The 144,179-nt window shown below is 39.7% G+C and overlaps 1 protein-coding gene across 4 annotated transcripts; it reads left to right on the top strand.

Annotated features, from left to right (window-relative positions):
• Positions 1 to 18,368: 18,368 nt before the first annotated feature.
• PRRX1 (paired related homeobox 1) lies at positions 18,369 to 90,356 on the top strand. Of its 4 annotated transcripts, none has more exons than XM_012765169.3 (5): positions 18,371 to 19,695; positions 74,891 to 75,066; positions 79,832 to 80,013; positions 84,234 to 84,305; positions 90,109 to 90,245. In XM_012765169.3, exons 1-4 carry the CDS (start codon positions 19,455 to 19,457, stop codon positions 84,286 to 84,288), a joined length of 654 nt encoding a protein of 217 aa, XP_012620623.1. In that variant the 5' UTR covers positions 18,371 to 19,454; the 3' UTR covers positions 84,289 to 84,305; positions 90,109 to 90,245. The 4 variants fall into 4 exon arrangements, with proteins under 4 accessions (XP_012620622.1, XP_012620623.1, XP_075856493.1 ...); XM_076000378.1 differs by lacking the exon at positions 18,371 to 19,695 and adding an exon at positions 21,553 to 21,922; XM_012765168.2 differs by lacking the exon at positions 84,234 to 84,305 and having other exon boundaries at positions 18,369 to 19,695; positions 90,109 to 90,356.
• Positions 90,357 to 144,179: the final 53,823 nt, after the last annotated feature.

The raw sequence follows: 144,179 nt of genomic DNA on the forward strand, positions 1-144,179 counted from the left end.
TGTAATCATAGCTTATTGCAGCCTCAAACTCCTGGGCTCAATTGCTCCTCCTGCCTCACCTTCCCAAGTAGCTGGGACTACAGGCATGCACTACCACACCTAGCTAATTTTTCTACATTTTTGGAGAGACGGGGCCTCACTTTGTTGCTCAAGCTGTTCTTGAACTTCCAAGCTAAATGATCCTCCTACTTCAGCCTCCCAAAGTGCCGGGAAAACAGGTGTGAACCACTGCACCCAGCCTACTCACACTTTAAAAAAAAAAGTAATTTCTAACTTTACTGGCTTATTGTCAGATAAGGCCTGTTTTATTTCTGATTGCTGTGGCTTTCTTTTTGCCACAAACTATGGTAATAAATGCCACCTAAATGTGATAACCACAACCATTTTAACTCTCCTTTTGTCAATCAATCACAGACCCAATAGAATATTCTTTGACAGTCTAAGACTTATCTTCTTCTATTAAGAGGATGCTACACACTCATTAACAAGTTAGTTCACTCTCACCTGAAATATGGAGGCAACCAAACTAAAAAAAAAAAAAAAATATATATATATATATATATATATATATATATATATATATATATATATATAATGTCAGGCTGCATAGTGTCTGCCTACACGGTGTCTCTAAGTTTCAGCAATATTGCCACTCTCTTCCATTCTCAAAGTGTTATCACGAGCATCAAAAAGAATTGAGACTTATCACCTGGCTTCATTAATGCAACAGTGTTGCACCATCCAACTTTATTAGTCAAACTTTTTAAAGCAGCAAGCAGATTAATAGAACTGAGTTGCTGCTCATATTAGAAAACAGAGAATAGTGTCGACTGGACATGGGGTGAGTTGTGCAGGGTATCAGTGATTGAATGATCACTAGGGTCTACCTGGAATACTAGTCTTTAACTCTCCTTCTCTAGGGCTTTTTTCTTTGTGCTCTCCAATATATTCCAAAGTATCCAATGTTAGTAATAATATTTGGTTTCTATTGACTTTAGGGATAATAAAGCAACTTTGTCCTATAGCATCCAAAGACAGACATTTCATTAACTAATAAACTGCATTATAGTTTTCCTTCAGTCTGAATGGCTTATTGAAATAGACTCTGCACTTTAGACATTGTTCTTGCAAAACTTGTGCTTTCTCAGTGTAACTCCTAAGATATCAAAACAGGAAGAAACTTGATTGCTTCTCTTGCTCCAGTTTCCCAAAGGGGAGCCAATTATAGCAATTTAATTAACCTCCTCTCCAGTTCTTTATACATTTATAGTTCCTTCTTGGTGTTTCCATAGTAAAATATGCATTTAAAATGGCAATAATGTATTTTAAATCATTATATAATAATGATATATTATATTTTAAAAGTATATAATATATGCTTAAAAGCATATAATATAAAACTATAAATATATAATATATTTAAATGTCATAAGATACAATAGATGTATCATAAAATATCCTTCTGTTCAAGCAGAAGTTAAAAATTATATCATAATATATAATAAATATCAAAATGTATACCTTTCTTTTATATTTCCATACATGTGACTCTCTAGTATTCCAGAAATATTCATTTGCCTGAAGATGGTAAATAGGAATGAAAAAGAAAAAGAAAGTAGTTGATATTCAACTTATGACTACCAAAAATGGGACTTTTGAATCATTTTTATGACAATATTCTTAGCAGCCAAGCATTGTAGAGAGAGTACATAAATTTCTATTTCTTTAACTCCCTTTAAAATATCAAGAACTAGAAGAGGCTGACCTCAATATCAAGTTCTTGTGGGTACAGAAAATTCATAGACCTAAGTCCTTTCCATACAGGAAGAAGGGAAATACTTTTGTTCTCCCTCTTGGCCTAACAGATGATGAGACAGAAAAGACGAAAGAGGTGGGAGGAGGTAAATGGTCAGACTCCATCCCTCATGCTCCCCACAGGGACCTCTCGCATCTTTCACTAGCTCCAAGAGCTTTCTCCTTTGCTTCCTATTTGGAACTCTGGAAGGAGGCTCCCACAGTATAATCCTGTATCAGAATAAAATGGTAGAAAGACTTGGCTTATTTATAAGGCTTAGGATAGACCTTGAGAGACTCCCTCATCTCTTCTAGTGTGTGGAAAGGATCCAGGAGTTTGCACGCTTCAGGGTGCAGAAGGGGGTGGGAGTAAGACTTTGCACTGAGCCACTGGACCTGCATGAGATTTCTGTGGCAAGAGGTGAGGGGACCACAGCCAGGATCCTAGTGCTGGGAAGCTGAGCTTAGTTGGCTGAGACTGAGAGAAGTGTGCAATGCTGAAGACAGTCCACCTGGGAACCAGGGAAGACTAATGTGGCTTTATGAACTAAATGAAAAACAAACAAACAAACAAAAAAAAAACAAAAAAACACCTTCATAGATAATTCATGCAAAAGGGAGCCTAGGAATTGGTCCCAGCCAAATACCTTGTCCCATAGGACCTAGAAGTCAGCACAGACTTTTAGTCATAGATCACCCTCTTCCCAGCCTCTGAGACTTGAGACCCCCCATATACAGTAAATCCTCACTTAATGATGCCAATAGGTTCTTGAAATATGTGACTTTAAGTGAAATGACATATAACAAAACCAATTTTACCATAGGCTAATTGACATAAATTAGAATTAAGTTCCCCTGGCATATTTCTGGTCACAAAAACATCACCAAACTTCTAAAAAAAGACCAAAGCACTTCTAATTTTAAACATTGAAATAAACGTGAGTTATACATATATTTAAGAAAAATTAATACAAACAAGTAAGATAATTATTTACTCATGTTTGGTGAATTAAGTGAGTGCCATTTATCATAATGATGGTGGGTTAAATCAAGGAATAATATTTGCAAACCAAAAATTTTAAGTGGCTCCTCCTACCACCATACAGTTCAAAAACAATGACAAATGTGACAGGCTTGCTGAGCACTTTTGTACCTCATCATTTATGGTCATGCATTTGTATGATTATTATAGAGTTTGTGAATTTTTACTTGACAATAATTTGTGTTCATTCATTCACGTATTTTCCATTCATTCACGCTTATTCCAGTTCAGGGTTGTGGGTGGCCTTGCACTCACATATACACTCAATCTCACTCAGACTGGGATAGTTTAGACACGACAGTTCACCTAACATGCACAACTTTGGGATGTGGGAGCAAACCGGAGTACCCAGAGAAAACCCACATGGACTTGGGGAGAATCTGCAAACTCCACACGACCAGTGGCTCTGGTCAGGAATCAGTTTTTTTCTTCACCAACATTATAATGAAATGACGTTAAATGAAGCAACATTATTCTAAGACCTGCTGTACTATGATGACATGCTAGAGGAAAGCTAGAAGAAGGGAAATCAAGTTAAAGACTCAAAATTACCAGCCCAAAAGAGACTGAGTAATCTTTGAGAGACTATTCAATTCCCAACAGTCTGAGATACCAAGCTTTCCCTCTGGCCCTACTAGATAAAGGGCTAGGAGAAAAAGATCAGTTATAGAAATCAAAGAGATTACATTTTTTTTTTTAAGATTTAAGAAATAGAGTGTTCAATCATCAGCCCTCCCATATAAATGATTTTACAAATGTCAGTTTGTTTTACTCTCCTCTTAGACAGTAACCCTACTGTGGGCAGATCTGATTTTTTTTTTTTTTAATCCTCAGGGTTAGTAAGCATGCAACACATGTTGAGTGAGTGAATGAATATATACCTAATGCTGAATGGCGTGAGGGATTGTTTTAAAAATACACATTCTGCTGATTAGGCTTCGAGATAAACAGACATGAAAAATCCAATGAAGACAGAAGCAAAATTCTGGATGAAGACTCGAATAGTTAGAACCAGCAAATATAGACAAATCAAGACTTATGAAGGTCATTGTGTTGAATTCTATTTGACCTGCAATCTCAAATGCCATCAAAAGCAGTATGGGCAACAAGGAATGTTGGAATTCTCATTTCATGTGCTGCTTGACTCAGTGTTTATACTTTTTATTTGATCTTCAATAAAGCTCCCTTTGTTCTCATGTATGAGTAATGGGTTCAAGGATTTTATTAGTCCTCTCACTATAGCAGGGTGTAGTAGCTAAAATTCTTCAACTTGTGTAAGTACAGATTTCATTTTTCAGTTGAAGGTGTTATCTGCAGAAAGGACGTATTTTGCCAACACAATCAAAAGGCAAAGTCATGATAACAAGTCTTCCCTTTTGTCTAAGAACAGGATGAAAAGAAGCATCCCAACATAACATGGCAAAGTTTTCATTACAAACAAAGAACCAATGCCTTTCAAAAATGGGGTGATTATAAAGATAAAGAGAAAAAATAATCTTAGTACAAGCATTGTCTGATTTATGGGCTATTTTTGTAATTCCTTCTTTTCCATTGTTTTACTCAGATAAACAGCAAGTCTGAATGCTGACTGTATAACCTCTCTCTTTCCCCCAGCCCCAGGAGAAGAAAACAAAGTGATCCTAAAACTCTCAATATTAACCTCATTTTGGGATATGGACCCTTTGATAAGATAAGCAAAGCTATCAATATTCTCTTCTTCATGATATTTCTATCTTTTCAATTGCCACTGTAGTGCAAAGTGACTCAAGAGGGTCAAGTGAGAATAAAGTCAAGGGGAACAGGGATTCTTGGGACCAAATGTATTCTAAATCTTGTATTTATATAATAGTTTCATACCATTGAATTGGTATTTCTTTAAATCATTAATGCATACCAGCATGAAACACCATCAAATGAGGTGGTTAATAGCACACACCTGACCATCAAAGAGACTCAAGTTCTACCCCTGGCTGGGTGACCCCCTGGGAAAAATTACTTAAGTTTAGTTTTGTTATCTGTAAAAGGGAATAGTAAAACCTACCTTGTGGAGTTATTGTGTAGACTAAATGATATAATGGGTATAAAACACTTAGCACGGTGTTTAACACAGTAAATATTCATCAAATTGTAGCAATTATTACTATTATTACAATTCCTTGGTTATAACAAGTTAAGCCAGTGTAAAATACTGGCTAGCTGGGAGAAAACTACCTTGGTCTTCCATGTTTCACATGTCTGCGTGCAATGCTATATACTTAGTATATCACTGGACATGCAAAAGCGTAGTTAAAATCCTGCTAAATATTAGAAGGTAATTTGTGAAGATATCTGATGCATGTTAGACCAGCTACTAACATGCTGTTTTAAGCATGTTATTCACATGCTTCTACTTATCCTTATAGAAATCCTCTGTGGTGAATAAATGGTAGACAAATGGCAAAAACGGGGCCTCCAATTTTTTGCCTGAGCTATAGTTTTTGTGAGACATGTAATACAGGATGTTTTCAGCTTGGGAAGTGATATGAACGAACCAAATTTGTTTTCTTAAATAAAGGAAATGTATCAACCATACTCTTTGTGGCTGGCATTTTTTGAGAACTGTACTCTTTTTTTTTTTTTTTTTTTTTTTTTTGAGACAGAGTCTCACTTTGTTGCCCAGGCTAGAGTGAGTGCCGTGGCGTCAGCCTGGCTCACAGCAACCTCAATCTCCGGGGCTCAGTGATCCTTCTGCCTCAGCCTCCCGAGTTGCTGGGACTACAGGCATGCGCCACCATGCCCGGCTAATTTTTTGTATATATATTTTTAGTTGGTCAATTAATTTCTTTCTATTTTTGGTAGAGACGGGGTCTCGCTCAGGCTGGTTTCGAACTCCTGACCTTGAGCAATCCGCCCCGGCCTCCCAAAGTGCTAGGATTACAGGCGTGAGCCACCGCGCCCGGCAACTGTACTCTTGTGTCTGGAATTTTTCAGTCAATATTTTCCTTGAGATTTATCCATGTTATTGCATGTAGCAGCAGATGGTATTCAATTATGTAAATATTCCAAATTTTTTTTTATTCATAATACTGATGTTGAATATTTGAGTTATTCATGGTTTGGGTCTGTTACAAGTAGTATAGTATTATTATAATTTATGTGTGTGTGATTGTACCAATTTTCCAGCAGTGTATGAGTGTTCCAGTGCACGAGAGCAGTGTTCTAATTGTTCTAAATTCCTAAAAGCATCGTATATTTAATTTAACCATTTCTGTGAATGTATGGCGGTATCTTAATGTAGCTTTAGACTAGAGATAGCACTATGTCATTTTCACATAAAAAAGAGTTTTATTTCTTCTTTTCTAATATTTAATTTTTTTTTCTTTCTTGTATTACCGAGGGCCTCCAAACAAGGTTGAACAGAGGGCATTAGTAGGCATGCTTGTCTCATTCTGAATCTTGAGGGGAAGCTTTGAATATATTACCATTAGCAAGTATTATGTTTCAGCAATTTTTTCATAAAAGCTATTTGTCAAACTGAGGAAATTGCTTTTTATTCCTAGTTTTTAAATGTTTTTTTTAAAACTATGAATGTGGAATTTTACCAAATGCTTTTTCTTCATCATTTGAGATAAGCATACAACTTTTTTCCATTACAGTGGTGAATCACATTGATTGATTTTTGAATATTAAACCAATCTTGCATTCTTGGAATAAATTCAACTTGATTGTGAAGTATTATGCTTTTTTGTATATCACTTCATTTGATTTGCTAATACTTTGTATAACTGTTTTATGTGTTTAATTATAAAGATTGACCTGTAACTTTCCTTTATCTGTCATTTTCTTTTGTTGTAATGTCTCATTTTGGTTTTGTTGTCAGAATTATGCTAGCCTCAAAAACCAAGTTGAGAAGTTCCTTTTTTCTTTATTTTTCAGACGGATTTAATAATATTGCTATTATTTCTTCTTTAAATTACTTGAAGAATTGACCCTTGATGACAGCTGAGCTTGGAGATCTCTTAGCAAGGAGGATTACATATTCAATTTCTTTAAAAGATATAAATTTGCTCATATTTTCCAGTTATTCTTGTGTTAATTTTGATAAGTTGCATTTTTTTCTAGGGCTCTGTCCATTTCTTCCAAACTTACAAATTTATTGGCATAAAAAGGTTTATGATTACTCTGCTAAGATTTATTTCATATACAGAGATTTGTATTGATGCCCCCTTTTTAAAAAATCTCAATATTGGTAATTTGTTATTTTTCTCTTTTATTCTTTCTCAGACTTGCAAAAAAAAGTATTGATTTTCTTGGTCTATTCATAGTATCTGCTTTTATCTTTGTGGATTTTCTCCATTGTACCGTCATTTTCTATTTTATTAATTTCAACTCGTATCTTTATTGTTTCCTTCTTCTTTCTTAATGTTTAATCTACAGTTTTTTGTTTTTTGAAATAAATACTTGGGTCACAAGTTTTTAGTTCTTTTTTTCCCTAATATATCTTAATACTATAAAATTCTCATTAAGAATACTCTTAGCTGCTTTCTATATGTTGGCTATATAGGATTTTCATTGCCATTTAGCCTAAAATGTTTCTAATTGCCATTTTAATTTATTGCTTTAATCAATGGTTTATGGAATAGACTATCTTAATTGCAAAGCATTCCAGAATTCTGGTTATCTCTTTATTGATTTACAGCTTAATTCTACTTAAAATTCTAGCTTGATCATTTAATTGACTAGTTTTAATGCTTTGACTGATTTTGAAACCTGTTTAATGGTTCTGAATATTTTCTGTTTTAGTTTGTTTTCTGTTGCTATAACTGAATATCTGAGACTGGGTAATTTATGAAGAAAATAAATTTATTTCTTACAGTTCTGGAGGTTGGGAAGTCCAAGGTCTAGGGGCCAAATTGAGTGAGAGCCTTCTTATTGGAGGGGACTCACAGAGGCCCAAGGTGGCTCAGATCATCACATGGCACGGGGGCCAGTGAGAGGTGCCTAACTGCCTTTTATGTAACAGCCCCCCTTATGACAACTAACCCACTCTCTTGAGAACCTATTAATCCATTAATATCTGAAAGGATTAATCCATTCATGAGGGCAGATCTCTCATGGCCCAATCACCTTTTAAAGTCCCCACCTTTTAATACTATTGTTACATTGAAGATTAAGTTTCAACATGAGTTTCAGAGGGGACAAACATTTAAACCATAGCACATATAGTTATTAACATTTTGGTCAATGTTACATATGTGCTTAGAAAAACTACATAATCTATCATTATTGACTCCAGCGTTCTATATATGTCAATTAGGCCAAATACTTTTCCGATCTCCTCTCTTTATAATAATATTTTTTTTTCTGTCTGTTATGGAGAAAGACATACTAAATCTCCTCAATGACTGTAGTTTTGTATATTTTTGCTCTTGGTTCTTCTAATTTCTAAAATTTATTTTTGGAAGCCACTTTTACAGATGATATGTTAATAGGTTTAAATCATTATGTTTTGGCCGGGCGCGGTGGCTCACGCCTGTAATCCTAGCTCTCTGGGAGGCCGAGGCGGGCGGATTGCTCAAGGTCAGGAGTTCAAAACCAGCCTGAGCAAGAGCGAGACCCCGTCTCTACTATAAATAGAAAGAAATTAATTGGCCAACTGATATATATATAAAAAATTAGCCGGGCATGGTGGCGCATGCCTGTAGTCCCAGCTACTCGGGAGGCTGAGGCAGAAGGATCGCTCGAGCCCAGGAGTTTGAGGTTGCTGTGAGCTAGGCTGACGCCATGGCACTCACTCTAGCCTGGACAACAAAACGAGACTCTGTCTCAAAAAAAAAAAAAAAAAAAAAATGAAAAAATGAAAAAAAAAAAAATCATTATGTTTTTCTGTAACATTCATTTCATTTGTTCTTATGAAATACCCTTCTTCATCTCTAAAAATGCTTCTTTTAAGATTATCTTGTCTGATATTAATATCTTTTTGCTAATATTTGCTCGAAAAGCCCTTTTCATTTGTTTGCTTTCAACTTTTCTTTTTCTTTATATTTAAGGAGTGTCCCTTATAGCAACCGAGAGCAGCATGATGTTTCTTGTCTGGCAACTGGTATGCTTAGACCATAAGACATTATTATTATTATTTTTATAGTGAATATTCATTCAGAGTTACCTAGATATTTGTCATTTATTTTGCTTTTTATCCCTTCCTAAATTTCTGTGTTTCTATGTAGAATCATTTAGAAACTATATTTAGTGTGAGTTTGCTGACAGCAGATTATGTTATTTCGCTTTGTCTGGAACTATGTTCATATTGTTTTAACAAATGTATTTTCACTAGTTATAGAATTTCAGGAGGGCACTTATTTCTCCTTAGCATTTTAAAGATGTCATCCTATTATCTCTGGCTTTCATTGTTTCTATTAAGAAGTTAGTCTAAAGCCTTATTTTTGCTATTTTGAAGGCGATATATCTTATTCCTTTGGCTCTTTTAAAAGTATTTCTTGTTTTTGTTTGTTTGCATCTTACCAGTCTTACTATGATATGTCTAGGTATCATTTTCTCTTCTTTGTATTCATTATGATTCTTGTTTATAGTGACTTGATGTCTTTCATCATCTTTGTACACATTTCAATCTAACCCAATTTCTTTAAATTTGCCCCTCTCTTCTCTTTCTTCCTCTTCTAAAATTCAAATTACATGGGTGTTAGAGTTTATCTATATGTCTATATCTTATCATAAATGTCTTAATGTCTCTTCTGCCTTTTTCTATATTTCCCATTGTTTTTTCTCTCCATGCTTCAGTTTGGATATTTTCTTCTGACCTATTTATTTTCCAGCTCACTAATTCTTTCTTGAGCTGTGTCAAATATCCAGTTAAACCCATCTATTTAGTTCTTAAGTTCAGTTTTTGTGCTTTCTAGTTCTAGAAATTTCATTTGATTCTTATAGGTACCCCTTTTCTGGTGAAATTCTTATCATTTATTACTTTGATTATCTTAATTATAACTATTTTTAAGTCCATGTCTTCTACTTCCAAAATCTGGGCCACCTATTGCTGCTGTATATTGTTTCTTTTAGTCATTTCTTTTAATGTGCCTGATTTTGTGTGTGTGTGCTTTTTTGTTTTTATTGTTGTCATTTTAATCAAATGCCTGACATTTTGTGTGAAAATTATAGTGACTGCGGATACTGTATTCCTCCAGTGAGGATTCAACCTATCTCTTAAAGGCAAGAGAGAGGCAGATCAGCTCAATCCAATGTGAGACTGAACTTGATCTTTACACGGCTCAGTTTGTGTATAATTTGTTTGCATTTTTAGGGTGCAGCTTTCTAGGACTTCTAACAGAGAGTCTGAAGTGTTTCTTATGTATTCTCCTCTCTGGTAGGTTATGAATTTTAATTTTTGCCTTCTTGGCACTGCCAAGTTTCCAGAACCTCAGATTTGCCTTTTATTTACACTGTGCTCTGCTTCTTAGCCTTTGCCTTATGCATTTAATTGGCAAATACCTTGAGGGGAAGACTGATGTGAATGTTGGTCTCATTTGCCTCATCTTCCCTTCTCTATGAAATCTTAGCAATCCCAAACTCCAATTTCTCTTCCTCCAAGGCCACATAATTGCATAGATCTGTTGGACTGGCTTTTTCTTAACAAGCACTTTCTCCTTTTTCAATCTCTTGTTCTAAGCCAAAGCATTGCAGATAATCCACGGATCAAAGGAGGAATTTAAAAGGTTTGGTTTACCTCAGAGTGTCTTTCTCTGGAATATGGTTGCTCAGGTCTTGGCTGCTTTGGCAGTTCTCTGATATTTTAAATGAAGAGGATATAAATATTTCAGGTTTTCTTGTTATTTTTCAAGAAAGCATTGCTTGTCTGCTATAAGCTACTATATCATAGCCAAAGTGTTCATTATTTACTATTTGCAAGGCACTATGTTAAATCTTACTTGTTATTTTATGTTTTTTTCAGAAGTACTGTAAGCTTCTGAGCCTCAGAGGAACTAAGTAACTTGCTCAAAGTTGCTTTTAAGAGACCAAAGCAAAGAATAAACCTTTAAGGCTTCTAAAGCCTCTAGTCTTTCTCTCATATTAGGCTCAAAGTGGGATAGAATAGATAATCTGATAATGGGTAAAGATTAGTGGTGAATTCCTACTTTATGTCATTTGGTCCAAAATATAGATGTTGATATGTGAGATCTAGTGTAATAGTTTTTAATGGAGACTGAGATACTCAACAGTAATGAATATTAGAGTGATCACAAAATCTCACCCTTCAAAATTTGAAGGAAATAATTCAGACTTCTGGCTTAAGGGAGCAGAAGGCACTCAAAAGAACAAGTCAGGGAAGAGGAAAGGATAAAAGGGTGAATGTAAAAGGAAATTTTGGAATTGTTTTGTTTTGTTTCAGTCTGTGTGTTGGGAAGAGGCAGTTCTGGTACTTTATATGCCGAGCTAGGGACCAGGTTCACAAAAGGCAAAAGTATATATTGTATAAAAGAAGTGAATAGTGACTTCGCAAAGTGTAGAAGTAATAGGTTTGTGATCTGCAAAATGTTGAAATAGCACATTATTTCAAACTTTTTAAAAATCAGGTTCCTCAATGCCACTCTGTAAATCCTTCCTTCTTGTCGGTGGTGATGAAAGGTGGGACAAGAATGTCAGGAAAAGATGACAACTGGAGATAATGACAACTGCAACCAGGTCTTATATACAGTCTTTCCTTTTACATTAAGTTCTTCACATACACATTATCTCACAGCTTCGCTTTGAGATAGGCAAGAAAAAAGGTCTCTGAAATTTTGATACCACTGTTTACTGTAAAGCAAAACTTGAAATAAGGTATTTAATAGATATGGGTGTGTTTAACAGAATAAAAACAGAAAAAAAAAGGAGGGTAAAATATATACCTAACCTTGGATGTTTATCTATGAGCTAGCAGCACAGGAAAGGCAGAAAAGTGGGAGGAAAAAAAAGAAAGCAGCCTGTTTAGAACATCAGAGATTTATAGACGAATTCAGGGGAGGAGAGCAGGTGGAGAAGTAGGCTGTGCCTGGCTCCAGATCCATGGGAGCAGCAAGCCAAGGAAGGTTATCCAAAGTGGCACACCCACTGGGTGTGCTATAAATAAGCACCAAAGTCAGCTGAAGGACCTTATGGGTTTCAAATCAGCCAAACTGAGTCCCAGTCATTTTGTACCTATCCTGTAAGATGCCACCTCACATCTGCCTGGCCTAGAAACAGAGCTCCAAGTACCAAAGTTTGGGAAGCTTTCAGAAACACCAACCCAGCCTGGAAATTCAGCTTAGATGTCTTATGCAGGGTCAAGAATTCAGTGAGCCTGCAGGTTTTTGAATTCTCAGACTGAGACACACAAAAATATCCACCAGGCATGAGCTCTTCCTGCAAAGGATTGAGAAAGAAGCAATGGTTTTCCTGGCAACTCTATGTGCTGCTGCTTGCCTAGAGCCATCCCCAGTTTTAAGCACCTTAGTTACACACATATGTCTATCATTAAAGGATTTTTCTAAAATAGGAAGATAGCAAAAATTGCACCTCCCATGATTCTGTGCAACTCAGAAGAACTTGTACAGTGCAGAAGAATCTGAGCATAATGGAAAGAGCTAGAGAGGAAGAGAACTAACATTTACTAAACATTGACTACAGTAAGGCACTCTTTGTTTTATTTTTTTCTTAATCTTTCCAATAGCCATTCATGGTACATCTGAATCTACCTGGTGAGTGAGGCATGGGTTTCTCAGGACAGAGAGGGTATGGCACCTGTACACTCATATTTGCTCTGAAGGCATTTGGCAGGGCACCTTGACTACTAATTGTTGTTATGCTTGTATAATATGACCACACTATAACATTGTACCTACATACTCACATGTAACGTTGCCTACTCACTTGTTCCAGTATTACTTAATCTTCTGTTCCCATTTCACAAACATTTATTGTCTATTTTGCAACAGGATAGGTGTTAGCTAAATAAAATAGGCAGACCTTAGTGATTAACTGAATAAGCTGGAGGTGGTGATAGAGATGGAGGAATTTGGGATAACTTCTAGGTTTCCTCCTGCAGAAAGAGGAGAAGTATGGGAAGAAGAGAATAAGTTCAGTTCGGGACATGTTAGTTTAAGTGTTTTCAAAAAATGTGCATATGAAACAAAGAGATAGCTCTCTCTTTTCATTTGTTTGTTTCAGGGCTTACTATGCAGTAAGAACTGTGGTAAGTGGATTGCATGCATTCCAATTTAATTCTTACAAATATATGTGGTGAATGCCATGATCAGCCTTATTTGAAAAATAGGGTAACTGAGGCTAAAAGAGGTAACTTACCCAGCTTGCCTAAGGTGATAGTGAGTAGGTTGATGAGCTTAAGTTTTACATTTTAGACTCATTGACCAAAAAGTGGTAGTTACATGATGTGGTTTGTGTTATGGGGTGGATCCCTCATGAATGGCTTGGTGCCTGCTCTCACAATGCTGGATTAGTTCTGGTGGGAATGAATTAGTTCCCGATAAAATAGGGTGTTATAAAAACTAGATGTCCCTTAGGTTTCTCTCTCTTTGCATGAGTCTGTTTCCCCTTTGAACTTCTCTGCCATGTTGTGATGCTGCATGAAAACCCTAGCAAGAAGCCAACACCATGCCTTTGAACTTCTCAGCTTGAAAAACCATGAGCTAAATAAACCTCTTTTCTTTGTAAATTACCCAGTATTAGGTATTCTTTTATAGCAACACAAAACAGACTAAGACATGAAACAGACTAAGATATAACATATAAGATGCTTTAAGAACCACCTATTTATTGTGAAGGATAGTAAGAATTAAGGACAGAACTCTGCAGCATATCAATATTTAAGGAGTGAGTGGAGGAAAAGGAATACTCTATGAAGACCAAAAGAAGTTGTCAGAGAAACAGAGGGCCAGGAGAAAAAAAATTCACAAAGAGGATGCTCAGCACTGTCAATCACAGCACAAGTATTTAGCAAAATAAGGCCTGAGGAATACTTATTGCATTTGCAAATGCAAAAGTCACTGGTGTCTTTAGCTAAAGACCTCAGTGGTGTAAGTAAAGTCAGTGTCCAGTGGTCTGAGGAGCAGATGGGCCTATGAGAAACTATACTAGGTCCCCACTGAATATATTGGGCCCCCCAGCCTATAAAGAATATATTCTGTATCAGTTTACTACTTGAAATGTGTTTTTAACCCTACTTCCTTTGATTATTGCAATATTTCAAATTAAGTCAGTGGAGATATTGAATAGAGGTGGAGGTGGGTGAAAAACATGCATTGAAGAAATGCTCCTGAAATGCCACTTAGGATTTCAAGAACCAGAATTAGAAGGGCAAAAGTTTGGCATAAAGTCTCCTTCCAAACCCATTAAGTAAGGGAACCCTGCAGAATCTCTCTTGCATTTCACTCTTTCTCCCTGTACCATTGTTAATGAATATGTACTAGATTGTCAACCATGAGCAGGAAAGAATTTCTACCCTCGCAGCATGTTATGTGCATGAGGGTGGCATTGTCTTATTCATGTGTCATGGAACCTGTGACCTGTCATGTGTAATTACCATGTCAGCTTATTAGCATGTCAGGGAGTGCAACCCCTGGCTTCCACCTTAGAGAGGATATTGCTTGGAGTGGGGGACATTCTGCTAGCCAGATGGGGCAAAGTTCTGCCAGCTTCCAGTGCCAGGGAAACCCTGGACAGTAATCAATAGCAAACCTAACTATTAATAGGACCACCCACGGGCACATGGCTGGGAACCAAATCTCATTCATACCTTGGTCTGATCTCTTGGCATGTTTCCTTGCTAGTCCCAGCTTTGCTCTCACTTGCTTGGAGAAGAATCCAAAAATAGGAGTTATTTTAAGGGGGTTGGGGAAGAAAGAATGGTTGCAAAGCCACTCTCAGATGCTGGAAGGGTGATGAGGAAGAGGGTTCTGTTTAACTAACCATCATCCATGGCTTCCAACTTTAATAAATACTGATTGATGGATGAAAGTCAAAGCTAAAGCCATGGAAAGACGTACATATGTTCAGAGATTTTAAGTTGGAAATGCTCTTTTCCCACCCCCTTCCCCAAAATCACACGGGGAAAGCAAAGTAGTGATTAAGGAACTACAGGGGCAACATCAGGCTGTTCTCCGCTAGGGCCTTCTAAGGTCCCAGACCCAGCCTGCAGCCTGCCTGGGAGATGAGTGCCTTCTCAGCCACAGCTTCTTCAAGTCTCTTCTCCGGACATCTTCCTGCCAGATGGCCTCTCTTGAATTCTCCAGGTGTTTGGCCCTCCTGGTTCCTGCAACCTGAGCCAGAGAACTTTAGTCCACCAGTTTACCCCTTGCTCCACCTCTCCAGTGAACAGGCTCTGGAACCTGGACGTGGAGGACAAGCTAGGCTCAGCGACCCTTTGGGCGTGGGAAGGAGCCCCCGCGGGCCTCTGGGTGCCCTGGGTAGAGAGCATCCGCGCTGGCGCCCAGGGTTCTAGGGGCACCTTCTCCAGCCCGAGCACGCTTTTTGCCTTTTGTCGTTTAGGGGATACACATGCTCTCTGCTCTGTCTTAAATGTCCCTGTAGGGTTATCCTGGTGTTTTAAAATTACAATCCAGACTCTCAACGAATTACAAACGTTGTGTGTAAGCATAATCAGAGCGTGGATCCAATCCATTTATAATTGTTAATAGGAAAAAATGGGGGAAAGAAAAACACCCACAAGACCTAAACAAGCAAAAAAAAAAAAAAAAAAATCTGTAGGGTGTTCACCTGGATGATTTGCTTCCTAGGGGACTGTCCGACCACGTCCCCATGGTGATGTCTTGGTCCCTGCAGCTGAGGCCTACAGGAGTTCCCGGCAAAGAGCTGCCTCTCCCGAGTGGCGAAGTTCCTCAAGCCTTCCTGAACTCGGGCGACATCCGCGGGATTCCGATCAACGCGATGACGGCGGGAGAGGGCCCCGCCGCCCGCATTGCCCCCACCAGGGACGGCGACGCCGGCTCCTCCCTTTCCCTGAGCACCCTGGGACTCTGCCCCTGAGTTCCAGCTCCAGGGACTTGGAGGACACGTGCTGACCCACAGTCTTCACCCCCGCCCCTCGTCCCTAGAGCCTGGCCGGCCTCAGGCCTCCAGGGCGGCGGCGGCGAGCGGCGCTGCACGAGCTGGTACGGTCGGCCGGTGTTCCAGCTCAGTCCGGGGGATACTCGGATTGCACACGGAAATTTATATTATATATGTATGACATATATTTTTATATGTGTATGTAGTCACTAAATGTTTAGCGAGCGTGCCGGGGTTTTCGCTGACACCGTTAACATCCTAGTTGGTATTGGTAGGACCGGTTGGTATAGACACGAATCACAAGTGGGTGATTTTTAAGAAGCGCCTGATCCCTCTGGAGAGCACGGCCGAATTTGAGCGGAGAAGTGCGACACGCTTCCAGATGCCCATCTGTGCACGCTCCCCCCTGGCGCCACTCCTCGGCCACCAACCACGCGGACGGGTCACCTGGACTGGGCAGCTTCCTCCGAAGGCAGCTGTCCCCCCCCCAGCCCCCCGCTGACCGAGGTCGCTGGATCTTCAGGGGAAATGGCTCGTCCCCGGGATGCCAGGAGCCCCCAAATCCCTGCTCGGACCTTTGTCACAAAGAGTAACTCGGTCTGTGTCGGGGACAAAAACCAACGTGAAAACGCAACTGAGTAAAGGAGAATGCGGAATGAGAAAGGAGGGAGTGGCGAGGAGCTGCTTAGGTTTGGGGGGGAGGCTGAGCAGCTGAAGGGACAAACGGCCGCGACGAGGCGGGGAAGGGAGAAGCGGCTAAGCGCGTCGAGCAGGACGCGGGTGGAACCTCCCTGCGCGACTGAGTCGCGTCCGCTCCAGCAGACGGCGCGAGCACGCGCGGCGCTCGGCTGGGGCTCCGGGAGGCGGCGGAGCGGGCGGTGTGGACGGCAGGCGCCCCCCGCGCACGCTGCCCGCCCGCCCCACGCCCCGCGCGGGCAGGCGTCTGCGCCCGGAGCCCGCACCGCCCGCGGGACCGGCCACCGCGCAGCGCTCCGGGCGGCGCTGGCGGGGCTCTGGGCTCCCGTCGGAGGTTCAGGCGGCCCGGGGGGAGGGGGAGGGGGACGAAGGGGTGGAAGGAGGGGGAGGGGGGAGTGGGTGGACTAATGATGAAAAAGTCTCCTCCATCCCGGCTCCTTAATTAAATGCATGGAAAGAACCGAGGCGAGCACATCTGGTTTCAATCTGCAGCCCTTTGATGGCATCAAATGTTCTTTTCCCAGATCAGGGCTGGAAGTTCTGGGCTAACTATGGCCGTTTGGAGCCCAGAAACCATTTACACACACCGACCCTTCTTTCTCTCCAGTCGAGCCTCTGGGCTGTAAGAGAGAGAGAAAGAGAGAGAGAAAAAAAGTCTAACAATCAAGGGAATGAGGGAGTCCGTGTGCGCGCGCGCGCGCGTTTAAAGAACATAAAACGCCACAAATAAGCACTTAATATTTTACTTACTCGTCATATAGTAACTCATTTCTAATGAGACTATTAAAGCTGTTACCGGATTCCAACAGGTCATGAAAAAACCCTCTCAGCACCTCTCTGTCCTCTGTCTAGTTAGGGCTCAGCAAACGGACGACAGAACTTTGTCGTAGACTCAGATGGGGTCCTGGCTCCCTCTGTCCTTCCCCCTCGGCGCCCGGGCTGCATCCAGACGGCGGCTCCGCGCGCAAGCGTCCCCGTCGCTCCTCCAGGACTGCGGGTGTCTGCTCAGAATCCGGCGGCCGGACCCTCTGGGTTTAGCGGCGTCGCCCGGGCAAACGACCGTGGCTGCACCAAAGAGCTTACTAATTGGCACGGTGGGAGTGGGGGACGATTATGATATACTCGGAGTCCTTTCCTCCAGCTTAATAAATATGTAAATTTTCTATTGCCTCAGCCTGGAGTTTCCTAGCGGCGGGGGAAAGCCTCGAATGGATTCGGTGCTTTCTAGATGCCCACCCTGTCCTTAATCCGCGGGAGAAGCCTCCCGTTATTGTCCCTCTTGTTATATATTTCATTACATTATTTAGTAGGCTGCCTCCACGGAGCCAGACGGAGCCTTGTTGCGCTTGCCCTCTCGTTCGTTCTCTCTCCGACGCTCCCTCCACTCTCCCCAAAACTGCTAGAACGGCAGGGAACGGTAAAGGGGTGCGGGTGTAAGCAGAAGGAGGAGAAAATTTGCTTGTGATAGCTGTGGATTTTTTCCAACAAGTTTCCCCGCAGCTGTTATCAAAACATGCAAATGCGATTTTCCAACAGGATCTTAAACAAATCTGGAGGAGTTAATGCCGAAGCAAAATAATCAGCCCGTTTGAAGTGACTGTGGGTTTCAGTTTGTCTTTTCTCCCCTTGATACTATTGCACGGGAATGATAATTAGACCTTTACTTTAAAAATCCAAAGGGGCTCCCTTGCTCTCTTCCCTCCCTCTTCCCTCCCTCCTCCCTCTCTCCCTCCCTTGCTCCCTCCCTCTCCCTTTCTCTCTAGCTCTGATGTTGGCAAAGGGGGTTTTCTTAATCAGACTGTTTTTTTGGTCCGAGGGAAAGGAGGAAGAAGGAGATTGTGATGGAGAAAGGGGGTCTGTAAAACGTCAGGCGCGGCACAAAGGCTTTGCCACGTAATTACAGGCTCCTATTAAGTCGAGATCTGCCCTCCCAGGGGTCTCCAATTTTCTTGTATTCCCTACAAAGCCTCCTCTGCATGCCAGTTTGTGCCTTTTGAAGTGCCAGCGAGCTTCTTGATCCAACTGAGAAGGAAAAAGGAGCTCAGCAAGAAGAGGGGGAGCGAGAGAAGGGAAAGGGGGGAACCCGCCACCACCCTCCTTTGGACTCTTGAAGCCCTATTTTTTTAATTTTTAATTTTTTTTTTTTTTACTCCTTACGAAAAAGTAAAGTGAGAATCCTGCTCTCTAATACATCTGCAAGACATCACCCTCTCCTCCTGAAACTTTAGTCACTCCTGAGAATCCGCAGGAGTGCAGAGAGGGGGAACACGTTTTCTTGAAGATGTTTTAAAGCTGGAACAAGCCTTCTTCTGTTGGTGCTTGAACTCTTGCCTGGGAATAACTTTTTTAACCTTTAAAAAAAACCCACTTTGATTCTTCTCTCCCACCCCTTCTTCTCTCTTCTTCTGTTTGCCTAACTCCCCCGCCCTGCTGGCCTCCCCTTTCCTCTCTCTCTCTCTTATTATTATTTTTAGTGTGTGCGTGTGGACGCTTTTGGAGAGTTGGAAGGGATTTTTTTTTTCTCCTGACTTGAACACAGGGTGACTTTTTAATTTTATTTTTTGGTGAGGATTATCTCTTTGGACCACGCCGGACTTGGCCTCAGGAAAGCAACCAAGGCTGTGGAAGGCGGCTGGTGCAGAACGCTCTGCTCTGCAGAAGGGGGTCCCCCGCCCTCCTTTCCAGTTTTTTTTTTTTTTTGGCCTTCCTCTCCTTCCCTCCCTCTTCCTCCCTCCCTTTCTCTCCCTCTCTCTCCCTCTCTCCCTCTCTCTCTCTCTCTCCACTCCCCCCTCTTTCTTCCCCACTCGGCTTCTCTCCCCCCTCGCGCCCACAGCGTTTGGTGTTGATTCGAGCGGGAAGAGGGGGGTGGGTGGGATCGGAGGGGGAGACCATGACCTCCAGCTACGGGCACGTTCTGGAGCGGCAACCGGCGCTGGGCGGCCGCTTGGACAGCCCGGGCAACCTCGACACCCTGCAGGCGAAAAAGAACTTCTCCGTCAGTCACCTGCTAGACCTGGAGGAAGCCGGGGACATGGTGGCGGCACAGGCGGACGAGAGCGTGGGCGAGGCGGGCCGGAGCCTGCTGGAGTCTCCGGGACTCACTAGCGGCAGTGACACCCCACAGCAGGACAGTGAGTGAGGGGTGCATGCCCGCGGGTGTGTGCCCAGGACAGAGGGTTGGGACCGGCGCAGGGCGGCGGGAACTCGACCTGGGCCTGGGGAAGAAGGGGGGGGAGAGGTGGTGGCAGTCGCCGAAGGAAGGGCTGGTCGCAGACAGGGGGAAAGAGTAAGAAAAGGAGGGCCCGGACGGGGGCAAAGCCGAGGCGGGCGCCGGAGAGAGGCTCGGAGGCCTGCGCTTGCGAGCAGAAACTGCCCGCCGCAGTCTCCAGCTTGCGGCGACCGGGCTCCGACTCCGCTTCGGCCCCGGGCGGGAGCGAATGCCTGGCCTTCGCGCAGGCGGGGCGACCAGGCCCGGCTGGGAAAAGGGCGCAAACTCGGAAGCTCGCCCTGTTTGGGAAAGCAGCGGGTTCACGATGCTGAGCCGGGCGCGGAGGGCTTTTCCCGGGGGGCGCGCGCCGGGAGCGGGACCCGCGCTGCCGCTGCACACTCCGTGCGGGCACCGGAGGTCCGGCGCGCCCGCCCGGAGGCCGTGAGGGTCCGCCCAGCCCCAGCTGCCGGAGCTGCTCTCTGCCCCCTGCTGTCGCCTCCACCTCAGGCGGGCCGGAGACCCCAGCAAAATGAAAAGCTCGGGCGACTTGGGCAAATTCAGACCAAGAGAAAGGAATGTCTTCTAGGGCTGAAACCCGAGATCCTGCCCCCGCAGGCTCCCGCACATAGTTGCTTCCGGGCTGCGCAGGCTTCGATACCCAGGCCGATGTCACATTTGAGGAGCTCTCACTATTGGCCCCTAAACCTCCAGAAAAGTCCACGCTGTCTCCCTTCCTCCTCCTCAATTGCAGATTTCGCGCCCCACAAAAATTCACCTGAGTTATTAACCGTGCCATCAAACCTAACTGCAAGTGTATCCCTGTGTTCCCCCGTCTGTAACAGACCTGTCACCTGGCTCATCCCAGGTGACGTGGGGCCGGATACACGCAGATATTCCCTGTCCTCCTAGAGGCTGGCAGAGTCTGAACTTAGCTAGAAGTTCTAAAATGAGGCTGATCGCTTTATATGCCATTATTTGCTGATTACCATTTTTTCTTCAAATTTGGAACCTATGGAACCAGGAGGGGCACCAACGGTCTGTGATTTTCACAAAACATAGTCCATGCGAGACTCAAAAATTAGACGTACAAAGCAAACTGCATTCAGAAACAACTGGAAACAAGGCCTGGGCACAGTTGATGGGAGCCTGGCGGGCCCAGCTAGAGCAACCCGAAAGGAAAGCCTCTGTGGAGTTCTGGGCGCCCGCCCCGCACTCTGCTCCCTTAATTCAGGCCTGGGCGCCCCTCAAAGTCTTTAGCCCAAATCGGCATAAGACCCATCCACCCTATGCACTCCTCACTCCTCGCAGAGGGCGGCAGGGGCTGGGTGAGGAGGTCTGGCCTAGCCTTTCACTAGAGAAAGGCGGCGGCCAACTCTGAGGAATGACGAGTCGCTGTCCCCAAGTCCGGGGTCAGAGCAAGGCGCAGAGGCAGAGACGTTGTGCTTGGGTTTGGGTGCTTGGGACGCTGCGCAGTAGTTAAATTGTTAGCGTAGGCACTTTTAGCTCTAGCAAAACGCACTGCGAAATACTATGATTATTTTAAAACTACTACTAGAAAAATGTAAAACATACAAAAAGTAGAGAGAATAGTATTCGGGACCACAGTTTCATCAGCTCTGCACCGTCAGCCGTTTCTGTTTCGCCATGGCTAATTATTAATCGAAACATTTATCACTGGAGAACTAGAGGCTGGACCCGCAACAGAAAACAGGGCCACAAAGTGACTTCTGCGTAGACGGGGTGGGGCAGGAGAGAGACCTGGCAGTGTCGCTTCGCCCCCTGAGGAGGCGGAGGGATGAGAAAAGCAGGCCAAGGCTGGCGGCCCAGGCCAGCCGGGACCCAAGCCGGCGGCCGCGGTCGGCGCCGGCAACTTCGGGGCTGGAGGGATGCAGATGGTACCTGCATGATGCAGATGGTACCTGTTTGGCTCCGAGTGGACGCCAGAAGGGAGCTTGGGATTCGTCCTGGACTTGGTGCGCCCCTGAGCAGGTCTGGAGGCCGCTCGGGCCTCCTCGGGAATGGCCCCTGTGAGACCTGGGCCTGGCGCCGCGGGGGCTGTGTCACGCACGCGGCGTCCGCTGGGATGCGTGAGGGCAAGCTCAGCGGCGGTTCCCGGGAGAGGGGCAGGAGACCAGGAACTTGCCCGTGTGGTACGCAAGCCCATCTTGGAGATATAAGGAGTAGAAAGGCCTCATGGGGGGACAGAACCTCCAAAAGGAAACTGAGGCTGGGAAGCCAGCCAGAGTGAAGATGCACCGGGGAAAGACGGTCAACAGACAGCCCGGGAGGTCGCAGAATGCAGAAGGAGATGATGGGACAAAGTGACCAGCACCTGGAGTTGGGAATGTAGCTCAGAAACACACACACACACACACACACACACACACACACACACACACACACACACACACACACCAGGCCTTGCCTCCCAGAGAGATGAGAGGTAGCTGGGGGCTTATTCTTCTAACAATTCCAGAATGAGAATGGGAGTTTCTAACAGCTGCCTGAAAGCAAGTCCAGGAAGACCCTCATCTTTAGTTCCTGGGCCCTCCCCAAGAGCTGCCCAGGAAGCTGTTGTGAGCTCCGTGTAAGTCAGGCCCTGTGGGCCAGCGCGGAGCCTCCAGCCCGCGGTGGACAGCGAGGATCAGACCGGCAACCAGGGAAGAGGGGAGTCTCCGGCAGATGAGGGACAGAACCGGCTCTGGGCCCGCAAGGGACTGAGGGGTGGCACCAGGAGTCCAGCGCTTCTTGCGCCGGGTTGGAAATCTGCTCGAGTGGGAAACGATTGTCTACTTTGGAAAGACGAGAAATGTTGAAAAGTGCCTTTGACTCTTTTAGCTATATAGAAATAGTCCTTATCCTTCTCCTTTCTAAATTTTCTTTTCAGCCACAATCAGCAAAACAAATTCCACTTGCGCCTTCACTATTAGATTCTTGATTTTGCAAAATTTCGAATTACAACCTGGGCCGAGTGCAGCGAAGAGGAGCTAGGTGTTTTCCAAAGTGAAGGTTTCTGCTGAGCCCGCCCCTCCACCCCATCAGCAATTGTCTCCCCTCTTAGTTGATATGCACCCCACTGTCCTCTCTATTGAAAGGTTTCTTTCCCCTTTTACTGATTCTTCCAGCCTAACACATTTCTCAAACTTCTGGGTTCAAGCACCTTAAGTGTTTAAAGAAACGTTCCATTAATACTGTCAGGGATCCAGCGGCTGCTGGTGGAGTGTGGAGTGTGAATGGGAGTGGTGATGGAACGGTGCGAGCCTGGGAGGGGAAAGAGGAACAGGTCATAAAAGTACGCAGATCTATTCCTAGGACAGAGCATCCCGCTGTCATTTCTTAATCTGAACTTCTGCAAACTCTTAAAAAAAAAAAAAAGCGCGCCTGCCTTCCATGTTCCCAAACTCTAAATTAGTGAAACCAGATTGTCCTAATAAGACCTTTTGTTGGAAACACATGTAGTCATAAAAAGGTAGACGGAAAGTCAATTAGACACGCGCGCGCACACGCACACACTCGCGAGCGGCGCTAAGCGTGCACCGGGCGCAGCTGGGCCGGCCGCGGCGGGATGCAAATGCAGAACAGCGGCGCGGGAAATCGATTTGTCACAAAGCGAGAGGTGTAAACGCGGCGCGAAGGCACTGCCCGCCCAATCCACCAGCGCGCTCTCCCGGGCCCAGCTCCACCAACCTCTCTCTTCCCCGGAAAAAAAAAAAACACCCAGGAGGACGCGAACATTTTCTAGGGCGCTCCGCAGTTGGAATGCCCATCACAATAATATCCATTCCCCGAGAGTCTCAGCGTTTGCAAACAGCTGTGGCGCCAGAAATTTTCTTATGCGGCACCACCCTGGGACCCTGGAGCCGTTGCTGGCACTCTGAATTTGGGCCTCAATTATCTCGATTCAGGAAGGAAGCCAATAAAATATATCGTTTTAAGGGTAGCCTGGAAATTTTTCTCTGTAGACGGGGAGGTGAAATCCAGGATCAAGGGAGGTCACCGAGTCCCCTAAGCAGAATGTCAAGGCCACAGAAGAGGTGGTGAAACCTGTTGTTTATTTTCACAGGCAGGGGCAGGGCCCGGGATGGCCTCCTCCTCTTAAAATTTTGGAGAAACTGACAGTCTAGTGAGTCCCATCCACTTTGGGGTGAAGGCTGGTTTGCAGTTCGAAGCTGTGGGGAGATAGGCCAGTGAAATCTGAGCCCCAGGCTGCCAACTCACTGGGGCTCCAGATCCCCAATTCTGGAAGACGGAGAATCACTTCCCCCACCGTTCGTGCTGCGGACGAAGCCGTTTCCCAGACTCGCAGCTCTCCTCCCACGCGCTGGATGGACGTCGCGCAGCCTGGAGTTTTAGCTGCGCGACTTCACGCGGCGCGCGCAGCTCAGAGCGCCAGGGCGTCGGGCGGGCAGCCTTGCATCGCACGGGTCCCTAGAGTTCCTCCTTCTTCCCAGGGGCGTCATTTTAGATTTTACGACACGGGTGGATAAATCATCCCCAAACCGACAAGATGTCACCTTCTTCACGCCCCCTGCGAAAAGAACCCGTTCAGAAGCAGCGATGCTTCACTGTCCCCCCAGCCCAGATCCGCTATGATTCCAGCTCTGAGTGCGCTCCCCGCCCAGCGGCCGCCTCCAGGACGCCTTCCCTCCAAATGACAGCTGTGGATTTTTAACTACCGGGATCCTTAGGCGAATTTGATTTTTTAGTCTAATAAGTGTGGTTCTTTTATAATTCCTCTCCTATACTACGTCCACCCGCCGCTCTCCCTGCGGCAGCCTGGCCCACCACCCAAGCAGGCAGACCCCCGGCTCCTTGGAGAACCCTCAGTGTGGGCCGAAGTAGAGGCGCGCGGGTACGCAGTTGTCGCATGTCTGTGCGTGCGCGGACACCTCTGCGTGCTTCCAGCCCCTGGCAGGGTCCCCTTCCAACCGCTCTGGGAACATGGATTTATTTTTTACCCTTTAGAAGAGATGGAGTCAGCAGAAGCCATAGGAAGAACGACTTTTGAAATCGGGAGCGTGTGTCTGTAGAGGAGATAAGGCTTGCATTTTGCTTTTTTTTTTTTTTTTTTTTTGCAGATAGTGGAAGAGTTTGGGGGTGTAAGAGTGCCCCCTTAAAGAAAATGTAAAATGTGGGGGCTCAGCATCCTCTATCCAAGCCTTTGCAAGTTTAATCAACCGGATTCTCGGAGTATTCTTTTGAGCAAGAGATAGAAATTTATAAGAAGTATTTGTTTAAGAGGACAACTCCCTGTGGCCACTTGGTGTCCAAACAGTTGCAGAACCACAGGTAGTTCTGATTGGGCGCTCTTTGTTGGGTTCTGTGTTTTACTTTGACACAGCCTGGCCTGAGCATCTCTCCCAACGTTTTGGTCTCCATTAATCACCCCCACTTCAAAAATATAAAGGGGATGCATATATCAACAGCATTATTATATATCCACAAAAATTTGTAAAATCAAATAGTTTGGTGAGCAGGCTAACAACACCCCAAAACCAACAATCTCAAACAGTAATAATAATATCAAGAAACTACTATAATCCTCCCTTTTTCTCCAAATTCTGCTTTTTATTAAATCAATAAATTCGAAGATACACTGGGAGAAAACTGAGAAGAAACAGCCATCGATGTTTTTGGGGTCAGCAGGTTAGTTTTTACCCAGGGAAGTCCTTGAGGTAATATTAGTAGATTCTTGACATTGTCATTTATCTAATTCAGTGCGGCAGCTTCAAGGAAGTACTCATAGAGACAAGTATGGGCTATTGATTTTAGGTTTGAGACTTTTAAAAGGTACTATATTTCACTTGCCCTGAGACCACTTTTCTTGGTGGAAAAAAATATCTGGGAAGACAATTGGGGGGGCAATAACCACTTTAGCGTAGGGGAGGGGAATAAAGGCACAAATAGTGGTTGGTTGGGGAAATTTTATGAAAGAAAGAAAACATGGCAGAAGGAATCAATCACTTGCACAAATGACTTGGAAGAATTTGAGGACAATCAGAATCCTAAGGATCCTGCTGTCTCCGCAGATCTCAAATTTAGGAATAAGGGTCTGAGCTATGATCAGAATACATTCATCTGGTGCTGGATGTCCCAGCTCTTTTGCTACACCGCGTAATGAGGAAGCTAATTCCCAAGAACTTTGGGGCTTATTTTTACCATTGAGTCTCTCAGCCTCAGCTCCGAATAAGGAATAAATTTGAAATTCCTGTACTAATTTGAATCCTCAAGATCCAAGTTATGAGAAGCGGCAGGGAGGCAGAAACAGGTACTATTTCTATTTTGTTTGCTGTCATGCAGTTATTTTCAAGTGGCACGAAATTTTCTTAACCAGCAAGGAGAGAATATGCCCAAATTCAGCTGCAGCAGAATGGAGCTCCCACAGGGGTTTTTGGATCTCACCTTTTTGGGGGAGTGAGCGGGTAGACTAGGTAGAGAAAGAATTAATTCAATGAGGAATTTTAACTTTTAAAACAGAACCCACAGCATATTTGATTTTAATGGTCTGGTCTCTGCCTGGGCAAAGATGCAAACACCAGCGCCCTGCCTTCCTGCCTTTGCCCTTTCCTTCGCGTTGCCGGGAGGCCTGGCGCAGCAGGGTTGGAATGCCGGCCAGCCTAGCCAGAAGCGCTCCTCTTTGCCTTCTCCCGCCGAAAGGGGGCGCATTCCTCCCTGGCCTGGGCTGGGGACCTACCCTGCCTTCAAAAATCTTGGGCCTTCAGCAAGAGAGATAGAGGGGCCTGAACACAAGTAGCAAAATCTGGCAAATAACAGCGTGAAGACACTTCAGGGACCATGTGAACGTAAGCTACACCTATGCATTTTAATGGAAACATGTCGGTGCCATGTGGGCGCACTGTCTTCCTCCTCCTCCGCTGAGAGAATGAGAGTGGTCAGGATTCTAGGGTGAGCAGAAAGCGGCAGGAGGGGAGTGGGACCAGAAGATCCTGGAATTAGTGGGTGATATGACTGGTGCCCCGGTTCCATGGGGAAGGAGAAGGCTTATCTCGTGGAGGTGTGTGGACTTTTCTGCATATGAGCTCAAGGTGTTTAAAGAGACAGAGGCAGGTTTGAGAGATGGGGACCTGGCTGATTAATATTAGGATTAATAGCAAGATCCTGCAAAACTGCCACAGAAGCCCTCATAGTATCCAGAGGTTTAAGATAGAGGAGAAAAGCTGGCACCATAAAGTTAGGCCCTGGGATCAGCGTAATCTTCTTTCTCCCAAAAGAAGAACAACAACTGCCCCAGGTCTTGTGTGTGCCTGCAACGTGCCTTCCCAAAGCCATTTCCAATCCCCAAATATGACTTCTGGCCTCCACTGATCCTCTCTTTTTGGACAAGAGTTTAAAAAGACTCAGGGGACACATGAGGATAAATTCTTAACCCTTCTGTAAATTTGGGGATTTTCTACTTCGATTCTTACCACACCCTGACATTGAGGTCAACAAGACAAGGCAATAGTGGGAGCAACAAACTGGCAGAATGCATATTTTGTCTTCTTACCATAGATTATGGTGAGTGCCTACCTTCCAAGATAATCTGAGCTTGGCTGTTCACTAGAAACATAAGCACGACATCAGAACTGTAAGGGAAATTGCTTTCCCACAAATGTGTGTCTGAGAATAAGAACATTCGCCCCATTCACTTAATTTCTCATCATCAGTCATGTCATTCTATTTGCAAGGACCTCACGGTGCTAGAAGGTGGCATGGTTACAAATAAGCATAAAAACAGATGGGTGCTCTGCTAGTATTCTAAATATATATAGGGAGGCCAAATCTTTTCAAAGAGGATTCAGATATACAGCTTAAAGGGTAAGGGGCCCAACTCAATCAAAATTTGAGCCAGGATGTGCTAAGTTCAATCAGCTTGACTATGGGCAAAGTGTTAAGACCTAGCCGGCATTCCAAGTGTGTATAGAGAACCACATTTTCTCAAGTTTCCATTGTATTTTCCACACAAATTTAGTGCTAGTCTGCAAAGGGCTTGGTGGATTTGGCTTGGGCCTGGAGGGTGGTGAGGGAGTCGGTGTCTCAGCCTCCTGCCCTTGTCTGCTATCCTTTTTCTCTTTTTGCACTCCCTTTACCCCAAGAGTCTGTTGAATATCTGCGTGCTGCTGAGAAAACTGGGATCTAGAGGCTACAGAGGCCTCCTAAATACTGTTTTCTAGGCTCCCCAGAAAAGGAGAGGGCTGTTGAGCTCAGTTAATATGTAATGTTCCAGGTAGCTTCATGTACTTTTTTCTTCTCCACTAATTCATTTTATAATGGCCCAGTTAGAGACTTCTTGGGGATTGAGGTTTGGGAGATGGGTTACCATTCTGTTTCCTTTTCAGGTAACTCATAAATATGCTAAGTTGAAAGTCCCATTGGAAATAGTCATTGAATCTAAACCTTTATACCTGGGCATTTTCCTGTATTACCATTAATCCAGACTGGGAGGTAACATTAAATAATTATGTACCCTGTGGACTTTCCTTTCCAGTTCCTTACCACTGCTACTTCCCTAAATACTGGTCTGGATTCCAGCAATTATTGCTACTGGGACAGCTGCCAAACTGTTGCCTGTGTTCATTTAATATGTATTAATTGATGGAATGAGCTCCCCATCTTTAGTTGAACACTTTTCTAATCTAGCCAGTGTACTAGGCACTTTACCCTCCTTCTCCTGCTTTTTACTCTTTGCCTAGGAGGTATTTTCATGTGTGTATGAAACTCAGACATTTTGGACTATCCTTGACTCTCCTTCCTTTACACCTCTGTTCCATCCAGCTCCAAATCCCAGCAAGTTTACCTTCTAAAATCACTTGGATACATCTACTTTTTAAATCTCTATCCTAGCTCATCTGCACTGCTGTACTGCCTTTCTAACCTGTTGGGTCTCCTGCATCCATGCTTGTTCTTGATGGGTAGGTGATGAAAAGTGAAAATAATAGATCCCTAACAAATGTTTGTTTAATGACTGAATGATAAATGCTAGTGTATTTTTCTACAAACACATTTAAAAAAATAATGGCTTTCCCTTTCTTTAGAACTCACAATCACTTTTCATTCTTTTCTACATGAAGACTGGATTGTTTATCTTGTGTTTTTTTTTTTTAATCACTCTTGATAGTCTATATTCCCATCCCTGCTACTGCAACCTGCCTGATCACATGAGTAAGCACAGATTGGGACTATTTCCCTATTGTTCCCTAGTATATTCCCTATTGTTCCCTAGTATATTCCCTATTGTTCCCTAGTATATTCCCTATTGTTCCCTAGTATATTCAGCTAGTATGTATCCCCGTGTGCTCTAGTCTCACTCCACACGCTCTGGTCTCATTTCTGCTTCTCAGACTTCTGATCTGAAATGTCTTTGCTCTGTGCCTCTTTTTGCAAATCTACCTTACTGTCTTCCAAGGTTCTGCTCCCATCACACCTTCTTGAGAGACCTTCTGTGATTGCTTCATTCCAGACCACACAAAACTCTCTTTTCAGTGCTTACTCTAGAAATAATCAGTGCCTTTACAAATAGTGCTCAATTATTTTCTAAATATTTATGGTTGTTAATTTAGAAAATTTTTTTAAGATTAGAGACTTTTGGGGGAAGCGTATACCACAGTGTATGGCACAGCTGCAGTAACCAACTAAATTAAATAGGGTTGGGTTTTTTTTTTTTTTGGTATAATGTGGTCCTACTGTTTTTACAATCTCTAGCTGCAAGCATTTTTTTAAATTACAAGAGTACAAAAGTGCAATACATGCTCATTTTAGAAAATGTCTTATTTCACATTAAGAAATTCAAATGGGAATATCAAGTCACCAATATTTTACCACTGTGAGGTAGATATGGTTAATATTTTGGTGTTAATGTATTTTCTTTTAAACTTTTTACACAATTTTGAATCATCTTGTATTAACATTCTTGATTATTAATTTCACTTTAATCAGTGGAGGAATTTTCAATCCCGTTTTCAAAGACCGTGTTTTCCCCAAATGAAGAAAATACATAAGCATTTAACCCACTTGCTCCCATCAGAAAAATTAAACCAAGCAAACATGTAACCAACAAACAAAAGTTCCTCAAGGATTATAAGAGCTGTGGCATCAGTCGATTTTTAGCTTTCTTAAGTTCTAGCGGGTACATTTTCAGCAGTAAAGTCCTTCAGAGTAAAGTTTCTTTTTCTTTCTTTCTGCTGCTTCTAGCTGGGAACCTTCCCTAGACATGAGCACATGTCTCCTTTTGAAATTGGAAAAGACTGCATAATACTTAAAGGACATTCTTAGATCACAATCAGAGAACTGTTGCCCCACAAATTAGTTTTTACATGGTTTGGTAAGGAAGAGCTCACAAAATTAGTGGAAGAAAAATATTGTAGAGGACTGAAAATTTTCTATTACTGTTAATCCCTGGATCTTGAATTTCCTTTTATTAAATCTCTTAAGGTTCATACGTGCCTTTGTAAAAAAAAAAAATGAGGAAAATGCATTTATTTCTTTATACCTTATAGGGCTAGAGGTAAAATAGTGACATATTCCAGAACACAGTAGTGTGTTTTGACAGAGTAAGAAGCACTTATAAAAAATCAAAGATGGTGCATTTATCCATGAATGTCTACAGCACCCCAGTTTTTATTTAAAGTGATAACTACAGGGAAAACATAAATTATTATTATAAAGTCCATTTAAAAATCATTCCCAGGCAAGTTGACATTAAAACATTTGCCTGACGAATACTAATATTTTATTTAGGGAAAGTATTCACAAGTGATGTAAAATCATGTAGAACAAAAATTTAAGATTATGAATTAGATATATCTTCATAATCTTTCTCCTCATGAGAAAGGAGGGAGAGAGAGAGAGTAAACACCATTTTTGAAAACTAAAAACCACACTTGCCTAATAAAAGTTTCTGCAGTTCCCCACATTGCCTATTTCTAAGGGAGGAAAGAACGAGAACACCCAGAGAGCTCTTTGCTTATAACCAGATGTGCTGTTCAGCAGCTCTAATCCTCAAGATCGGGGGAAGACCACAGGATGAATCCTCCACACATTTAAGAAATAAAATGTAATTTAGTTCATTAATCACAGAACTGAAATCTGCAGTTTTGCTAGACATATTTCAAAGACTGATCCCTTCTGACAAGAGAAATAGAAAATAATATTACTGCACATTTGACTGTTACAGTCTGTTCTTAGCTTCCCTCAGGGAAGAAATTTTTCTGGGTGTGATCATTTTGACTCAGAATATATGGACTGCTATTAAAATTTATATCTTCTCTCTCTCTTTTTTCTTTACCTCAACATTCTCCTTTCTCAGGGTGGTGAAAATATCTGTTTTCTGTACTGTTTTAGACTTTTTGGTTTCGAGATTCATGGCTACCTTGAAAGCCAGGAAAGCCTTAAAGTACAATTATTTCGACTAAATTAATATATTCAAAATACTGGTTTATTTAACACTTTTCTTTGATTACTTGTATGACTTGATGACTTATTTTGTCATAACGAATTAACAACATTAATAATATCAAAGATAAAGTGAGATAAAGCATAAAACTGCTTGACAAATTTAAGAACATATGCAAATGCTATTACATTCTATAAAGCCAATTTTAAGAAGTAGGTAGGGCTAGCATAAGTAATTATTTTCATTTTACAGATAAGGAAGCTATGGCTTGGAGAACTTTAGTGGGCTACGATGAGGTGACTTGAATCTTGCTTGTCTGATCCCATTTTAATTTTTTTCATTACATTCCACCAACTTTGCTGTCAGCCAAATTCTTTTAGATACATTGTTGTCTTATGAAACAATACTGAGTCGGCAATGAGGCGTTTAGCATGCCACTTCATAACACATCGCTGTGAGGCCCAGATCTTCTTAAATTCCTCTGGCTCGTAGTCGTCATTATAAAATGAGCGTGTTACTGCTCTGCCTATCTTCTTCATGGAAATGGGGCGGGCTGAAAAGAGATTGTGTTTGTGAAAATATCTGTGAACTAAAGGGCTAACTGTATGTGTATTATCATACCATAAGGGAGCAAATGGAGAATTTTCCAAATTGTCAAGTAATGATCAAAAAAAAAAAAAAAAAAAAAGAATGCATCTCATTAGATTTACAGCAAGTCCTCAAAAAGTGAGAAATCTTAAATTTAGATTTAGGGATATTAGGAGTTTTCATGTGTTTTACTTTGGATTCCGAAAATTCCGTGTTAAATTATGGTTCCACCGTTTACTTGTCTACTGATTTCAGACAAATCTCTGGGTCTCAATTTCCTCATCTGCCGAACTGGCACATTAATATCTATCACACGAGTTTGTTCGTTTGGGATAATGAGATGATGTGAAGTGCGCGGTACCCTTCCCATTGAAGACTCGCAAATAAACGCTTGCCCTTTTCCTACTCTCCACTTCCACATCTCCGGCAAGCATCACTTATTCCAGGCCTGGATATATGTTCAGTGTGGTTTCCCAGCCAACGTCAGAGGCTATTGAATTCCACTGAAATTAGGAATATTCCCATGCTCCAAAAGTCACACTCTTATAGCAAGTCACTTATTGAGTGACTAAGTAGACAACTGCTGTTTTATCTACTTAGAAACTGACACGGAGTAACTTTTAGTGATGCTCATAAGGCCACACACTGTGAGGGCCTGGCAGAGCTAGAAGTTTGGCTCAGAAGTTCCTGATCATTGTCCTCCCCTTCAGGCTACCCTTCTTCTCTTCAGCATGAAACAGTAACACAGATCTTTTAGCGTTTTTTAGACGCCACCAGCCTTTCATATTCCCACTTGCTTCATCCATCACTGCAGACTTCACAGGGACTGAAGGAGACAAATCTCTTTCTTCTATTTAGCTTCTGAATTTTATGGCGACTATAGGACATATGCTTGGGACACAAGGTATTAAGACTTCTTATCCCAGACCTGACACAGCCAGTACATTTCCAGGAGACTAACCAAGTTAAATTCTCTCAGTAGTATAGTGCCTCTAACATAGCACTACCTTGCTACTCCGCTGAGATTTCTGTATTTTTTGTACACAAATAATACTCACCATGTTAACTGTAATCATACATAAAGTTGCCATTCTTGTGCCAACTTAGATTTCCTAACCAGTTGAGTAAGACAAACATTCTGTCTTCAGTTTAATATGTGACCTGTTTTCATACATATCACTTTGAAATCTGATAAGCCTGGAACACATACAGACTACATTTCTATATTATGAAGCATCCAGGACTCTCTGTTTTCTTGCCAAGCAATTAACAATTAAATCTCCCTGGCATTCTTGGGTAATAGATCAGCGTGGCTAACAGTTGTGGTACATGTGGGAAAAGCCAGTCACCATGGGTGAGGCACTCTGACAGCAATTTATTGCAAGGCTAGTGTGCTCGTGGCCTAAGGAAGCAGCTCACCATGTGCCTTATGCAAAGAGAAAGAGAATCCGGTCATCCCCTAAATCTGCTAAGGGGGTGTTAGGCAAAGATTAGGAGCACAGCTCTGTTGGGACTAGGTGTGCTGACATACAGAAAAGTATTTGTGTGTGTTTGCTAAAAATGCTGTCTCTGCTTTACCGTATGTAGCATTTCTCATTTGGGGTGTAGATAACTCTGGGTCACTGTTTTCTTTGGAGAGCATGGAGTCCTTTCTCATCTAGGAAGACTTTCCTTTGGCCCTTGTTTTCTTCATTTCTTTCTTCTCTTACTCTCTCTCCCATAAGGCAGTCTCGTGATTTAGAGAAAAGGAATAAAGAGAAATAACCAGGCATCCGGTTCTTTCTCTAACTTTCTTACACTCTAGCCCTGTGTATCTTCAGTGTGATAACCTGGTTCACTTATAGCAGAATGAACCAAAGTGTCTTAAAATGCAGATTCCAGGGCCCCGCCCATACCTGATGAATCAGAATCTCCAAAGCACATGCATTTTAAATATCCCAGATGATTTTTATAGACCGCAAAGTCTGAAAACGCTGATCTAGACCACTTTCCCCAATAGTAATTGGTATTAAATAATGTTTTCCTTGTGACAGCAATTGCATCTTGTGTGTTCCATTGTTACTTTACTCTCCCTAAGTGTTGTTGGTCTTATCTCTTTAACCGGGTATATACAGTTTTGAAGACAAGGGCAGAGAGGCAGGCATTTTTAAACCTCAGAGCACTTACCATGGTGCTTTTCGTATTATAGGTGCTTAACAAACAGATACTGAATAAATGAATGTATGAACAAACAAGTGAGAAATAAAGAGCACACACACAGCACTTATTAGACACCTGGCATTGTTCTAAACACTTCGCATAAAACCATGAAAAACAGTTTGAGGCAACTATTGGGGGATGTAAAAATGTTAAGTAAGAATCATTTTACTTTTTTTAAATTTTAGTTTGTATTATATATTGACAAATTGTAGTTGTAAATATTAAGATTAATTTTAGGTGATTGTTATCTCAGTGCTTATTCTAGAAGAAAAAGCATGTGTCAAAGAAGTGGCAATCTATCACACAGATAGCAATATTTGCAATTTAATTTTAGTCTCCTATAAGTATGCTTTCAGATAAAAGCTTGACACATTAAGGAAATTAAACTATAGTATTTTGGGTCTTTTGTTTTCCAAAGTTCATCCTTCCTTTCAGGTGTACAATTTTTCTAATATTTTATAATCTTGTTTACTTATCTTTTTATGGTTTGATAAAGCCAAGTTCTACTTTAACCTTTTTAAAGATGCTGACTTGTGAGAAGATTGTATTTGAAATTACAGCATAACTTTTCTACATGTACCCTGTTTCAAGACAATGACATTTATTCCATTAGTGGAGTACTGGGCCTGGCACATACTAAAGTTATATCTCAAATGTCCCCTTTTAAGGTATGTTCCAGGGCTCTTGTTATAAATGGATTTTCTATTAAAAATCAGGCTTTGTTTTTCTAATGGAGTATATGTGATCATAGATTGCTGTCCAAAGAGTGTATTGGCTGTCTGTCTTTAATGATAGACCGTTGAACTAATTAAAAGGAACAACATTAGAAAAGCAGGAGGAGTACGGTTGTAGAAGGCTGGAAGGAAGGGAACAGGAAAGGAGGGCTCCAGCAGAGATGTGAAGGGGCAAAACAGAGGTGAAAGGCTTTCCTGGAGCCATGCCTGTAGCAGAGACCACTACAGGGTTACAGGCCTCTAAGCCCACCTGGGATCCTTTGGTGACATGAACTTTGCTCTAGTGGTTTATGACATCACTGGAGCCCCTTGGTGGAATTACAACTTCATAATTCACAGTTAGCTCTTGTTTATTTTATATTTAATCATTTGTGGAGCATACTGGCAGCATACCCAGGGGAACTGTGTGGTTATGCTCCTGCAAATCTTGTTGTTGCCTAATTAAGTACGTCAGAAGTAATTCACCTAGTGTCATAACATCCCCTATGTCAGGCCTCGCAGATGCTGGTCTTGGTTGTGCTTGTCCTGAAAGTTATCCCGGCTGACTCACCTTCTCAATGAGCTTTCCTTTTGGGGGAACAGTTACCAAAGACAGCTGGGCTTCCTGTTTCAAATAAAATACAGTTTTCCGAGTAGCAAGCTTAATGCTTCCATGAAAAGATAATCCACCGTGTGAGGTTGACTTATAATAAGCAAGGAGACTTTGGATTTGTCTCCATGTTTCTTTGTGTTTGGCCCATGTGCTGCAGAAATGATTGCACTTAACCAGTGCCTTTGGGTCTCTCAATGGGAGACAGGAGCTAAAGGAAAGAAATGCAGACTCACTGAGTGCCATCATGGACCAGGTACTGCAGTGAGTGATTTATATTCATTATGTTTAAATTTTCACAATAATGCTTAGTAGTAGATATTGCCACCCTCAGTTTACAAGTAGGGCTTTGTGACTCAAAGTGGGCATTAACAAGTTGCCCCAAAACCTTCAGTTATTGACAAAAACTGTAACTGTTCTTGACCTCTGTGGCCCACCGTGTTCCATTATGCTTTCACTTATCCTCCAGTGGCTAGAAAATTGGAAGGAGGTGGCTGGGTGGAATGGCTTTTTGGTGGCATTTAGTCAGTGGGACACAGAGCTCCTGTAACTGTGGCACCAGCCTGTATTAGGGTTACAAATGAAAACATGCAAATAATCCTTCAAAAAATGATATCTTTGCAAATTAAACCCCTTGATGGCACTAGATCTATGTCAGTTAAGCAGCAAAATTGAGGTTAATTACAGGGCTCAGTGAGCTCAAATGAAGGAGTGGGTCGGAAGATAGTACTTGAGAAGGAACTGGAATGAGCCAGAGAGCTTTCCTGAAGGTGAGGAGTTGATTTTGACCCTGGTCCTTGCCAAGAGTGTGACCTTAAACATGCCACCCAGCCCTTCTGAGCTCTAATCCTATGGAATGGTGAATAATTGAAATATCTTCTTGAAAAGTCAATTGAAGATTAAATCATATATCATTTTGATTTAATTTTATATATTTATATAAATCCACATATATATAGATGTACCTTACCTCACAGGTGGAACCAAGCTCCTCATTTGCATCAGGCCTAATGCTGAATTGTAAAATACTGGGAAAAAAAATTGACAGGTCCAAAATTTCTGGTTATGTTCTCTGCTGCTATGGAAGTGAGGTTTCTTAAACGTTAATAGAATTTTATTTAAAAGACTCAGACAGTCATTTCTAATTTGGCTGTTTGGAACTAGAAATCCATGGGTCCAAATGCAATGTTCTAAGTGGTGATTGGGTTCCAAGGGAGCCTCCAAAACCTGGTAAATGTATGACACAGTTGAACTGCAGTGTTGAAGGAAGCAGCCAGAGTGCTGCATCTTGGAAGAAGTGGCTTGGTGGCTTAGTAATGAGGAGGAAAGGGAAGCCCTTCTCTCTTTACTTGTGTAGGCCCAGTGCTAGGCAAAATTTAGAACTCGATGAATATAATCTTGGGTTAGCCTTTTCCAAACCTTCTTTCCCATGGCCACTCCTGTCTGAATTAGGTGTTCCTCCTGTGTGCTCTCTGGTCACCCTTGATGGCATTGTCACATTGCATGGTGCCTTTAAGAATGCCAGTGAGGGTTTGGTGCCTCAGTCAAACTCAGCCCTCTTCTCTGGAGTTCCCTGTGAGGAAGATTAACACATAGAACAGTGGGAGGTAATTGTACTGAATTATTATCATCTGGGCAAACACTCAATAAACCCTGGGCACCCTATGCCCTTATCTCCTGGGATTTGTTGAGGCCTAGGTTTAAGTCTGTTATGTTTTCAGAACAGACTCCAATTATTCTACTATCTCTTTTTCTTTCTCTCACTTGTTTTTTCATATGTTGGACCAGTATGTCTTGAGTACCTACTGTGTGTGAGTCACTATTTTAGGTGCCAGGGATATAGCAGTGAACAAAACAGACACATTGTTTTTCTCTCATAAACCTTACATTCTCCTGGAAAAAGGAGGCAACGGACAGGTCAATGAACAAGCACCTAGATAAATAATTCAACCATGATTAATGATAAGTTCTATAAAGTAAATGAAACGAGCTTACTTGAGCAGGGATATGAATGAAAAGAAGGAGAGCTAACCTTGTAGAGAGCGGGATGAACAGTCTTCCAGGTAGAAGGAAGGAACAGCAGGTGCAAAGGCCCTGTGGCAGGAACAAGCTTGGTGTCCAAAAAGCAGAAAGAAAGTCCATGTGACCAAAAGATACAAAGTGATAGGAGTTTGAGAGAGAAGATGAAGTCAGAGAGGAATGTTGAGGCTTGTGAGAGGGAACTTGCAGGTCACAATGAGGAATTGGGCTTGTATTCCAAGTGTGAGGGCAATGAGAAACCATGTCTTTAAAATGGCAACCTGACTGCTGGGTGGAGAAGGGATGTTAGAGGAGGAAGGGGAAGCAGTTAGGAGGTTATTGCAACAGCCCAGATGAGAGATGAAGGTGTCTTGAACCAGCCATATGGATGAGGATCTGAGCAGTGGTGCCGGGCACCAACAGTGTGCTTCCTATAGGGCATCAGGAGGCTATAGGGGCCAGCTGAGTTTAGTAGGTAAAAGAGGAACAGAGGGGATATCGTCAACAAGGAAGTGCAGCCTGGCCTGGAGGACTGACCCAGGATGCTTGCTTCTCTTGGCCTCATCTTTTCCCTGTTTCTTTACCCAGGTTTCCTCTCAAACTTTCAGGCCTTTTCCATGGTGGGTCTTCTGGAAGCAGCTGGCAGAAGAGAGGGAGTGGTTGCACGCAACAGGGTGTGAAGCGGGAGCAATTTCTTCTTGAGTTCGTTATTTGAAAAGCTAAAGCCTGTAATTCAGGTACTGCCTGTAATTTTCCCAGAAAGGAAGAGTTCTGTTTGAAATTCTGCAGAAGCAGCCTCTTTGTAATTTGGTAAAACATCAGAAGGCAGCATTGCTAAAGACTGCAATTCGGATATGCAAAGACTTGTGTACCTGAAACTTCCTCAGGAGTTATTTGTGTTTCCTAGGTCTGAGCCCCCCTTTTGAGTGTGCATGCGTTAATGGGGCCAGAGGTCAGAATCAGCTGGGTGTTTTCTCCAAACAATGAAATAGCAGTCGTGGTTTAGATGAGCCGACAAGACTAAATTCTACCTACCACCAGTTATTCAGCTAACAAATATTTATTGTGTTCAGCACCATGCCGAGCACTTTGGAGGATGTTGAAGAAGTGGGTGGCATGGCCTCTTCCCCAAAGAACCCATCATCCAAGTGGTGAGATGGGTCCAATACTGTGCCTCACAGAGCTCACATTCAGCATAATTTTAATATGTCCACTCCTGCGATCATTCATTGATCCTTCAAACCCACTTCTCCTTTCCCTCTTACTCAGTGGTACCTCAAGCTCCCGGGGGGGCCCAGCTTAAGATTTCAACAGCAACTCCAGCTCCTTCCTGTCTTTTATTCTCTCTCAGGTTTGCTCTCGCTTTTCCAGGACAGACAAAATCACAGGCTTGATCGGATCTTATCTTGTAGTTCTTTACAGATGGAACTTTCTTAATGGCCCCGAAGTGATTCCGAACTGGGGTTAGGGGTGGATTTTACACCTGTTAGAAACCACCAGTTGGAAAACTGTCAGAATAAACTGTTTGTACAGATACTTCTTGCGTTTAAAGATTTTGAATCTCAGATACTGTAAGCATCCTGCACATTGTAGCACCATGATAGCAAGTTAAGAAATGCCTCACTGTCTCAACTTCCTCAGTATCCTGAACCTTCCGGCACTTTTCATTATTTTTAAAAATAATTTGGCAAAATGTAAGTCATCGTTGGCATAATCCTATAATTATGCAATTGGTTGAGCAGGCCATGCAGAGAAGTTCAATATTAGAAAAGAAAAAACTGGACTTTATGCAAACTAAAGCTTGGGACATGGAGACAGTCACTTGGCTTCCAAATGACAATTTAGACTTTTATCACTTTATTAATTTATTAGCATGGGGAATTTAATCAGTATTTTCCTGAGGCTGAAATACTGGCTTTACACTCAGGCTTATTTGAGGTTATTTGAGGCTTATCTCTTCTTCTGAGTTTTCATGAATGTTTTCACTGATGATCTGAAAAAAGGAGCCGAGAAAACTGGGTCAGGATAAGCCAGTTTACACCAGTTGTGACTGGGCTCACCAGCCTGCTCTTCTGCTAATGCAGAAGGACGATGGGGACCCTGTGAGGTGGGTAAGGCCAGTCAGAGTCGCCTGAGGCTTGGGAAGTCCAGTCAGAGGGCGATTCAAGTCTGGACTAGCAGCTGACTAGGGAACAACTCAGCAGTCCTCAGAAGGCTGACACAAAGCCGGGGGATTTGTTAGGCCATCTGCAAGACACATTTAGAGGGAAGATGATTTGAGAATTAAAGTGCTTGAACTTGGAAGTTTAAAAACTATTCATTTTGATAGATGGGGACTTAGAAGAATTTGGAAGTTGAAGTCTAGATTTCAATCCTGCCTATGTATGCCACTTTTGGATTCTATTACCAATTTGTAACATAGAAATGGTAATGTCCATTTGATTTTTTTTTTTTTTAATCATGGGCTCTTGAGAAGGCATGGTGTGGAGGAAAGGATATATATGGTTTAAGGTCGGATGAACACTACTATAAAGCTCTAGCATAGTGAAAGGATGACAAACTGCTAGAGATTTTTCCTATCCAGCAGGGATAATATTAGGAAAGGCTTCAGAGAGGAGGCAGCATTTGAGTGGGACTTGAGCATAGTAGAATTTTTTTTTTAAACGAGTCAGAATATTGTGAGTTAAGAGCAATATGAACACTAAACAAGGGAATTCAACTGGATGTGTACCTGTTAAATCTCACAAGAACCCTTGCAGGCTGGAGTGTGAGGCCTGTGAGTTTCCCTGGCAGTATTTGACATTGCTTCACTGCCTTGTGGTTAAAAATAGAGACCCTCTGGTTCCAAGTCTGTCAATCCAGCACCTTTCACCAGCATTAAACTCACTTAAAAATGATTTGAAACATTACATGAAAAAGTCCTGGTAGATTTTTAGTTAAGGGCACAAATAAACAAGTTGCTGTTTGTGTTCCAGATATTTTTTAAAAATATGGCCTGGTGAGTGGAGAATGGCAGCTCTAGAAAAAACGCTGGCTTAGAGGACCAAAAAGCTAAGCGGGTGAGAGTGTTTCATAAGCCAGCTTTCCTTCAGAAGGAGCACAAGAGAGGGGGGAAGCAGAGGAGAAGGAAGAGAAGTGGGGAAGGGAATTTTTTGTTCCAATAATCCCATGGTTTTCAGCAAGGTCAAAAGTCTGAGAGTTCTGCAGAGCTTTGGGGAGTGGGTCTAAGGAAAATGTGGCCTTGCAAGGCCAACAATTCTGACACTGATTCAGACTCTGGCCTTAGGGGGGTAACTGTTTGATGGGAACAGAGGGAGCGGTGGCATGAATAGATGACATTTACCATTGGTAGGAGACAGGCGGCCGGCCGCAGCAGCTTGTGCAGTCGATTCCATGAGAGACATTTCCAGAACAAACAGAGTCACCTCTTAATTGCCTACATATGGATTTCCCACTTGGTAGATTCTTTTAAAATCTACAGTTGGCACCTCTCTCTAACTTTCACACTCCAGAGTTCCTTCATTTCGTTATCAGAGCGTCTACACTTTGAGAATTCAAAATCATTTGGAAACCAAATGCAAGCAAAACTTGTTGGATATGTATCCTCCTCTGGGTAAATGAAAATGAAGAAACTATGTAATGTTTTCCAAGCATAAATACCAAAGGCTTTTAAACTATCTTTTGTTTTGGGGAATGGAGCTAATATTCGTTGAGGGCTTTATGCATGGCTTTGCCTTGCCTCTCTTGCTTAGAATAAACCAAGAATTGACTGGACATTTCCCTACTCCCACCCTAAATGCAAGTTATTTAAGTTTTCTTACTAATTTCTTTCAGAGGACCACAAGGTTAAATAGAAAGCATGATTTCTATGATAATAAGAGCTTTTTTAAAAAAGGTCACCTTGACCATTTAAGAGTTCTCACTCTCTCCCTCTTTGTTTTTTTTTTTTTTTTTTTTTTACAAGTTAGAATATTGAATATTGTGAGTGAAGAATAACATAAACACTAAACAGGCAAACTTCAAAACTCCATATGCGAAAGCTGGTTTTTTAAACGAGAAAATTCGGCATTGCACATTTACAGTCCTGTTGAAAGCCTATTTGAGGTACTTGTTGAATGAAACAAAGCAAGAACTCTCTTGGTCTATAAACCTCCTTCGCTAGCCTCTTAAATGCAATCTCTTTGGATGCTAAGGGATGCCCTATCACTTTTGTGATTTTTTTTCCTTTTCTCTCCTGCCTTACCCTGACTAGAGGGGCTTTGCTCTGAGAGAGCAGCAGAACACACTGGCTAAGGACAGGGGCTCCGCGTGGATTCCTTTTCCTGTCGCTTACTTGTTCTGTTGGAATCACTTTCTGAGCCTCACTTTCTTCTTGTCTAAAATGAGGGTTATAATACCTCCCTTACAGGGTTTTTGTGAGCACTAAGTGAGATAATGTATTGAACGTGGCTTCCCCTTGCCAAATAGAAGTTATATTACAATAAGCACTCAGCCCTTATCTGACAATTGAACAGACACTGTGGAGTCCTTTGTCACTCAGCCATAAAAACCGTGCGGATATTTCCTTGAAATATTTGTAAACATCTGGAAACAATTTAGTCTGAGGACACTTTAGGTAACTAAAGGACTCATTCTCAAAATGAATATACAGTCTCAGGAGACTCTGGGGTCAAAGAGCCAAGTGACCAAATACTTCTACTCAATCCAAAAAGCTCTGTGGCAAGAGAAAGGGAGAAAAAGAAAGAGAAAGAGTGGGAAAGAGAAATAGCTAAGCATAAAGAATATTTTGATTGAGAAGCAATGCGTAGTTTACTCTAATTTAGAAGACAAAGCATCTACACTAATCATCCATTTGTTTGCTATGTGACCTCCAAATTCATCATCATGCTTCTCAAAAAATTGCTGTTATTGTTCTTTTTTGATTACTCTAGAGATCTTGAGAAATAAAATAAATCCTAGAACTCCCTATCGACTTTGGATCGAGAAAGCAGTGTAAAATAAGAACTTAAGGAAACACTAACACTCAAAGTACAATGTGGGTTAAAAAAAATGTAATGTCACATAGTGTTAATATATTTCTGGAATTAGGCTGTACTGGGGCAGAAAATTAAGGCATCCGATTTTTAAACTTTTTGTTAAAAATGGTTTGTATTTAGCCAATCTATTTGAAAAAACAATTGAATTTTAAAAATTTGTTCTTAAAGATAGCATTGTGTTAGATATATTTCAATGGCTTCCAACTTTTAATTTTTAGTTACATACTTGCTAATTTCATCATTGAAACTTATTTGATGATTTTGTGCTGACTCAAGTTCAAGTAAAGTCCATATTATTCTTTAGCTATGCATCTTTTGGTTCTTAGTTCTCTGGCAATAAAATGTCATCAATACACACTAGTAACTGGTAGCACATTTAAAACCAGATGAAAGATAATCGCAGCTAAACGGAGATATTTGAGACATTTCATCAGGAATTATCATTGATGTGAAGTTGTACTTAATCCATCAGCATATACCTTTTCCTAACACATTGGTTCCCAATCTCAGATTCCCCAACTTCTTGGGGACAGTAATAGAAGACTTTGTTAAAAAGTTATTTTAAAACATCTAATGAAAATGTATGTTGTCTCTCTACAGTCAGAAAAACTTCAAGATGTTTTAACTGGATTAATATTAATTTAATGTGACTCTGTGGAGCCTTGTGCAATTAATTCTTAGAACACAGTAGGGACTAATTAAGGAGCTGAGTGAATCAATGAATGAATGATATTTCTGGTTGTCACAGGGTAAATGGTATCATAGACTGACACTTCTTAGGTTACTTATTGCAAATGATAAAATTAGTTTATTTAGTAGAAAAAGTTTTAAAAAGCAGAATCCATAGGGGGAAGCCGTTCATGGGGCTGAAGAGATTGAGAGTATTCATATTTTTTGTAAAAATGTGAGTGGAAAAGTATATGGTCACAGCTGACACTTATCAGCTTAAAAAATCATTTTCCTTTCTTAGATATTTTTCTTAGTTTTGGGCACCAGGTGGCGATATGGGGTGAGGTGTGGTGTGCATGGGGCACAGAGGTTGGATTATGTCATAAATGCAGCTATCTAGAGAGGAAAGTGATCAGATTTAACACTCAGTGTGTGTGTGTGTGTGTGTGTGTGTGTGTGTATGCGTTTGAGTGGCAGACAAATTTAAAAAAGAAAACTTTGTGAAGATTTGGTTACATTTTGGCTGAGAAAGACTAGGTTGGCATTCTTCATTTGTATGAAGTACTTTTCTCACCAGATTCCATGCAATATATTATTGGGAAAACTTAGGAGCTGCTAGGTCTCCAGCTCTTGCTAGCCATTTTGATTAGCATTTCATTCTATATAAGGGTCCTTGTTTCTCTCTTCCTTCCCATTCATCCAACATTTACTGAGCACCTACAATGTCCCATGCACTGTCATAAGCACTAGAAATACTGTGTCAGATAAGGTCTAGTCCCTAGCTCTAGGAGTTCATAGTTTAGCAGAGGTAGACTGTGAACCCTAAATATGCCACGTGTTGTGGGTTCTAGATGGAGTCAGGATCAAGGCAGGATATAAAAGGGTCACAAAGGATGGAGTTGTCAGTCCAATGGGCAAAGAAAAACTTACCTATTGACTTTGAGCCAAACAGTGGAAGATGAGTAGAAGTTCATCATTTAGAATAAATTGGAGAAGGGAAATTACTATAACAGTCAATCTTCCCCCATGAACAGTTTCAGTGTATGCGGCCTATATGAGAAAAGTTGGTTGGGTCTTAGCATTTATAGTCATGCTCATAAGCATAATGAGAGGTTAACATTAGTAGCTTAGTTTTTGAATTTGGAAATGTGAGCAAATACACATTTGGTGAAATTGAACTTCCCCACTTCCTCACATATATATGAGAATTTGTGTGATATATAATATGATATATATAATATATAATGTTATTATGCAATATATAATATTAAAATACATTATAATTTGTGTAATTATAATAAAATTGGACTTTAAGCATTTAAATGTTTTTGTCAGGTCAGAGTAGATTAAATATATGGACATAGATTATGGGCCAGAGATGCCCTGGAAGTGTGACAACAGGAATCATTTGAATAAAATGAATTTTAGAGGCTATGCAGAGGGGTGGAAATTTAAGAAACTGTGATAGACTAGAAATAACCTGAAGTTAGCTTGATGCAGGCACTGCCACGGGCATCAGAACAAGGGAATGCATGGATTGGTGGGTGTAGTCTCATTGAAGAGAGAAGGCACTAATGGTTTTGTCTAGGCAGACAAAAAGGGCCTGGAGAGAATAATGTGGTAAAAAGGTGCTTTACAAAATTTGGGGACGGACAATAGCAGTAATCTGGGTTTCAGGAGGATGCAGAGAGAGTTGGATAAGCCTTTCAAGTGAGGGTTATATTTTAGTCACCACTGGTTTTCCAGTGCCAATTACAGACCTGGAAAATTGTTGCTCAAAAGGTATTTGTTGAATGAATAAATGAAATAAAGCAGATAAGTTGGGTGCCAGCAAGCAAAGATTGTATTAAAAAGTATTTATTAGCCAACTTAGGAGTGAAATATAAAGTAATATCTCTTAGAGACTGTTGATGGATTTAATTGGGTCAAACTTATATCAATAATGAGAACCAGCTTGCTCTTATAGAGTTGCCACTCAAATGGATTCTGACATCACCGAGAAGAAATTTATTTCCTTCCCTCTCTCCCCCACCTTCCTTTCTTATTTCTTTCTTTCCTCCCTCCCTCCCTTCTTTTTATTCTTTTTCATATTTCTTGTTTTTATTTCAGGTTTATTATTATGTTAATTCTTTTCTTCAATTCCATTCTTTCCTCCCTCTCTCCTTTCCTTTTTCCCTCTCTTTTCATTTTCCCTCCTCCCCTCCCTAATTTCTCCCCTACTCTTGTGTGTTGTGCTGATAATTTTGAAAATAAATAAAATAAAGGAGCATAGTCCCAAGGATTAACGTAAAATAAGAAAATATTAACCCTGTACCCTGGTGGTGAACAGAGTTCCAGCTGCAGTTTCGGGGAACTACCCAACCTTCTGCTGCAGTCAGGGGGGTGCAGTTTCTCTAAGCCTACCTTATTACAACACTTATTCAAGAAATATTTTATGTACAATTATTGTGTACTTGGCACTGTTTTAAGCACTTTGAGGAATACAAAGCTCCTTGTTGTCCTTTAAGAAACGTAAGGGTTTATACGTGAGTCTAGAATCTAGACTCTAGATTTACACACAAATAAATATTAGTATAACATCAGTGGAAAGTGATGCCATGAGAAGGAAGAAATTACATAGTACATAAGTTGTTTTCATCTTGGCAGTCCAAACTTGTAGTAGGATCTATTCAGGTTTACATTTCTAGGAAATAATATACATTTATATTAACGATTGTCCAGGATCAGGAATTCTTTCTTAATAACTGACATAAATCCTTATAGGTTAAGAATCCAATTTCTTATTTTCCATAGTTTCAACACTTTTGATTATGTTCTTAATTTGAAGGGCTTCACTCAAGAGAAGTGCCTAAAAAAATCTAATAAATGGGATTGGTAAGCCTGTTGGGATATCTTCCCTTGATTCACTATTAAATTATATATTTTAAAATGTAGCTAACGTTCTAAAATGTAGTTAAAGGATCACCTTACCTTATTATTAAGTTGTTGAGTGTATTTGATAAAAATTTAAAGCTTTTTTATTTCAGGCCACTAGAGTTCAGTTAGTATTTAAGAATCAGGTCTGTCCCAGTTGTAAAATCTTTTTTTTTTTTTAAGATAAGAAGTGATAATCTACAATAAGTATCAAGAATTGAAATAAGTCTAGTAGAAAACCTTCATGGAAATAAGTCAAAAAAAGTGAAAAAAAAAGCCCAAAACCCTTAACACACACACTCTCTCAGTCACACACACACACACACACACACACACACACACACACACACACCCCTCTTACATTTTTCTTGTAACTGAGACTTTTGGAATTTTTATATCATCAAAAAGGCTTACCTTTTGCAGCAAGCTCTTGACCCCTGGTTACCTTGGGAAATTTTAGGACCTGGCCTAATCCTATATATATTCCAGACAAATTTCGACAGCCTTTTGCTTTTCATCATTAAGGGATCCTGGAACTTTTCCTAAATAGTCAGGCATGTTAACAACAGCATCTTGATTCAGTTCCAACCCAACCTTCAATTTATTCTACTTAGGCTAGTCATAGCATTTTTCCCTAGTCCTTCTGTGACCTAAGCCATTCCCGGAGACTGCCATGTGTGCTGTTAATATTTGTAGAGTTCTCAGGAGACAGAAGCTATAGAAAAGCCAAATACCATGGTTTTGTTATTACTGGTAATCACAGGGCTCTACCTCAAAGAAATGAAGGCAAGAAGTGATGAATTAGCATTGATAAATGACTTGCAAAATAGAATATGCTGTAGAAAGGTTCTAAATATACTATAAAGAGTGGAGACAGCATGCAAATGTGATTAGGGAGGTGGGGTCAGAGGGCAAATGCTGGGATATGGGTGTACTTAGGGTCAGTGTGACCGAATTCTACTATGATGTAATTTCCTGCGCATACCAATCTCTGGGGCAGGCTTTCGGGAAGCAGGATATTTGATATGGCAGTACTGCTTTTCTTACAAAGGGTACCAGGAAAGAACAACAGTTGACTTTCTTTCTGGGCTGTGATCCTCCACTCTCCCTATCCCCTACCCCTGACTAAACTCAACAATCACTGTTGTAAAATAATTTCAAAATATGCATTGTTAGATAAAACTTGCTAAGCCAGGCTCTTAAAAGAAAAACTTTTAGGAATAAAAAGTTTGATACTATGAATTATATGATGGAAGATGGGTAATAGGGTTGATGTAGCAATTTATGACTTGAAATTTCTTTAGAAATTGGATCAAAAATATAAGAAGCTCAGACCTTGAATCAGATTAAATTTATAAGATGAGATAGCATATCAAATGGAATTTATTCTCTGAGAAATTTGATCTAATGGGGGAAGGTGGAATGTAGTGGCAAGGCAATGAATCTGCCTGTCCTAAAACTTGGATGGCAATAATTCCATCTCATTTGTACATATTTGATTCTTAATTTTCATGTTTTCTGGCTGTGAGAAATGGGAATACTATTATTCACCACACAAAGATTCCATGAAGCAAATAGAGTTTTAGCTTTCTAACACACTTTGCAGGTTTCTTGGAGGAAAGTTGCTGCCACGAAGGACTTTATTACCACATACTTTGGTTTCCAGGTGCAAGTGTGTCCAAACCCCAGGTGCAAATATATCCAAATTTCAGCACCATAAGCTTTCAGTTTCTCACTTGTGTTTTTTTTATAGTACCTGCCAACACATGAAACACAGTAGAAAGGCTGGATCCATTTTTAAAATGAATTTAGGAAAAAATAGTAACTTACAAGATCTTTGAATTCAGAGCTGAAATTCAGAGCTTATAAGTGATCAAACCAAATCTATTTGGGGAGGTGAATTTCCTTCTCTGGTGTTCTTGGTAGACAAAACCCAGCCTTGTTTAAAGAATTTTACAGATAGGGAGTATGTTGTTTCCTTTGTAGGGTGGCTATTATTTTTATAAAACATGTGAAAATTCTGCATATGTGTATGTGTATGTGCATATATATCTATGTACACATTTAAGAGAAGCATATTCCTTATATAATTGCATTTTCTGGTTCAAAAGCTAGCCACAGGGCTTAAGAAGTATGAGCATACTTATGGGGAAAATAGACAGAATTGGAATAGTCCTAAAAAATCTGGGAAATGTGCTCACAGTATTTACTGCTGTTTTAAGAAAGGATATTTATGCTTTTAGGACCATGTGCATTTATGCTTTTAGTACCAAGCACAACTTTTTATTGATTCAGGACTTCTACTATTTTACAATGAAAGCAGATTGTAAATAAAACTGTACCAATTTTTTTTTCTTCTCTTGTGGTAACCAAATGCTTTCAGCCACTAGAGTCTAATGAGTAACAGCTGGGCTTGAAGTTTTCCTATAGATAAAAATTAAAAGGATGATAACATCTAAGGATTTTTTTGTTGTTAGAATAACAGTAGACTTAGGAATTAAGAGGAGGCTAACGGCATCAGTTCTTGTCATTTGTGATTCAGCCTCTTCACCTAATAAGTTAGGAAACTGGCAGAGTCTAGCAGTCCAATGCATTGGGAGAGATGCTGAGGCTATCTGACCTTATTTGGAGTTGCAAGAACTTGCAATGGGAGAGTCTCTCTCCCCAGTAGGAATGGTTTCACTTGATATCCTTGGAGGCCTGATTTGCAAGATTTCTCATATTAGTATGACTAAATACGATAAGTGTACCCCATGGACTATTAGAGCTAAAAGGAGCTAGAGAGGATGTTCTTCCAAAACTCTACTGTCAAAATGAGGAAACTGAAGTGATTTGCATAAGATCAACCAGCTAGTTGCATAACTATGACTGGAGCCCAAGTCCCTGCTTAATTCTCATCATGTTCTACCAATGGCTTTCCCATAGCTGCATTATGGTTATAGCCACTCAAGATGCTATATGAATATGCCGTGCAATAATGTTCAATCAGTTGGCTTTTTTCCTCTTTTTACCAAAACCTTTATGGGCCATATTTGATGTTAGTGTCATCTGTCTGTTCACATATGCTTGGTGGAAGGAGTAAGTGTCCTGGGATGGACAGGCCATTCTTTTATGCTGGGGATATGTGACATCATCAACCACACTTAGATAGAAGAGAACTTTTCTGCTTCAGAGTCAGAACCAAAATCTTCTATACTCCCAGCTTTGATTTCTTGAACGTACAAACTTCCAGTCAATTATACTTCTTATTAGTACAAACTCACTTATCCAGTCAATGAGAAATGTGTAAGGGGTCTGAGTGTGTGTACACTCTCTCTCACACACATTTCTTTGTGTGATAAGTATGAACTTGCATCTTTTCCCCCCAAATATCCTGATTCCTATTTTCTCTTTGCACATCTTTTCCTGGGTGTACTTTTTTCTCCCCTATATTCTCTGGGACTTTTGCTGTAACCTTAGTGGAAATCACAGCATATGCTTAGGAGAAACTTAGGATGATTTTTCTGGGATCTTCTGGATGCACAGTGTGGAGAAATAATATATAAGCATGATTTTCTTTGGATTTCAACACGAAGGCTTTGCCTGGCACTTTGGTTTCCTCTGTCTATAGTGGTGGACATGACCAAAGACCAGTACAGAAAGAGAGAGAGAGGATCAACATGTGCCTCACACCTGCGCTGGTCACTCATTCAACGTGCAATGTAGGCAGGAGAAAAGGAGAGTGACACATGAAAAGTCCCAGGGCCATATGGCAGTAAGCCAAGCCAGGCATGCTGGTCTATGGCATTTGAAAACCCAGTGGGTGTTGTCCTCTCTCTGCAGGAACAGTGGTAAATGCATTGTCAGCCATGGCCAGCAGTGACATGTCTCTTAGAGAAAAAGAGGCAACCCTGAATCTTAATATCATATTTTATGTCTACATTGCCTATTCCCCAATGTGCAGTTGTCAGAGAGGAATGTACCACAATATTCCAATAGTTATGAAAAGATAACATAAGGTGCAGCCAGCGGTCCAGAAGGGATGTGGTTAAGATTTGTCAAGCTATTTGAAGTCATTTTTAAGTAAAAATACCTCGCTCAATGACTCTCACGAATCCAATTTTCCAGTTAAAAAAGAGCAAAGAGCACATTTTGCCATTTGTGCTAGAGATTAATAACCCTTTATTTACATGCAAATTACTTTATAAGCTAGGAAAACCTATAAAATTTTAAAGGTTCCACACTGGGGGCTTATACTAAGAGTCTTTGTCAAATAAAATGAATTCTCGCAGATCTGCTTTGAGCTACTTTCTTTGCCTCTAAGCACAGCCTCTTTTAGAGGAAGGAAACAGTAAAGTTCTCACAGAGAGAGAAAACGTTTACCACTCAGTAAAAATCCCTGGGCCTTGCTGTATGAAAGCTTTAATTTAGCTCGGCACACTCCTCCATGAGTTAATTTAGAGCACCAATAAAAGGAGATTATTTTTGGACTAAGAATCTGCCTGGCACATTCTTTGAACTTAATAGAGCTAAATAAAGCTATCCAAACTCCTGTGATTTTTGGAGGAGGTCATCTACAAGCGATAGCCCTGTGATAGTTTTTATGAACACAGCAGACCAAATGTGAAGGAAAATTCTCTAATCTGGAGAGATTAGGGGTTTTGTACATGAATAGACCCACTTCTTAAACACACATTAACTGGGAAAGATATGGAATGTGAACATGCAAGAGCACGTTCTCCAGGCAGGAGGCAGCCAGGAGAAACGGAGGCCTAGAAGTGAGATACTAATTTCCACTGGGCAAAACGCTAAATCTCTTTGAACTTCAGTTACTTTATTGTAAAGTGAGAACGATGATCACCCTTGAAGGGTTATAATATTGCATGTGTAAAGGTTTATAGATTCATAATCATCTCCAAGTGCAATATTTTTGTTTTTATTGTTTTCCTTGCCTGTATTGACCTTTTCTATTTTCTTCTGGTAATAAATGTGTAAGATAAAGTCACAGAAAATTAGAGAAGAAAAAAATGTCCATTACTGCATCCCTCAGAGGTGAGCACTTCTAACATTTTGATTAATTTTCTTCCAGTCATTTTGCTGAATATTGTTTTATGTAATTAAGAATACACCAGCCTGGCGCGGTGGCTCACGCCTGTAATCCTAGCACTCTGGGAGGCCAAGGCGGGCGGATTGCTCAAGGTCAGGAGTTCAAAACCAGCCTGAGCGAGACCCCGTCTCTACCATAAAAATAGAAAGAAATTAATTGGCCAACTAATATATATAATATAAAAAAAATCAGCCGGGCATGGTGGCTCGTGCCTGTAGTCCCAGCTACTCGGGAGGCTGAGGCAGGAGGATTGCTTGAGCCCAGGAGTTTGAGGTTGCTGTGAGTTAGGCTGATGCCACGGCACTCACTCTAGCCTAGGCAAGAAAGCGAGACTCTGTCTCAAAAAAAAAAAAAGAATACACCATATATGTAACTGGGTTCCTTAAAAAAAACCTTTATCAATCACTGTGTCCTTTCATACCATTAAAAAGGCTTTATACCTAAAAAAACAAAGGCTTTATATAACATAACTTTTAATATCATGTATTTCTTCTCCATCACTATCATCTTTATCAACATCATCTCCAAGATCATCGTCATCATTTATTGAACATTATGTGCCAAACCATATGTAAGTGGTTTACATATGTTACGTTATTTTACTTCATTCTCATGAATTATTAATGTTGTAAACTGAGACAAATATAACCAATAGAAACAAAAATATTGAAGAGAATAATATTAATCTATAAACTTTATGCCTCTGAAAGAAACTTCAGGACCATTTAAACTAACTTAATTGGCAACAAAGTGAGAGAAACATTGTTAATTACCTTATACTTCTTTGGAAAATCAAAGATAAATAAGGATATATACCTATGTATGTTTCTTGAGAGAAATTTCTTACCTTTATATAACCACTTGAGGGAATTTTTTTATTTATTTAAAGACTGGAAAACAAAGCATGTCTTTGTTTTTCTGTTCCTAAGAAATGAAATCATTTAAAGATGGGCTAATGCCTCAGTGCAATGCAAAAAGGCTTCTTCCAAGAATACATAGGCACCATTCAGGGTTTCAGAGGTTATTTGAGAATCACAGGAGAGACCTTTTGCTTATTAAAATCCACTATTTTTTTCTGACTATGTTGCCTGTTGAAGCAGCTCAGAGGAATAACTCCATATTATTTCTTTAGCTTTCAGAAACCAATCTTGTCATTTTCATTTTCATCCATGGAACACATTCAGAGCACAGTCGGAGCAAAGTCACTGCTGACTTGCTTTGGGCAATGATTCATAAGAAACGACTGTTGCGCAAGTATCCCGTCTTTCTGCTGACAGCCCGCTGGTGCCCCAGCCTGCGCGAGATGGGGTGAAGAGAGACAGAGTGCTAGAGATGGGAGGGCCAGCCCGCAAAGGGGCAGGGGGTGGGTGAGGAAGGGTTGAGGGAGTCTCTGGAGAAGAGGCCCTGGCTATTAACTTTCTAATCCTCCCTTCAGCGAGGCCCTTTGGCCGCCAAGACTGTTGTTATCCTGTGTACGGTGTTGATGGTCTGTAATCCTTTGTCAGGGTAATTGACGGTGAAGTCTGCACTTTTGCAGCTAATGATAAATAGAGCTTTTAAAGGTTGTAATTTCTTGTTTAACTGATGCCAGTTGCAAATACTTTGTGCTGAGGAATAATTCCACTCTGCCAAATAAAATACAGTGGAAGTCTGTGGTGTGTTTTTCAGCTTATTGTTAGTCACAGCTTGCCTGACAGAGCACTTTCTATGCAGGAGATAAATGCTCAGGCCGTCCGGCTGCCAATTTCAGTACAGAAAGGACTTTTCTTGGGGAACAGACTTTTCTGTTTCTCCAGCAAACATTAATAAGGTTTTTATTTTTATCTTTTTTTTTTTTTTTACTTTTTATTTTGATTCTTTTACAAAATCCTTTCAGAGGCATAGTATTTGGTTCCTTGAAGTGAGAACTGGGTTTTTAAACGTGGTGTCTCACTTCTTTATTTGTTCCATTCAGGAGCTCTGGTTTGTGCACAGTTCTTCCAGATAAATGGCAAGAAGGTGACTTTCTAATCAGGTCACAGAAAACTGTATTCTGGGCAGCAGAATTGGGGAAGAAGTTCCCCAAGAGCAGGCATCCTCAAACTATGGCCCATGAGGCCACATGCGGGTGTTTTTGCCCATTTGATTTTTACTTCAAAATAAGTTATGTGCAGTGTGTGTAGGAATTTGTTCAGAGTTTTTTTAAAAACTATAGTCTGGCCCTCCAACGGTCTGAGGGACAGTGAACTGGCCCCCTGTTTAAAAAGTTTGAGGACCCCTACCCAAGAGTCTCCCCACCTCAAGACTGAAGGGAAAGAGTAAATGGGGCTGGGGGACGGCTAAAAGAAGAGGAATGGGCTTCCTGTAGGCTAGAAAGGAGACTGTTTTGCTTGGATGTAGACTGTGGTCACTGCCCTTAAAAATGAAACAAAGCCACACTAAAATATGCTGAGAAACACCAGTGTGTTTCAATGTACATGTGGATAGATTTCTAGGGTTTTCATACATATGGATATACTCATTTTATAAAGGTGGGTAGTATTGTTTTAAATTTCAGAATATTATGGGGGTACAATGTTTTCATTATGTGGATCGTTTTTGTACTGCTTGAGTCAAAGTTATGTGTGCCCATCACCCAGATAGTGTACCTTGTAGCCATTAGTATGATTTCACATTTCCCATCCTCCTCCTTCCTAGCTGCATGATTTCCGCTGAGTTTTACTTCCATCTGTGCACCTGAATGCTGACTGGTTAGTTCAAATTTAATAGTGAGTACATGTGTTAGTTTTTTCATTCCTGCAATACTTCACTTAGGAGGATGGTCTCCAGTTTCACCCAGATTGTTGCAGAGGTATTAATTCATTTTATTTATGGCTGAGTAGTACTCCATGGTGTGCATGGAGTACATTAACATTTTATTAATCCACTCATGAATTGGTGGGCACTTGGGTTGATTCCACATCTTTGTGATTGTGAATTGTGCTGTGATAAACATTCTAGGACAGGTATCCTTTTGATAAAATGATTTTATTTCCTCTGGGTAAATGCCCATTAGTGGGATTGCCGCATCGAATAGTATGTCTACTTTTAGTTCTTTGAGGAATCTCCATAGAAGTTGCACTAATTTGCAGTCCCACCAAAAGTGTATGGGTTCCTTTCTTTCTGCATACAAGCCAGCATCTATTGTTTTGGGACTTTTTGATAAAAGCCATTCTCACTGTGGTTAGATGATAATTCATTATGGTTTTGATTTGTATTTCTTTGATGATTAGTGATGTTGAGCATTTTTTCATATGTTTATTGGCCATTAGTCTGTCTCCTTTTGAAAAGCTTCTGTTCATGCCTTTTGCTTATTTTTAATGGGGTTATTTGATTTTTTTTTATTTGCTTGAGTTCTTTGTAGATTCTGCTTGTTAGCCCTTTATTGGATGTATAGCATGTGAATATTTTCTCCCATTCTGCAGGTTGTCTATTTGACCAATATTCTTTATGAATATAGATGCAAAAATCCTTAATAAAATTTTAGCAAACCAAATTCACTAGCACATAAAAAAATAATCCACCACAACCAAGTGGGCTCCATCCCAGGGATGCAAGGATGGTTCAGCATATGTAAATCTATAAATGTGATTCATCATATAAACAGAAGCAAAAATGAAGATTATATGATCATCTCAGTAGATGCAGAAAAAGCATTAGACAAAATTCAGCACCATTTTATGATAAAAACTCTTAATAAAATAGATATAGAAGGAACATAACTCAAAATTATAAAAGCCATATATGACAACCCACAACCAACATCATACTGAATGGGGAAAAATTGAAAGCATTCCATCTGAGAACTGGAACAAGACAAGGATGCCCACTGTCACCAGTTCTATTCAACATAGTGCTAAAAGTCCTAGCCAGAGCAGTCAGGCAAGAGAAGGAAATTAAGGGTGTCCAAATGGGGAAAGAGATCAAACTATTGCTCTTTGCTGATGATATGATCTTATATCTAGAAAATCTCAAAGATTTTACCAAGAGATTCCAGAAATTAATAAATAAATTCAGCTAAGTTCAGGCTATAAAATCAATGTACACAAATCAGTAGCATTTCTATAAACCAACAACAGTCAAGCTGGGAATCAAATCAAAGACTCAATGCCTTTCACAATAGCTACAAAGAAAAATAAATACCTAGGAATATATTTAACCAAGGAATTAAAAGATCTCTACAAAGATAACTACAAATAACTGAAGAAGGAAATTGCAGATGATGTAAACAAATGGAAAAACATGTCATGCTCACAGATTGGCAGAATCAAAATTGTTAAAATATCCATACTACCCAAAGTGATTTACAGATTCAGTGCAATCTCCATCAAAATACCAATGTAATTTTTAACAGATCTAGAAAAAATAATTCTATGCTTCATTTGGAACCAGAAAAGAGCCTGAATAGCCAAAGCAACCTCAAGCAAAAGGAACAAATATGGAGGCATCACTTTACCATAATTTAAGCTATACTACAAGACTATAGTAACCAAAATAGCCTGGTAATAACACAAAAATAGAGACCCAGACAAATAGAACAGAACAGAGAACTCAAATATAAAACCATTCACATCTTGCCATCTGATCTTTGACAAAGTAGACAGCAATATTCACTGGGGAAAAGTTTCCCTATTCAATAAGGGGTGCTGGGAAAATTGGATAGCCCCATGCAGAAGACTGAAACAGGGTCCTTATCTCTTACCTTTCACAAAAATTAATTCAAGATGGATAACAGACTTAAATCTAAGACATGAAACCATAAGAATTCTAGAAAAAAATGTAAGAGAATCTCTTCTCAATATTTTCCTAGGCAAAGAATTTATGAAGAAGATCCGAAGGGCAATCACAGCAAAAACAAAAATAAATTGACTTGATTAAATTAAAAAGCTTCTGTACAGCCAAGGAAATAATCAACAGAGCAAATGTCCTCATATTTAAATATACAAGTGAAGTTAGCAACTTAAAAATATCCTTTTGTCAATTTCTTAAGCAAATGAATTTCCATATCTGATTTTATGATTTTGGAAATTATTTTTTATGAGTCAAGTTGCTTCTAGTGAGGATTTCTAGGAACCCAGGAGGTTTAGCTGGTCTCAGGTACAATATTGGATGGTGAAGGTACTTGTAGCTAGCTAGAATTGTGTTACTGCAGGTTCTCATATAGGGGGTGGAGGAACCTTTAGGATATATATATTTAGACAGTTTGGAAAGTCCTTCATAGTTCTTTAGCACATTAAGAAAAATCATATGCCCTATGTCCTGAATTTGTTCATTGCTCCTGTAGTAAGTTGGATATACAGATACTTCACAGATTAAAAGAAAGATGATCAGGAGAGTTAAAAAATCTATACAGGGAAGAAAGTGGGAGATGATAGAGATATTATGGTGGAAGTTTAGGAATCAAAGAGGACTTGAACATCATGACCATTCAAAGTAGCAAGACAAGCCATATTGTTAGTACTGCCGTTCCGAATCTGTAAAGCATTGATGTCTGTCTCATGCCCAGCCAAAAACAAGCTCCATGAAGTTAGCAGGACATTGTCCAAAAACCAAAACTGCTCCTGTCACCCACTCCCCTGCTGAAAACCCATCACTGACTTCCCTGCACAAGAGGACAAAGCCCCAAAGCCTTGGCGTGTTGTCAAAGGTCCGCCACTGCAGCCTCATCTTTCTTCTGTTCTCAAACCTCCCAAATGCTTAGCTGAGGCAACACAGGAAAATCACGATCGTATCACTTACCAGCACTGCATTCTTGAGAAGTCTGCTTTTATGAACCTCTAAAATTAGGACACTGACACAGTTCTCCACAGAGCTGTTGTGAGGAACAAATGAGGTGAAAATCCACTATCAGCAATGAGTAATACTGCCTTTTATCACCCCTCTCTGTTCATTACAAATAGTTTTTTTCCACCAGTCAAAACGTGTAATTTACTTCAAAATCTAGTACAATTAGTTCCTCTTTTTTGGTGACTCTTCTCTTATCTATTATCTCATCTATTAAGGTACAGTTACTTGATCCTTGCTTTGTACCACAACTTTGCAGTATATAGTCTCCATTATTTTACTTACCTCATTTTTCTGAAGTAATGCTGTTTATATGTCTGTTTTCCTTGTGGGAGTGGAGACCATTGACCTTTCCTACTCACAGCCAGTAGTTGTTCAATAAACATATGTTCCATTAAATTGAAAGAAAACAAAAGATAGGAAATCTAAATAGTGATTTGTCATTGCAACTTAATTTGAATTCCGTGGCTTAAAGGCTCATTTAAGCCTTGGACATGAACTCAGTTTAATTTGTGGGCATCTGATCATTCCAACTCTACTCAGGCCAATTACTTTGTTTGTTTTGTTGAAGAATTACAAATTCAGAGGTTATAAAATTTCCTTCCCAAAAACTATTAAGAAGTGGAAGAAATTTTTCTTTTAGGTAAGAAGAGATTTTATTCAAAAGTATTACTGCAACAGGAAGAATGTTCCAACCACAAGTTTTGCAAATATCCAAGAGTCATACAGAAATTAAATTTTCTTTGTTATTATTATTATTATTTTTAGTTGACATATAATAATTGTGTGTATTTATGGAGTACAGTGTATACAATGTGAAATGATCAAATCAGGGTAATTAGCATATCTATCACCTCAAACAACATTTCTTTGTGTTGGGAACATTCAAAATCCTCTTTTCTAGTTATCTGAAAATATACTATAAATTACTATTAACTATAGTTATCCTACAGTTCTATAGAGCACTAGAACTTATTCCTTCTATCTAGCTGTAATTTTGTAGCCATTAACCAGCTCTCCCTACCTCCTACCCTCCCAATAGCCACAGTACCACTCTCCATTTGGAAGAACTTTTAAGAAGTGGAATTGTCAGACTCTTCCCCATGGAGCTGGCAGTACAGTACTATGGGTGTGTGGGAGGGGAAAGCAGATCCACATTTCTGTTAACAAATGTCATTTTTATCACAAAAGGACTAAAAAGAGAAATACTTAACTTTTTAAGTGTGGGGCTAACAGTTCCTTAGATTGAGGCCTTTGCCCATGTTCATGCAAGAAGATATCACATTTTGATTACTTTTCTTGTGTGTGTGTTTTTTTTTTCCATTGTTGTATCTTATGAGCATCCTCTGAAGTATAAACACTTTTTAAAATTTTATTTTTATGGCACTTAAGGCAAAGACAGTATAATATGGCTCTCCCATAAATGGCAATAGCAGAGTATTTCAAACAACTTGGGGATTCCAGAAAGCTGAGGTTGTGGCAGTTCAGTGATTTATGACGTTGAGTGTAATGCATGGGGTAGGAGATCTATGCAATTATCTTGTTCCCATTGGCCTTGCACATAATCAGATTTATGCTCCCACGATTCTGAGAAGGATTTATAACCAGTTGATTAGAAGAAGAATAGAAATATCTTGCAGGCTGGGACTTCAATTCACAAAGCCAAATCAAATGCTCAGAAGCATTTCTCTGTAGAAAACACCTCTTACAAAAATCATATCATTGCAACCCAGTCATGTCAAGAAGTTGGTGTATTTACTTATTTCAACTTCTGGGTTAAAATTATAGCCAACATACTTTCATAAATCCTATCCATGTTTTAAAAATTCTTTTAGTATACTTAATAGTTTTTAGGAAGGAAATTTTATAACCTCTGTATTTGTTCAAGATCAGTGGTTCTATGAATGTCAAGTGGAGTAAAGCATTTCAGAACTGGAACTCTGTAGCCAAGCAACCAGATGTCAGCTGTGTGCCCTTGGCCAGGATGCTGAGCTCTCTAAGCCTTGGTTTCTTCATCTGCAATATAGAGATAATAGTAATATTATTTAATATTATTCCTAGGGTAGTGAAATATGAAATTGCCCACGTAAAGCACTTAACAATGGTTCTTTGCAAATAGCAAGTACTCAATAGTTGCTCTTAAGAAATATTTATTAAGTACTTACTTGGGAAATCATATTGTCTCAACATCACATTAGACCCTGGATATAAGGGTCTAATATAAGAAAGGATATAAGAAAAGTACAATATATTGTCTCTACTGTCACAGAGCTTATAATAATAATGTTTTATATGAGTAGTGTTTTTAGAAAAATCATCTTATTTGAACCTTATAATGACTGTTTAAGACATTTAGAACTTTTTGGGTTTTTTTTTTCATTTCTTGAGTACAAAACTGGAGATCAGGGAGAATGAGTGAGTTTGCTGAAAACAGTGAGTGACAGGTCTAGCTCTCAGGGCTCTGTCTTCTAGATAGTGTCATTTCCAATCCACATGAGCCCTGCCCTCTGAGTAACTGGTCGAGCCCAAAACATGTAGAAAATAAAGAAGACAATATGAAAATATATATCTATATGCTAAATTGTGGGAATTAAGCACTATCTCAGAGTTAGGAAAAAAGAATAATTAATGTGGCATAGAATAGCTGGGGAAAGCAAAATAAAAATAAAAATTTTAATTAAGGTAAAAATAATCAACTTGTACACCGACCATTTTTAAATTCTGAAATAGAACTAAACACTGGTATCTCCTGTATATTAAATTAGATAAATGTGACTTTGCTTAGTTTTGCTAAAATGTATTAACTAATGCATTTTTTGTTAACATTGTATTATGTACTTTTGTCATACCATAAAGACATTTGGAATACAAATTTTTTATATGATCTTTGGGAGAAAGACCTATATAAATGCAGCTTGTTAACTCTCAGAAGTTATGAACACAATTACATTGTCTTTCTTTCACAGAATTCTGTTATTTACAATTGCCCTAAGAATAAAGTGGAAATATAGATTTCTAGTTATTTTTCTGAAGTTCAAAAATTTCTAGTCTGTGGTTAACTTTTTGGCTTGAGACCACAAAAAACATGCTCCAAATATTCATCATATCCATAGGTTAAGTAGAATACACAAGATGTAATTGATTTATTGGCCATTGGTCATTGCAGTCATTGTATGGGACTGTATGCAAACTTGCCTCCTCAGCTGTACTATGTTCTTAAAGGAACCTTGAGAAGCAAGATATACTTTGGAAAGCCAGTGACATACATCTTCCTGTCTCCTGGCCTTAGCCCCCACAAATGATGATCTTGGAGAAACTCAACTTCATGATAGTCTTTGTTGGAACAAAAAAAAATGGTAAATAGATTTTTCCCAACAGATGTGTACCCTGTGTATAATAGACTATGCACCGAACTTTTCCTAATTTTAAATATTAGACTTTCACACTCAGTCTGGAGAATAAATTGTGTTTCTGGATCCTCTGCTTTTGGAAGAGGCATCAGCTTGGAATCTAACTAACAGGCCTAGCTTCTGTTGTTACTGGATGCTCTGCGCCATTATTTTTCCAGCCCTGACAAGAAACTGCTTTTCTAGAGGGACTAATAAAACTTACCTAGTGGCTTTGGTCTGGACTTCGAAACATACACTACAAATGGTTCCAAACGCACACATCTTACTTGGGTCCTAGTGGGACAGTCTCAATGTATACTCTCACAGTTTATGGAAAGACATCCTTACTGATGTGTCTTTAATGCACCTCATTCCTTTTTTCTTGTCACTTTCCTTCCCTCCCCATTCCCCAGGTTTGCATTATACAGCAATTGAAGACCCCATTTATATAGTATTTGGTTGTGCCAACCAGCACAACTTGGCAATTGGCTTCACTTGGAACCTTACATACTCCGCTTTGGTTTATTTAAATTTTAAACATCTGAAGTATCTATTTAAAATACATATATTTTTTATTTACAGCTAAGTCCAGCTGGCAGTAATAGCATATGAGTCGTTGTCTGGGAGCTCCTAGCAGAAATGAATAATCAAAGTGAGTCACCAGATATAGTTAGTACTGGACCAGGTAACGATGACAGGTCCCTGCAGTTCAGTGGGCTGTGCAGAGCACCACGCAGACAAACCTTTTACAGCACAGCAGGTGGGGCCTTTCCACCGTGGACAGTTGTGTTTGTTCCTAGTCTCGTGTTTATGGCACTGTTGTTCAGTTCAGCTCAGGGTTCTCTGAGCTAAGACATGCCTCCTCTCACATAGGCACGCACACACATGCGCGCACACACACACGTGTTTTATAAGAAATTATACCCTCCGCCCTTAAATGTTAGATTATTTTAGAACTCTAGAACTTTATAAAATAGATTTTCATCTTTGTTCTCTTGTTGAATGTTTAAATATCTACTAAACCTGAATATGTTCTTTAAAAATTATATAAAAGAGGCTGGGTGCAGTGGCTCACACCTTTAATTCCAGTACTTTGGGGCGCTGAGGCAGGGGGATCACTCGAGCCCAGGAGTTCAAGGCTACAGTGAGCTATGAGCGTGGCACTGCACTCCACACTGGGCAACAGAGTCTCTAAAAAAAAAAAGAAAAAGAAAGAAAGAAAGAAAGAAAGAAAGAAAGAAAGAAAGAAAGAAAGAAAGAAAGAAAGAAAGAAAGAAAGAAAGAAAGAAAGACTAAAAATTATCTAAAAGAAAATAAGCATTCATGCATTGTTGATATACCCCTGGTATCTGCAAAGATCATCACTAATGTTATTTAAAGCATTAAATACATTGCAGATGTGACCACCGAAATGTGTATCCAGAGAATTACACAGTATCTAGTTAATCCATTGTTAAATTCGTAGATTCTAAAATTGGAGATAATTAGTAAATCAATATATTATTCATTACTATATGCCTATTTGAGGGCACATATTTATCTATTGGTCAAGTATTTGAAGAGAAATTTGTAATTTAAAATCAGAAAGTTATTAAAAATAATCTAATGCCTTGCTGCTTTTTGACAGCAATAGAAATTGAAACTGGATTGACAAAGTTACATTCTTAAGATCACATGCCCTTCTAGGGCCAGACACAGAGTGAGAACTCTGGTTGACTTTTGATCCACTGGAGTTCCTCTGTGCCCCATTATATAAAGTTGTCTTCGCATAAATTTCTATGAAAGACTTTTACCAATATTGGATTGCTGAAAATGTAGAAAAGGGCATAAAATTATTATTGTGTAAATCTGGTCTATGGCTATGACTACTTAGAGATAAGCTTTGATATTAAAAAATGGGCTCTCTCATGCCAAGATGATACTATACTGGTATCATTTGGTGACTGCCTAGGCTGAGTGGCCAGGAATGCTCAGTGCCAGTTGGCCGTGGGAGGACTGGGACTGGTCCTAAAGCTGGAAGTCTCCAGGAAAGGAAATTGTAACAATCCTTCCAGCCACGGAGCTTTCCCCTCGGACCAACAGATCTGTAGTAAAGGAAGAAGTTTAAAGATGTTATCGAGGGAGGTGTGTGACCACTACTACTGGAAAATCCTAGTATAGAAATAACCAAAGGGAACAACGTGAAGGAGCCCAGCAGGCGTCTGCAGAATACAGCTAAACAGCAAGAAAGGGAAATATTTCCTTTTAAATAGCTCTCTCTTTGGCTGGATAAGGAATTTAAAATGCAGCTTAGGATGTCCTCACATTTGGCCAAATCAGTTGCCATGCACACACTTCCTTTAATTGATTTGTGGCAAACGCCAGGTTTGGAAATCTGATTCTCCAAAATCCTTTCTCCTGCCTACTCAATCAGTATATGTTTTCTGTAAGAGTTGGCTTGAGTTCATTAAATCTTCAAGTTTATTCCTAAGGTACTTTATTTTAAAGGTGCTGACTTCTGATTAAGTTAACAGCATCATTAAACCCTGTGCCGTATTAATCAGAATTGCAGAGGGGTAGAGAAGAAATAAGAAAGCCGGCAAATGGAAGTTGTGTCAGTGGTTGGGGAATGGTCTAGTAGTGAAATCAAATACTGGCTACCCAGTTTGTTTTTGCTCTCAGTTCAGTGTATTGCTATCAAAGTCCTTTCTTAACAGCAATTTATTTATAAGTTGGGAAAATCTTAAAATTGGAGAAATTTGAGAAAAGAGCCAAGGATATGGGAGGAAGAATGTTTGTCATTGTTGTTGAAGGCACACTGGAAACAGATGCCAAGGAAGAGGATGACCCACGTGGTGACTAAGGAGTCATCATCCTTATCCTTGGATATCCTTCTTTTTCTAATTATCATTTTATTTTTAATCTATAAACCTTTTTATTAGGTCTTCCCTCCATCCTGGCTTCTTCCTGTTATGAGTTGAGCAGTATGAACTCTTCTTGCTAGCTTTCAGATGACGGACATTGGGAAGTGGTGACCATGGCATGAGTCACGGTGACACATAGATGACTCACAGGTTTCCACTCCAGGCAGACAGAATCACCTATTAACAAGGACTTCATTAGAGGGCTGTTCAACAACGGGGGACATGATTCAATGGAATAAGATTATTCCACATGGATTTTTGGGTGTTTTATCCAAATTTAACTTTTTATTTTTCTCATATGACCTTAGTGCATCAGCTTCCTTACTTGTTAAAACAGTTACATATCCCTGGAGAGGAAATCGCCATATAATTAAGGTTTAGGTGTGGTTGACAGGCAGTAATGTTCTTGTGTGTTGGAGAGTGAATTAGCCAGGCTTTTGCTCAAGTTCCTTTGCCAGTGAAAAGGAACAGAAAACACCATGACTAGAAATTACTAACTAGAAGAAAATACAACTTAAAGCTAAACAAATGTTTCTTAGAACATAGAAATAACTATACCAGGTCATCTCTTTGAGACTTCTTTTGTCTTTGCTAGGAACAACATGGTCAATAATTCCTTATGTGTCATCATGATCAAAGTCATTTATTGAATGCTACCAAGAAGTATAGGACTCTGTTCTACATTCTTTGTTCACCTTCCTTAAAGGTTTACATTCTAATTGAGGATAATTACTGGTGCCAAGTCATGCACAAAGAAAGTGCATGGAAGACTTGCGTAACAACTGATCCTTGAATTTACATCTCTTACAGAGACTCAGTAAGCCTTTATCACAGAAAAATTTGTGTGTCAAGACCTTATTACAGAAACTGATCTCTGAAAGAGCTGTCAGGTTTGGTGGCTAACTGTGAATTGACCAGAGTGTACAGAAAAGACATTTTCATCAAGCACAGTTTAACCTGTTCGTTCAGTTATGATAAGAAAAGTGCCTAAAATGTGCCAGCCACTAATGCCAGATACTAGAGTAGCACAGTTAAGTCAGATAAAATTCTTGCCCTCATAAAGTTTTATGCTAGTGCGAAACAGTCAGCTTACATATAATAATACAGAATGTTGTAAGTGTTATAGCGCAGATGGTTTAAGATGCTGGATGGAGAGTAATGAGAAGGCTACTTCTGGTTGTTGATCAGAGAAGGTCCCTGCAAAGAGCTGGCAGGGATGGTGTGACTTGGAAAAGGAGAAGAAGCCATCAATATAAAAAGTCAGTGGATAGGGGTGAGGCCTAGGATGTGTATTAGGCAAAGAAAGACAAGGTCAAATAAGAATATAAATGAAAGACAAAGAAATGTTTTTGTCACCATCCACAGTGCAACTAGAGTGATGTGAATGGAGTGACAAGTGATAGGTTATCATCTGACAAAGGAATGCTGAACTTCAAGTCCCACAGGAAGAAGCCCATGCTGTGCTTTCTGACCTAGCACATACTTTGGTATCTCTGTCCTCCTTCCTAATCCATTGCCAGCTCTGATGGTCACCGAGTCTGCTGGAATACCTCTTCTCTACTGTTGCCTTATTTTTCAAGTGCTTGTGACTTCTTTCTCCAAATCTGTTATAAAGTCTCCTGAAGAGCAGACTACATATTAACATGTCTCTGTACTCAGAGCATCTCCTTGCTTGGCACATAGTAGGTACTCAATAGATTTTAATTCAAGTGAATCAATAAGGTGATAGCTTGAGTGTGACCATTGTCCGTGGTGCCATTTTTGGAATTAGCCCACAGTGGGTGATATAGACAGTGTCTGCAGCAAGGCTAGTGCCACCCAGCCCATGGTCAGGAGGTCAAGGATGGTAGAGGAAAGAGAAGAAGTATGCAGCTATTCTTATTTCCTTTTAGCAAATTTAGAGGATAGAATAACTGTCTCTTAGAAACCTGTTAGTTCCTTCTTTCTCTAGACTGTGGTTACAGGGGAACAAATTTCTTCTAAAGATTCACATTGGTTTCAATCTGGGGCATTCTATCTGAAGAGTACTTTGGGCATGAAGAAATACATCAATTTCTTAAGCTTTCCCCAGGCCTGGTAATCACTGTACAGCTCTCATCTGATGTATACAATGCAGCCTAAGTTTTTCTTAAAAAAACAAAAACAAAAAACTTCCTCCTCCCCAACCCACCACCAAAAGGACATAATTCAATTATCACCTTAAACAAATAATTATTGAATAATTTTCTGGCTAGGTATCAGAAATGTAAAAACAATCTTATAACCCCACAATGCTGGATTTGAAAGAGGTCTTAGTAATGTAGTCCAACCCAAATAATCATGCCCGTTAGGCCACTGTAGGCTAACATCATAGACCCAGTCAGTAATTCCCCTGAATTAGAATTCCCACCTCTTCACTCCCAACCCAAAGCCATTTCTACAATTTCTCCATAATATTTAATATATAACATGTTTTAAAGCAAACTATAAGGAAATGTATATAACTGGCTCTGACAATTTATATCATTTAAAAATACATTTATCATTTTGTATGTTAAAGGTCTTATCATGGACTGAATGCTTGTGTCCCCACCAAATTCATATATAAAAACTCATAATCCCCAATGTGATGCTATTCAAAGGTGAGGCCTTTGGAGGTAATTAGATTTTGATGAGGTCTGAGGGTGGGGCTCTCATGATGGAATTAGTGGCCTTCTAAGAAGAGACCAGAAAGCACGCGTGCACTCCCTGTCTCTCTGCCACGTGAGGGTACAGTAAGAAGGCAGCTGTGTGCAGGCCAGGCAGTGGGCCCTCACCAGGAACCAAACAGGCCAGCACCCAGGTCCTGAGACTTCCAGGTCCTGAGACTTCCAGCTCCAAAGCTGTGAGAAATGCATTTCTGTTGTTTAAGCCACCCAGCCTGTGGTATTTTGTTATGGCAGCCTGAGCTGACTAAGACAACAACCCACTTTACAGGTAAGAAAATTGAAATCCTGAGATGTTACAGAGTTGTATTTTCCTCAAAAAAATGTCAATCTTTAAGTCACTATTTGCACTTTGGCTTTTATTGTCCTTTTAAAAAAATTTAATTTCTGTTCTATAAAGATAATTTTGTTTTGCCTAAACAGTATTTAAAAATATCAAGCTTTTTATGTTGAGCATTTTAGAATGTTTCCATCTTTAGATTAACACATCAACTGCCATGTGAGTTGTATTTAACTCATGCTAGTTTTGAGCCCAGGGCCTCGTGAAGTATGTGTAACTCACACCTCTCTTTACCTTGGGAGCCACGTGGTACAAAAGCAACTCACGCTGCCCTGCTGTAGCATACAGGTTATGTGATGGGTGGCCCCCTGGGTAAAACCCTGAAGTTGGTTCCTGAAAATCTTACCTGTTGATGTTCTTATTGTTACAATTAATATTGGCAATTTAATTGCATATAAGCCAATCACAGAAAACAATAAAAAATAACACATTTTTCATTGAATTAGAAAGGATCTCTTTTTTTTTTTTGAAGTTTTTATTCTGTTTTCATAGTAAAGCACCATGGCCCCAAAGAAAAAAATTTTTTTTCAGTGTGGCAATCAATGTGGTAATTTGGTATCCAAGACCAGAGTAACAACTGAAAGAGACTTTAATTTCCTCTTCAGACCTCCTCATTTAGTCTACGTAGTGTTGCAGAATTACCTTTGGTTCTAACTCTTGTCCTGATGAAAAGCTAATTCTCTATTCCTTGTGGCTTTCTCTGCTATAGGCACCTTGTCTTTCTAACTCAAGGTAAAAAATTATAAGAAAATACATTCAGATGCTGCCCTTAAAAATCAAAAATTATAAGAAAATACAAGTCATGCTTCTATTCTCAAGAGTTCAAATGTCTGGTAATTATCTTTTTATCCAAGCAGAGAAGCCTGTTCCATTACTCCTGTCCTTCCAAAAGCTGAGCTTACTCGGTAATTACGTGCATCTCCTTCATTGCTGTCTGCTTCCAGTAGTGTTTTGTTTTTTTTAAAAAAAAAAAACCTGTTTTTACCAGATTTTTTTTAGAACATTAAAAATTCTAGCCCCTGCCCCCAAAGGAATCATTAAAAAAATGATACACGGTGGTTGCCTCACATGAAGATACCAGTTTCTACTGGTAACGTCAAGATTGATGCTTTGCCTTTAACAAAGTGACAACGGTCTCACTACAAAGGAAAAAGCCTCAGCAGAAGGAGGCAAGAGCCCTGCCTCACCCAGAGCTCTGTTTGTAATCCTCATCAAATTCCTAGTCAAATACCAGGCCCTTCCATGGGGACCACACACCTGGAACATCGCAGGTTTAGAAAGCTTTTAAAATCTCAGTCAGAACTCACTCTTTTCCCAGAACTTTGCCTTCCTCGATTTCTTTTTATCCTTCTGGAATTTACCAAAGTGCTCAGACATTAAAAAATAAAAAGTCACTGAATAAATATTGAGTAATATGAACCAAATTTTGTTTTCTTAGACATGTGGTAACCAAATTAGTTAACCCGAAGCAAATGCTGGGAAATAATTGAATTTTCATAGCTTGTCTTTAGCCCTTGGCCTTCTTTTTTTCTTCCCCTGTGTCTTTTTTCCTTAAACTAATTTCTAGTGTGATTACTTATTAAAGGTACCGATTGCTTACCTGTGCAAGTGCTAGAATCCACTTGCTTTGTTTCTTTTAAAAATTTGAATTTAGGAAGGAAGACCGGCTTGTTATAAAGCCAGGAATTGACTAACAGCAGAAAAGTGTCCCAAATAGAACTTTGGGGGCAAGCATCTATGCATGATTTCCTTGTGCAATTCTGACTCTACCGTCATCTCGGTTCTTGCTGATTTTTAAAGCGTTTATTCATTTTTCCAGCTTCCTTAGCTCTCAGTTATGCTCTGCATCAAAAGTGGCTAAGCCATGTCAACATATCTGCATGGCTTCCTTACTTTCTGTCCGGTTATTCTGTGATAGAAATCTTACTGAATAGCTAAATACAGTGAGCAGAAGGAAAAAGTAACAGCAGCAAAGGTTTTGACTAGCCCATTTCCAAAGAGAAATTACAGCAGCTGTTGTAGCAGCACCACGTACCAAATGCCTACTATGTGCCAGACAATGTGGCTTTGATGTGCTTATTAAATCCCCAGGTGACCATGGATGTAATTAGTCTTATTCTAATTTTATTGTTTTGAAAACTGAGGCTCAGTGAAGAGAAGCAACATGTCCAAAGCTACACAACTAGTCAGTGGCAGGGTCTGTGGAGAACACAGGTTGTTCTGATTCCTAAGCTGGTTTGCTTTCCACTCTACTTACTTGTGTTCCCTCCCCAATTACAGTTAGTTGGGTCTTCTAAAAAATGATTCTATTTTCCACTTTTTTTTTTTTTTGGCATCCTTCAATGAATTAAATAAAATGAGTAAATTAGTGACTCATCTATAGAGAAAGTGGAGGTAGCTTACATATCTGAAGCCAGAATTTTATGTCTTTATTAACAAGGAGGAACTAACTCTGTTCAATAATAATTCATTTCCTATGATAAGAATTCTAATTTATAATTATTTCATGGCTGATCATTAATTTGTATTTACCAAGCATTGATAAGAGCTATAGTTGAATACAAACACACACACTGTGCTCTAAAGTTATAGTCTAAAAGAGACTCATAGTCACATGGAAATGGGGGAAATCATTGACATAGCTTCAGAAGAAAGTAGAATTCCGGTATGGGACTACAGGTGAAGTCTTGCTTTGTGCTGGATATCCTCGGCAGTTCTGATCAGAAATCCTTCAGGAAAAATGTCTCAAGAGAGTTAAAGCAGATAAAGTGATCTGGATTGTATTAACATTTTTGGCTCTTTGTGTTCACATTTTTGGTAGAAATGTATTTGTCCTACAGAGGTGAAAGGAAATACATAAGATGAAGTGGTCAAAAGCAGTGCCTCATCTTCTTTAGTGTTTTCTGTTTCACAGGAGGGTTGGTTACACTGAGAGAGTTAAACTTTGAGTCGTGTCTACACAGAACCACTGTAGCTTTACACAGAGGCATTGGCTCATCTTTTTGATCAAAACCATTCAAAATAATGTTATCTCGCCGTCTTTAGAGCATTTTACCCTCCAAAGAAGATATATCATTCCCCAAATTACATGTCAGGTGTTTAATGCTGTTTTCTAAGGTGTAAACTGATACCTGACTAAAAAGAAACCAAGTCTACGCCAGGGCCACAGTAAAGGAAAAACTACACATCTGGAAGAGACTACCCTACAGAGTTCTGGGTCTGACAGCTATAAGGTGATAATGCACCTTGAAGTGAACAACGGCTGCACAGTTGGGCTTTGTCTCAGCAGAGACTAGGTCACTCTTGACAGTTGCCGGGGTTCCATGCTGGGAGCCCGTTGGAGGACTACGCTGTGGAGAAGGGGTGGGTGTGCTGTAAACCTGGCTTTGGTCACTGTGGTGCTCTCAGCTTGGTCTGTGTTGCAACAGTCTTCCCAGCGAAGCGACCCATGCACCATCTATCAGGGCACGATTACAAGGATGCTGTCTTAATTTCAGTTACAGCTCAGTGTAACCAAAGGAACTCAAATGAAGGCCACAGCTGTATTTCGCTGCTTTTCATAGGCCTTGCAATAAAAGCTAAACAGTTTTTAGTGGCTTTTGCAATTACACTTCCTTTCAATTTTCCAAAGGTTACAGGGCCTGAACCACACAAATCCCATTAAAGTAAGTAGCTGTTGTGCAATATAAGTTCCTTTGAAAACATTCTTCAATGCCCATAAAATGATCAGTGGGCTGCACTTTAGATCCGCTTGCCTGCCATGCTTTCAACCAAAGGGCAGATGACAGGCTTTGATGTGGTAGCCGGGTTCTGCTACTGAAGCTGGCATTTTATCTTCTTGCATCAGATTTTTTCCCAAATGGATATGACCGAGGCATAGGAAACACATTTATCTTCAGATTTTATTCCTAAAATATGTTTTTACTGTACCTTTAAATTACATTTGGCTGACCATTGATTTGGGATCTCCCAGGCTCCTCCCACAGGGTGCAGACCAGAAGAGGGGTTAACAAAGCTTGCAAAGGGGGTGCAAGGGCTAGGTGAGTAGGGATCACCCCACGCTGCCCGGTCTCCATGTGTGAGGATGGCACTTCATGCTTTCTTCTCTACCCTCCGTCTAGTGCAACTTTGGCAGCCATGTAAGGAGTTCACAGTGAATTTCATGCTAGAGCCAAGGGCATGGCTATTGTTCTCTGTAACTCATATTTGCATGCACAGTGGGTATCCTACCTTGGGCTTATGGCTTTCTTTCCTTGAGAAGTGCTTCCTAGGTATTCAAAGATGCTGACCCACTGGAAATACCATTCTCTTTAGAATATCTTGCTTATGTGTGTTCCTGTTAGTTTAAATCATTCCTTCATCCTGGAGCTGCATTTCTAGCAAGGGATAAAAATGAATGACCAATTCCTGCATTTACAAAGGAATCAGACCACAAAACTTTTCCCTTCTCTAAATCTGATGACTAACCTATCTTAAAGAGAAGCATGGTAAAAATATCCGAAGACAAAAGATAGTACTAACCTTATTATTTGCTATGCAATGCTAAAAACAATAATTGGAATTTAGAAATTACTCAGCCCTTTATAACTTTGGATGAATCAGTAAGGTTCTAATATTCTGGGACTGCTTTTATACCATATCACCACTCTAACACTTTCAGCTTTTATTGTCATTTATTTCATCCAAAAACCCTATCTTTTTTCTATAGAAATACCTGAATGCATTAAGGTGACAAAATAATTACAGAAAAAGAATTGAACCATAATTTTTAAAAAGCATTTGATAATATACTAAAATATGCATAGGAATTTAGAAAATGGGTTGATCAATATGGATTAGAGCCATCAGCAAAGTTTTATAGAGGAGGTAAGATTTGAAATGTGTCTTAGGAAACAAAGAAATTCTGAAATGTGTCCTAAAATGAAAGAGAAATGCCAATATGGTTGTGGGAGAAGATAGAAGATGAGTGTGTGCTACTATGTTAAAATAGGCTTGAATATATTTAACTGACAAAGCGAGGACTTATGGAAGCCATTGGAAAGGAGAATGTAAGAACACCTGGATCAGAACAGCTATTCTAGATGTGAATGGTTGCATTTTTTAATGGCTATTCTGGTAGGAATGACAACATGTGACACACATCAGCCCTCTTTCTCAGACCCTCTTTATAATAGCGAGTATAAAAAAATATTTCTTTCCCATAAATATTTTCCCTGGGTGGAGGGAAACACTTATGTCTCTGATGCTTTATTGTTTCTCTCTTGCACAGTGTGTATACTGTCATTTGTACTTAAGAGTAGAATGGAACTAGGAGTCCCGGCTTGTAGCTATGGCTAGGAGTCCCAAGCTTCCATTGTGGTTTTGGGCAAGTCACATTGTTCTTCTAGCTCTCATTTAATTCATCGGTAAAGTAACAGGGTTGGATTAGACAATTTCTTGGATTTTTTTAGGTGCCAATATTTTGACTCATGATTCCAAGCAAAGCTATACCTGCTCATAGGGCCATTTTGCTTATTTTTATTAATACTAAAAGAGTGCCAATAACTACAAATATATGAGTTTACTCAATCATCAATACATTTATAAAATCCACAAACACTTTGAATTTGAAATGTTGTGATTTTGATAAAAATACATCCACGTCTCCTGTGGTCATTCTGCAGCTTGATAAATCCTACCCACTTCAGAATTTCAAAGAATGAGAAGCCTATTAATGCCCGATTGGACATCAGGATCCTTGGACAGCATATTTCAAAATCAATCCTCACTGCAGTTGTTTTTACGAGAAAGACGATCCTCTTGCAATGATAAAAAGACACTGCTCTATCTCCCCTATAGTCAACCAGAGCCCAGAATGTGATAAATGTGTTTATCACAGGTCGTTCAGATATGCAGAGGTATTTGTAAACCTCTACAATGTTTATGTTTCCTTTTGTGCTGCTGAAGATACTGTGCTGGGTCCTGCTCCTCTGCGTTCTTGGGGGAAAACAGGGAGCTACAGTTTGAGATTAGTGAGCAAAGACAGACAAGCAGAAGGGCTGCCGCTTGAGCTGCCTCTGTTGCCCGCTCATCGTCTCTTTCCATTATACTTGCACTTTGAAGGACATTTGCCAGATCCAGACTCCCCGGACCCCTGTTATTTGCGTGTCTTTTCTCACCTTCAACATGATCCAGGCTGGTGTTTTCATTTGTTAAAAACAACAGGAACATTCACTGGGAAACTTTTGCTGGAATGGTTTCAGGTCATCATAGCTATTTATTCCTTGTCATAAACTATAATTCTCCATTTCCCTTACTCCCATGTCAGGGGAGTTGGTGGTTTATGGTGGACAGTCAGTGGGATTTGAATGAACAGTGGAAGATTTCAAAGAACTGCTGAGATTATGTAGCAGGTTGTAATACTAAGAGCAAAACATAAAATATTCTTGGTCTTGATCATAGTTTGGCAGTACAAGAAGAAACAGGCTTACAAAACAGCATAAAAGATTTAGAATTTGTGGTTATACCTGAGAAAGAAATTTCTTTGAGGGAAGAAAACAAATCATGGGATTGGCTTAATAAGGGATTTCCTTCATGTGACTAAAAATGATAGCCTAGGGTCTGTCTAATCAGTTTCAGTTTGGGGGAGGTATGGAAGCTAGGATTTTTGTGCAGACTTCTGTTTAATGGGGGCATGGAATCAGGTCATGATGCTGTCACAAACACCCAGATGACCCACAGAGACCTGACGTGCTGTGCTGTAGACAAAAGAATTCGGAAAAAAAGAATCAGAACAATTCTTTCAAATATTCAAATGGAAAAGAGAATCCAAGTGCAAGACAATTACTAAAAGATATTTGATCCTAGGTGTATGAATTCTAATGTTGATACTATTGTAAACTAATTTTGCTACTAGCTAAATACTGGGATTGATTAGAATATTCTAGACCTTGATAGAGCACCTAAATCATGACTAATTTGGTTCCATTTTCAAGATGCAGCTGATCTAACATTCTTACCGAGGATATCACAGAAGTGCCCGGCAAAGCAGGGGTCCTAGTTAAGACACCACCAAAGTGAAAAGCCAAAGCGGTTATCAATTGAGCACAACTATGAAACAGAGAGAATGGTGTCAGCAGCTTCTTGGCTGGAGAAATCTGGTTGAGATCAAATGATTTTTTTTTTCTTTTCTACAGAAACAGTCTTCTAAGGACAAGAGAAGTTTCATGTTTTCCTTGGAAACAAGTTCAAAAAGCACTTTACTATATCTGGTTGCTTTAATTATCAAGAGGAAATGTGCAGTCTCTATTCTAAGCTCCAAGGGTATTCCTGGAGGCAGCATTGATGAAGGAGTCTCTAAGCAAAAAGACGTAGAAATCTCAGTTATCAGGAACTGAGAGATCTGGGTGGGAGCTCCTAGATTTAAGCTACTCTTTGAATCTACATACAATCTAGACCATGATTTCAATTCATAATAAGAATAATGCTATAGCTAAGGTAGCTGTCATTATTCTTAGGACATCATGATTCGTACTCGTAGTTGAGTGTGTTGTGTGTTTATAATTAGGGAGGACCAAGAGACTTTACACATTATAAAAAACAACTGAGAGCTCCTTTCTGTTAAATGTGGATCAAATGGCCAAGCTCTCCTTTCTCCCCATCCTCAGTCCAATTCATTATAATTTTTGGGGGGTTGAGCCTCTCTGGGGAGAAGCTATAGGAAATGTAAGTTCATCGGGCCTTGGAAATCTGCAAGTCTGAGAGGTGCACTGGCTCTGCGGTAGCTCTGGCAGCGGGTGATGGCTGATAGAGGTGTTAGCGCAGCTGGTATTCCAAAAATATTCCACTGGGATTCATACATCCGTCACTCCTGACTGGGCTGCATAGGGGATGGAGGACAAGAGTGTGGGACTCTCTGACTCCTCTGGGTGGCCTGGCTGATTAGCTTGCCAAGGATGCAAACTCGGAGAAAACTAAGGGGGATCTTGACAGGTAAAACCTTAGGGCTGTGATTCTCCAAAGGTCTCTAAAATCTTAGAGCCCTAGAACTCAGTTTGAGTGAAAATCTTTCGGGGATTTTTCGGTACTCTTCTCATTCTTGGGTTCTCAAGGAGTGAGTCCCTGGCTAATGTTAGCTTTGGTTGGTAGTGCTGTAGCTCTAGCTGTGATCTAGGCAGAGGTCCCTGAAGCTGCCTTAGCAACAGAATGGAGGCTTGAGTGAACACTGTTGGGAATTACTTGCTGCTTCAAGCAGAATGCATGGTAAAGCATAAATCCATTTAATTTGGTTTGAACATGGTTTCTTCTCAATAACTCTACAGTCATGTGTCTGTGCTGGGGAGAAGGAACCAGGAGATAAGTTGGTGTACTTGATTATGAAACTGTAAGAATGAACATAATATCGTCTAAGACCAAATAAGGTACAAAAAGATCTACTCTTCTTCCCCCACCTCTAGAGAAGTCCATAGAACAAGGGCAGGATTGAGATTTCCCTTTAGCCTTCTTTGACAAAACAGGCATCAAAGAGCATGCAAGTAATGTCTCTCTGACAGTTCAGGTCTGGTCCCAGATTTAGAAGCAACAACCAAGCCTCAGAATTGCCAGGGATTCTTGACATACGAACTTGCGAGCACCAATGCCCTCATTTGCACATGCAAAGTGGCGTTTGGCTGTAGTACTTTGATAAGAATGTGAGCAAATGAAGCAAGATCTCACTATAGATATAGAATAAAAACGGTGCTACTTAGGACTCCTGAAGTGACTTTGGCTCCTTCTCATCAATTTCTCCTGTACTAGATGATCAGCTGAACTCAGAGGAAAAGAAGAAGAGAAAGCAGCGGAGGAACAGGACGACCTTCAACAGCAGCCAGCTGCAGGCTTTGGAGCGCGTCTTTGAGAGGACACACTACCCCGATGCTTTCGTGCGAGAAGACCTCGCCCGCCGGGTGAACCTCACCGAGGCCAGAGTGCAGGTAACAAGCTGCGGGAGGCCGGCACCGTTTAAAAGCACAAGTTTTAGGTTTCAGACTGGAACTGATACTAAAAAGGGTTACAAATGGTCAGCACAAGGACAGAATCCAGTTTCTAGCTGTGTTTCCTTGGGCAGCATAGTATTTTTAAAAATCAGATTGAATGCCTTGAAGTAGGGCAGAGTATTCCTCGCTGCGGGTCCCGCTCCTCCCCAGGGTTTCTGACCCTTCCCGACCCATGTTACATGCATCGTCCTTCTAAGCCTCTGACTCTGCTCCCCCAGCCTTCCATTTGAGCTCGAGGGTGGCAGAAGGGATGAACTCTCTGTCCCCCACGTCGGCTTTCCGCCCCAGCCTTTGAGAACGTGCAAACCTTCGAGAAACTTGGCATAGGTACACATAACCATGGACACTAGTGGAGTGGGAAGTGAATACTTAGGAACTGAGTTAAGAGCACATTTAAATGGGTGATTTCATTTGCCACCCACAGTGTCTCTGTGAGGGGAACAAGGGGAAGGGCATGTAAGACAGGGTAAAGAGACAATAGCAATTCTTTCTAAGATTAATGCCGTAGCACATCAACTACGAGCCAGACTCTAGAAAACAATAGACCTGAGATTAACAGCAATAATAATAATGATAACAATATAATAACTGTTGCTGCTTGAGCCTTATATGCTAAGTAATGCTCTTAACATAACCTATTTTATCTGCCTACCAATACAATGATGTAGATAGTATATTCTTCATCTTGCAGATGACGTAACTGAGGTGCACAGAGGTTAAAGTCTTCGGTACAATGTCACATAGCTAGGAAGTGGCTGAAATAGGATTGAATGCAGACACATAGATCCAGAGTTCATGCTTTTAATCACTATGAAAGACTTTGAATAAGTGAGAGTCTACTGGCTGAATGCTTTTTCAAGTAGTGCTTTGCTATCTCTGGTGAGAGATCTTACTGTCTTCCATATTGCCAGTGGCAAGCTGCTGTTTGGTGGTGGTGGTGGGGGGTCAAGTTTGTCTTGTCTTCCTGAAGAAATTGTTGTTTGCATATGTGGGTTCAGCCTGAGTGCTGAGGATTTCTTTCTGCCAGTGATAGTCTTCCTGACTGAAGGGGACTTGAGCTAGACCCCAGGGCCCTTGCCTAGGGTAGGGAGCGTGTCTGTTCTGCAAGGCACGGTGCACTGGGAGAGGCACTAGTTGAGTTGATGCGGAGGTCCAGGAGGTCCCTTCAGCCTGAAGAGAAAGTGGGAAAGAGTTTTCCCCATTGTGAAACAGGGACTTCACCTAAAAGTACTCCCCAAGAGACAAAGAAAAATGTGAGTGACAAAAGCAGGAAGTGGTATGGGCCTGTGGGGACCCCGAGGACGGGTGAGGGGGAAATGTGAGTGATAGCGCCCTGGTGACTGGTTGGCAGTCCCTCAGGGCTGGGGTGAGAGTGATCCATGGGGACAGATCTCAGCCCTGCTCTCTCCATCCCGCCATCTGGTGCAGAACTACGAAGTGTGCCTCTCCACACCCTCCTCCCCCATGCTGCTTACCGCAGCTCTCGAACCATGCTCTGAATCCCTTCTTCTCTCCTAAAACCCCCCATATCTTTTATGCCCCAACTTCAGCCTGCAGTGGCATCATGAGCAATTTTAGACCAGTAACCCACAGTTCCCTAAACTGTGAAGATTGTTATGGTGATCTGAATTTTAAAGAAATAAATCTAGAAAGGGCAATGGTGGAAATTTAAAAAAAAAATGCAAAAGAACAATTTTGGGGTTGGGGACTATCTTGCCCCTTTTACAACAGGAAAATTTCTTATATGTTGAAACTATTTCTTTCTTCCCCCTTTCCCACCTTACTATGTTCTAATGACTTTCAGAGCTATGAGTAGGACAGAATTCTAAGCGAGTAGGACAGAATTCTCCCTCCATGACTTGTTTCTTTTTCCATGTAGCCCTTCCCTTTCCCAGTGTAAACCAGTCCCTCTGACTCTGGGCTTCTTTATGTATGTGGTATTTATCATAACATGACATGTATTGTATTGAGTTGCACGTGGGCCAACTCCTCCCACTAGACTGAGAAGTCCTCTTGGATGGAGGCCATGTTTGATTCATCTTCACAAAAGTCGCTTTTCCTTTCTTCTTTTTCTCCTTTTTTTCCTCAAACATTTATCAAGCACCTCATGTAGCCTTGGATCTTTTCTTGGTTTGCTGGAGATGAATAAGACAATAACTCTCTCCATAAAAATGTTTCAAACACACTGGGGCAGAGAAGACGGATGTGTAAACCGTACACATGATAGTGTAAGATGATTTCTAAATTAAAAAGAATTAGTGATAGACCAGAGGAAGGAATGATCCAATCTGTCTGGGGGAAAAGGAAGAGAATACATATTTACTAAGCACCCATCTGGGTCAATGCTCATAACTATCTTGTAAGTAGGTATTTTTATCTTCAATTGATTAGAAGACAAAGGAACAGAGAAATTAAATAATTATCCAAGGATAAACCTTTAAAGTAGTGTTTTTATTCAACTTTTAGGTTATGTTCAATTTCAAAGTCGAATCTTGAAAAAAATATATGAGCTTTGACACCAGGACAAAGAGTGGATGAATAACATAGGTGAGGTGGAGAAAGCTAGTGTGAACATATGTAGGTAGAAAATAGCCTGACACATTTGGGAGTCTTCTGGTAGCCTTGAGACCGGGGAGGAGTTGGAATGGTAGAAGGCCAGCACATGAGATCAGAGTGATGTGGCATGTGCCAGGATTCATGGACAAAGAGCTAATTCCTGAACCGCCTTTGTTCTATGATAAGAAGTTTCTATGTTGTTTTGTGAGTTATGGAGATCCAGTGCGTAATATAAAGCAGGGCATGGATATAATTATTAATATTTTAATATTTAAGTTGATAACTCTAATAGCAATGTGAAGGGCACCTTAGATACAGAACAGACGAGAGTCTGGGAAGCCAGGGAAGAGATGTCCAGATTCCACCTCGGCTGATTTCCACCCAGGCCCTTCAGTCCGCACGACTCTATGGGGTACTGGTCTCAGGGTGTTTTATGTGAATGTTGCCCCCACAAGTTGTGCAGCTGCTCACTCCATACCACAGAATTTCCTCCTCCCGTACCTTGTTATACAGTTCTATAATTGCACCTGATATACTGGCTTTGCAGTTTTTCAAATTGACATCTTCCTTTAATATATGGGGAGCTGCTTAAAAATAGAGAATAAATCTTTCTCATCTTTCTCTTCTCAGCATTTCATGTAGGGCCTGGCCTTTATAAAGCAGCCACTTTATAAAGATTTCTTGAATGAGTAAATGAATGAATAAAATTCCACCACAGTCTGGAAGAGTTGTGTGATCATGAGTTGGATGTTCTTGAGTTCAGAAACTCAGCCATTTATTATTTGTGTGGACTTTAAGAGATTATAGTCATGCATCACTTAACAATGGGGACCCGTTCTGAGAAATGCATTAGGCAATTTCATTGTGTGAACCTCTCAGAGTGCACTTACACAAACATAGATGGTGCAGCCTCCTACACACACAGGTATGGTATGGCCTATTGCTCCCAGGCTACACCTGTGCAGCATGTTACTATACTGAATACTGTAGGCAATAGTAATACTGTGGATTACAGTAATACTGTAGATATTTGTGTATCTAAACATATCTAAATGTAGAAAAGGTACAGTAAAAATACGATATTATAATCTTATGGGACCACCATTGTATATGAGGTCCGTTGTTGACTGAAACACTGTTATGCAGTGCATGGGTATATTTAATCACATTGAACCTGTTTCTTCAACTCTAAAAGAGAAGTAATAAAACCTAACATGTGGAATTGTCATGATGACTGGGGGTGATATATGTAATGTGCCTATATAAGTTCCTAGCTCTAGTTGCACTTAATAAATGATACATTTACAATTAGCTGTTGCAGATGCTATCGGCACCGCCCATATCCCTTGAACCCTACAATTAGATGCAGTTCAGTCAACTTCCAACCTTTAGGATGTATCTTTTTGTGCCAGAAGTTTCTAGAACTTCAAGAAACTGCCCTGTCTTTGTTCAGCATTCAAGAATCTCTATAACTACTGACAGGAGCCAGTGTATGAATACACAGCCCCTTCGCCCCTCAGAAGAGATAACTCTGAAGTGTGCACCCTACGCTGGTCTTAGTCTTTAGCATTTCTGATTTAGTAGCACACTCTTTAGTGGCTGCTTTTTCCTCTCTGTTACTTCCTTGCACCTTCCAAGTAAATAATTTTCTTCTTAAATACTTGTTGGAGCATGTACTTCTGTGGAGATGGGGAATTTTCTTTAAATATCTAATGAGCATTACAAAAGCAGATAAAGTTTTCACATTTGGAAGAATTTTTTTAAAAAAAACTTACAGAAAAGTCATTGCATCTGTGGCAGAATCCTAATGAAATTTTTCTACCTTTTCTTGATTACAATTATAACAGGGATTATAGCCCATGTTTTGCTGTCCCATGGACTCATCACAGATTCCATCTCTGGGGGCTTGATTACTGGAGTACTTCACAGTCCTGTCATACTAATATTCTTAACCCTTAAGACATGGCCCCCCAGGGAGGATTATGGCATATTTCTATTGACCTAGCAAGAATTCCATACCTTCCCGTATCTCCTAGGGAAGGCATTATGTATTAATAGTAAAACCAACCAGAATTGTATTCATGTAACCTGTTCTTTGTTTTTCCTCTCCTTCCTCATGCCCTTCTCCTCTCCTAACATCTTCCAGGTGTGGTTTCAGAACCGAAGAGCCAAGTTCCGCAGGAATGAGAGAGCCATGCTGGCCAATAAAAACGCTTCCCTCCTCAAATCCTACTCAGGAGACGTGACTGCAGTGGAGCAGCCCATCGTACCTCGTCCTGCTCCGAGACCCACCGATTATCTCTCCTGGGGGACAGCCTCTCCGTACAGGTGAATGACTGGCCCACTCTCCCTTGCTCCACTTCCACATGTTTCTCAGCGGTCGGTCACGTTTAAAGCTGCTCGTGGGGCTGGCTGACATTTCTTACTGGGTTAACTTCTTCAGAGACATTGAACTTGCTGACATCCCCAAATTTTCACAGGAGATTACTAGTTGCCCCAGAAGCAGGGTTTGGGGCAGAAGAGAGAGGGGCAGGCCAGCAGCAATCTCCTCTTGGACTCAGGAACTCTTGCAAAGGTTTCAAAGATGGGGAAGCTGTGCCCAGTGTGTCTCTTGCAATCACTCTGGAACAAAACTTTATTCCTTTTCCAAATTTAAGATAGATTTGGTTTTTTGTGTTCAAGTAGAGATTTAACTTGTAAGGCTCCAAGTGTAGAACTGAAGGCAAACTTCACAGTAAAACTGATTTCAATTTTTTTTAAAAAAAAGGAAGGAAGGAAGGAAGGAAGGAAGGAAGGAAGGAAGGAAGGAAGGAAGGAAGGAAGGAAGGAAGGAAGGAAGGAAGGGAGGGAGGGAGGGAAGGAGAGAGGGAGGGAGGGAGGAAGGAAGGGAAGGAAAGAAAAAAGGAAGGTAGGATAGAGAGAAAGACAAGGGAGAGAGAAGGAAAGAAAACCCAAGTTCATTCTGATCACTTTCATGGCCTCAGTTCTTTGTTAGTAGGTGGTGATATCTTATGATCCCAAATGCCTTCCTTTTCAATTGCTAATTATCTACTTGTCTGAAGGTTTCTTTGGGGGTTAGTGTGTGTGTGTGTATGTGTGTGTGTGTGCGCGTGCGCGTGCGTTTCTTTTAAATAAAAGAATATATAATTTACACTAAACTTTTATATTAAAAAAGGTGAAAATTTTTGAAGAAACAAATAACAGAGTAGTATTTTAATCTCATAGAGAGGCTTTAACCCCCATTTATTATACTGTTCAGAAAATACAGGTTATATGCCAGAGGGAAGCTGAGTCACAAGTGCCTAACACATTGGATTAGTGTAAGTGCCTTTTCTTGAACCTAAACCTAAGTATTCTGAGAAACCAGGTCAAAGCTACATGTTCTCTCTGGCTGATTTCAGTGGAGGAAGAAGTATTCACAAATTCATGTATTACACTTTTGTTTACCTTTTTGACAATAAGGTTAGTTATTTGTTTACGGAGAGGTTTTAAATGAATTATAGGAGATTATATTCTAGCTGAAGTTGAACTCCTGACATGAAATGCACATTTGTGAAATGCAAATGTTTTTCCAAGGTTGATCGCTCTAATCAAAGCAAAAAGCCTCACCTAAATGTTCTTTCTGTTCCAAATCAGTTCCTTGAGAGAAACACCAGTAAGTGTGTTTAGAAATTTCTTTTATATTTGCTGTTGTGAAATTAACCTGAATTACTTTAGTCTTAGTATTTAGAGACCTCATGTCTAGAAAAGTCCTATTCTGGGCTCTGTTGCATTCAGACATGGTATGCCTTGCTGATTTTGAAAGATTAGTTATATCTGTGTGTCCTATTTAAACTGTAGACTTCTCTCCCATAAGGTTTACTAAAAATACATATTGAAGACCAGTATGACATCACATATTCTTTAATATTTTAAATAAATGGAAGGCTGCTTTGTTTTTCTCATAAATATTGGTAGTCCATAGACCCTCAAAATGTCTTGGGAAGTAGGCATGGTTCAAAGCCTGATGTTCAAGACCTCTGGTTTGAATTTGGTCGCAACTAGGAAGTATTGCTCCTTTTGGTGCCTGGATCCTCCTCAGGAACTTTTCACACCAGCTATAAACCATCCAGATGGGTGCCACATGGTCTTAAACACATTAACTGCCACGTGAGTTGTATTTAACTCACACTAGTTTAACTCACAAGGCCTGGGGCCCTGTGAAGCAAATATAACTCGCACATCTCTTTACCTTGTTGATGTTCTTATTGTTACAATTAATATTGACAATTTAATTCTAAAAATGTGGATTGTGTGTGTTGCATATAACTCACACACAGAAAACAATAAAAATAATAAATTTTTCATTAAATTATAAAGAATTATTTTGTTTTCAAAGTTTTTATTCATTTTCTTAATAAAATACCATGGCTCCAAGGAAAATTTTTTTTTCTAGTGTGGCAGTCAATGTGTTAACAGTGAGAGGCTCACAGTATACTGCATGAAAGGGGATGAAACCCTCCCTGAATTAATATAGGGTTATATTACCTGAACCTTAGCAGAAGTTCAAGCCTCAGTGTCTTCGTCATGTACATTTTGTGAATGGGCATCTAACTGAAATTATGAACATGGCAATTTAAGTGTGTTTTTTTGGAAATATTTTAATTAATAAGATTATGTAGAAATACTAGATACATTTTCAAGAACACGCATAATTCTACCATCTTGACATAACTAGTTGGTTCACTTTTGTGATTTAGAGTTCAATATTTGATATAGGTGTAGCCTTAGTGTACATATTATTTTGTATTCTGCTCTTTTCACTTAAAATCATATAACCTAGTACTTTTTACTCATTTCATGGTATGCTTTTTATATAATTTCTCTCTTAGATACAGACTTTGTAAAAAATTAATTGAAACAATACCATAGAATCTAATTGTTCATATTTTGTTTGAAGAATAAATTTATCTCCAGATATAAGTAGAAAAGTGATGGTTTAAAGCAGTAATTTAATCAATAACAATGTTTTTTGACTGGAGTGTTTATATTTTGGTTAATTTCTAAAAGTGGAAAAAGCTGTTTTGTTACTTGGAGACTTTTCTGCTATGTTTAGAACAAATCATGTTATGATTTCACACTTTGAAGCTTGGTAGGAAATATAATTATTGTAAAGGAAATATCAAAGAAAAACAAGTGACAAAAAGCAAGGAAATGATAGATATTTTGTATTATGGAAAATTTACTCTCTGTTTCTATTGGTAATATTATGTCAAGTTAGTTATCTCACGTGTGACATTCATTAAAAGGCATTTCTCTTGGTTAATTCCCGGAACACTGCTGTGTGATAGCTCTGTCCTTGCTCTGGTTCCAAAGAAGAAACTGAACATTTGCCCAAGTTTCATTCTTCAGCAAGCAGAATTAGAACTAGTGCTTGTGATCTCTGTTTTTATCCAACATATTAGGCCACATGACTACATTTTCATTCAAATTTAACCTTGCATTGTCTCGAAAGTAGTAAAAAGTATAAGATTGGAAAACTAAACAGCCCTTTCTGAGTCTCAGATCAGTGACACATGCCTGCAGCTGAGGTCCAGATTCTGGGGTCTGTGGGCATCCCACTGGGCTGACGGACATGGCTTGGTCATACAACCCAGGGACAGTGAGCGGATTTTCCAGAGAGGCTAGTTTGCTGATTTCCACAGTTCTCCCCTGGAAGAAGAAAGGAAGAAACCAAGGTGCAAAAGCAGTTATTTGCATATGGTCAGAATTACGAGTTGGAAAATAGCCAACACATTACTTTTCTGGATGTCTTTTACGCCCAGAATGGTGGCTGTATAATTTATTGTTCAAACTGGGACTTTCTTGAGAGTGAAAGGGGAGTGCTATTAATCATTATAGCAGCACAACAGATAAAAACCAAGATTGTCCCTGGCAAACTGGGACATAGAGTTGACTCTAATTATAGCACGTTTATACCCTCATTCATTCCCTTGAACGCCTTAGTGGTTATGATGCCAGGAAGGCAACCGAGTCACTAGAGGGACAAAGCACTTCTGGACATGGACCCTGCCACCCTGGCAGGTACCTTCTTTATGCACCTGCAGCCAATTGAAGGAAGCTTGGTTTTGGGCACACACACCCCCATTGCTTAACTCAGAACTATTTTTCTTAGGCAAATCTTGGGAATGAAAGCACACAAAGCATCAGAATTATTCAGGCTCACTACTCTTGTAGTGCTTTGCCTCTTGGGTAGCAGAGATCAACCAAGTCCTGGACTTTTGATCTGAAATGAAGTAGCCAAGAAACCTTTCTCCGGCAACACCCTTTCCTATGGGAGGTAGATAGTGAGTGGCCAGGCTCTGCAGTCCTGGCCTGGAGGGCCGCTTCCAGAGGGAGGGCTGGGCTTAAGAGAAAGCTAGTGAAAGAGAGGCCACAGTTTCCCTCCCCCACCCTCCTCCTCCTCCTGCTCCTCCTCCTCCTCCCCGCATTTTATCGTGGTCATGGTGCTGCCTGACATCTGCTGAACGCATTTGGCTCATTTCTCCCTTTCACACTTTCAAAAATAGATCCTCGTCCCTCCCAAGATGTTGTTTACACGAGGGGCTTCATAACGGATTCTAACGGAAGACACTGAAAAGGTAACTTGTCAGAGGGGGAAGAGGGTGGTGCTCTGGGGGTAGGGTGTAAGTGGGAATTAAGTGTGTTGAAGCAAGTGGGGGTTGCAGTCCTAGAAACGTAAGCAGTAAGGTCCTTGAGTGGGGAATACTGTTGGAAAGAAGAGCTGCAAGAAAATGAATCCCTAAATCGAAGGCTAGTGTATACTAGTCCAGAGCAGGGCTTTTCAAGGGTTGCTGTGCACAGGGATCACCTGCGATTGGTTACCATGCAGACCCTGATTCACTGAGTCTAGGCTGGGCCTGGGACTCTGCATCTCTAACTTGCTCACAGGTGACGCTCAGGCTGTTGATACCCAGTACACACTGTTGAGTAGTGAGGCTTTCGGTGACGGCAGGGTATGGGGCAGGGGTCACTAGAACTATGCTCTTGTCCTGGCTCCTGTTGCCCCTCAGGCCAGTTGGGTCATTGATTTCTCCTGTAGCCTTGTATCTAAAATTAAGCCAGCAATAGTTTCTCTACTGCTTATCCCACAGGGGTGTTTGGAACCCTACAGGTAAGCAATGTGTCACTTCGAAAAAGAAATACAAGAAAATCTTGCTACAATGGAACAATGCAAGAGGCTTTATATATATTAAAACATTTCTAGAAAGAAAAGTTAAAAATAGCAGAAGTATCCCTGAACATGTAGTGCAAACTGAAAGCTTACCAAGAAATGTGGTTCTATGTGTGTCTGCATTAAGAAGTAAATATATGTTAAAAAAAATCAACATCTGAATTTCAAAAAACAGAAGTTAGAAATGGTTATTTACATTGCAAAAGAGCACTTCCAAAAGGATTCATGGGAACTCTCTTTAAAAGTAAATTTCCTTAAAAAAAAGAAAAAAAAGAAAAAAAAAACCACCCTGGTATTAAATTTTCTTGGATGGAGCAAGTATACTCTGTTCTTACACTGACAAAAGAACAGACTGAAGAGATGATCTCCAAGTTCTATGCACCACAGAGTCTTGAAAGCCTTTGAGGAAAAAAAAAATCCTGAGCTGGTGAAACACTAGGATCTCAGGAAGACTCACAGACTTCTAGGGCTGACAGATTGGTCTTTGGGGTGAAATTTTAAATAGCTTATCATTATTTGCCCAAAAGGGCCAAGTAGAAAACAAAGTTAGAATTGAAAAGCGAGTTGGGTATTGGTTTTCTCCCAAGTTATCTTTAATTGTTATATGATATGTAGGACTTACACTATGGGTGATTAGGAAACAGAGGGATAATTGTCATAAATTTCTGGGCCTTAACGAATACTATTTTCTGTACTTCCTCAATGTTTGACAGATATTTTAATACTTCTTCTCTCACAACAACCTCTTTCCGGGTAGGTTGAAATGATCACAATGGTTTATCTCCAGTGAAAACAGGACTCTAACCCTGCTGGTGGTCAGCATTGTATTGTCTATGGCTGAGCTGCATCTGCTAGGAATTTCCAAATAAGGAGATGGAAAAATTTCAAGCTGACTTACATGTGTTAGCTCTGTGTAAGTCCCAGCGCAGACGTGCTGAATTGACAGATGGGATTCAAGCATTTCTTTTCAGTCTCTAATTTCTCAATGCACTTTATTCAGCGATGTTGCTTTCTGGTCGCAGACACAGAGAACTTTATTAAAACCAAATAAAAATGGTGCTTTGGTCAAACCCTATAAACTCAGTTCCAGGACTCAGCTCACGTCTGCACCCTGCTTACAAGAATAAATGGTTTTTACTCAGAAGGCAAGCAAAGGCAGGATCTCTGGTTGTTGTTAAGCAGGCTGTTGGTTATTGTCATGTGCTTAATCTACAACAAGTCATTTAGTTTCAATCTCACCTATTTATCCCAGTAAGATTAATTCTGTATAGGAAGTTTACTGGTCATTTTACATGTTCTGAATTGCCCTATAAACAGGTTGAAAACAGCTAATTACCCTCATTGGTTGTGGGCTTGTGAGAAAACATTTCAGGGTTCTCTTTCTTTTCCTAACACAGAGCTTTAGAAGTTTCCATGACATAGGCAGCAGGTGGTCATGAACAGCCTTTCAGATTGACAGCCACTCAAGGCTCTCTTGCTTCTGTTGTCACTTTGGGAGGCAGATTCTCTCCAACTTACTTCTAAGTTTTTAAAGCATGTCTAAGCTACTCCTAAAGTACCCACTCGTTAATTCTGTACCAAGAACTGTAACAAGACTCACTTGTCACTGGTGTGTCAAAGGACTGCTCACTTTCATCTGTATGGTACTTTTAGCTCAAGTTGAGAGACCAGACCCATGTCAAACCACTGAAGGGAAAACAGACTTGTAATTCTTTAGTATAGGCACAAAATAGCACTGGAATTCTTATTTGTAGGATTCTATATACTAAACATTTGTTAAGAGTCTGTGAATTAAGATGGCTTCTGTTCTCTTATCTTACTTCTAATGACTATGGGATGCTGGAATAAGTTAGATCAATTTTTGAAAGTTTATAACTTCTCTAAACATTTGTCAAGTCAAAGTGTTATCACCTGTCAAGCTCCTAGGGAATTGCAAAGTTCACTCATTAAAATTAAGTGCTTTTTTACACGTACTGTCCCACCAACTTGAGGGATAGCTATGAGACATTGTCGCAGACTTGCTAGTACAATGGCGTTCTTATAACAGCACCGTAATATAATAGGACAGGGGCACTCTTCTCCGCTGTGGAAACAGTCTGCCATTTAATTGAAAAATGTCCCGGTGAATATCCAATCTCCTGTGCAATATACAATCCTAATTCCCATACATTTGTTTTTATGTTGTTATTAAATGGATCAACATTCATCTCATTTGGGATATTACTGTCTGGCCTGCATTACAGAGAGAAACTCAGTACTTCTAGGAGGACTTAGTTATCAGGCTAAGTACCCAGGCTAGAGTATCAGATGATAATGTTGGTAGACTCAGGTGACTACAGCAAAAATGGTTATGCAATAGACAAACCTGCAATCACTACCATAGTAGACATTTCTGGAAAACAGTAACAGCATCTTCAGTAAACTAAAATAATTCCCCCCAAGGTTCCGATTCCCTTTGTCTAGGAAATAGAACACGTCTTTGATTATCAAAGAGGCAGCAAATTTCTATTAAATAGGACTTTGTCCATAGTCTCAAAAGATGAAAAACATATCCCTCAGAAAACTAGTCCAAGTGCTTAAAAGCATAATACTCCATGACAATCTATAATTTGTCATCAGAGAATTTTTCTTTATGCTATCTTATGCAGTTTTATTCTTCTGTTTTCAGAAGCCATTCAGTTTTATTCTCAGTACTTAACAAATAATACAGATGATTTATAATTCCAGCTTCTCTCTGATGTGTTTAAAATGGTGCTAACTGTGTATCATCTTTAAGGCTTAATTCTCTCATAGAAACCTGACTGAGAAAGGTTGACTGGGTAGATTTTAAAATAATCTATGACTTAGGTACATTTCCCAAATCCAATAATCTCTTTTCTTAGCTACTTAGAGCTGATGGATCCTTGGTATGTCCTAGATTAAGTATAGGTTTTATAGGTTTGCATACATTTTTAGTAGGGGTCTGAGTGGAAGCATGTGATTCATATAGGAACTAGATATGATAGGTATATGGGCTTTGAAAATAAATGACATTTCTTTGTACATTCTAAAAAAAACTTGTCCCATTTTAATGGGTTGTTCTGGTCATTTACCTCACTTCTAATTTAAACCTACCTTAACTGGGCACTCTTCTGCCTCTGTCCCTTGGTAGGCAGTGGTAGAAATAATAGTGCATAAGTCTCAACTGTGCATAGTCTATAAGTCTAAACTGAATATTTGTTCATTTTTTAGTGTGAAAAGATATTTTTTGATGGATACAAGAATACAGTCATCAGCCCCTGCTTTTTTCATGTCCTCTTGATTTTGTTCTTTCTATTAAGATAGCAAACTTAATAGTAAGAACTAGTTCCTAAGAATGAAAGGATATGGGTAAGTTTTTTAAAGAAATCATTAAAGCTGGATGATTGAGGTCAGAGGTCAGAGCTCAATGACACTGAGCAGAAGTCATTTTAATCATACTATATCTAGATATTTATCAGTTTTTTGGTCTATTCACTGAACACTTTATTCATTGAATGCTCTATTCATTGAACATTGAATACGTACTAGGCATGCTGCCTGCTATACCTGAGGGTACAGTTGTGAGCAAGGCAGATATGATATATGGTCTATGGCACTTACAGTTGAGGACAGTGATAGAATCTAGGCAAATTATTGGTTAAAACTGAATTAAGTGCTAAAAGCAAAAGTACAGGGGGCTATAAAAGAACCTAACATTGTCTACAGGCTTAAGATCATTTACCCAGAAATGATGAGTAAGAGTGAAACTGGGGAAAATGAAATAGAAGAAAGTTAATCTGTCTTTCTCCTTGTGACACACACACACACACACTCCCACTCACCCATACACATATACCAGTGCTATAAGGATTTTAAATTAAAGATGTGTATTTCTGGAAATATCTAGTGATCTAGGACTAATTATATTTCTTTAACTTAATTTCCTTGAATTGATTGCTAGTAACTGAGCTGAAATAAGTTGCGGTGAGTCTTGACTATGTGTTGTCTCAAATAAGTATCAATGATATATTCTCTATTTGTAGAGTAGCTTTAGTTTTCTCTCTCTTCTGATCTTGTCACTTGATCCCCAGAACCGCCAACTCCTGTGTGGCTGACAAAATTCAATTGGAATGCAGACAACAACCAACAGAGAAAGCACATGTCATTCCATTTATAAGTCTATCCATTCCAGCCCTCAGTTAAAAGGGACTTTGCTAATCTTAGAAACAACTAGAAACATTTTCATTTAATTAAAATGAGTACCCTTCTAACTTCTTAGTATAAAGTAAAGGATAATTTGCATCTGAGTCTATGGAGTCATTTCTTTTTTTCTTTAAAAGAGATCCGTGGGTGCAATTACCAGAAACTCACCAATGACAAATTTCTGCTTGGTGGTGTTTCTAGATCTTAATTACAATCTCTGACAATGAAAAACAACTTCAGTTTTTTCTCAGTAATAAGGACAGTGAGAAACAGTTACCTCTGAGGTCTGGAATGCTGAAACTGGAGGTTTTGATAGTTTATCTAGGAGATTTAAACATTTCCAAAATAACTGACCCAAAAAGCAGTGTGTGCTACTTAAGTACTTTTGAGGAAAGGTTATAAAATCAAAGCTAATAGGGTTAGGAACCTCTTGATTTGACAATGCTTAGTGCTATCAACCAGTAAATCAAAAGAATGGCAGAGAAGTTATCTGGGGTTGTTGAGTTCTTCGAGGCACATTATTTACCATGATGGTTATTGATTATCTAAAATGTGTTAGAATTAAGGTCAGCTACCTAGAGGGAGGAAGCAAAAGCCCCCTTAGTATTTTCAAATGCCTGCTTCTCTTCCTCACCACTCCCACAGGCTGGGGAGGCAGGGAGAAAGAGAGATTAAATACTGTTTTAATTAGTCAGCTGACGAAACACCTGCTATTCAACCTGAGCCACTCTCTTCTCACACCCCAGAAATAAGTCATTACTCGCTGTATCCAGCACAGCGAGTACTTCTCCCTCCCCTTGCCTCACTCCACACCACTTCCCTGCTCTTTTCCAAGTGCCTTAGACTGCTGGAAAGCTGGGGCACTGAGGGACCCTAGAGGTCATCTAGTCCAACCCCCCTGCGCCCGCTTGCCCCCATCCCAAGAGTGCATCCATCTGGGGCATGGACTTACAGCTTTGTGAAACTAATGCCTGTTATTCTCCCCGCTTTCTCCTTTGTCCCTACAGCGCCATGGCTACTTACTCTGCCACATGTGCCAACAATAGCCCTGCACAGGGCATCAGCATGGCCAACAGCATTGCCAACCTGAGACTGAAAGCCAAGGAATATAGTTTACAGAGGAACCAGGTGCCAACGGTCAACTGAGGAAAAAAGTTATTAAACAGGCCTAAGAAGAAATCAAAAAACCATAAGACACCTATCCTGCTCTGTCATTTCTTCATCTGCTGGGGGAAAAAAAAAAAAAAAGTAAAAAGCAAACAAAAACAAAAGCCAGAACTAAAATATTGGGACCATGGCAGAGAAAAGCAGGAGAGGAGCAAAATGAAAATTAGTTAACAGATGTTCCTCCTCCCTCTGGGATACCACCACCACTTGTTTCTGTGTGTGTTTATTTTGTTTTTCTTTCTATTCATGCTTTGCCTAATATACTCCAAGCTTCTTCAGCTAGGTTCAGCCCACCCACCCCATGATTGTATGAGGTTTTTTAAAAAAAACTACAGCAGCCAAAGAAACTATATTTTATATATATGTGCGTGTATCTCCAGAATGATTTCCCCTAGTCTCCTTCTTGACCTGTTTAAACCTCAGTGCCTTACAACTGTCCTTGTCCCAGTTCTCTCTGCAGAAGCTCTAGGAGCTTTTGAAAAGCCAAAGTCTTTCTGAAGAATCCGTGCCGGCCAGACATAATTTCCTTTCTCATTGTCTCCTTTTCTGTTGATCATGGTAAGGTTTTTCCATCAGCTACTGGGAAAAAAAAAAAAAAATTGTGTACAACATGTGGTCACTGGCCTGTCTGATCCAATGTAATTGGCTGTGTCTGGCTAATTCTAAGCTCTAAGCACAAGATCTAAGCTCTAAGCTATAGATTATAATATCACCAGCACAACCACTCCTCACCCCACCCAAACAATCTTAAAGGTTTCTGTTGTCTTTGAGTGATTTGCTGTCACAGGCTATTTGGTAGAAGAAATATTTTTCATTTGAGAGAGGGGAGAGAAATTTCTCTAGAAACACAAAGACTGCGTTGTAAAAGCCATGCCTACATCTCTTTGGTGCCTTAAGGGCAGTCAGATGTACACTTATATATATACCTTATATATTTATATATTTTATATATATATATATAATATTGCAAGCTTGAGTTTGCAATTTCTCAGACACTACAAAAAGCAAATTTCACACCATCACCACTGTTCGTATCTCTACAGTGATAAGACTTATTAATTAGGGATCTTAAAATTCTCATTAAAGCCACAGAGCAATCGATAGGGCAGCTGTTTGACAACAGGTCTCATTTTCACAGTAGGGCTTTAACTGAATTAGAAACTATTTGAGGCTATAAAAATGTCCTTAAGTTTGGAGCCTGAGCTTTGGTGGAATACTGATACATTTGATCTATCATGGGAATTGCACTTAGAGAGAAGAGGGAAGACCATTTAGTTATTCACTCCCTCTTCACTCAACAGGAATCTGAAAGACGTATGTTTAAGTGGAATACTTAAAGGTGTGTCTAAATTCCAAAACTTAAAATGCAATTGTGGGCTGTTTTTATTTTTTAATGTTTTGAAATAAATTTAGTGCCTAGGGCTGGGAGTCAAGACTGATCCTTCTTTGTTTCTTTTTTTTTTTTTTTTTTTTTTTTTTTTTTTTTTTTTGAGACAGAGTCTCGCTTTGTTGCCCAGGCTAGAGTGAGTGCCGTGGCGTCAGCCTAGCTCACAGCAACCTCAAACTCCTGGGCTCGAGTGATCCTTCTGCCTCAGCCTCCCGAGTAGCTGGGACTACAGGCATGCGCCACCATGCCCGGCTAATTTTTTATATATATATCAGTTGGCCAATTAATTTCTTTCTATTTATAGTAGAGACGGGGTCTCGCTCAGGCTGGTTTTGAACTCCTGACCTTGAGCAATCCGCCCGCCTCGGCCTCCCAAGAGCTAGGATTACAGGCGTGAGCCACAGCGCCCGGCCCTTCTTTGTTTCTTTCTCTTTGTTCCCAGCCATGCTTTTGTAACTTTTCAGGTGGACTTGACCAAACCATGGTGCCATGCTGTGCCTCAGTTTACCCATTCACGAAATGGGTTTAACAATACTTACCTACCTCACAGGGGTGTTGTGAGGCTCTCTTCATTTGCTTCTTCATTCTTTCTTGTATCCTCTGTATGTCCAGCACTTTGTAGCCGTGGGAGGAAAGGCACTATACAAGTGGACGATGTTAATGGAAGGATACGGTACCTGGAAGCCTTGTTTTCTAGTAAGGAAATGCAACCTTGCTGTACATACTTATAACCTTGTATTTGGAAATGAGAAATAGGCTTATATTTTGAGATTTCTCAAAAAATCACATCATTTGACCAAAAGAATAATTTAAGACACACAGAGCAGACATATTTTTAACTTATATTCTCATCCTGACCAGCTTGGTTCTCAGAATTTTTAGTTATGAATGATTAATAAACTTTAGGTTGATTTTGGCCAAATATGCCAACTCTGTACTGTGAGTGACAGGCAAACTTTTGGGTGTAAGATGCACTTTTAGCACACATTTGTATTTCCCTTGGCATATCAGATTGAGCTAATGGTGATATTATTTCAGTCTAACAGCCACCAGTCTGAAAATGTATTTCAAATGTTGATTCTGTACTTCTTTCAATAATAGGAAGGAACCCCATTTTATACATTTTGCTTTTACCAACTGATTCCCTTTTCTTTTAACCCACTATTAAAACATTTCTTAGTGAATGGTTCATGTAGGCTGGCTGAACAACACACATTATTTGCTTACTAAAGAGTCCCTCCATTCATTCTCTTGTCCCACCAGTTGCTGTGGATTATCAAGTTTTGAAGGAACAGTATATCCTAACAGACTGAAACATTCTTTGATTTGTGAAATGAGTGCAATCCAAGAAATTGGTGAACTTTAGGGGTTTGGAGTTTGGGGAGAAAGGCTAACAGAGGATTTGAGTTATAGGCAGGGAACAAATCATATATGAAAAGGTTTTATCAAGAAGCGGGAACTTGTAGGAGAGTGAGTGGAGAGGTGGAGGGGCACGCAAAACAAACTTATTAGAAATTTTCATCCAGACATCCATTTCTAGTGGTGAACAGAAAAGCCTGAACTCATAAACCAAAAGGGTGGATGAAACTGGGTGACTTTATCCAAGGCCTTGGCCGAGTGATGTCCGGCAATATCATGGAGTAACCACTGCTGGTCAGCCAAGGAAACATTCATTGCTGGTGAACCAACACCATGAGCATCTATTACCTAAGCACTTGATCAAGAAGCATACATGTAGTAAAAGCACTCAGTTTTGTTCATTTATTATTGATTTTTTTAAAAAAATACAAGTTTGATATGTGATTTGAAGGAGTAGCCTCTGGCTCTTAAGCCAGTTGTCAGGGGAGGGCCTCAGGGCCGCAAACTTCAAGACATACCCCTGTTCCTCACCGTCATTATACCCAGATGCAGATGAATGCGTATGTATGAACTGTCTGTGTCCTCAGTCTCTCCCCAATCAAGATGCTGATTCGTAGGGTACTTGGCAGGTTAAATTAAACCAGAAGAGGTGACTTAATAAAAAAGGGAATGTCATTTAGGGTATAAAGATCTCATAAGAAATGTAATATGTAAATTATATCTTGCTTTATGATGTAAAATATACATTGTTTGCGCTAGAATAGAAATGATTCCTTTTCAATAAAAAGAAAGAAGGATAATAGTATGTCTTGTTGTTACATACACTGAGCCTGCTGATTCTTTTCTCTTTGAACTTCAAAAACACAGATCTGCTAGGATCTGAGATTACATGAAGAAGAATAAAGGTAAGAAGGGTTTATAAACAAGAAAACTTTTATCAGAATGTGATATTACTTTCTATAACACAGGAAAATAATGTATTGTTCCTCAAAAACAAAGACAATGGTGGGAGGAAGAGGAGACATTTATTACTATAACGAGTAACTGCAGAGAACTTTTATGAGAGTTTAACATTTTTTTTTTACCAATATGTTTAGCACCCACAATACCAGATGCTGTCTGGGGGAAAAAAAGGCTTTATATAAAGCACAGCTGTTTATTTTGCAATAAAGAAGCAGCAAAATACTATTTCTTAGGCACCCACTGTGAGCATAGTGTAGGAGTGTGTGGTAATGGGGAGAATAGCAAACCCAGGCACAGGTTCTGTTTTCATACTAATTAAAATCTGGTTTTAAAGGCAACTGTAGCATGAAAAAATTTATGCAACAATTCAAGACAATAAACTAATAAGTGTCAAGCAAATAGAGCAGACAGAAGGATTCCAGAAGTTTGAGTCAGCTTACTCTGGGAGCTGAAGTGGGGAAGTGTCTTTTAGAGGAACTGGGACTTGAGTTTCATCAGCAAGGGTGTAGACAGGTGAGGAGGGTGTGGTGCCTACTCAGATGGGGGAGGAGAGAAGGCAGGAATGAGAAGGCAGGAATACAGGAATGAGGAATCTGTGCTCAGGAAACTGTGGCTAGGTGGGCCTGGATGAGATAGTGAGTTTATTTTAAAGCAGAGGGGGAGAAACTACTGGATGGAGATTGAAGTTGAGCCTTAATCATGAATGGTTTTGCATGTCAGACAAAGGAGTTTGGACTTTTCCTCGGGCCACAGAGATCCATTGAAGGTTTCTGAGCAGTAAAAAAAAAAAAAAAAAATGCTATGCAAAAAAATGCGACTTTAGCGGAATTATTCCTGTAAAAGAATGAAGGTAAACTAGAGCAGAACAAGAACTGGAAGCAGATCAGCTAGACATTGCTGCAAGGGAAACAAAACACAAAGGATGAATAGCAAACATCTTGTAAGGAAAGATTCAATAGGGCTTCGTGGCAGGAAAAAGAGGATGGAGTCAGAGATAATACTGGTTTAAAACCCCGGGACTCAGGACTCGGAGAACTGAGAACGAATTGTTGACAAAAAACAACAAAAATGGGAGAGAATAAGTTACAGGAGAAGATAATTGCAGTTTTAAATGTCTGACTGAAGCTCAACACCCAAATGTAAACATCCAGTAAGTGAAGACATGAAAATAGAACTTGGTACCAGAGTCAGCGGTGGAGACAGAAGTTTGAGATTAATGTTTAAGGAGGTGCCACGTTGAGGGACAAGAATGAATGGGTTTGTCTAGACTAGAAAGTGCCATTGTCACTCAAATAATTATTCCTGATAGATGGCTTTTGGAAGTAGTTTCAGCCAGAGAGGAAGATTGGATTTTGCCAAACATCTACAGGTGGGCAGATGGCTACGGACGTCAATGTAAAAGGAACTGTTTGAGAAACAGGAGGAGAATAAAGCTTTGTTTATCATTCCAGAGTTAAGAGAGGTTTTCCGTAAGACGGGAAGGTGTAACATAGTCAAGTGCTATAGAGAAGACCAGCTAACTGGGCATGGAGGAAAGGCCCTTGGTTTAACGACTTTGAAGAGCACAGTTTACTAGAGTGCTAGAGGAGGCAGGTTGATTTAACAAGTTGTGGTGAGAATAAGTGCTTTTTAGAAAAATGGAACCACTGGCTTGGCATTATAAAGTTCAATAAGGAATCTTTCAGTCGCATGTAGCAAAAACCTATCAAACTAGTTAAAATTATAAAGAGGAGACTTGCTGGGAGAGCCAGGGCAGCTCCAGGGATCCTGGACCCTGCAACAAAGCCCATGCCCTGTCTTTGTCAGCGTGGGCTGCTACAGCGATATACCACAGGCTGGGTGGATTAAACAACAGACATTTATTTCTCACAGTCCTGATGGGTGGGAAGTCCCAGATCAGGATGCCAGCAGACTCGGTGTTGGGAGAGGGCCCACTTCCTGGAGGGTCATCTCCTTGTAGCCTCACATGGCAGAAAGAGTGAGCTCTAGATTCTTTCTCTTCTTATAATGATGCCAATCCTATCATGGGGTCTCCATCCTCATGACCTCATCTAAACCTAATTACCCCCCAAAGCCTCCTAATACCATCCTATTGGGGGTTAGGATTTCACCATGTGAATTTGCATGGGACACAAACATGCAGTCATGCTCTTGGACCAGGTAAGGCCTGTATTCTCTGCCCTGAGGCCCACCTGCACTCCTCTGAGCGTGCCCTTCCCCTGAACAAAGAGTCTACAGGGCCACCTACCTGCACGTGCCAACCTGGAGCCTGCACCCTCAGTTCTAGACCATACTTCAGGCACTTGAGATCTGGAATTCGCAAAACAAGTTATCCCAAGCCCACTTTCAGTGCCTGCATAAGCTTCTCTTGGTTCATACTGAGGGATGGCCTCAGTATGAGGTGGGGGCATGCAGATAGGCCTGGAATGTGCATGCTGCAGTTGCCACACATATGTGCACATGTCCACTTTGGGTGCAGGACGGGGCTGGGGTGAGAAGAGAAGCAGGCAGGCCACAGGTTGTGGGCTAGGCTGCAACCTTCTGCCCCACCACTGCCACCTTCTGGAAAGGAACTCCAAGAGTCTGAGAATTCCAACAGCAAATGTGGCTTTTGAGGTCATCATGAAGGTATATCTGTAAAAGTAGGGAAGCAAAACATAATTTGTTTAACAGTGTGTTAGCTTGATTTATAGCATGAATATATGGACACAAATATGCAGGCCTTCCGTTTGTACTCTCGCCCTGGGCCCCAGATTTGACAAGGCCTCCACAGTCCAGGATTCTCTCTTTTCCCATCTGTTCTTGGCCTCTTATTTTTTCTCTTATCTTCATTCTTCCCAACTAACCAGCCTTTCAGCAGACAGAAAACACGGCTTCTGGCAGCTTTAGACTCACATTCTCCAGAAGGGCAAAGAATCTCCCAAGCCGGTTCTAAGTAGAACGATCCAGGGGAGGGATTCTGAGTGGCCAGGCTCAGGTGACGGGGCTCTCCAATTCCGTGCTGCCTGTGGGGCCCTCTGATTGGCCAGACTGGTTCACGGGGTGTACTCTGATGGCAGGTGCGCAAGAGGACCAAGGGGAAGTGGCTGTGAGCCGGCGCAGACTCCTGCAAGAGGAGGGAATGGTGTTATCAGAAGGGAAGAAACGCTGGGACCGACAAAAGCAACGTTCCATGCTCGGCTCCCAGCACACACGCCTCTTTCTTCCTGTCATAATGCCTTTGCCTAACAGGAAGCCAAAGCTCCCTAAAGCACTTAGCCACCAGGTACCTTGCGGCACAGGTATGTTTCGATCATATCTGTAGGTGGTTTCTTATGATCCTGTCATCTGTAGCTACATTAGCATTTTAACCATCCCCAATGGGTGTGAAGAAGAGAGGCTAACAACAATAAAACTGTCATTTAGGGGAAAGCAAAGGGGAAGTTGTAAATAGTGTTCACTTCGCTGTAGCATGTGACACCAGGAACACTGAGGACTCGATTCCTTCACAGTAAAGTGGCTTCCTCGTCCAGTCTGGCTGGCTGTGCCCAAGTCTGCCTACTTCAACCTTTGTCCCCCTTGGCCGGGCCTGGGGGCCGGTAGGGGGGCTCGGCTGGGAGTAGCATTGCTCTAACATCCCAGGGGACGAATGACATATACCTCCTTTAAGACCTGGCTTGGCTGGCTTTACATTCAATTTCTGGAGATTTCATAATCAGAAACCAATGCCAAAAATATTGTTGAGTTATCATTCTCAAATCTGAACCCGTCCCAGCTCCGCATTTTTTTTTTCTTGACAGGACTCAGATCTGCTCATCCCTAAGACCTCAATGTAATTACAGGCTTCACTCTAGTCTGCTTTGGACAGAATAATGCAAGAGTTTGGGGCAGTGCTAATCTGCCCCATGCTCAGGCAGCATTCCAGAAGATTGTGACTTACAGTGGGTGAGGGTGGGGACTATTACATTATTACAGGTCTGGGGGACCAGGCACCTCAGCAAGAGGTTTGGGAAGGGGCTGGGAAAGGAGACCTCCATTCATTTCTCTAGCCCCTCCCAAGCCTCGGTTCTTTCCACTGTGTTTCAAATTTCTTGCCGTTGCTTGAAAAGGGTGAAATGATCTTGCAGTTCAGCAGATTCTGACCTTTGATCTGACCCTGGGGAGCGTTGGAGAGTTGGCCTTGGGTTGAGATCCTCCAGGCTTTTCAAACTACAATAGGTCATCTAGTTCTAGATATGAAGGCCTGTAATTAGTAACTTTCCACTTTCACCTATCAATTTCTGTGTTTCAGTTCAGGTGCATTTCAGTTGCAAGTGGCAGAAACCCAACTCAAATTAGGTTAAGATGGTTTAATCAAGCCGGGCGCGGTGGCTCACGCCTGTAATCCTAGCACTCTGGGAGGCTGAGGCGGGCGGATTGCTCGAGGTCAGGAGTTCGAAACCAGCCTGAGCAAGAGCGAGACCCCGTCTCTACTATAAATAGAAAGAAATTAATTGGCCAACTAATGTATATATATATAAAATTAGCCGGGCATGGTGGTGCATGCCTGTAGTCCCAGCTACTCGGGAGGCTGAGGCAGCAGGATTGCTTGAGCCCAGGAGTTTGAGGTTGCTGTGAGCTAGGCTGACGCCACGGCACTCACTCTAGCCTGGGCAACAAGCGAGACTCTGTCTCAAAAAAAAAAAAAAAAAAAAAGATGGTTTAATCAGAGGACTTATTAGATGGATGGGATGTGGCCACAGGATGAAAGGAAGATCTATAAGAATCAGGGTAATTCTGAGAACCTCACGTGCTGGAAATGAGACTTGGTGGCACCAGGATCTGTCTGTCTCCTTCCTACTCTGAAGGCAAGTTTTCTCCATGTAGCAGGGACCGTGGCTCCTGAAAGATGCAGACTTACATCCATTCAGCTTTGGAAGAATAATCTTGGAAACAACCTGCTGTTATAAAAATCCTCAGTGACGATTCCATTGTCCTGGCTTGGTATGTGCACACTCATGACCCAATCACTGTGCCCTGAAGGTGGAGGTGACTGAGTAGCCAGACCAGGGTTGCCTGCCTGTGTCAGACACCCACCACTTGGGAGCCAATGCAACTCCTCTTGTTCCCACTTGTAGCCCAGTCACTGCTGCAGGACCTGATCTGCAGGTTTTTCCACCAGCCATGGAGACAGAATTTAATTGAGCTAATACATAAATGCTCCCCACTTTCATCTAGGGGCATATAGTTATTGAGCATCAGTCCCCATAGCACTGGTGGCCACCTTGATAATGCATCCTTTTTACCTATAGTATTCCCTCATGCCCTCATCCCTGCTTCGTGGAATCATTTTCCAAGTAAACTTCCTACGTATCAGCCATTACCCATGACCTCCAACTCTGCTTGCTTGCTTGCTTTATTTATTTATTTATTTATTTTTTAGACAGAGTCTTGCTCTCTTGCCTGGACTAGAGTACAGTGGAGTCATCTTAGCTCACTGCCATCTTACACTCCTGTGCTCAAGCGATCCTCTTGCCATAGCTTCCACACAGCAGTTGTGACTGCAGGTGCATGCCACTACCCCTGGCTAATTTTTTTTTTATTAGTATAGAGACAGGATCTTGCTCTTGCTCAGGCTGGTCTCGAACTCCTGAGCTCAAGCGATCCTCCCACCTTAGCCTCCCAGAGTGGTAGGATTGTAGGCATTAGCCACTGCGCCCAGCCCCCAATTCTGCTTTTTGGAGGGCCCAGAATGCATCTTCACCAAAACCATGTGGATTGAGTAATGGAGACCTGTTGCTATCCAAAGACAGAAGAGAGAATGAAATGTAGGCAGGGAAAAAAAAAATAGCACAGATCTATCAGAGAAAGGAAGAAGAGAGAGCACTTTTGAGTTGCAAATTGTTTTCCAGCTCAATTGTTATTAACTTTTGCTTCTTAACAATGTTGGCAAATATTTGCTCCAAATACTTCAATTAAAACTATCCCAACTAATTTTCTCTTTCCTATGGAAAAAAGAATTAGCATTTTAGCAAAGTTCATTTACTCTTCTTTCTGAACATACAGATATATTTCATTTCCCAGAATCTCTTGCAGTTAGATATGGTCTTGTGACTAATTTCTAGCCAATGGAATGTGAGCAGAAGTGTTAATTGACAGTTTCAATCCCTTTCAAGACCTCTCATTTGCACTCTTCTGTGCCCTTTTTGTCCATCTGGGTGACTGAGATGACAACCTCTGATTAACTTTAGGAGTCATATTTTAATGACAGTAAAGCAACAGTGAGCCTGGGATCAAGAACAGTGACTGCATGAAGAAAAGTTACAACCCTCGCTGACCTGGAACCATCCTGGAGTGTTATATGACAGAGAAATAAAGTTTTAGTCTATTGAACCATTGCATGACAAGGTCTGTTTGTTACTACAGATCAGCCCAACGCAACTAATAAACCTCCTCTCCATTCCTCTCTCTTCTAACCCTCCTTCCTACTCTTCCTTCCTATCTATCCTTCCTTCCTTCCCTTCTTCCTTTTTTCCTTCCATACCACCACTATTTTAAGATCTCTGCTGTAACTCATAGGCTTATAGTTCTCAATGACCAGAAGAAATTATTCTCCTGCATTGAACATTCGAATATATAATGCATAGCTATGTGGCATCTTGTTCCCTTTGGATTATAACCTAATAAAATAAATTGAATGTTGCAGTAAATGCATACACTAAATAACAGCTTCAAAAAATTAATGCCCGATACTCTAGAGCTCCTGAAAAATATCCCAGCATGTTATTCTAGTTGTAAAAAAAAAAAAAAAAATCTACATTCCTAAGAGGAAGATAGCCAGGTCATTGACAAATTGAAGGCATCTGAAAACTATTTCTTAGAGTCACATATTTATTTGCTTAGTGTCACTCAGTTAAGCAGAGGTAAAATAAGGCTAGCAATCCTAGACAGCTAGAGAAACTCACACATGTGCACAGGAAGACATGAACAGAAATGTTCATTGCAGCGTGGTTTGCAATAACAAAATATTGGAAACAAATGAAATGTCCATCAGTAGGAGAATAAACAAACTGTGACAAGTTCGTACAATGGAATACTATTCAGAAACAAAAAATGAATGAGCCACGGCTATTCTTATCCACTCATAAACATAACTTTGAGGGACATGTTGCAGAGCATGTTGCAGAAAGTATGCATGATACTTTATATAAAGCCTAAAAATGCACACTATAATCACATATTTTTTGTAAACACATATGTATGTAGTCAAAATACCAAAAAAAAATACATAGGTATGAGAAATAATTTCAGAAAAATTCTGAATTATTTTAAAAACAATTTCAATAAAAGCAACTTCTGGGCAAGGGGGCAGGAAATAGAATTGGAACAGGTATACTGGGTTCTTCAAATATAATGGAAATATTTTATTTTCTTAAAAATGTATGAGAAGCAAATATGGACAAAATATTAAAACTTGGCAAAAACTGGATGGTAAGTAAAGCATGCTTATGATATTAATCTCTGCTATTTTCTGTGCCTGTTATATTTGAAAATTTGTTAAATGCAGAAAAAAAGAATGGGCATGTATATTTTACAACCTTGGCAGAAGGAGATGCAGGATTGGGGTGGGTGTGTTTGTGTAATCCTATCTTTGCTCTAGCCAGGCAGAGAGGGGGGATATTGTAATACATTTTTAAGACGATAAAAAAAATGTTTTTTTATGTAACTCAACTTCCCCAATAAAGCTTTTAGGCATAGAACAATCAATGTCTTCAAAAGATTTCTACCAAAAATATCTGCCTCAGTTGACTACTGTGCCTAAATTTCCACCAGCAGAGAATTATTTCTGCCTTCATTGCACAGTTTCCAGGAACCTCCCATTATCTCTGCTGCAAAAGAGGGGAAGGCCCATCCCATGCCTTGAGATGATGATTAGCCCTTACAATGACTGCTTGGTGAGAAAGGACTAGGACACAGTTCTGGTGCATGGAATGAGGGCAAAAGAGAAATATGTGTTTGGGGCATTGGAGTCCTGCTGCAGAATAGCAAACACTAACGAGAACTCTACAGAGGGAAATTTCAGGGAATAACACGATGTAATGGAAAAATGTGGACCTGCGTTCCAGTCCCTGCTTGATTACTTACTTTCAGTGTAATCTTGGGCAAGTTACTTATCCCCTGAGATTTTTTTTTTAATTCTTTTGTAAAATGATACTTACATCAGAGATTGGTGGGGATTAAATAAGACAACATTGGTAAAGCATTAATACGCCACCCATATCACACTCTAGGTACCCTTTTCCTTCTATACTACCAGTGGCAAGTGTCCTATAGTATCAGGCTGTAGGTCAGGAGGCCCAGGCTCTCTAGGGGGCGTTACAGCAGAAGACATTTGAAAATGAAGGAAATGTAGCATGCAAGAAGGAAGAAAAATGCATGAAGGAAAGAGGGAGTGTATGGAATGAGTGACTGCTCTTCCAAGAAGTATATTCAAGATATTTTCCCTATTGCTTAGTTACTTTTTTCTTATCTCACAGTATTACAGGGGTATAAACATTTTAGTTACATGAATTGTTTTCGTACAGTTTGTGTCAAAGTTGTAAGTGTGGCCATCACCCAGATAGTGTGCATCATACTTGTTAGGTGTAAATTTACTCCTCGCCTCCTCTCCCCACAACCTTCTTGATTTCCGATGAGTTTTAGTTCCATATGTGCACGTAAGTGTTGTTCATGTACATGTGGTGCTTGTTTTCCTATTCTTGCCATACTTCACTTAGAAGGATGGTCTCCAATTCCATCCAGGTTAATACAAGAGGTAATGGTGAACTAATACCGCTTAGCTACTCTTAAGTTGAGGGTTTTGGGTTTTGTTCTGTAGGTACGAATATGGCACTCAGAAGTTTAGAAGCCCCTTTCCCCAGCCAAATGGAAAGTCTACAGAACAGTAACTGAGGAGACTTCTGAAGAATTTCTTTTTTTCTCTTTAGCAGCAAAATAGCCTAGTCCCAGAGCAGTAGAGCCCAGTTAATTTTTGAATAAAAACAAATCCTTGGAAGTGTTCTGTTTCCATCCCTTTCCCTGCAGTTCCTGGTTTGTGCGATGCCCCCTTTTGTCAGGGGTGGGGAGTTAGAAGCAGGTTAGCTGTAGAGAACGTCCCTCATCCAGGAGAGCAGTCCCTACTTCCACTGACTTGCTCAATTTTTTTTTTCTTCCTAGTTATAGGTGAGTTTTCAAAGGGTCTTTTCGAAGTTAACAGTTTTTCTGTGAGTAAGGCATCAAGTGGACCTACGACAAGTACAGAATTGTCCTCGTCTGAGCCGTTGGAGAAAGATGTGTGTGCTGGCTCTCATAAGCCCCTGCTGTCTGTGACACTGCCTCAGCCCCTGCCTTATCAGGGAAAGAGCCCCCTCCCCCATCTCACCCAACGCCAGATAAATTGCTCAGGGTCAAATGGGATTTAAAAAAATCCCACAACTGTGCTGTTGACAGGAGATGCATAAAGCACAAGGACAGAATTTTGAAGATAAAAAGTATGAGAAAATATACATCAGATGACTACAGGCAAAAGAAACCCAGCATACCCATATTAATGACACATAATACAGACTTTAATGCAAAGGCCACTATCAGGGATAAGGGGAAATCAACATGAAGCTACAACAATTTTAGATAACACTTAACAACACTTAGTGACATAGTCTTGAAATTTGTAAAGCAAAAATAGACAGAATTACAAATATTATATAACATACCTACAGCCAGTCTAAGGTCTTGTTGACCTGGCTTCTGGGGATCTCAGAGCAATTGACCCTTATCCTTATCCCATTGTATCACATTCAGGAACGTACCTGGACTGGGCTTATATTGGTCTACAGAGACTGAGGGCGTTGCCTGAATGCACTATACTGAACAGTACCTAGTAATCATATGGTATATTGTTTAAAAGTAAATTTGATAGTCTTGGGAATATATTCAGATCAGCCTATGTTAAGGCCTGATCTGTTTTTATATATGATAGTCTAAGGGGGCATAGCAGCTGGGCTTCCTGAAGGCTGATGTGACCCTCAGTCACTTAGATATTATAAATTGTAACTATGCAGAATTTTAGGGTGTGGAAAGTTACCCTTCCATTTGTCCTAGACAAGAATATCTTAGAAAACTGAATTCATCTTGATTTACTGAAGCAATGTTTTTGTTTGTTTGTTTGTTTGTTTGCTTTTGGTCAGTTCAAGCTCCTTACTGAATTTTGTTAAGTTGTGTTTGATTTTGCTGCCTAGAAAACTATTGAGTGAATGCTTTTTGAGAAAAAAGAGGACAAAAAGAGAAGATGAACACAAGAAGATAAAATGTGTTGACTATTGTCCTTTAAGTTGGAGATATTAAGAAAAATATAGATTAGGAGATTCTAAAAAACTTTATCTTCATTTTTGGAGGCCTTTACAAAATTAAGAAACTTATAGGGCAGGGTTTCTGTATTCTTCTACTTGATGGCTTTATCCTCAGGCTGGTAATCAGAAAGTTGAAAATATCCAAGAGAATTTTGAGTAAGTTTCTCATTTCTCAACAGAAAAAAAAGTAGAGAAATGTAAGATAGATATGGTACAAATGGGTAGAAATTTTGATTGGCTACATAACTATATCCAAAGATTACATTTATTCATTAGCATACTTCAGAACTCTGTTTTAGGTACAATTTTGATGAATATTTTAATCAATTACTTGTAGAAAGGTAAAAAATTCTATGCTTATCAAAATTTCAAGTGACATAAGCCTTGAAAAAATAGTTAATGCACTTGAATCACAGGATTCATTTCAAGATGGTCTTCGTTTTAAATATATATTAGATAATGAGTTAGTGGGCTCCTAATTCCAGAAGAAACAAAACCTTTCTGAAGCGATGTCCTTCATATCATAATTATCATTACAAACCCACTAAAATGGCTAAAATTAAAGAGAGTGACAATACCAACTACTAATGAGGATGTGGAGAAACTAGAAGCCTTATACCTTTGCTGGTAGAAATAAAAAATTATGTACTCACTTGGAGAGCAATTTGCCAGTTTCTTATCTACCTGCAAATACAGTTACATGGGACTGAGAAATCCTATTCCTAAGGATTTATCAAAGAGAAATGAAAACAGTTGCCTGTATAAGACTTATACACAAATGTTTATAGTAGTTTTGTTCATAATAGCCCCAAATGGAAACAACCTAAATGCCCACAGCAGGCGGATGAGTAAGCATTCATGGTATGTTCATAAAAGGGAGAATGTACTGCTTAGCAATGAAAAGGAACAAACTACTGATTCGGCAACGATATGGATAAATTTCAAAAACATTATGTTGAGTGTAAGGAGATAGAGACAAAAGAGTACATGTTTGATTCCATTATATGAGACTCTAGAAAGGACAAGTCTGATCTATAAGAATAGAAAGAAGTTCGATGGGTTGCCTGAGACTGAGATTGGGAGGACTGACTGCAAAGATCATGATGGATCTTTCTGAGCTGATGGAATTGTTCCCTTTATTGGCTGGGTTGGTGGCTAAATGACTGCATCCTCTTGCCAACCTCATTAAACCATACTCACAAAATATGTTTTATATATAAATTGTGCCTCAATAAGATTGATTAAAAATAGTATGATTGTAGAAATATAAGAAAAGTAGGAGACATACCAATGAAGCACATAGTAGTAGAAACAGAAGCTCCCTGAATACCCTGTACTGAAGGGTTTGAGTTGTAAGACGTAGGATCTAGGAACAGAAGTTGTTATGGCTTGAGCTGCAAAGTAAGGAACAAACTCTTGGTATTTGTTGATTAATTCAATTAACTGGTCATCCACACCAAAAACAAAATTCCCACTCTGACTTCAGAGAATATCATATATTCCGAATTGTCTTCAAGGCCTAAAGAACATTGATGAGGGTCTGAAAATAAGCACTGGCAACCATTGTTATGATGTTAATTATCATATTTAATGATATTTATACTTGTCTTGGTGAATAATATACCCATATATTCAAATGAATTTCCTGAAATTTGTCATGGTCTCTTATTAGAGGACAATAATGTTGGTACCAAAATACAAACTGAATATGATTTTCCGATATGAGATAATATGCTTACATTCCACAAGAATGTGAATTGTCCTGTCAAATATGGTCTCACTGTATGTCACAGAATGACAATTATAAGGAAAATCTAGAATGTAAACAAAAATTAAAATTAAGAAATGTAGACATCATACTATAGAATATGAAAGCCAGAAGATAATTTAGATAAAATCACAAACTGACTCCTATTGATTATGCTTAAATTTTTCCTGGGAAGAGTCACATGTCTGGTGAATTCTAGAAGCAAGCCTAAAATAAGAATAATCGTATATCAGACTCTGTCCAGATGAAGGCTCACCAGTTTGAGTGATGAAAAAGTGACTTCTATATTCCATTTTAAATTTGAATCAGCTTTATATTAAGAGGATAATTTTTAAATGCTCCTTTATACTATTCTTATGTATTTTCAATGTCTGAGTGGCATGGAACGAACACAAGCAAGGTGCTAGTTTCCAGTTGGCTAACACAGTGCTGTTCTTTGAGCTCACTGTGGACCTTGCCAACGCACAAGTTTCTTTGAGTTCCTAAACCTTCTTATGGTAAAATCAAACTTAAAATAGAAAAACAAATGTATTCTGCTTGCTGGGTATCTATCACATATGAAATAGATTTCAGAATAAAACCACTATTGATGATGAATTTTCCTAATTTTGCTTGAGAACCCGACATACAGTTTTGAGAGTGGCTTCATGTTGTACTGCCCGGCTGAAACTCTAAACCTTGTCCAATTGCTAAACCAAAAGTACCCCAGGTTTGCCAGGAAAAATAATCTATTTTCTTCTCTTCTGTGCTCCATCAGGGTACAAAACATACTGATAAAATAAGCCAAAATTCCACCACAGTGGGCTTGCAATCTTAAAGAGACCATTATTTTATATGTAGAAGGTCAAATATTTTTTTTCAGGACCAATTTTCTTGCTGACCACAATGAGCTTTGAGAAATCAGTGAGAGCCTTCCTGGGAAAAGTTGAATTGATGAGGGGAATTTGGCTCAAGGAAACAGGAAGTGGGTTTCTACTGCTGAACACGGCCAAGAGAGAATGGGACTTCTAGACCACGTTGTTGAAGGTGCATGAATCATCCTTAGAGACAATGACTCTCTCTTTTGATGCTTATCTAAACCCAAGCAAGGCTCACCCTCATTTAAGGACCATACTAGGCTAATACAGGTGAGATTTTCTGCATTTTCTCTCTTTTCAAGGAAGAGATCAGATTGGGAAAGACCAATTTAACACTTTTAAGAAGTCTTTAGTACAAACATATTTCATTCATTAGACTAATGTTTTCCTCAGGCTTGTCCAGGAATAAATCCCAACCTTCTCCCCTTAAGATCCCAAAGACACAGCTGATTTGTTTTCAGTTGGGGCAATGAAACGTTTAAATGGGAAACACATGTCCATTTGGTCTGGAGAGGACATGCTAGGAAGCTTCTTGTTTGTGAGGCCCCCACTCGGCAATAATCTGACAGCCACAGAAAGACTAAACAAGCAACTAGCAATTAACTCCTAAATAATAGTTCTTCCTGGGAAGATAGTGGATTTTAATTCCGTGTAGAATACTTATTACCTAATATAAGGTTTAAATGGCTTCTTATTTTAAAAAGGAGGAAATGCTGTTAAAAACCTTACTAAGTTGTTGCCCTTCTCCTCTTTCTTGGAACACAAATAATTTGGTCTAACTGCTCCACCCAAATGCTCAGGCTCCCACACTGCTGCCTGTCTTAGGGCCATTCCCATGTGGGTATTTCTGCCCAGCATTTTTTTTTTTTACATTGATATGCTTTTCTAAATTTCAAATCCCAAGAAAAATCAGCTGAGAAATTGAGAAAATGGGTAAAGTGCTATCTTCTGAGAGAATTAAACTTAATAAACAACTTAGAGGAGTTACTGAATCAAAGGAGTCTCAGGAAATGGTGACATTTGGAGTGGAAGTTTAAGGTTGGTATTTTTGGTGCCAGAGCAGGAGCATCTAAAAGAGAAGTCATCACAGTTTCATAAGTCTTGATTGTAGCTGCTCACATGATATAAATGTGGGCTCATGGCCCTGTGTGCTAATGGTGAGTCATTCCTATAAGTGAAATTAATATTAGTAAGTTTAATCACGTGGAATATTTTATACAGATTCTATGAATTTTAGTGTTTCTAGAAATACTGTGTTTTGGAAGCAAAATAGGTTAAGTCAGTAATACTGACTTGTGATTCTGTGTCCTTCTGTTAACCTTGTTAGATCTGAATGTTACATTATTTAAATAATGTTAATCATTTAAACAAATATGTTTTACATATTAATAATACTGAGTAAAGAGTGTAAAGAATGTTGGAAATACTTTAAGAATAACTGATGACTTTTGGAATTTCTGAGAATTTCCAGAAATTCTGATTCCTTGTTCGCCAAATCCCTAAGATCAACACCTTTCAGAATTTGGAACATTAGTCCTAGGTGAATTTAGGAAGAAACATCATTCTAGAATGAAATACTGGGGCCCAGGTGTTAAGTGCCCAAGCAAAGAATGGTGAAACATTCTGAACTTGGGAATTGGAAGAGCTAGAAATAAGCCTTCCTTCAGAGACTCGACGTCCACTTGGCCTTGGGCGTGCCACTGGCCTCCCGAGACTCATCGACAGTATGAAAATACTAATACTTACTGAATTGTTAATAAGATTAAATAAGGTTAGGAATTCTACTTTGAAACCTTTCATGTAACTCTGGAGCATAAATTCAGGCAGTTATCTCAAGTAATCTTTGCTAACTTTTGTGTGCCATGGATAAATTTAGGAAGGGCAATAACTGAGACAACACACGGAAAATATTATTTATTAAACAAACATTGTTTAGATATCCACAATAATGAGTAAAGAGTATAAGGAATGTTGGAGGCCTTTCTTTGTTGTAACGAGATGTCCATTTGTCGTATGTGGTGAATGTATGTTGCTCTCATTCTGTAAACCTACATCTTGCTCTTGCTCTAGAATCCTGTCTTTCTCTCCTCAATAAACCTCATTTTCGTGCTAAAAGAAAAAAAAAAAAAAAGAATGTTGGAGGTGCTTTAAGGCTGACTGGGAAACTGGTAGAGATGGCTTTGTGGCCAGTTCCAGGTGTATATTCTGCCATAGTAGTAAAGAGTCTTCCCTGTCTACAAAATAGGATCAGAAAGGGCGTGGCGAACGGCTGATGGACTTTGACATCTGGAAAGTTGTTGCTGACTGCCTCCAACTAGGCTCCAGATTCAGCATCCTTTCTTTGTCAAGTACCAGAAAATCTTTTAATACCCTAATGGGAAAACACAAAAAAAGGATCACCCGGAACAGAAAATCAAAGGTCGGGTGTGGCCCAAGACGGCTACCAAATACTTATGGTCATTAGGACACCTTAACCATCCAGTTTTTCCACTGTTTCCAAACTTCAGTCATTGAAGAATGATTTTATACTTTCTGCAACATCTGCATACCACCTGTACTCTTATTTACTTAATATTTTTCTCTAATTTGGCCCATTTTTTAACTTAGCCTTGTCCCAAACAATAATAAACATGAAATTATTGATTGATGTGCAAATTATATTTCTCTAAGGCACATTTACATAACTATTACATATATCATAACACATTTGTACATAACCATGACACTAAACAAATGTCCATCTGTGTACCATTGAAAATCATCTCATCAACTTCTGGACCACACTTTGGGAAGACTTACAAAGACCATTTTCACTGAATTTACTCACAAAGCCTAAAGGAAAGTCATCTTGTCTTTAGTGAGTAAAGGGAGGCAGACCTAGACAGTCACACAGGGACTTGTACTCGGAAGGGTCCCATGCTCGGTTCAATGCCCTTCTGTCAATTCTTGAAATTCTTAATTCTTTTTGAATAAAATACCCCACATTTTTCTTTTTTTCCAGATCTTGCAAATGATATAGCCAATCCTGAAGGGGTACAGGAACGTAAAAGGATTGCGTAAGAACACGGCTTGGCTATGATGCTAGCATTTGTTTTTCATCACCAGCTTCTTTACAGTGAGTGAATCATTAAGTAGTCATTAGAAAAACTACCACTCTGAAACTATGCAAGACATCCATGGACGATAAAAAGGAAACACCCGATATTTACTATCCAATATTGGAGCTTCTGGTCAGGTTGGGGAGATAAGATTGATAATCATTAAGAAATTAGATAGTCTATAAATAAGAGCTAACTTGTTATGTCGCAGGTAATACTTATAATTGTAGTTTAGGAAAGAAAGACATCTCTGAGGGCAGGAATGGTTGGAGAAGATGTGAAAGGGAAGGATTTGAGTCATTTAACAGCTAACTGATCTATTTTTAGAATGTCTCTGCTAAGTGTATCATGTAAAGCCCTTGAAAGACTAGTCCCAATCTCTCTCACCAGCTTCATCTTTGACCAGACTCCCCAATTATAGAACTATCCCTAACACTTACAAAACTCCAAAAATTTGGATATTTTAAAGTTATAAAGCAAGATGACAAATCGTTAAATAAAATACATTGCACTATCCTGTGTTGATTATCCTTCCTTTATCACGATCAGGAAGGCTAGGTTTGAGTTTAGAATTCCCGGACTCCTGAGAGTCCCAATCTGGAGCGTGGTGGGCTGGGAATAGCTGCTCCCGGCCCCAGGCTTGCAGCCTGCTCACCTTTTCTTCCTACATCCAGCTCCAGCCTGCAGTGTGAGGGGCCTCAGATTCACCATGTGGACACCAGCATACACATTCAAGCTTGTCCACATACCGTGAAATAGCTGCCTACCTCAGCGTAGGGGGGCTCACATCAACAGCGCGATCCACTTCTAGGAGGATAAGCCCTGGGGAAACTTGTGCAGGCCATTGGTGGGTGTTAGGGACCATGTGGGCAGGGATTTATGGCTCCCAGGACACCAAACTGTAGTCTGCAAAGGGTGAGAGGGTTTGCTCTACATGAGCCAGACCTCTTGCCTATCAACTTCTTCTTAAGAGTCATGCAGCAGAGGAGGGCTAAAGACTTGCCTTCTAACCCACAGGACCTACAGCATATACTGCCAATATTCTCTATGTTCTGCCATTCCCCCAACTCCTTCTTTTCTCTAAAAAGTGTTTATGAGTGTCTCTTTGTCTTTGCATATGTCACTCCCTCTGACGTTCTTTTTCACTTAGAACACCCACGCCTACTCTGTTCAAGTAAGATGTTCAAATGCCACCTTATCTCCAAAGCTTTGCCAACTCTCTTAGGCAGAAATAGTTTATTTCTGTTTTGCATTCTCTTGGAATTTCATTTATGCCTCTGCGATACCCTTTGCTACCTTGCATTGTAATAACCATCTTCCTCCACTAGACTGTGAATGTTTGTGCATGTTTGCTTTCTTATACCAAAAGATTGGTGACACATAGTACTCCCTCTTGCAAACATATTTACTAAGGGAATCACTGAATGAAATATCCTCTTGTGGCCCCAAATGTGCCATGCTATGTAAAAGTTTATTTATCTTGGAGCATTACTGGTCTCTAAGAGTAGATGTAAGAATCTGCATGGCACCATCCTAGTGAAAACTGGAAACACTCAGTCATCCAGATGTTTTGTGTCATGTGGATAAATCCCCAGAAGATTGACTGAATTTTTCAGTTTTCATTGGAATGATTGGCATTGTGTGTATGTAGCCTTGTGTTATCAGCCCTCGTACCCCCACCCAGCCAGTTGAAAAAGTTACTATTCTAGACCTAAATGCTGAGCAAGCTGTTCGTGGGACACAGTGTTCTTCATCATATGCTACTCATGTGAAAGCCGACAAGTTTGGTGCCAAAGGTGATTTCAGTTCATCAGTCCTCATTGTCATTATCAACTAGCATTTATTAGGCATTCACATGTGCAAAGCACATTTCCAAATGAAAGACATCATGACAAACATTAGCTGATGAGAGGGGTTTTTTTTAAGCTGTGGAATCAACTTTCTGACTTCTCTACCAAGTTATTTTGTAAGTATTCTGCCTAAAGAGAGTTCAAAGCATGGTCTACATTTTGATTATTAAACTATCACTCACCTCATAAAAGTTCTGTTTTCCCAATTTCCCACCCTTTGTTATGCCCTTGTCTTTGCCTTTATCCCAAACTCCATTTATTGGGTGTGCATTTTGTTGTAAAATCTGCCCTTAGCTTGGGTAGCTGAGTTACAGGGGAAACACAGGACACTGAGAATTAGAGGCCCAAGTTCCACCTTCCTCGGTCATTTGGTGATTTGAGGAAAGTCATTTAGCCTCTCAGATGATCCGTTTCTTGATTTGTAATTACCAGTACTTCCCTCACAGAGTTGCTGTGAAGACAAATGAGAGAATGTATGAGAAGGTACTCTGAAAACTCCTAAGCAATGCAAAAATGTTAAGTATTGTTATTATTTGCCTTATTGCATCTTTACATTTGATTTGAGTTGTTTCCTCTCTTTTAATACAATCTTAGATGGAGTCTGAGAAATTATCTTTTAGGGTGTCCAAATATAACAGCAAAATAGTAAAAAAGTCAACAAAAGCTTAATAAACAATGTTGATGATTGGAATAGGGAGAAAGCCAAGATAACCTTTTAAGGACAGATAGGAAATTCAAGGCCTGAAATCTTCCAAAGGTTTCCAAGGATATTCCAGGACTTCCTATGCAAATTCCAAAGCTTAGTGTGCTCCTTCTACTGGACTGCCCTCTCCCAGAACTGCTTCTTTTTTGAGGAACTGTAAGGTGAGACCTAACTTTTCATGTACTTTTATGTGGCTCTCATGAAGGAAGAGCTGGAGAGCTTCGAAGAGCTGTGGCTGGTGTGTGCAAGTGGTGGTGTCCCATGCACAGCCCATACAGTCTTCCCGAAGGGAGCCTGGGGGCTCGGGCATTGCTATCCATGTGTGGCTGCCATAAAAGGTGGCCAGCCAATAAATAAAAAACTGTCCCTCTTCCTTGCAACAATGCCATGGACAAATGCGCCCTAGTGGCTTATTCTAAACACATATTTTTGTCTGTCCATTTCCCTAGCTTCTGGAGAAATTTGAGAATATGGACACTTAAAAAGCCCATGTCAGGGGGAAATATAAGCACTTATTATGGAATCGGCAGAGAAAGAGATTCAGAAAAAGATATTCCTCAGATTGGAACTGGTCTAGTCGAGGATGGCCACATTGCTAAAAAAGCAGCAGTTATTTTAATTGCACAACAATACCACATTGTGGCTCTGGAAAGAACTGCACTAGAATATGAAATGTCTAAAGCCAACTTTCTCCCCTGCAGTGCCTTTCTCCAAGGCATTGTGTGAATTTCATAAAAATAGGCACAGTTAAAAAATAGAAAATTTGCTGAGTATTAGGAATAGTTTCTTAAATGTTTCAAAGAAGTATTTTAGATGACCGTGTTTTATGAAGCTTTCTCTAATGATCCTTAAGGCAGGTAGGAAACTCGCAGCACTCTGTGTGTGTCGTGATTGTCCAGACTATTTGTCTTTCTTGCCCAAAAGGTGGTAGATTCCTGGAAGACAGAGGTCTGTCTTTCATGTCTGAAAGGCAGGCTAGGATGGTGGAAAGAGCAGGTGCTCTAATGAGACACAGATATGAGTTTCCACATTCACTCTTCCACGATTAACTGTGTAACTTTAGGAAAATTATTTATGATATTCAGTTTACTCATCTGCAAAGAGGGACTCACTATAACTCCTTCAAAGAGTCATTGCAAGGAATACAAGTTCATGGGTGAATAGTGACTAGTATATAGTAGACACTTAATCAATATTTGTTGTTGAATATTTGATTATAAGATGCACCTGCAAAACACCTGCTTGCATTTTCATTTTGAAACCTGTGAATGTAGTATCTTTTCAAAAATGCAATTAAAAATAACTATTAATATAAAATTATATTTTTATACCTCTTTGGTCCTTTCTTTTAATCTTTGTTTCTGTCACCTCTTCAGGAAAACACTCCTGATATTGTGCTTAGACTGTTTTTCTAGCCTGTCTCCTTAATCTCTACTACTAGATATATCACTATTCTCAGAGCTTTATGACTTACAAAATATTTCCTTGACCTACAACTTCTTCAACCTAATCTTTTCTTCCTCCATTTTACTGACATAAGTGTTCTGTTACCTTTCTCCTCTCATTTCATTACTATGAAGATATACTACAAACTTTCAAAGCTGGTTTGTTACTCGTCTTGCTCCATGAACTAAATATATTTTTATATATTATATAAATTATATATTTATATGTTTATATATTTATATTATATAAATTACACATTTATATATATTAAATATATATACTCTTGAAGACTTTATAAACACTAAATTTCCTGACCTTTAAAAATATTATTTTATTTTATAACATTGGAAAGAGTCAAACGTTGAATGTTCTAGATCCAGAACCACAGTTTATTAGTTTTATGTTATCAAATGAGACTCCAAAACTCTCTGGACCTCAAATTATAAATATATATGTTTCATAAGGTTGTGAGAATAAAGTAAGACAGGCCATATGGGAGTCCTTTGAAAATTGTGATGTGTCACACTCATACTAGGCATTATTGCTTTGATTACTATTATCAGGACATGAGATTAATTAGAAACAAATCATGCTTTGAAGGAAGACCTACACAGCATAATTTTAAAACAGACAGGTAAATACCAAAAGATCCAGGATGAAACTTTTCTGGAAAACCTAGGATGGAGTGACTAGATTGGGAGGGATAAGGAGAAGGCATTTGATTGCTATCTGTGGAATTGATGAAGGAATGATATTGATACAAAGAGTAGATATTTGAGTAAAATCTAAAAGGTGGATACTATCAATGGTAGGAAGATGATTCTAGGCAATAGCCCTGTAGGATGTACATGGTACAGTGGAAATAGAACATTCTGGAAAAGTACCCAAGAGCTATGTTGCTCAGGGAATATATACCATTATTACATTGTGCTCATTTCTTAAAAATAAAGTTCTAGAATGGCAACAAAGACAACTGTGTGTAGGTATTTTCTTAGCCTTTCCCAAATTACATTTTAATAATTCGCCTTTCTTCCAACTTCCTCCAAGAGGGTCCTAGCTGGCGGCTATTTTGCCCCCGCCCCCCAACCCCCAGAAAACATTTGGCAATGTCTGGAGACATTTTTGGTTGTCACAACTGGGGAAACTACTGCTGGCCTCTAGTACTCATAGAGGCCAGAGATGCTTCTAGACATCTCCCAATGCACAGAGAATCATCTGGCCCCAAATGTCAATCCTGTTGAGGCTGAAAAATCTTCTTCTAGTCCAGAAGAATCTCTTCCATTACCTTAACTCCATCCCTGAGAGGGGTACTTTGGCCATCACTGCTTTATCTTACCTCCCCACTTTATCATCTCATGTGTCAATATCTGGTAACTCTTCACAATATTATTTTCTATTTCCTTTTCTCAGCTGAGGGGTGTGGCTTCTGTTTCGTGTTAAGCTCTTTTGACTGGTTCTTGAGCAAAACTTGAGGCTAGAGGCAGAGGTTGAAGGCACACTCTCCTGAAGGTTTGGTGAGACCTTGCGTTGGAGTGTTTGGGATGGGAGGGAGCTACAGCAGCAGTGCAGCTCTGTCCTAGAGGTGGTTTTACCCCTGTTCAACCCTCCTCACCCATTGCATGAGCCCTGAAAGTCCAAAAGCCCTCTCTCCAAGATTACTGCAAATTTCTTGGCAAAGGTGGGATGGATAGTCAGACTGATACTCTTACATTTATTTCTGTTTTTGTTCAAATTGTCTATGTTTTATACCACATTGACCCAGATAGAAAATAGCTCCTTCCCTCTCAGGGTCCGATTCCCACAGAGCATGCATGGGGGGGTTTCGTATGCGGATGAGTGTTTGGAGGTAACTGGGAGAAAGAGGATGGCTTCACACTGCAGAAATGGAAACAATGTTTCATTATAGGTCAGGCTTTCTCATTCTTAAAATGTCTTCATCTCCGGAAAATTCCCACTAGTTTTTTGGTCCACATAAACCTTAGGCTCACACTACCTAAGAGACTCATTGTTGATACTTCCTTTCCCCAGAGTAAAACAGTCACATGCAGAGGAATTTAGCCACCCATTGGTTCCTCAGGCCTCTATCAAGGCAACACCCACACCTACAAGGTCTTACCTTCAAGCCCAGGCTGCATATCAGAGTATTTCTCTAAACAAAGTCATTTCTCTATGTAAGAGAAAATCTAGTGCCAGCTATTATGATAGTAAAGTTTCATGCTAGGTGGAGACTGAGATGGAGGAGAGAGGAATTATACCCGTGTTTACTTAGAACACAGAGGAAACCTTGTGGACAGGCAGACTGAGGAGCCTCAGACGACAGCACCATGGACAGCAAGGCCAGCATCCAAGGCGAACTGTCCTGTGGCTTTGTGAGACAGCATCCACAGATGTGACCAGTAAGGAGGGCGGGAGATGGATGGAAGCGTGGGAGGAAAAACACAGCAGGTGTATGATGGTGGCTATAGTGGGAAGACTGATGTGTGACCATATCCATCACCTCCTGGAGATTTCTAGACATAAATGGGAGAGACTGTAGAAGCCAGTGGTCCCCATGAGTAGGTAAGCACAAAATTACAATGCCAAATGAGGCCTAAGGACATTCATGTTGTGCATGGTATAAGTGACCAGATGTCCTATTCCAGGGAAGCATATATTCTAGTAGCCTTGCTTTGGGGTCAAGGAATATTCTTTATAGGTGTAGCATAAGTATGACTTTTTTGTGGTGCATTCACATATTTAATTTAAACAGAAGAAAGCATTTCTTATTTATGATACTGAAAATTAATTGAAGATATATTCATATTTCTTAGTAGTTTACTTGTAGGTCAACCAGAAGATTAGCCCAAGGGAAGGTCCTCTGAAATCCAGTTTATACCCTCCCCTACTTCCATTTTGTGGGTGCCATGGCTATTTGTCACCCAGTCGGAAGGGCATCCCTAATGCAAGAGGTATGCTGGCCACTGAGAGGAAGGGAGAATCTGGTGCTATGGGAAACTGCTTGACACTGGGTCTCTGAGAACCCACTTATCCTCTACACAGCTCTGATGGCTGTAAATATATGTGCATGAGTGGTATTTCAATCTGGGAAATGAGTACATAATCCTGTAATACTCAGACACAAGGGACAAATAAATGTATAAACATATATAACATCTATATACATAAGCAAATGCCTATCTGCTACATTAAAAGTGTGGATCACAGCCTGCTTAGGAATTTAAGAGGAAAAATAGTTTTTAGCTGCTATAGAAAGAATATTTCTATCTTAACAATAGATTATCTGTTTATTTATATGTTAACTATATATTACCAATAGTTTGCTAATTAAAACAGACCACTGGAGTATCAATAGCTGTCAACAGTATTTAAACTTAGTTTTTGTTATCAAGTGAATTTGAAAATAATCTGTTAAAAAATAGTTCACCATTTTGAGTAGTCATTTCTTCTGCCCTTGAGTTAAATCAAATTATTGGAGTTTTTACTATGCTTTCTCACAGTGGCCACTTTCAGTCTGAAGAGTGGCTCTACTTTTCTACAGAAAGATGATGGAGATACAGTAAAAGGTGCACTAGATTATAATACAATGTCCTGGTTTCTTTCCATTCTGCCTCTGCCATATAAGAGCCATTTTTGAACTAAATTAAAAACTTCTACCCCTGGACTTCAGCATCCTCATCTATTAAATGAGGACTGTGTGACATCTAAGGTCTTGCCAGCTCTATGATTCTCCAAGAATACTAGATTTCTCTCCTCTTCCTCTTCTTTCTTTTACTCCCATTACTTCTATTCTTGCAGATAAGAATTTTGCCAGCCTTGTTTACTTATTTGTTTTTTCTTCCACCTTTAGTTTGCCTGACTTACAAGTGGAAAAAGTCATACAAGGTCCCCTTCCTCCAGCCTTATGTTACTCTCATACTGATTATTGAGGTGCAGTTTCACACTGTTTAAAGAGCAGAGAGGTTTGAACTCTAGACTTGGGTTTGAATCCTGGTTCCCCTATTTATTATAATAAATGTATTACTTTGGGTGAGTCATTCAAACTTCTTGTCCACCTGGGAAATAGAGTTAAAAATGTCTGTCTTTTATGTTTGCTGTGAGAACAGCCCGATTTACTTATTTATACCAACATATACAGTTCTCTCCTATTGGGAGAAACAACTGTCTTCAAACAACCAAATTCATTCAGTAAAAAAATATATTTACTGAGTGCTTCCTGTATGAAAACACACTTCTAAGATGCTTGGTCAAATAGAGACCCCTATGTTCTAGAGACAGACAATAAGCAATGCACACAATAAAGAAAATTGTATAGCATATTAGAAGGTAATGATTGCTATGGGAAACAGAAATAGAAAACAGAACAAAGAGAATTAGAAACCTCAGTGGAGGGAGCAGCGTGTAATGCTAACGAGAAAGAGCAGGAGAGATTTAGAGGAGTGAGAGACTTAGTGAAATGTGGATCCAGGGAAGAGCACCCCATCTAGAGTGAATGGTGAGCAAAGGCCTGGCGTGGCAGCCGCATGTTTGAGGAGAGCAAGGAGGCGGTGCATCTGGAGCAGTGTGAGGATGGTGGTATGGGTAGAAGACGATGTCAGAATGCTAACGTGGGGCCAGGTCATGTAGAGCCCCATTGTAGGAGTTTTGTTTTACTCTGAATGGAAGAGAACCTTTGAAGAGATTTTAACAGTGTGGTGCCCAGAATTAACTTGCTTTTTAAAAAAAAAAAAAAAAACATCACTCTAGCAGCTGTGATGATGAGAGATCAAGGTTTCTCAACCTCAGCACTATTGATATTTTATAACAGATAAATCTTTGCTTTGGGGAATGTCCTGTGCATTATAGATTGCTTATAGCATCCCTGACCTCTACCTACCAGATGCCAGTAGTACCACCTCCCCCAGTTGTGACGATCAGAAATGTCTTGCAGGTATTACCAAATGCCTTTGGGGGTGGGCATGGAATTTCTCAGGATGATAACTACTTGAATAGACTATTGAGGGGCAAGAACAGAAATGGGGAAATCTTTTAAGGGATTTAATAAGCCAGGCTAGAGGTCATGGTGGCTCAGATTAGGGTGGTAGTAGATGTGATGAGTAGTGGTTGGATTCTGGAAAGATTCTGAAGGTAGAGATAAATAGAATTCCTGACAGATTGGATGTATAAGGATGGAAATGCCATTAACAGAGCTATGTAATACTACAGAAGGAACAGGTTTACAGAGAGCAGCAAAGAAGACCTGGGGTTTAATGTGGGACAAATTGGGTTTGGGATGTAGACAATCAAATAGGGATGTCAGGTAGGTGGGTAGACACACAAATTTGCAGTCTGGGAAAGAGTTCTTGGCTAAAAATATTAAAAGTAGAAGTCATTGGCAAATTGTATTTAAAGGCACACAACTGGGTGAGATCACCACGGAATCAAGTATAGACAGAGAAAGAAAAAAGGACCAAAGACTGAGCTCTGGAACACTGCAGCAATGAGAAGTAAAGAGACCAGAAGAAATCAACAAAAGGAAGTTGAGAAGCAGTACTAATAGGAGAAAAATAAGAAAGTTGAAGTTCTGGAAGCCAAATGAAGAAAATATACCAAGAAGTGACCAACAGTATAAATTGTTGCTGATAATTCAAGTAAGATGTGACCTGAGAATTGACCTTAGCAATAGGGAGGACGTTAGTGAGTTTATCAAGAGCAGTTTTATTAGGGCGGAGGTAATAGCTTAATTAAAATGAGTTTAAGAAATGAGAGTAATATGAAACAACAACTATAAAAAACTTTGCTACAGAGAGAAGCAAAGAAATGGGCTTAGAACTGGTGGGTGAAACAATTTTTAAATTTTTTTTATTAGAAGTCACATTTCCTAAATTTGCTTAAAGGTGAATTTTTTTTATCTCGGTATATTACTAGGGTACAAACATTTCGGTTACATTTTATGTCTTTGCCTTACCCAAGTGAGGATTAGAGGCATGCCCTTCCCCTCTGCAATGCTCACCACATCCATTAGTTGTGGGTATATTCCCCTATCCCCCTAACCCCTGGAGAATATTACTACCATGTGAGCACCATAGTATTGATCAATCAGTGCCAATTTGATGGTGAGTACATGTGGAGCCTATTCTTCCAATCTTGTGATACCTCACTTCAGATAATGGACTCACGCTCTACCCAGGAAAATATAAGAGGCGCTAGGTCACTGTCGTTTCTTAGAATTGAGTAATATTCCATTATATACATATATCAAATTTTAATAATCTACTCATAAATCAACAGGCACTTGGGCTGTTTCCACATCCTTGCAATAGTGAATTGTTCTGCTATAAATATTTGAGTGCAGATGTCTTTATTATAGAATGTCTTTTGCTCTTTGGAGTAGACGCCTAATAGTGCTGTTGCTGAGTAGAATGGTATTTCTATTTCTAGCTGTTTGAGGTATCTCCAAATTCTTTTCCACAGAGGTTGCAGTAATCTGCAGTCCCACCAGCAATGTAAGAGTGTTCCCATCTCTCCACATCCTCACCAGCATTTGCTTTGGGATTTTTTGATAGAGGCCAATCTCACTGGGGTTAGGTGATATCTCATTGTGGTTTTGATTTGCATTTCTCTAATGATTAGAGGTGTTGAGCATTTTTTATATGTTTCCTGGCCATTATTCTGTCTTCTTTTGAAAAGTTTCTGTTTTGGATAGCTACATGCAGAAGATTGAAACTGGATCCCCACCTCTCACCTCATACAAAAATCAATTCAAGATGGATAACAGATTTAAACCTAAGGCAAGAAACCTTCAGAATTCTAGAAGAAGATGTTAGGAAGACCCTTTCAGACAATGGCCTAGGCAAAGAATTTTTGAAGAAGACTCCCAAAGCAATCATAATAGCAACAAAAATAAATAAATGTGATCTGATCAAATTAAAACGCTTTTGCATAGCCAAGGGAACTATTATTAGAACAAACAGACAGCCTACAGAATGGAAGAAAATATTTGCTCTCTACACATCCAATAAAGGGCAGATAATAAGAATCTACCTAGAATTTTAAAAAGTCAACAAGAAAAAAATCAAACAACTGCATCAACAAATGAAACGATTTTTTTTTGTTTTTAGTCTTAAGATAGAAAAAATAACAAGACATTCCTATGTTGATTAGAATTTTTCAGTACAGAGGGAGAGGTCAAGAAAGCAGACTAGAAGCAAGCTGCACACATCATTCTCACAGGGAGGATCAAAAGTGGCAAGTAGATATTGATCTTTGGGTCAGGTATCTAGGAGGGAGGCATTGCAAACAACAGAGAGACAACAGGAGGCACCCAAAGGAAAGGATAGGGAAGTGGGATGACCCACTTGACAGGATTGTAGGTACCCGGGGAAGGTGTCTGCATGTGAGGAAGGGACATAATTTAGAACCCTGGGGCTCTGCATTTATCCCATGGACATTGCAATTGGACCTGTGAGAGGGCCCCTCCACCACAGCAGCATACAGGAAGCTGACTGGAGATTGTGTAGCAGCATTGCTCCTGAGAGAAGGCACAGTAAGGTCCTGCTGGTTCCTGAAACCTGGGCACTGTAGCTGGCACCGTTTTTAGGTCCTAGCCCCAGAGAACTACATCTACCAGATGGTCATATCTGTTGCTGCCTCCTCATTGCACCTACCAGGCCAGGGAAGGAGCAGGAAGTCTGTGTGCTCTTGTGCTACAACATGGGCATGTGCCATAACACCCCTCCCTCCCCCCGCCACTAGGGTACAGGCAGAGGAGGCATGGACATGGCATTTGCTGCTACCACCTGGGTGACCCTGCCCAGCCACAGCTGCTACAAGACCTGGCTCCTGGCTCCCAATGCCACTGCCTGGGTAGCACTGCCACCAACAAACCTAGACAGGGTGCATCCTCACACCATCACTGCCATTTCCACAGCTGCTGCTAGACCTGGGCAGAGTGAACACCCAGACCTCTGTAAGCTACCTGCCCTCTGCACATCCACTGTGTCTCACTCACCTGTGGCAACCACAGGGGAACAGGAAGATGCAGGAGAGCATGGTGTTAAAGGCTGAAGGTTAAAGGCCCCTCTCCTACCTTGCCAATCTTCTGGAGAACTCAAGCACATCAGCCAGGGACCTCTCCCTCTCTTTACTGAAAAACAGAGTTCCCAGCAGAGGAGACCAGATATGTCACAAAGCAAATTCTCATATCTGTTTTGAGCTGAGAGAAGAGATTCCAGATGAGAAGGAACTACCATAAAAATTCAAGCAACATGAAAAAAAAAAAACAAAAAAAACCCTAAAGGATCACAATAGCTCTCCAGCAATAGACTCCAATGTAAAGCAAATTATTGAAATGCTAGATAGAATGGAATTCAGAGTATGGATCACAAGTAAGATCAATGGAATCTATGAGAAAGTTGAAAACCAACTCAAAGAAACCAAAATAAATGACATGAATTTCATTCAGGACATGAATGAAAAATTTACAAAAGGAATAGGTAATATAAGAAAAAAATAACAGAACTTCTAGAAATGAGAGAGTCATTTAGGGAATGTCAAAATACAGTGGAACATTTTGACAATAGACTAGACCAAACAGAAGAAAGAATTTCAGAGCTGGAAGACAAGGCTTTTGAATTATCCCAGTCAGTCAAAAATGAAGAAAAAATAATCAAGAAGAATGAACAATCTCTCTGAGATATGTGGGATTATGTAAAATGAACAAATATAAGAATCACAGGTATACCTGAGGGAGAAGAAGAAAAAGTAAAAAGCATGAAAACCTATTTGAGAGTTTATTGGAGAAGACTTCCCTGGTATTTATAGATATTTAGACATTCAGATACAAGAAAGTCATTGAACACCTAGAAAATTCAAGGCAAATAGGACATCACCATGACACCTTAGTTATCAGTCTTGCCCAAGCCAGAATAAAGGAAAATACTACAAGCTGTGAGATGAAAGTGTCAAGTAACTTACAAAGAAAAACCTATCAAAGTAATGGTGGACTTCTCAGCAGAAACTGTATAATCCAGAAGGTATTGGGGTCTCATTTTTAGTCTTCTTCTACAGAATAACTCCCAGCCAACAATTTTGTATCCTATAAAACTAACTCTCATAAATGAAGGAGAAATAAAGTCTTTCTGAGAGAATCAAACATTAGGAGAATTTGTCAACACTAGACCTGCCCTATGAGATATGCTTAAAAGTGTTCTAGATGTAGAACAGAACAGTCGATACCCAAACAGTTGATACCCACCAGTGTAAAAACACCCCAAAATTAAAGTTCACATCTCTTATAAAACAGTAAGAAACAACGGTGATATGGCACATCTTATATTTTCCTGGTTAGAGCTGGAACCCATACTACTAAGTGAAGTATCCCAAGAATGGAAAAACAAGCACCACATATACTCCCCAGCAAACTGGTATTAACTGAGTAGCACCTAAGTAGACACATAGGTACTACAGTAATAGGATATTGGGCAGGGGGCGGGGGTATATACATACATAATGAGTGAGATGTGCACCATCTGGGGGATGGTCATGCTGGAGACTCAGACTTGACAAACTCACAGCAACATTATAGTGAATCGAGAAAAGTTGAAAGCATTCTCCCTATGAACTGGAGCAAGACAAGAGTGCCATTGTCACCATTTCTATTCAGTATAGTACTATAAGTCCTAGCCAGAGTAATCAGGAAAGAGAAAGAAATAAAGGGTATCCAAATCAGGAAACAGGAGGTCAAACTATCCCTCTTTGCTGATAATATGCTCTTATATCTAGAAAACACAGAAAACTCCATGAAAAAACTCCTAGAATTGATAAATAAATTCCCTAAAGTCTCAGGTTATAAAATTAATGTACACAAATTAGTAGCATTTCTGTATACTAATAACAGTAAAGCTGAGAGTCAAATCCAGAACTCAATTTACCATTTACAATAGTTACAAAAAAATTATCTAGTACTATCCTTAACCAAGGAGGTGAAAGATCTAAACAAAAAGAACTACAAAATACTGAGGACAAATCATAGATGAGACAAACAAATGAAAAAATATCCCATGATCATGGATTAGAAGAATTAACATTGTTAAAATGTTCATATTGCCCAATGTGACTCACAGATTCTACACAATTCCCACAAAAATACCAATGTAATTTTGCACAGACCTAGAAAAAACAATCCTAAACTTATATGAAACCACAAAAGAGCCCAAATAGCTAAAGCTAGTCTAAGCAAAAAGAACAAATCTGGAGGCATCACATTACCTGACTTTAAATTACACTACAAGGCTATAGTAACCAAGACAACATAGTATTGGTGTAAAGGTAGAGACATAGACCAATGGTGTAAAGGTAGACACAGAGACCAAAATAGAGAACCCAAAGATTAAGCCATATAGCTAAACAAACTTATTTTCTACAAAGCAGACACAAATGTACACTGGGGAAAGGAAGCCATATTCAATAAATGGTGCTTGGAACATTGGATAGCCACATGCAGAAGAATGAAACTGGATACCTATCTTTAACCATATACAAAAAGTAACTCAAGATAGATTAAAGACTTAAATGTAAGACCTGAAACCATAAAAATTCTAAAAGAAACCATAGGAAAAACTCTTCTGGGCATTGGCCTGGGGAAATATTTTATGACTAAGACTCCAAAAACAAATATGATAACAAGAAAAATAAATAAATAGGACTTAATTAAACTAAAATGTTTCTACCTAGCAAAGGAAATAATCAATAGAGTAAATAGACAACTGAAAGAATGGGAGATAATATTTACAAACTACACATCCAACACAGGACCAATGTCCAGAATCTATAAAGAAGTCAAACAAATCAGCAAAAAAAGCAACACAAGAAATAACCTCATCAAAAGGTGGGTGAAACATGAACAGAATTTTTTTCAAAAGAAGATAGATGGCCAACAACCATATGAAAATATGCTATGCATTACTAATTATCAGGGAAATGCAAATTAAAACCACAATGAGATTACCATTTTACCCCTGTCAGAATGGCCATTACTAAAAAGGCAAAAAAAAGTAGTTGTTGGCATGGCTGGGGTGAAAGGGGAACACATATACACTGCTGGTGGGAATTTAAACCAGTACAATCTCTGTGAAAAACAGTATGGAGATTCCTCAAAAAACTAAAAGTAGCTCTATCATTCAATCCAGCAATCCCATTACTGTGTATCTACTCCCAAAAGACACATGCACCAAAATGTTTAATGTTTGTGTGTGTGGGGGGTATACATACATACATACATATACATATATAAACATGTATATATCATGAAATAGTACTCAACCATAAAAAGGAATGAAATAATGCCTTTTGTAGCAATTTGGATGGAACTAGAGACCATTATCCTAAATGAAGTACCTCAGGAATGGAAAAACAAACACCACATAAGTGGTAGCTAAATGAGGGGAATATATGGCCATACAGAGGTGTAGTAGATATTGAAAACTAAGACATGTGGAGAGTTGGAGGGAAGGAGGGATAAAAAACTACCTATTAAGTACACTGCACACTATTCTGATAACAGAATACACTAAAAGCCCTGACTTGAGCATTATACAATTCATCCTTATAACAAGAAAACGCATGTATCACCTAAATCTATTGCAATAAAAAAGTAGAAAAAAGAATTTTCCAGTACAAAGGGAAAATTTGATATTGTAGGAGAGGGGAGAAGTCCTGGAGTAATGTACTTAAACATGTCAGAGGGTGTGGGCTCTGCTCTATCAAATGGATAAATCTCCTTTAGGTAGGGTCCTGGAGAGAGTTTATGTTTAAAAACAGACAGGAAGGCAGACTGTGCCTGCATGTGCTGATAGGTAGCTTGATGTGATGACAGAAGTCTAAAAATTCTCTTCTGGTCTCTTCAGTTTTCTCAGAAAATAGGAAGCAAGGTCATTAGCTGAAAGTGGGGATATGTTTGAGCAGAGAGAAGGTGCTAAGTAGTCATCTAAAACAGAGAGTAAATGGACTAGGTATCAGTTGCTTGATTTACTGGCAGCATTGAAGTCCACATGAGGTTTGTAGCCATGAAGTTACTAGACAACACGGCTACGTGTGGGTTTTTTCCAGCCAAGTTAAGCTGCATGAGTGCAGACATGGAATACATGGAGAGTTGGATTTAAGGGCGGTGGTTCTGACAAAGTGAGAAAGGAAAAAGTTATTGAGAGTATATCCAACAGGGTGATTATAATGATTAGCTACAGGATTTAAACTGTGTGAGGGAAAGGAATATGGATCTCAAAGGAATGAGGTCCAGTGAGAAAGTGGTAGGATTATTAATTGTGATGAGGATGAAAGATTATAGAGTTTGTCAAAGCGAGTGAGTGGAAAAAATAGGATTAGAAGGAATAAAATTGAAGATATTGAAGTAATTAGTGGTGACAAAATCCAGGGAAAGTCCATGGAAGAGTATTGCTAAGGTCAGGGAGAACAAGATCATTAGAAGAGCAAAGTCAAGGACCTGAGAGATCATTGCCATTTACTAGATGTATAATCTTAGAGAAGTTGAGGACTAGAATAACATGCTGAGAGGTCCCACAATAAATTGATCTTAACCTTTCTAATCCTCTATTTTATTATCTATAAAATGAACCTTTTTCTGTCTACTTTAGATGACATTTATGAGGATCAAATGGAACAATGTACCACGAAGCGTCTTGCAAACAATGCTCCAGTGTAAAAACATGAACATTTTATTACATTTGTTGCTATGCATGCCTACAGAGCATGGGGCAAGTATTTGGTGAAGGGTTGGATAGTTTAGATTTTATAAATTAACAACAGGGAGCTATTTTAGGATTCTAAAGGAGAAACTGACATGATTAAATGGGTTTATTTAATTTACACTGGATAGAGATAAATTTGCAATTATTTACTGATTGTCTCTGCTCTCTTGCTTTCCCAGTACAACTTTTACACTATCCCCAAACATACGAGTTGGATCATCTCATTGCCCTTAATATTCCAGTTGTTTACATGGTAAAGTCTATATTCCTTTGCCTGATGTTTTGTAGCCTCCAGGTTCTGAAGTAATTTGCTTTTCCCCCTCCACACTCTGCTCACCTGCTGTGCAGCCTTTTCCTCTTCCAAGATCCCAGAATATAGCATGGCCCTTCATGCTCCAGTGCCTTCGTTTATGTTCTTCCTTCGGCTTGTGGTACTGTTCCTCACAATGGAATTACTCAAATAATGATTCCACTGGTAACATTATTTGATTTCGATGGCACATATTCAATATAACCTTTTGCCAAAGTTCAAAACTTATATATGTATGTGTGTGTGTGTATGTGTGCGTATACATATATATATGTATATATATATACACACGCACATATATAAATTGTTAAATAATTTAAAGAGCTTATGTTTCTGTCTTACTGGGCTGTAAGCTCCTTTAGGGCAGAGATCATATCTTATTTATCTTAGTAGAAATGGACCATGAATTCCACACTCTCAAGGACCAATTATGGTTTTTTTCATGCTCAGCATACATTTGTGGATTGAATAAATGAATGGAAGAATGACTGAAGGTTCCCTATGCACAAGCCACCATGCTGAGTTCTGTGTTGAATATTTTTTTAAAACCCAGTAAGTATGTGCTCAATAAAATTTGATTCATTTAAGTGTTCCTAAAGCAAAGAATTTCCCTGGTGAACTGGAAACTGCCTGCAGAGTAAGAACAAATGGAGTTTGACATGTTAACTAAGTAAAACAAGGCAGCCTTGGAGGAATGGAAAATGAGGAAAGAGAACAAGCCTGGGATCCCGAGCTCAGATTTCCAGGGCCAGCCTGTATACTGGCTTTATGACTCCAGCCACCTTGAAACATCTCTGAATATCAGTGTCCTCATCTATAAAATGAGGCATTTGATTATGTGATCTTTAAGGTCCCTTCCAAGCTAACACTTCATGATTCTAAAATGCTATGAAATCATCAGAGTTGCTGTCAAACTCAAAATAAAATTTTGCCAAGGAGAGCCACTTGTGAATTGCTAGATGGCTAATAATCTTGACTGGACAATATAACTGTTTACAAGGGAGAATATCAAATTATAATTCTTTTTTTTTTCTTGTCCAAGGCAAGAGGATTGGTTCTGCAAATCATACACTGTTCTTAGCTCAAAGTCCTAGACAAGTTTTGTTCCCTTGCTCTGGTTTAAAGAGCATGAGTTAATGCACATCTTCAATCTAGATGGAAAATGCATGCCCCAGCTCTGTTTTAGAGGGCATGAATAAATGTGTATCTTCTTCAATCTAGATGGAAAACGTGACATACTTCAGGTTGAGCTCCAACCAATGTGCACAGAATCACTTCTGGAATCATGAGAGAGACAGGAAAAAAAAAAATAACCCTGCACAACTTCAACCAAATTGGAATTGATATTTGTTGCAGAGCCTGGAGACTTGCCTCTTGGCAGAAGTAGATTTTTCCCAGTTGGTTGCAAAAGTCTAATGATATGAAACAACAGCTGGCCTTGTAATTCCTAATAGACTGCATATGCTCCTGATATTTGAGAGTGACCATGACAGCACTCCCAGTAGGGATCTTACCAACCCTCAGAAGATAGTCTCGCTCTTTTTGAAAATCATATATGGTCTTGTGTATACACACCTGTTTTTGAAGAATCTGGGATTAACAGGAAAGACACATAGAGAAAACAAGAATAAACTTCTATTTGCTTAGGGCAAAAACTAAAGGTCTCATAATTCAATGTATTAGTCCATGACTGATTGCACTCTTTTCCATTGCTACAGAAGAAGCAGTATGGCATAATGGAAAAACCCTGGGCTTTGAAGGCAGGTGGCTCTGGTCTTCACTAGTAGCTCCTCAGTTTACTAGCTAAGTGGCTTTATGGAAGTTACTTAATATCTTTCAGTATGTTTATTCATCTGTAACATAAGAACACATTTCTATTGCACAAAATTGTAAAGAAGTAGGTCTTATGGTTGGTAAAACACATAGATACTTTATATATACTAGATTTCCTTTTTGATTATAAAAGTTCTGTGCTGTCATAATGTTAGCTAATGTTAGCTGTCATAATGCTATCTTAAACAATTTATTTGATTAGTAGTATTCTGCAGCTTAGACAACCTGGGTTCAAATCCAGCTTTGCTTACTAACTGTATAACTTTGGGAAAGTAACTAAGCCTAATTTTTCCTCAGTTTATCATCTATAAAATGAAATAGTAGCAATTTCATTAGGGAATTGTAGAAATTACATAACTTAACACATATAAAGCCCTCTCACTGATTGACACAGTTAGTGCTCAATAAGTATAACCTAATATTATCATCTACAAAGTAAAAACTAGAAAAGTTCCACTTTAATTTGTAAATAATATACATTTGCTACTTCAAGGGATTTGAAAACCTTTCAGTTTAAAATAATAAAGTTAACTTCTAATTTATTGACATTGTGGGTTTTACAAGTCTTATTGTCATGCCCACATGAGAATAATGCATACATTTAAAACTTTATGAAGACAATTATGAATAGATAAACTTAGCACCTGAGAAAAAAACATTTAAGTATGAGTCATTCATTTGTATTTATTTATTCATTTAACAGCTATTCCTTGAGTACTTGTTACATGCCAGGCTCTGTGCTAGGTGCTAATGATAAATCAGTGATGATGTCTCTCTGCTCAAATAGTTCATTGTCTTATAGAGAATACAGACCTGTAATCAAGTTACAACTAGAGTATGAAAAGGTCTACGAGAGGAAGAAGTACAGGGTATAATGGGATCAAAAGGAAATGACACTAACTCATTCTTGAGGCAGAAGGGGACAGAGAGGGCTTGGAAGAGGAAGGAGGATTTCAGATGAGACCTGAAAGGTCCTCAGGAGTTAGCTACATGAAAAGGGAGGAGCAGTATGAGCAAAGTCCTAAAGTTACTTGTAATAGTTACACAAAAGCAGCTTAACTGATACGTAGAGTGTGAGGTGGAAGAGTAGTGAGATAGAAGACTGAATTAGTAAAGAGGAGCTATTTTATTGACTTTGTAAGGCATGTTAAAGATTTGGATATTATCCTGAGGGCATACTGAGTCTTTAAAATTGTGAAGGGTTGAGAGCATGATTAAGTTAGAGTTTAGAAAATTTACTAATTCCACTATGAGTAATTGATAGGAAGGGGGAGATTATTATTGGCAGAAAGATAGAAGGCCGTGAAATAATCCAGTGAGAGATGATAAAGATCTGAACTAAGGTAGTGATAATAGTAATTGTATAATAATAAATGGATGGAATCCATTCTTCAAGGAGATGGAATCATGGGGACATTGAGGAAGGGAGTAGAGGAAGAAGTAGGAATGATCACCAGGTTTCAGGTTTGGGTATTTGTGCAGTTGGTGATAAATCACTTATTTCCCTGTTTAAAAGGAGTAGGATTGGGAAGAGTGAAGGCTTATATAGTAATGAATTTAGTTTGCAATAGGACAAGTTTGGGGTGTCCTTGGAACATAAAATAGAAATGTTCAATAGGCAGTTAAATATAGTTTGAGGTTTGGGCTTGAGATCTTTGTTTAGAAAAATATTTTGAGAATCATTAGCATAGAGATGAAAAGTTAAGTTGCGAAAGAAAGGAAGCATATTTAGAGTGAGAAGAGGTTAGCAGTTTGGACAGGACCCTGAATCAGATAGAGGCAGATAAAAGAAAAATAGTTTACGAAGATCAAGAAGCAGCCAAATAGAAGAAAAGCCAGGAACTCTTTAGATATCAAATAATCTAAAGAAAGAAAGTGTTTCAAGAAGTGAAGAATAGCAAAAAAATATCTAAAAGCACAGATACATCAAGTAAGGTGAGGAGGATTGAGACATGGCCCATTAAAGTCTGCAACAAGGCCACTGCTTATCTTAGTAAGGAAATGGCAGTAGAGTAAGAAGCCACCTTACATATTATGAAAGAAGAAATGGAAAGTGAGGAGGAAGATAGGAAGGATTCCTGTAGATAATGGTGGCTGGCTAAAATTGAATCTATATACACATTGAAAAAAAAGAAATTCAAAAAAAGAAAGAAAATAATATCAACCATGCCTACCATACAATAAGGAAATAGAGAAGATGCAAAATCCAATTAACATGTAAATAGAAATAAACACCCCAAATTAATAGAGTAGGTTGGAGAGCTCTCAATGGAGCCAAAAGCTAGGCAGGGACTGAGCAAAGATAAGCTAATGTAGTAGATTCCTTGCAGGGGTGGAACATAGTTAATGTCCATTAAGATCCGACCCTGGATAGAGCTGGAACCCAGTCTGCTAAGTGAAGTATCCCAAGAATGGAAAAATAAGCACCACATGTACTCACCAGCAAATTGGTTTCACTGATCAACACCTAAGTGCACATATAGGAATGACATGTATCGGGTGTCAGGCAGATGGGAGGGGCGAGGAGGGGATGGGTGTATACATACATAATGAGTAGGATGGACACGCTTGAAGCTCTGACTGGTGGGGAGGGGGGCAAGGGCAATATACGTAACCTAAACATTTGTACCCCCATAATATGCAGAAATAAAAAAAAAGATCCACTCCAAAAGGAGAAGGACTCACTGTGAGTGGGAAATACTAACGACAAATCAGAAGATCTGGTGAGTCAAAGCCTTGGATACTTGGGAGTCAAAAGGAAAGGACTTGGAAAGTGTGGAGGAACAGGCTTTGGAAGACAGGGAGACATTTTAGAAGTTGGAGATTCATTTGGAGACTGAGTGGTGAGGGGAAAGCAGAAACAGTGTAAAGCTAAGGGTTTTTACTGAGTCACCATGCTATGTGTTTTCCATCTAGTCTGTTATTTGCTCTTTTTCCTCTCTTTCTGACTTCGTTTGGATTAATTTAATATTTTTATTGATTTTATTTTATCTTCTCTCTTGGCTTATTAGCTATACTTTTCTTTTAGTAGTTGCTTTGGGGTTTATAGTGTGCATCTTTAACTTACCCAAATCAACCTTTGTATTTTATTTTGGAGACTTTCTATTGTTTTGTCTTCATTTCACTAATTTTTGTTTTGTAGTGTCTAATCTGCTATTAATCCCATCTAGTGAATTTTTTTTTTATCTCAGACATTGCAGTTTACATTTCCAAAAGTTTGTTTTTTTACTGTCTTTTCTGTATTTACAAAAAAAAAAAAACAAAAAAAAAAGTTTGTTTTTTGTCTATATTATGCCTTCCATAGCTCTACTTAACTTTTTGGATATATGGAATGTAGTTACAATAACTTTTTTAATGTTCTTGCTTGGTAATTTTAATATCTATATCTATTTGGGGTTATTTTTGGTTGATTGAAGTTTTTCCTCATTAGAAGTCATATTTTCTTGCATGTCTGGCTTTTGTTGTTGTTGTTTAGATTTCAAATATTCTGAATTTTAACCTGTTGGGTACTAGAAATTTTTATATTCTGATAAATAGTCTTAAAGTTTATTCTGGGATGTACTAAAGTTACATGGAAAGAGTTTGAGATTTTGGGGTTTTCCTTCAGATGGGATTGGAGAATTGTTCATTCTAGGGCTAATTCTTTCTAGCACTGAGATGAGTTCCTTCTGGGTACTATATTCCATTACTCATGCATTATCTTCCAGTCTGGCTGGTGGAATAGACACTACCTCTAGCCCTGTCCATGTACCGGGGACTGTTATTTTTAATTCTTTGGGTGGGTCTTCTTCAATCTCAGGTAGTTAACTTACATACCTGCCTTCAGCTGTATACTTCAGAAAAAGCCTCTGTTTCCAGAGTTTCACTTCTATTAAGTCCCTTTTTTCTCCAGGAATATGATCTGAAAACTCTAGTTGCCTTATTCTTTCTGGACCACCAGCTTCTCCCCAATTGGAGAGTCCACTGGACTCTGACTGGGCTTCCACTTCTTGAACAGGGGCCTGGAAACTCTCTTAAGAACCTTGGTAACCATAGGGCTCACCTTGCTTGTTTCCCATTTCTTGGAGAAATCTGTCTCATATCCAGTGTTTCAAAAATTGTTTCATACAGATTGTTCAACATGTTTTTTTGGTTAGTTCAAACAGAAGGGTTAATCTGGTCCTTATTAATCTTGGCCAAACATAGAAGTCTAGAACTCATAAATTTTTAAATATATATATATATATTTCCTAGCTCTGTTTACTTAAGATGCCTAAAAGAATATCTTTCCAGTAACAATAAGCAACTTAGTGCCCATATTTTTGTTTCTACTATAATTTCTTAGTTAAAGAATCAGGATGGTTTGGTGAAATGGCTGATTCTAGGTCTTGGCTTGGGAAATAACAAGGTTATCCTGGGACCTTTTTTATGTTAGAAAGCAAAAGTTCCAGGACTAACAGGGATATGTCAGGTGGAGCTTCCACAGGCCAAATCACCATAGGAGGTGATAATTATATAAAATTTTTATTTTGAAATTGATAAATAAATGAAAGTGATAAGTATCCATTTTAAAAGAGTAATTGTAGTGTTCTCCTAGTTGATGAAAGAAAACTCTTATAGAAAAATACCAAGTAATAAGCAGAGAAAATTATATAATTGGAAAGAATATTCATTGTTTTACAACTCTATAATGAAATTATTGATTGTGGTAATGGCTATCAAATCTACTAAAACCATTAGATGAAATGTTAATTAGGAATGATACATTCACACATAGCCAATTAACTTTCTAATTGTAAGGATAAAACAAAACTATTATAATGGAAAGATCTGACTCTTACCATCTTAATTAAGTGCTCAAACTTGGTTGGTATCACCAACAATAATACAGTCTGATTTAAATGCCACCTAATGCAATACAACATAAAGTACACAGCATTCTCTATAAGGTATTCTTATTGCAAATTTTTAAACCAAAGCCAATTATTTCTTTAAACCAAGCTTCCAGTTTATAGGCATGTAGGAAATAAGAGAAACAAGATAAATGACATCCAGATGGAAACAATCAATCAAGCAAATTCAGATTGTAGGAGTTCTACAAGATGACTTGTCCAGTCTCTTCAAAAATCAAAGGTATTGGACTGTTATCAATTAAGAGAAACTAAACAGATATAACAACCAAATATGATGGGTAAACCTTAATTGGATTTTTGTTCAGAGAAAAAAAAATCTAAGTAAGATATTTTGTGGAAAATTGTGGGATATTTAAATAGGGACTGGAATTATGATATGTTAGGGATTTATATTTAATTTTCTCCCAGGCAATAATATTGTGGTTATATAGGAAAACGTCCTTATTCTGAAGAAATGTAGGGACATCTTTGTTTTTAGGAGTATCATCATGTCTGTATCTCACTTTGAAAGGGCAAAACGTTAACAGTTATTCCATCTAGATCTTTGACCTGGGATGTACTTTACTTCACCCTTTCCTATACGTTTAAAACTTTTCATAACACATTGCTTGCTGAGGAAAGAACATATTCTACTAAACATTTTAATACCTAGAAAATTGTCCTAAGGAATTAATGATAAATGGTGGCAAAATTGTTAACTATCAGAATGTCCACAATGAAATAACTTAAGTGTATAACAATTATAAATACAGATAATTTAGTTGTGTATTCTCAAAAGGAAAAGATTAATCCCAATAGGACTTCTTTTATCAGGTTAATTATAAAATTTATGTAGAGCAGCAAAAGGCAAAGAATAGGTAATTTATTTCTGAAAAGGAAAGAAGAGAGCAAAGACTTGTGGTTCAGGATATAAAGATTATAAAGCTCTTTTAAAGTTAAGAAAGTGTGGTGTAGGGGTGGATTATTGACTGATAGAACAAAACAGAAAACTCACAAGTCAGAGCATGTATATAAGGAATTTTAATATATGACACAGATGGCATGGCAAATTACTAAAGAAAGGACAAACTACTTAGTAAATGGACAGGGAATAGTTATAATTCACATGGGAGAAAAATGAATTTGAAGCCATATCTCAAACAACAGACAAGAACCAATTCCAGATAGACGAAGACCCCAAATGTTGAAAAATGTTGTGAAGGGAAGAAAGAAAAATGTCAATAGTTGGAGGAGAACATGAGGTTGGGAGATTTGTTTTTGTTTTTAAAGACAGGGAAACTTGAAAAGATTCAGAAAAGCATCCAGTAGAGAGGAGAATATAGAAATGAGGAGGAGTGTGTCTGAAAGCAGATGGCAATTGGACAAACAGCAAAGCTACTGCCGTAGAGCACAGGTTCAGCAATTCCTAAACGAATGGACTAACAAATGCAAGGGAAGGAATCAGCTTAGATGGAATGTGCAGGAGTTGGTTCAGGGCAGTAAACTTTTTTTTTTCCACTGACAGGTGTGAAAGTGGAGCAGCAAGTGCAGCTACTGATCGCTTTGCTCCTTTTGTGTCTCTCTACTTCAGGCTTCAGAAACAGGCCGTGAGCCAGGGCAGATAACCCACTGTGGCCAAAAGTCAAACACAAACTCCTCAAACTCAAAGGGCATAGGAAGTATATATATATATATATATATATATATATATATATATATATATATATATATACATACTGTAACCAGACAGAAAGAAGGCTACTTAAGAGGAAATATTCTGAGTGTCATTTGCTTCCTTGCTTGCTATTGATGTTGTTTTTCTTAACCGTGGCACCAGTATGCTACCTCAAAGGAGAATGATCTCAGGAGATCAAAAATGGCAAAAATCTTGTATATATACACAATGGAATACTATTCAGCCTTAAGAAAGAATCAAATCCTGTAATTTGCAGCAGTATGGATGGAACTGGAAGCCATCAAGTTAAGTGAAATAAGCCAGGCAGAAAGAGACTAATACCACATATTCTCATTCATACGTGGGAGCTAAAGATGTTGATCTCATGGAGATAGAGAATAGAATGATGTGTATCAGAGGCTGTGAAAGGTGTTGGGGGTGGTGGGTGGGGGGAATAAAGAGAGGTAGGTTAATGGGTACAAACATACATTTAGATAGAAGGAGTAAGTTCTAATGTTTGATGTCACAGTAGGATGACTATAGTTAACAACATATTGTATATTTTTTATTTGATTATTATACATTCTACGCATGTATCAAAAGGCCACCTGTACCCCGTAAATATATACAAATATTATGCAAAAGCCCCAAAATGTCTGAGAAGTCCAGTAAAGCAAAGCACAATAAAATGATAAAAAATAAAATAAAAGAAAGGAAAAAAATACAGCATGTATGACCTGAGCCAGTGGCAGGAAGAGGCTAGATCTAAAACTAAACTGTCTGGGCTCATAGCCTGGCACTTCCGCACACCAGCTGTGACACCTTGTGCAAGTTACTCAGTTTGTGAAGCTTCAGCTTCCACTTCTAGTAAGTGAAGATTCTATTAGATCAGATTCTTTGGTTGCAAATTATAGAAACTGACTCTGGCTACCATGAGAACAGGAAGTCACTGGGAGAACATGGAGCAATCCATGATTTGGAGGGAAAGCTATAGAACTTAGGAAGAACAGAAACCAGGTAGCTCCAGACACACAAGAAACAGGAAAAAACGGTTGATTTTTCTAGCATCCTGGCCCGTGGATGCACAACGCTCAAAAGTTCTCATCTTTTGTCAATGTGTTCAAGATTCAAATCCTGAAAAGTTTATATCTGAAGAGCTTAATCTGGATTTTTGTGTATGCTTCAGGTAGAGGAGCAGAAAGCCTCTTGATCTATGGTTCCGTCACACTGTGGATGAGTGTCACTAGGAAAAGGGTGGAGGGTGGTTACTGCATGAAAAACAACAAATGTACGTATGCTCCATGCCTTTGGCTATCTAAATATTTACACATTTCTTCCCATACATAAACCTTTGACAGTGCTTTAACCTAAGTATTCCACAAAGAGTGAAAATATATTCTTCTTCTCTCTAGAGCTGGATAACCCCAAGCTGCACCCATTTCCAAGCCCAGAATCTCTGAGTAGCATGTGTTTATCCTCTGACTCTGCTGTCAATCTGTCTTGGGAGTATGTCGCCTGTGAATCAAGTAAAATCACACGACAAAAAATAGTCATGGTTTTCTGTTATAGAGCGGTGCATTTGCCTTAGCCCTGATCTTCTTATGCCCCAGCGATCCCCAATGGGCAGATACAGAAAATGAGAGCCAGAGTAGCCCTGTACTTTATCCAAGCAACCAATGATGAAGTAGCCAAGCCAACATCTGAATCTGGTTTTGTGCAACTTTAAGGCCGTCTTTTTCCTTTCCATCATTGGAAGGTTAAAACAACATGAAGTAAATGCCCTCTTTGGAAAATTTTAACAGAAATAAAGATTTTTAAGGCATGAAAATAGAGCTCTGAGAAGAGTTTTAGGCCCTAGGAAGCAGAGGGTAGAAGATTTAGGGTCATAGAAATACAAGTAATGAATGGGAAGTGTATTTATGTAATGGGAAGAGGAGGATAAACAGGGCCTTCTTATTTTTAAAACTATTTCACAGTAATGAAATACGTTATACTCATTGATGACTATTCCTTCAACCATCTTTGGGGCAATGGTTAGTTGTTTAGATTGTTTTATTAGTACAAGCTTTGACTGACATAAGTTGTTAGTAGGTCATATGAATATCTAATTACCCAACTATTGATTTTTTTTAAAAACTTGATACATATAAAATAAAAATACCACTCAATCAGAGGTAGGTTAATGTTGAAATTGATTATTTAGGGGGAAAAATTAGATTCTCACATCAAATATCAAAACAAACAAATTCTAAACACATGAAAATGTTAGTGGCTTTATAAATAAGAACCAGAAGGAAAAGAAATTTTAGAAGAAAATATAGAAAATATCAGAGTAGGAAAAGGTTTTTAAAGCATAAAGGCCACGGAATGTCCCTGCTGGCTGGGAGACAAGAATGGGTTGCTCAAGCCTTTGTGATTTGCAAAGTTAGTGGCATTGGAGGTTTTCGCGTGGTGGTGCTACATTCAGTGTACAAAACATTGAATTTTCTTTAAAATCTTTTAAGAGCACATTTCCTACCTGCACTTCTTCATACCCAGCAAAGATCAGTGCCAGAAATTAAATCTCCTGCTAAGATTTATTCCCATTTTAAATCTTGGAAACTGCACACAGGCATAATTATTTTGGTCAATCAGGAGAAAGCTTATTCAGTTTCAAAACAAGTCATGCAAGGAAAGATTTAAGGAATCTCATTTTGCCTGAAGATGTGAAATTTAAACTTCCACTAAAGGACGCTTGGGAAAAATGTTTAGAGAAAGTCTTGGTGTTGGCTAAACTCTTTCTGAGTGACTTATTCTGATGTCAGGTATGTGGTAAGAGTTAGTAAGAGACTCACATTTGGCACAATCTAGGTTCTCACAGTCTCAAATAACAAGCTGGTCATATTCGGATTTTATTTTCCTTGAAGTGTTTAGATTGCATTCCACTGCTGGCTTGGTAAGTATTATTCAACTTGCTCTTTTAAAATCTATCTGTTGGTAAGCACAGAAGGCTACAGAGAATACTTTTTCTTTGTTTTTAAGTTTTGGTGAGAATATTTGAAACTAGATGCATTCCAAGAAAAACAAACTGAGGATCTAGCTAATGACTGTACCGTTGTCGCTGCTAGGTAAGTCAAGTCCTTGTGTGTCATGTCAGACTGTAATTTTTAAACTTGTGATTATATGATGTCAAACAATATGAGAGCTTCTGCCAAGCAAAGCAAACTAAGGGATAATGTCACAGTCAGGGGTGTTGCCAATCAATTGAATGAGCTCTAAGCAATAAGGGATGAGCTTTAAATGGGAATAGTCACAGTTAGTAGAATCTTAAGAATACTGGCGAATTGATAAAGTCTGTCACATGTCTGTCCCAATCAGTATGGCTTAGTCTTACTTAAAGATGAAGCTCAACTTGGCTGTGTCAATAGAAACTGGGTTAAAAGAACCAAACCAAAGTGCATCCATTTGCATTGCTCAGAGAAGAGCTTTAGGAATATTTCAAAGCTATAGATACAAATGGATGTGAACCTCACTGAAGGAATGAACACAGAAGAATTTAAAAAAAGAAAGTAGATAGTTTTATCAGAAGTTTATTCTCTAAAGCAAAACATTATAGCAGATTTCCTTTTTATCTTGATATCCAGCAAAAAAATTGGGTTATGGAAACTATCCATGAATTACATTAGATGTAAAATTAAGTCAACATTTGATATATCAATAAGAGCATTGCTGAGTTTTAGGAAATGTGGCACTATGTGTTAGGACTGGGGCACTCAACGCTACAGAGATTCTGGTGATGGACAGAGAATGTATAGAAAAACAGGAGTGATTTTTAAGGATTGATAGTTAGCTTGAGGAAATAAAGATAAATTAGACTCTGCCCAATTGATTCATAATTCAGGGGGGATGTGGGTAATAATGCATGAATATTTTAAAGTTTCCAGTGTTTACAAAGAAGAAAGATTTAGTGCTTTTAGAGCAATAAATTCAAGTTAGTAATTAGGATAAACTTTCTGACAGTCTTATTTGTTTTATTTGGGAGACAAACTGCTCCTGAAATGGAGAAATGGGGAGGGTTAAACCAAATACAAGCTAAGTGAAACAGTTTTTATGAAAGGACAAGATTGGGGTGTCTAAGGCACCATCTGTTGGCAGGTAAGTGACTGTGAAGTCTGAGTTTATTGCTGAGCTGATTTTCACATGGACCCTTGGGCATTACAAAGTTTACAAGTAAGGTAACTGTACAATATCCCTTCTCACCAAGGACACCTATGTAAAGAGGAATGGGAAGGTCCCTAAAGGAGGCGTGGGCCAGGAATGAATGTGGGTGAATGCAGAAGGAATCCATAAGGCAAGAATATCTTCTTTGGAAGCTGCAGTCTTTTGCTCGTGCTCTGGAGCAGCTTATAAGCACCTGGATGATGCAGCCCCTGCTGTGTTTCCAACTCCACTTCACCTCATTCCTTGCTCACTGCACTCAATCTATACTGACTTTCGAACTCCTGACCTCGAGCAATCCGCCCGCCTCAGCCTCCCAGAGTGCTAGGATTACAGGCGTGAGCCACCGCGCCTGGCTTATACTGACTTTCTTTCTGTTTCACTGCCACACTAAACTTGTTTCCTGGGAGGGCCTTTGCATTAGCCATTCCCTCTGGCTGTAATGCTTGTCCAGATCCTTATTTGACTGACTTCTTCTGTCCTTCAGGTCTCAGCTGAAATGCCCGGTCAACAACTGCTCAGAGAAGGGTTCCCTGAACATCTTCCTCCCCTCAGTTTTTTTGTGACTATATATGTATATAGTCCTCAAGACTTCTAAGTACTTGGAACAAGCATCTACACTGAGCCAAGCATAGCTCTTGGATTGAGGATATGGAAAATCATATGATAAAATGTTATCATTGGAAATGTATCTATTATCCATGTAACATTGTTGCTTGGTCTGTAACCCAGTGCAGCCATTTGTTCCCTCTCAGACTTCTTTCTATGATTCTAACAAACTGTCCCTTTGGATTTACATCTTCCCCCTTTAGAAATATAACATCTCGAGAGTGTTTTATCATAGTCAAGGAATTGTTCTATCTATCCAAGTCAGCTTTATTGGAGATCTGATGCCATTATTCTGTGTTACTTTTATGTACCACCTTCTGTGTTTAACTATGACGCTGATTTGCTTATTATTGCTTTATGTTTTTCAGTCCTGTCTTAACCATGCAATTAATGTTCTGTATTATATTTATCTAAATTCACCACATTAACCCACAATGAGATATCACTTATCTCCAGTGAGGATGGCCTTTATCAAAAAGTCCCAAAACAATAAATATTGCAGTGGATGCGGAGAGATAGGAACACTCCTACACTGCTAGTGGGACTGCAAACTAGTACAACCTCTGTGGAAAGTAATATGCAGATACCTCAAAGGCCTACAAGTAGAACTACCATTTGATCCAGCAATACCAGTACTGGGCATCTACCCAAAGGAACAAAAGACATTCTATAAAAAAGAGATCTGAGCTCAAATGTTTTTTGCAGCACAATTCACAATTGCAAATATGTGGAAACAACTCAAGTGCCCATCAATATGTGAGTGGATTAATAAGATGTGGTATATGTTCTATATGGAGCTCTAGTCAGCCACAAGAAACAATGGTGATCTAGCACCTCTTGTATTATCTTAGATAGAGCTGGGGCCCATTCTTCTAAGTGAAGTATCCCAAGAATGAAAAACAAGCATCACGTGTACTCACTATCAAATTGGTATTAACTGATCAATACTTAAGTACACATATAGTAGTAATGTTCATCTGGTGCTGGGCAGGTGGGAGGGGGGAGGAGGGGATGGGTATATACACATCTAATGGGTGCAGTGAGCACTGTCTGGGTGATGGAGCTTGAAGCTCTGACTCAGGTGGGGCAAAGGCAATATACGTAACCTAAACATTTGTACCCCTGTAATAGGCTGAAATAAAAAATTTAAGAAAATAAATAAATTCGCCATATTGCTCAACATGGAATAAACACATGATAAATTATTTTCAGGTTGATTTTTCCACATTATGTTCCTATAATTATTATGGTCTCTAACTATGACTATTGGGAAAAGCAATATTTTGTTTCTTCATCTGTTGTTTTCTTTATAAAAAATAGTAAAGAAAAAGAAAATGTGCTTCAGAAAAACCTTCGGTTTTTACCAAAAGAGAATAAGCAACTGATTACAAGGGACAAGGCTGATGGTTTTATTTTACTTTCCAACAGTAAACAGAGTGAGAATGCTAAGTATAAAATTTTAAAAATAGTTTATCGAAATGAAAATATATATTAAGTTAACTTTTCACTTTATATGTTTCTTTGGAATAAAGATGACTGAAATTTAATTATCTTTCATTTCCATTACACTCTGGATAGCATAAATCCTACCCAGATTTTAATTCATTTCTTTGAGGAAACTCTCTTCTTTACATTTCATTTCCTGAACTCTGCTTGGCAGTCCAATTTGGTTCTATCCTGAATGCTATTTTCAAAATTGATCTAATTGCAAATGTTGGAGGCCACTTTAATTGTGGAAACTTATTACCCATAATGTGGTTTTGTTCATAAAAAATAAGATATATTGAATAGAATTTACCTAATATGCTTAAATATATACTTGATATATTACCTAATATTTGATATATAATAATAAATTAATAAATCAATAAAAACAATTGCCATTTACTGAGGGATTGTTACATTTTAGGGACAGGAATAAAAACTGTACTTACATTTAAGAATCCTAGGGGGTAATTCTTATTATCCCTATTTTGTACATGGGAAACTGAGGCTTGGAGAATTTAAGAAACCCATCTGAGTAAGTGGCAGAGGTAGAATTCAAATAGGGTTCTTTGTAGGTACAATGCCTTTGGCCATAATTTCTTTGCTATGTCAAATTTCATCCATACTATGGCCAAACAGATTTGTATTCAGATATTTTACCGTGCTCATCATGTGGGGGAAGGTTGAGTGATTATTGGCAAACCCCACTGACATTGGTGGACAGGTTGGCAGGTGATCATCTGGGATTATTCCGAAGCCTTTGTTTATGGGTTGTTGGAAATACAGACACTATTTGAAGTCACAAGATCTGGATTTAAATCCTAGGTCTAGGAGTCCCTTGGGCAAGTTGTTTAGTCTTCTTGCCCATAGATTTGATAGTATTAATATCTTCCTCCCTGAGACACTTCAGGCATTATGTTATATGAAATTATACTGGAGCAGGGGATATCTTAGATCAAATAGAAGTGGGAATCCAAAACTACTGGCAAACTGATGGAAGGGTTCTATATGCATGGGAACTTTGGAATATTCTGACGTGTCTGGGGCAAATGGTGAAATAACCTCAATATATGTCTTTTTTGCAGGGGAATGAGGAGTTTTCAGGAAGAAAACCCATGCTTAGAAAAAAAAGGGATCAGTGGTAATACATTTGGCCAAATAATATAATAAAAATTGAATTATTCAGACAAGAGGAAAAATTATAAAGTTTGATGCTTGTTAGCCATCACTAGAAATTGTCCTCCAACCTCGTCTCCACTGAATTTAAAACCAAATCCTACGTAGAACATAAAAATGGAAAGAGCTGTTTGCTAAATTCCTCGTAGAACTTTGTGGCACAAGAAAAAGCTGCTTTGGGATTACTCTGACAAAGGGAAGCACACAAAAGGCATCTTTCTTACTTTGCCACACTCCATCCCACAGCTTTAGAAGCTTGTGGCTTTTAGGAAATTGTGACAAAAGCTTAGGAGGCACTGGTGGCATCAGAAGAAAACATACTATTTTCCAGAAGAGTGGCAGGTCTGAGCGAGACCTGGACATCCTGCAGTGCCACCAATGCTTAGGGGATGTGGCTGCATGCAGAGGACGCCCGCTGGGCCCCGGGAACACCCAGGAGCAGAGTGCCAGCTCACAGCGCATTCGTGGCATTCTCTGGGCACAATAAAGAACGTCTAAGAGGCATTTTAAGAATAGTTTGGGCCAGGCGCGGTGGCTCACACCTGTAATCCTAGCACTCTGGGAGGCCGAGGCGGGAGGATTGCTTGAGCTCAGGAGTTCAAGACCAGCCTGAGCAAGAGCAAGACCCCATCTCTACTATAAATAGAAAGAAATTAGCCAAACAACTAAAATAGAAAAAATTAGCCAGGCATGGTAGCACATGGCTATAGTCCCAGCTCTTCGGAGGCTGAGGCAGGAGGATCACTTGAGCCCAGGAGTCTGAGGTTGCTGTGAGCTAGGCTGACGCCACGCACCCTAGCCCAGGCAACAGAATGAGACTCTGTCTCAAAAAAACAAAAAACAAAAAAAACAAAGAATAGGCTGAGCGCGGTGGCTCACGCCTGTAATCCTAGCACTCTGGGAGGCCGAGGCGGGCGGATTGCTCAAGGTCAGGAGTTCGAAACCAGCCTGAGCAAGAGCGAGACCCCGTCTCTACTATAAATAGAAAGAAATTAATTGGCTAACTAATATATATAGAAAAAACAACAACAACAACAACAAAAAAACACAAAGAATAGTCTGAGGTTCTGTCACAGCAGTTAGGAACAAATGACAAAATTGAGGGTAATCATGGCTATTAGTGATCCACACACACTGGTGGGATCTATGGAGATTGGGTTATAAGGTGATACACTAGAAAAATCTTTGTCAAGTGTTGTCATTAGTTTTTCCCCATTCTTGATTCCCCACTCCACCAC

The sequence above is a fragment of the Microcebus murinus genome, chromosome 2, assembly GCF_040939455.1.
Source record: "Microcebus murinus isolate Inina chromosome 2, M.murinus_Inina_mat1.0, whole genome shotgun sequence".
NCBI lineage: Eukaryota > Metazoa > Chordata > Mammalia > Primates > Cheirogaleidae > Microcebus > Microcebus murinus.

What these genes read in the sequence shown, in the direction of transcription:
- PRRX1 (XM_076000377.1), top strand. Translation starts at nt 21,568, where the DNA reads ATGAGAAAAGCAGGCCAAGGCTGGCGGCCCAGGCCAGCCGGGACCCAA. An exon ending in ACCAGGAACTTGCCCGTGTG is followed by an intron (nt 21,923 to 74,890) that starts GTACGCAAGCCC and finishes CTCCTGTACTAG; the next exon opens with ATGATCAGCTGAACTCAGAG. An exon ending in GGGACAGCCTCTCCGTACAG is followed by an intron (nt 80,014 to 90,108) that starts GTGAATGACTGG and finishes TTGTCCCTACAG; the next exon opens with CGCCATGGCTACTTACTCTG.